General features: G+C 53.4%; 7 protein-coding genes and 6 pseudogenes across 9 annotated transcripts; 3 read left to right on the top strand and 10 right to left on the bottom strand.

The window, feature by feature from the left end:
* Positions 1-5,563: 5,563 nt before the first annotated feature.
* Positions 5,564-6,293, bottom strand: LOC148052696 (feather keratin Cos2-3). The gene is made up of 2 exons (XM_087778689.1): positions 6,166-6,293; positions 5,564-5,881 (listed from the first exon to the last, which is right to left on the bottom strand). The coding sequence occupies exon 2, from the start codon at positions 5,858-5,860 to the stop codon at positions 5,564-5,566; it is 297 nt and encodes a 98-aa protein (XP_087634815.1). The 5' UTR covers positions 5,861-5,881; positions 6,166-6,293.
* An 8,393-nt stretch (positions 6,294-14,686) lies between these two features.
* Positions 14,687-15,416, bottom strand: LOC148052695 (feather keratin Cos2-3). The gene is made up of 2 exons (XM_087778684.1): positions 15,289-15,416; positions 14,687-15,004 (listed from the first exon to the last, which is right to left on the bottom strand). The coding sequence occupies exon 2, from the start codon at positions 14,981-14,983 to the stop codon at positions 14,687-14,689; it is 297 nt and encodes a 98-aa protein (XP_087634810.1). The 5' UTR covers positions 14,984-15,004; positions 15,289-15,416.
* Positions 15,417-20,138: 4,722 nt separating this feature from the next.
* LOC148052694 (feather keratin Cos2-3 pseudogene) lies at positions 20,139-20,459 on the bottom strand (annotated as a pseudogene).
* An 8,914-nt stretch (positions 20,460-29,373) lies between these two features.
* Positions 29,374-44,098, bottom strand: LOC148052693 (feather keratin Cos2-3-like). 2 transcript variants are annotated; one of them, XM_087778658.1, is made up of 2 exons: positions 44,015-44,098; positions 29,374-29,691 (listed from the first exon to the last, which is right to left on the bottom strand). In XM_087778658.1, the coding sequence occupies exons 1-2, from the start codon at positions 44,096-44,098 to the stop codon at positions 29,374-29,376; spliced, it is 402 nt and encodes a 133-aa protein (XP_087634784.1). The 2 variants fall into 2 exon arrangements, with proteins under 2 accessions (XP_087634784.1, XP_087634785.1); XM_087778659.1 differs by lacking the exon at positions 44,015-44,098 and adding an exon at positions 29,986-30,334.
* Positions 30,242-44,960, top strand: LOC148052692 (feather keratin Cos2-3-like). 2 transcript variants are annotated; one of them, XM_087778656.1, is made up of 2 exons: positions 30,242-30,325; positions 44,643-44,960. In XM_087778656.1, exons 1-2 carry the CDS (start codon positions 30,242-30,244, stop codon positions 44,958-44,960), a joined length of 402 nt encoding a protein of 133 aa, XP_087634782.1. The 2 variants fall into 2 exon arrangements, with proteins under 2 accessions (XP_087634782.1, XP_087634783.1); XM_087778657.1 differs by lacking the exon at positions 30,242-30,325 and adding an exon at positions 44,227-44,354.
* Positions 44,961-53,479: 8,519 nt separating this feature from the next.
* Positions 53,480-54,219, top strand: LOC148052691 (feather keratin Cos2-3 pseudogene; annotated as a pseudogene).
* Positions 54,220-62,614: 8,395 nt separating this feature from the next.
* On the top strand, positions 62,615-63,424 carry LOC148052690 (feather keratin Cos2-3 pseudogene; annotated as a pseudogene).
* A 7,289-nt stretch (positions 63,425-70,713) lies between these two features.
* LOC148052689 (feather keratin Cos2-3 pseudogene) lies at positions 70,714-71,447 on the bottom strand (annotated as a pseudogene).
* A 6,353-nt stretch (positions 71,448-77,800) lies between these two features.
* On the bottom strand, positions 77,801-78,121 carry LOC148052688 (feather keratin Cos2-3 pseudogene; annotated as a pseudogene).
* Positions 78,122-85,995: 7,874 nt separating this feature from the next.
* LOC104008559 (leucine-rich repeat-containing protein 61) lies at positions 85,996-96,447 on the bottom strand. Its single transcript, XM_087778636.1, is given in 2 exon segments — positions 85,996-86,748; positions 96,358-96,447. Coding segments are annotated over 2 exon segments (843 nt in total).
* On the bottom strand, positions 87,238-87,543 carry LOC104008562 (feather keratin Cos2-3). Its single transcript, XM_009461746.2, has one exon. The coding sequence runs from the start codon at positions 87,541-87,543 to the stop codon at positions 87,238-87,240; it is 306 nt and encodes a 101-aa protein (XP_009460021.1).
* On the bottom strand, positions 91,786-92,556 carry LOC148052687 (feather keratin Cos1-1/Cos1-3/Cos2-1-like). The gene is made up of 2 exons (XM_087778652.1): positions 92,488-92,556; positions 91,786-92,112 (listed from the first exon to the last, which is right to left on the bottom strand). Exons 1-2 carry the CDS (start codon positions 92,554-92,556, stop codon positions 91,786-91,788), a joined length of 396 nt encoding a protein of 131 aa, XP_087634778.1.
* On the bottom strand, positions 95,712-96,014 carry LOC148052686 (feather keratin Cos2-3 pseudogene; annotated as a pseudogene).
* Positions 96,448-102,685: the final 6,238 nt, after the last annotated feature.

The raw sequence follows: 102,685 nt of genomic DNA, 5'->3' as shown, positions 1-102,685 counted from the left end.
GGTGGGAACTCTGGCCCACGGACAGGACCCACACTGGAGCCAGTCTTGACAGGCTGCAGCCTATGGGAAGGGCTCGTGCTGGAGCAGAGGAGAAGCCTGAGGAGGAAACAGTGGCAGAAAGGAACAGTTGCGTACTGACCACGACCCCCATCCCGCATCCCACCACGCAGCTTGGGGCTGGAGGACATAGAAGAGCCATGAATGAAGGAGGGAAGTTGCACTAGTGGCAGGTTTACAGCTTTTCTTTCCCCAACCACCCATCCCTCATTGCCTCTCTTTTCTGGCCCGTCCACTCTCAATGTTTCAGAGACAGGTCAGTGCAGAAGATCTCAGCTGCCTTTGTAGTCCCAGCTTTCTAGAGGTTCGAGCACCACAGGCTGTTGCCCATGAGCTGTAGGCTTCAGGAGAGGTGGGAGGTAGGAGGAGGGGCACAAGATTCCTGGGCGACTGGGGTTTCCTATTGGAGCCCGTTGCGTGATTAGCGTGACCCACTTCCTCCATGTAGCATCAGTTGCATGATGTGTAGAGGGGATCCTCCCTTTGAACATGCAGCCCAGCACCAGGAGTCGGGGTGTCAGGAGGAGCTGTGCTTCACTACCAACCACTTCCAAAGCAGCTCAAATGTCTTCATATGCTGCCAGTGTCTCTTTTTCATTTGGAGTATAGCGGGCCTCGGATCCTCTGTATCCCCACCTCCAGAACCCTAGGGGTCGACCTCGAGTCCCCCCTGGTGCTTTCTGCCAGAGGCTCCAGAAAGGGCCATTCTCCCCGGCTGCGCTATAGAGCACATTTTTTACATCTTGTCCTGCCCAGACTGACCCAAGGGCTGCTGCATGAACTACCTCCTGGTTAATTTGTTCAAAGGCTTGTCGTTGCTCAGGGCCCCATTTGAAATATTTCTTCACAACAACCCCATGCAACGCTACAGGCTGGGGGAGGAGTGGCTGGAGAGCTGCCTGGCAGAAAAGGACCTGGGGGTGTTGGTTGACAGCCGCCTGAACATGAGCCAGCAGTGTGCTCAGGTGGCCAAGAGGGCCAATGGCATCCTGGCTTGTATCAGGAAGAGTGTGACCAGCAGGACCAAGGAGGTGACAGTGCCCCTGTACTCGGCATTGGTGAGGCCACACCTCGAGTACTGGGTTCAGTTTTGGGCCCCTCACTACAAGAAGGACATCGAGGTGCTGGAGCGTGTCCAGAGGAGGGCAACGAAGTTGGTGAAGGGTCTAGAGCACAAGTCTTAGGAGGAGCGGCTGAGGGAACTGGGGTTGTTTAGTCTGGAGAAGAGGAGGCTGAGGGGAGACCTTATTGCTCTCTACAACTACCTGAGAGGAGGTTGTAGCGAGGTGGGGGTCGGTCTCTTCTCCCTAGTAACAACTGATAGGACGAGAGGAAACGGCCTCCAGCTGCGCCAGGGGAGGTTGAGGTTAGATATTAGGAGAAACTTCTTCACCGAAAGGGTGGTCAAGCATTGGAACAGGCTACCCAGGGAAGCGGTTGAGTCCCCTTCCCGAGAGGTATTTAAAGAACGGATAGATGTGGTGCTCGAGGACATGGTATAGATGGACTTGGCAGTGCTAGGTTAACGGTTGGACTCGATGATCTTAAGGGTCTTTTCCAACCTTGACGATTCTATGATTCTATGATTCTTCTGGGTCACTTGATAGACAGGGCTTGTGATCAGACTGTAATTTGGAGGATGCATTCTCCAAAAGCCCACAATGCCCAAGAAAGCTCGTGTTTCCTTTTTGCTGGTTGGTGGAGACATGGCGTGTTATTTTGTTGATCACATCCATTGGGATCTGACGACGTCCATCTTGCCATTTTGTTCCTAAAAACTGGATCTCCTGTACAGGTCCCTTGACCTTACTTTGTTTTACGGCAAAGCCGGCCTCCAGAAAGATTTGGACTATTTGCTTCCCTTTCTCAAAAGCCTCTTCTGCTGCGTTGCCCCGTATGGTGATGTCATCAATGTCTTGCAGGTGTTCTGGAGCCCCACCCTGGTTCAGTGCCATCTGGATCAGCCCATGGCACATGGTAGGGCTGTGTTTCCACCCCTGGGGCAGTCAATTCCAGGTGTACTGGACGCCCCTCCAGGTGCAAGCAAACTGTGGCCTGCGCTCTGCCGCTAAAGGGATTGAGAAGAATGCATTAGCAATATCAATTGTAGCATGTCATTGGGCTGCTTTTGACTCTAGTTCGTACTGAAGTTCTAGCATGTCCGGCACGGCAGCGCTCAGCGGCAGCATGACTGCCTTCAGTCTACTGTTAGCCTCCACTCTCCATTAGGCTTTTGCACTGGCCATATGGGACTGTTAAAGGGTGGGTGAGTCTGGATGATCACTCCTTGGCTCTCCAGCTGACGAATCAGCTTATGGATAGGAATCAGGGAGTCTCTGTTGGTGGGACATTGCCGCCAGTGCACTGTTGTGGTAGCGATTTGCACCTGTTGTTCTTTGACCCTCAACATCCCTACAATAGAAGGGTCTTTCGAGAGACCAGGCAGGGTAGACAGCTGTTTAATTTCCTCCGTCTCCAAGGCAGCTATAGCAAGAGCCCACCGGTACCCTTTTGGGTCCTTGAAATCCCTTCTCCTGAGGTAATCTAGGCCAAGGATGCATGGAGCCTCTGGGTGCTTCTGCCACTCCTTCCCGGTTAAGCTCACTTCAGCCTCCGATACAGTCAGCTGTTGGGATGCCCCTGTCACTCCAGAAATACAGATGGGTTCTGCCCCTTCATAGCTCGATGGCATGAGGGTGCACTGTGCACCGGTGTCCACTAGAGCCTTATACTTCTGTGGGTCTGATGTGCCAGGCCGTTGAATCCACACAGTCCAGTAAACCCTGTTGTCCCTTTCCTCCACCTGGCTGGAGGCAGGGCCCCTCTAGTCCCGGTCATAGCATTTGTTTCTCACTTCTTGTAAATGCAAATCAAAAGTCCATTTATTAAGATTGGATGCAAAATCAGCCCTTCTACTCTGTCTGGGGAAGTGCTCACTGGAAACCGGAGTAGCAATTTTCCTGGAAGAACCCCCTTGTGTCATTGCTTTGCCTCGCAACTCACGTACCCGTGCCTCTAGGGTCGAGGTAGATTTGCCATCCCACTTCCTCATGTCCTCTGCGTGGTCATGCAGGTAATACCCCAGGGTGGCCCGTGGTGTGTATCCACTATATCTTCTCTCTTGAACAGAGAGGTGCTTCCTCCTAATGGCTGAGATACTGGTTCGTACAGGTGAGGAGCAGGACATATCCTCTTTGAGTCGCTAGAACTCCCGAGATAATTTCTCAGCTAGCATGTCAGGCAGTTTCTCCACAGCCAAGACACAGGCCCGTAGGGAGGAAGAGAGACTTTCTTCGTCTTGCCGCAGTTGGCCAGCCACTTCATCCGCTGTTGGTCCCGCTTCATCTTTCCCGGTCATTATTCCCAATGAGTTTGCGTACAATGATGGTGCACTCCATCCAAACGTCCGCCACATGGGTTATGTGCGCTGGACTTCATCTGGATCTTTGGATAACTGCTCGTTGTCCAGGTCACCATAAATCACCTCCAGCATGGCTAATTCCCTCAGGTACTGGATACCTCTCTCCCTGGTGGTCCACTTGCCTGGGTGGCATACAACATCTTCCTTGAAGGGATACCTTTCCTTCACGCCTGACAGGAGTTGCCTCCAGAGGCTGAGGGCTTTTGCCCCTTTTCCAATCGCTTTTTCAATGCCCCCTTCCCTAGAAAGGGATCCCAGCAGGTTGGCTTCCCTCCCCTCTAATTCCAGGCTACTGGCCCCATTATCCCAGCATCGAAGCAGCCAGGTGACAATGTGCTCGCCTGGATGATGGCTGAAATCGTTTTGCATATCTCGCAGGTCACTCAGGGACAGGGATTGGGTGGTTACCATCTCATTTATGGGTTCTGCCTCTTCCTCCTCCTGTTCTCGTGATGGCCCTGGCTTATCATCAGCCCTTAGTAAACAAGCTGATTTTCTTGTGTATTTTTTCTTCTGTATAGGGGTGACTGATACTGGCAGAGGCTGGTTCTCTGGCATAGCTGCAGCACCTGTCGCAGGGGCTGGCGTAGCCGCAGCGCCTGTCATTTTGTCATCGGATCCAGAGATGATGTCTTCCCCTTGAGGCTTCTGAATAGTGTTGAATAGGGCTCGGTAGGCATGGGCCAGGCCCCAGCACGTTGCAGTGATGTGCGTCTCCATAGAATTGCCAGGGTGACAGCATACTTTTCCAAATATTCTACTGATTTCTCAGGACTCTGCACTTGTTCAGGGATGAAGTTCCAAAACACTGGAGGTGCCCACCGTCCTAGGCTTTTGCCCGTGCTATTCCGCACACCCTGCCATTCATAACTATCCGGCCTTGGGGCAGATCTCGGGATGATATTCTTAAAGTGCTTATTAACCTTAGACAAAACCAAGACAGTATTCCTGAGAACTACCAATAGATATATCTTAACTACCCAAGGATGTTGAAGAAACTGGAAACTGGTTGTAATTGAAGGAGGAAACACCACAGAAGAAGGCAGCAAAGGTGCCATTCTGTATTTCCTCCCTAAAACACCTCTCAGAGGAAGAGGTATAATGGCTAATTGTCTCCATGAGGTGGTACCCGAAGTACAGTAATGGCTTCACTACAGAACCCAAATACCAGATGAAGCTCAAGGTCAGTGTTTTAATAACAAATCTCCAGGCAAAACATCACTAATCACTGCGGAGCACAGAAAACCGCAAAAACCAAAAGTGAGAAAACTCATGGGCTGTGGTAAGAACAGATCTGCGTTTTGGAACTTCATCCCTGAACAAGTGCAGAGTCCTGAGAAATCAGACTTGTGAATTACCTCAGCCCTGCGTATCTGGAGAACAGCTGGGCCCTGCCAGGTGCTGAAGGACTGTAGGAGGTACCTACCTCCTCTGCCTGTGCCCACGTGTGCTGGCCATGGACCCTAGGTGGGTCAATGGAGGGGAGGGGCAGACAGAGACGAGGCAGGTGGCTGTCCCCAGGCATTATTGTCTCCCCACGCCCACTCCTGCCACCCTTTGGAGCCATCCTCTCACTGAAGGCCATTGGCTGTGGAGTAGCCAGGGATGTCTTCCTCAGCTCCAAGGGAAAGGGCACAAAACAAAATCCACTGCAGTGAATCCCACCCTCCCCTTCCTCCACCTTTTTTCCCAGAGCAGATGGGAAGAGTTGCCTGGGAAGGAACGAGTACTCGGAGGCTCAGGCTTGGATGCAGCACAACTTTAATGAGTCTAAGGAAGAAAAGGAGGTGGCTCCCAGGGAGCACCAGGGGCAACCATTAAGATGCGGTGGAGCTCCTGCAGGGTGTCCGTCTGCCTGCCCTGCCGAGGGAGGGAGGCCAAGAGGTCTCTGCTAGGCTGGCATTGGGAGACAGCGACAGCAAAGGAAAGAAAGAGAGAGGGGAGAATGGAAGAAGGAAACAATGGCAAAAAGCTCTCAATACAATGGACGGAAGCTCTAAATACGATGGCCCGAAGCCCTATCTGTTGTCCAGCACCATGTTGTGAGGTCTTGGAGGTTCTTGCTTGGGGCCGTTGCCAGCAGCTTCAGCAGGGCTGACATCTGTTGCCACAGTAGCGGCTGGTAATGCAGGAGAGGTCACAGCACCCAGAGTTGATGGGCACTCCATCACAGCTGAGGATGCTGCCAACGGCAGCGGAGGTAGAGGATCCCACAACGGTGTTCTGTGGGAAGGAGCTGAGGATGGGGCCAGGAAGAATCACCACCACGGGAGAGGGCTCGATGACAACGGTGGAGTTCTGGCACTGCCTGACACAGGGCTCATTGCAGCTGTTGGCCAACGGGGTCGGGCCGCAGGGCGAGCAGCAGGGCTGGCAGGACATGTCTCTGGGACAGAGGTGCACCTGGAAGAGAGGGCAGGGGGAAGCAGAGCACAGGGAAACATGAGGAGCAGCACTGCATCCAACCACAATGGAGCCAAGGCACCTTATGGCCCAGCACACACTACCCAGCTCAAGGCCCAGGAGCCACCTCAACTAAGTCCCAGCCTCTCTCTGCAGAAGGAAGACCTTCCCTCTCCCATGAGATGCAGCTCCCAGCCCTGGGCTAGGGCAGCCCACATCAGCTGAGACATGCATCAAGGAAAGACCGGATCTTGAAGGAGGAGGAGAAGAGTCTTCACACTCACCTGATTGCCAAGGAGAAGGAGGCGAGAGCAGTGGATGAGAGAGCAGAGAGTTGGCCTGCCTTTTATAGTAGCCCTGCACTGCCTCAGGCCCAGAGGCACCCTTTGTGGAAGTACTAATTTTCTGACAAGCTCATGTCAAATGCAAACCATCCCAGCTAATGGGATGGGCCGTGTCCTGGTTTCCTGCACTGCTGCCTTTTCGTTTCCTGGCTTATGCCACGTCATTTCCCATATGAAGGCTTCTGTAAGTGTTGGGATGAGAGCCCTGAGGATTTCCGGGGCAGGAACACGTCGGCGCAGGCAGAAGGGTCAGATCAAGTGCTGGTGGCATCCCCTGCAGGCAGGTGATGTGTGCACCTGGGTCATTCCTGTGGGCTTGTTTGTAGCAAAGTTGTCAGGAAATGGGCACCGCTCTCATACTTCTCCTCCAGATGCCCAAGGACCGCCATTGGAGAGGTCATGTCACAGGTGGTCCCCAGCATGTCCTCAGCAGAGCCCACAGTTGCTGACGTTTTCCTGGCTTTACGTGAGCGCATAGATTTTTGCCTGGTTCCATGCAGGCATGCATGAGAACACGTGTGCCAGTCTGTGCCTGTGGTGACCCTCATCGTGAGGGCATGTGCAGGTCATAGCAGAATGGTAGCTGGAAAGGAATCTACAGCGGCGTGGTGGTGCCTTTGGCCTGGCAGAGAGCTGCTCAGAGAACCGAAATGCAGTCTCTGCCTCCTTTGCCCTCCCTTTCTTGCTTTATGTACAGGGAGAAAGGCCAAGAAAGCCTGCCCGCCTTCTCAGGCCGCTGTCCCTGAATCGATTCCCTTATGATGCAGTGTTGCTGGTGACTGGGGTGGCACACAGGCTCCTCGTGTACATGCCAATGGCAGATGCACTTGTGCAGCTCATCTGCCTGGTGCTGAGTGAGGCAGGGGCCGAGACCTCACACCAGATGGTATTGGACTAAAGGTACCAGGGTTCTGATGTTGCTCTGCTGTGAGTGGTAGGATAGTTGGACCGACCCAACTTAGAGGTAGCATAGCTGAGGGCTGCCCCCTTCCCTTTGTTGGCCTTGCTGAGATCATTGCCAGATGGTGCTGCTGGGAGGCTTCATTGCGAGCCAACTCCCCTTCCCATGGGAGCAGCTTTTCAGCTTAAGTTCTAATGCTTGGCCCCAACCCGAGTTACATGTCTAGCAGTGGCACATCTGTGCCTCTGTGTGGACATGGACCCCACTGGTCTCAGTGTGGACCCTGACATGTGGGTGACTTCCCGGCTTGACCTGAGACCTGCCTCGTCTCTATCAACACACCTGGTGATCACTGGACTTTGTTGAACCCTGATTATTGTCATGAGACCTCATCCTGACCTTGACTCACTGATGCACTCTTCTTGTTGTTTAACCCCGGCTGGCAGCTGAGCACCACACAGCCCCTCACTCACTCCCGCCAGGTGGCATGGCGGGGAGAATTGGAAGGGTAAAAGCAAGACAAATCATGGGTTGAGATAAAGACAGTTTAATAGTTAGAAAACAATTGCAAGGAAAAACAAAACAACAAAAAGAAAGGAAAATAAAACCAAGAAAAACAAGTGATGCAAAAGAAAACAATTGCTCACCACCAACTCATGCCCAGCCAGTCCCCGAGCAACGGCAGCCTCTGCCAACTTCACCCCCCCAGTTTTATTGTGTAGCATGACATTATACAGTATGGAATATTGCTTTGGTCAGTTGGGGTCAGCTGTCCCAGCTGTGTCCCCTCCCAACTTCTTGTGCACTCCCAGCTACTCGCTGGCGGGGCAGGCTGAGAAACAGAAAAGGCCTTGAGGCTGTGCAAGCACTGCTCGGCAACAACCAAAACATCCCTGTCTTATCAACACGATTTTCAGCACAAATCCAAAACATAGCCCCATACGAGCTACTACAAAGAAACTTAGCTCTGTCCCAGGCAAAACCAGTACACTCACTGACCTGCCTTTTCCCCACACTATCATATGTAAGACAAGAGCCTGAGGCAGAACACAAGCAGGACGACTTAAAACTCTGTGCACACTTGCAGACCTATGATCTTATTGGGGTCTGGGGAAAAGCTGGGGTAGCTCTCACGTCTGGAGTGTGCAGTGGCTGTGCAGAACAGAAGGCAGAATTGCAACCCCGCACTCCATGAGAGCAGATTTTTGTCGCCTCAGGGACCGGCCAGGCAGAATCCTCTGGGAAATTGCCTTAAGCTGCCAAAGAGGCCCAGGGAGACTGTGAAATACTGCAGTTAAGATCTGATGTTAATAACATTAAGGAAATCACCATAATTAGCTGATCTGCTCCACTTCCGAAAGGATCTACCAAGGACATTAGATGGCTGTATTTTTGGAGCATTTATTCCAAATCTCTAAGCGTGACTAGTAATACCATTTTTCTTAAGAGTTTTCAAAGTAACATCCCTCCCTTAATGGAGCCTGGACTGCTTCTTTTCTGTTGAAATTTTTATTCATCTAATTGTGCCTCATACTCTGTTGGACCCACTCTATTTGGCTTACGTGGCAAGGCTTTGGCAGGAAGGTTGCAGGGGTGGTCCCTGCGAGAAGAATCCAGGGTCTGCCCCCACGTCTGACAGAGCCAGTTCCAGCCAGCTCCAAAGCAGATTCCCTGCTGCCCGACGCTGAGCCTGTTAGCAATGCTGGGAGTGGCTCCATGAAAACACGTTTGAGAAAGGGCAAAATGGAGCACAGGAAGTGAGGGATGAACTAAAAACAAGTGTGAGAAACAATCCTGCAACCACCAAGGCCAGAGAAAAAGAGGTTGAGGAGGTGCTGCAGGCGACAGTGCAGAGATTCCCAGGCAGCCCGTGTGAGAGACCACAGTGGAGCAGATCTCCCCACTGCAGCCCATGGAGGATCCCACACCAGACCAGGTGGATATCATGTCCTGCAGGAACTGTGGCCTGTGCAGAGCCCATGCTGAAGCAGGCTTCTGGTGGGAACTCTGGCCCACGGACAGGACCCACACTGGAGCCAGTCTTGACAGGCTGCAGCCTATGGGAAGGGCTCGTGCTGGAGCAGAGGAGAAGCCTGAGGAGGAAACAGTGGCAGAAAGGAACTGTTGCGTACTGACCACGACCCCCATCCCGCATCCCACCACGCAGCTTGGGGCTGGAGGACATAGAAGAGCCATGAATGAAGGAGGGAAGTTGCACTAGTGGCAGGTTTACAGCTTTTCTTTCCCCAACCACCCATCCCTCATTGCCTCTCTTTTCTGGCCCATCCACTCTCAATGTTTCAGAGACAGGTCAGTGCAGAAGATCTCAGCTGCCTTTGTAGTCCCAGCTTTCTAGAGGTTCGAGCACCACAGGCTGTTGCCCATGAGCTGTAGGCTTCAGGAGAGGTGGGAGGTAGGAGGAGGGGCACAAGATTCCTGGGCGACTGGGGTTTCCTATTGGAGCCCGTTGCGTGATTAGCGTGACCCACTTCCTCCATGTAGCATCAGTTGCATGATGTGTAGAGGGGATCCTCCCTTTGAACATGCAGCCCAGCACCAGCAGTCGGGGTGTCAGGAAGAGGTGTGCTTCACTACCAACCACTTCCAAAGCAGCTCAAATGTCTTCATATGCTGCCAGTGTCTCTTTTTCATTTGGAGTATAGCGGGCCTCGGATCCTCTGTATCCCCACCTCCAGAACCCTAGGGGTCGACCTCGAGTCCCCCCTGGTGCTTTCTGCCAGAGGCTCCAGAAAGGGCCATTCTCCCCGGCTGCGCTATAGAGCACATTTTTTACATCTTGTCCTGCCCAGACTGACCCAAGGGCTGCTGCATGAACTACCTCCTGGTTAATTTGTTCAAAGGCTTGTCGTTGCTCAGGGCCCCATTTGAAATATTTCTTCACAACAACCCCATGCAACGCTACAGGCCGGGGGAGGAGTGGCTGGAGAGCTGCCTGGCAGAAAAGGACCTGGGGGTGTTGGTTGACAGCCGCCTGAACATGAGCCAGCAGTGTGCTCAGGTGGCCAAGAGGGCCAATGGCATCCTGGCTTGTATCAGGAAGAGTGTGACCAGCAGGACCAAGGAGGTGACAGTGCCCCTGTACTCGGCATTGGTGAGGCCACACCTCGAGTACTGGGTTCAGTTTTGGGCCCCTCACTACAAGAAGGACATCGAGGTGCTGGAGCGTGTCCAGAGGAGGGCAACGAAGTTGGTGAAGGGTCTAGAGCACAAGTCTTAGGAGGAGCGGCTGAGGGAACTGGGGTTGTTTAGTCTGGAGAAGAGGAGGCTGAGGGGAGACCTTATTGCTCTCTACAACTACCTGAGAGGAGGTTGTAGCGAGGTGGGGGTCGGTCTCTTCTCCCTAGTAACAACTGATAGGACGAGAGGAAACGGCCTCCAGCTGCGCCAGGGGAGGTTGAGGTTAGATATTAGGAGAAACTTCTTCACCGAAAGGGTGGTCAAGCATTGGAACAGGCTACCCAGGGAAGCGGTTGAGTCCCCTTCCCGAGAGGTATTTAAAGAACGGATAGATGTGGTGCTCGAGGACATGGTATAGATGGACTTGGCAGTGCTAGGTTAACGGTTGGACTCGATGATCTTAAGGGTCTTTTCCAACCTTGACGATTCTATGATTCTATGATTCTTCTGGGTCACTTGATAGACAGGGCTTGTGATCAGACTGTAATTTGGAGGATGCATTCTCCAAAAGCCCACAATGCCCAAGAAAGCTCGTGTTTCCTTTTTGCTGGTTGGTGGAGACATGGCGTGTTATTTTGTTGATCACATCCATTGGGATCTGACGACGTCCATCTTGCCATTTTGTTCCTAAAAACTGGATCTCCTGTACAGGTCCCTTGACCTTACTTTGTTTTACGGCAAAGCCGGCCTCCAGAAAGATTTGGACTATTTGCTTCCCTTTCTCAAAAGCCTCTTCTGCTGCGTTGCCCCGTATGGTGATGTCATCAATGTCTTGCAGGTGTTCTGGAGCCCCACCCTGGTTCAGTGCCATCTGGATCAGCCCATGGCACATGGTAGGGCTGTGTTTCCACCCCTGGGGCAGTCAATTCCAGGTGTACTGGACGCCCCTCCAGGTGCAAGCAAACTGTGGCCTGCGCTCTGCCGCTAAAGGGATTGAGAAGAATGCATTAGCAATATCAATTGTAGCATGTCATTGGGCTGCTTTTGACTCTAGTTCGTACTGAAGTTCTAGCATGTCCGGCACGGCAGCGCTCAGCGGCAGCATGACTGCCTTCAGTCTACTGTTAGCCTCCACTCTCCATTAGGCTTTTGCACTGGCCATATGGGACTGTTAAAGGGTGGGTGAGTCTGGATGATCACTCCTTGGCTCTCCAGCTGACGAATCAGCTTATGGATAGGAATCAGGGAGTCTCTGTTGGTGGGACATTGCCGCCAGTGCACTGTTGTGGTAGCGATTTGCACCTGTTGTTCTTTGACCCTCAACATCCCTACAATAGAAGGGTCTTTCGAGAGACCAGGCAGGGTAGACAGCTGTTTAATTTCCTCCGTCTCCAAGGCAGCTATAGCAAGAGCCCACCGGTACCCTTTTGGGTCCTTGAAATCCCTTCTCCTGAGGTAATCTAGGCCAAGGATGCATGGAGCCTCTGGGTGCTTCTGCCACTCCTTCCCGGTTAAGCTCACTTCAGCCTCCGATACAGTCAGCTGTTGGGATGCCCCTGTCACTCCAGAAATACAGATGGGTTCTGCCCCTTCATAGCTCGATGGCATGAGGGTGCACTGTGCACCGGTGTCCACTAGAGCCTTATACTTCTGTGGGTCTGATGTGCCAGGCCGTTGAATCCACACAGTCCAGTAAACCCTGTTGTCCCTTTCCTCCACCTGGCTGGAGGCAGGGCCCCTCTAGTCCCGGTCATAGCATTTGTTTCTCACTTCTTGTAAATGCAAATCAAAAGTCCATTTATTAAGATTGGATGCAAAATCAGCCCTTCTACTCTGTCTGGGAAAGTGCTCACTGGAAACTGGAGTAGCAATTTTCCTGGAAGAACCCCCTTGTGTCATTGCTTTGCCTCGCAACTCACGTACCCGTGCCTCTAGGGTCGAGGTAGATTTGCCATCCCACTTCCTCATGTCCTCTGCGTGGTCATGCAGGTAATACCCCAGGGTGGCCCGTGGTGTGTATCCACTATATCTTCTCTCTTGAACAGAGAGGTGCTTCCTCCTAATGGCTGAGATACTGGTTCGTACAGGTGAGGAGCAGGACATATCCTCTTTGAGTCGCTAGAACTCCCGAGATAATTTCTCAGCTAGCATGTCAGGCAGTTTCTCCACAGCCAAGACACAGGCCCGTAGGGAGGAAGAGAGACTTTCTTCGTCTTGCCGCAGTTGGCCAGCCACTTCATCCGCTGTTGGTCCCGCTTCATCTTTCCCGGTCATTATTCCCAATGAGTTTGCGTACAATGATGGTGCACTCCATCCAAACGTCCGCCACATGGGTTATGTGCGCTGGACTTCATCTGGATCTTTGGATAACTGCTCGTTGTCCAGGTCACCATAAATCACCTCCAGCATGGCTAATTCCCTCAGGTACTGGATACCTCTCTCCCTGGTGGTCCACTTGCCTGGGTGGCATACAACATCTTCCTTGAAGGGATACCTTTCCTTCACGCCTGACAGGAGTTGCCTCCAGAGGCTGAGGGCTTTTGCCCCTTTTCCAATCGCTTTTTCAATGCCCCCTTCCCTAGAAAGGGATCCCAGCAGGTTGGCTTCCCTCCCCTCTAATTCCAGGCTACTGGCCCCATTATCCCAGCATCGAAGCAGCCAGGTGACAATGTGCTCGCCTGGATGATGGCTGAAATCGTTTTGCATATCTCGCAGGTCACTCAGGGACAGGGATTGGGTGGTTACCATCTCATTTATGGGTTCTGCCTCTTCCTCCTCCTGTTCTCGTGATGGCCCTGGCTTATCATCAGCCCTTAGTAAACAAGCTGATTTTCTTGTGTATTTTTTCTTCTGTATAGGGGTGACTGATACTGGCAGAGGCTGGTTCTCTGGCATAGCTGCAGCACCTGTCGCAGGGGCTGGCGTAGCCGCAGCGCCTGTCATTTTGTCATCGGATCCAGAGATGATGTCTTCCCCTTGAGGCTTCTGAATAGTGTTGAATAGGGCTCGGTAGGCATGGGCCAGGCCCCAGCACGTTGCAGTGATGTGCGTCTCCATAGAATTGCCAGGGTGACAGCATACTTTTCCAAATATTCTACTGATTTCTCAGGACTCTGCACTTGTTCAGGGATGAAGTTCCAAAACACTGGAGGTGCCCACCGTCCTAGGCTTTTGCCCGTGCTATTCCGCACACCCTGCCATTCATAACTATCCGGCCTTGGGGCAGATCTCGGGATGATATTCTTAAAGTGCTTATTAACCTTAGACAAAACCAAGACAGTATTCCTGAGAACTACCAATAGATATATCTTAACTACCCAAGGATGTTGAAGAAACTGGAAACTGGTTGTAATTGAAGGAGGAAACACCACAGAAGAAGGCAGCAAAGGTGCCATTCTGTATTTCCTCCCTAAAACACCTCTCAGAGGAAGAGGTATAATGGCTAATTGTCTCCATGAGGTGGTACCCGAAGTACAGTAATGGCTTCACTACAGAACCCAAATACCAGATGAAGCTCAAGGTCAGTGTTTTAATAACAAATCTCCAGGCAAAACATCACTAATCACTGCGGAGCACAGAAAACCGCAAAAACCAAAAGTGAGAAAACTCATGGGCTGTGGTAAGAACAGATCTGCGTTTTGGAACTTCATCCCTGAACAAGTGCAGAGTCCTGAGAAATCAGACTTGTGAATTACCTCAGCCCTGCGTATCTGGAGAACAGCTGGGCCCTGCCAGGTGCTGAAGGACTGTAGGAGGTACCTACCTCCTCTGCCTGTGCCCACGTGTGCTGGCCATGGACCCTAGGTGGGTCAATGGAGGGGAGGGGCAGACAGAGACGAGGCAGGTGGCTGTCCCCAGGCATTATTGTCTCCCCACGCCCACTCCTGCCACCCTTTGGAGCCATCCTCTCACTGAAGGCCATTGGCTGTGGAGTAGCCAGGGATGTCTTCCTCAGCTCCAAGGGAAAGGGCACAAAACAAAATCCACTGCAGTGAATCCCACCCTCCCCTTCCTCCACCTTTTTTCCCAGAGCAGATGGGAAGAGTTGCCTGGGAAGGAACGAGTACTCGGAGGCTCAGGCTTGGATGCAGCACAACTTTAATGAGTCTAAGGAAGAAAAGGAGGTGGCTCCCAGGGAGCACCAGGGGCAACCATTAAGATGCGGTGGAGCTCCTGCAGGGTGTCCGTCTGCCTGCCCTGCCGAGGGAGGGAGGCCAAGAGGTCTCTGCTAGGCTGGCATTGGGAGACAGCGACAGCAAAGGAAAGAAAGAGAGAGGGGAGAATGGAAGAAGGAAACAATGGCAAAAAGCTCTCAATACAATGGACGGAAGCTCTAAATACGATGGCCCGAAGCCCTATCTGTTGTCCAGCACCATGTTGTGAGGTCTTGGAGGTTCTTGCTTGGGGCCGTTGCCAGCAGCTTCAGCAGGGCTGACATCTGTTGCCACAGTAGCGGCTGGTAATGCAGGAGAGGTCACAGCACCCAGAGTTGATGGGCACTCCATCACAGCTGAGGATGCTGCCAACGGCAGCGGAGGTAGAGGATCCCACAACGGTGTTCTGTGGGAAGGAGCTGAGGATGGGGCCAGGAAGAATCACCACCACGGGAGAGGGCTCGATGACAACGGTGGAGTTCTGGCACTGCCTGACACAGGGCTCATTGCAGCTGTTGGCCAACGGGGTCGGGCCGCAGGGCGAGCAGCAGGGCTGGCAGGACATGTCTCTGGGACAGAGGTGCACCTGGAAGAGAGGGCAGGGGGAAGCAGAGCACAGGGAAACATGAGGAGCAGCACTGCATCCAACCACAATGGAGCCAAGGCACCTTATGGCCCAGCACACACTACCCAGCTCAAGGCCCAGGAGCCACCTCAACTAAGTCCCAGCCTCTCTCTGCAGAAGGAAGACCTTCCCTCTCCCATGAGATGCAGCTCCCAGCCCTGGGCTAGGGCAGCCCACATCAGCTGAGACATGCATCAAGGAAAGACCGGATCTTGAAGGAGGAGGAGAAGAGTCTTCACACTCACCTGATTGCCAAGGAGAAGGAGGCGAGAGCAGTGGATGAGAGAGCAGAGAGTTGGCCTGCCTTTTATAGTAGCCCTGCACTGCCTCAGGCCCAGAGGCACCCTTTGTGGAAGTACTAATTTTCTGACAAGCTCATGTCAAATGCAAACCATCCCAGCTAATGGGATGGGCCGTGTCCTGGTTTCCTGCACTGCTGCCTTTTCGTTTCCTGGCTTATGCCACGTCATTTCCCATATGAAGGCTTCTGTAAGTGTTGGGATGAGAGCCCTGAGGATTTCCGGGGCAGGAACACGTCGGCGCAGGCAGAAGGGTCAGATCAAGTGCTGGTGGCATCCCCTGCAGGCAGGTGATGTGTGCACCTGGGTCATTCCTGTGGGCTTGTTTGTAGCAAAGTTGTCAGGAAATGGGCACCGCTCTCATACTTCTCCTCCAGATGCCCAAGGACCGCCATTGGAGAGGTCATGTCACAGGTGGTCCCCAGCATGTCCTCAGCAGAGCCCACAGTTGCTGACGTTTTCCTGGCTTTACGTGAGCGCATAGATTTTTGCCTGGTTCCATGCAGGCATGCATGAGAACACGTGTGCCAGTCTGTGCCTGTGGTGACCCTCATCGTGAGGGCATGTGCAGGTCATAGCAGAATGGTAGCTGGAAAGGAATCTACAGCGGCGTGGTGGTGCCTTTGGCCTGGCAGAGAGCTGCTCAGAGAACCGAAATGCAGTCTCTGCCTCCTTTGCCCTCCCTTTCTTGCTTTATGTACAGGGAGAAAGGCCAAGAAAGCCTGCCCGCCTTCTCAGGCCGCTGTCCCTGAATCGATTCCCTTATGATGCAGTGTTGCTGGTGACTGGGGTGGCACACAGGCTCCTCGTGTACATGCCAATGGCAGATGCACTTGTGCAGCTCATCTGCCTGGTGCTGAGTGAGGCAGGGGCCGAGACCTCACACCAGATGGTATTGGACTAAAGGTACCAGGGTTCTGATGTTGCTCTGCTGTGAGTGGTAGGATAGTTGGACCGACCCAACTTAGAGGTAGCATAGCTGAGGGCTGCCCCCTTCCCTTTGTTGGCCTTGCTGAGATCATTGCCAGATGGTGCTGCTGGGAGGCTTCATTGCGAGCCAACTCCCCTTCCCATGGGAGCAGCTTTTCAGCTTAAGTTCTAATGCTTGGCCCCAACCCGAGTTACATGTCTAGCAGTGGCACATCTGTGCCTCTGTGTGGACATGGACCCCACTGGTCTCAGTGTGGACCCTGACATGTGGGTGACTTCCCGGCTTGACCTGAGACCTGCCTCGTCTCTATCAACACACCTGGTGATCACTGGACTTTGTTGAACCCTGATTATTGTCATGAGACCTCATCCTGACCTTGACTCACTGATGCACTCTTCTTGTTGTTTAACCCCGGCTGGCAGCTGAGCACCACACAGCCCCTCACTCACTCCCGCCAGGTGGCATGGCGGGGAGAATTGGAAGGGTAAAAGCAAGACAAATCATGGGTTGAGATAAAGACAGTTTAATAGTTAGAAAACAATTGCAAGGAAAAACAAAACAACAAAAAGAAAGGAAAATAAAACCAAGAAAAACAAGTGATGCAAAAGAAAACAATTGCTCACCACCAACTCATGCCCAGCCAGTCCCCGAGCAACGGCAGCCTCTGCCAACTTCACCCCCCCAGTTTTATTGTGTAGCATGACATTATACAGTATGGAATATTGCTTTGGTCAGTTGGGGTCAGCTGTCCCAGCTGTGTCCCCTCCCAACTTCTTGTGCACTCCCAGCTACTCGCTGGCGGGGCAGGCTGAGAAACAGAAAAGGCCTTGAGGCTGTGCAAGCACTGCTCGGCAACAACCAAAACATCCCTGTCTTATCAACACGATTTTCAGCACAAATCCAAAACATAGCCCCATACGAGCTACTACAAAGAAACTTAGCTCTGTCCCAGGCAAAACCAGTACACTCACTGACCTGCCTTTTCCCCACACTATCATATGTAAGACAAGAGCCTGAGGCAGAACACAAGCAGGACGACTTAAAACTCTGTGCACACTTGCAGACCTATGATCTTATTGGGGTCTGGGGAAAAGCTGGGGTAGCTCTCACGTCTGGAGTGTGCAGTGGCTGTGCAGAACAGAAGGCAGAATTGCAACCCCGCACTCCATGAGAGCAGATTTTTGTCGCCTCAGGGACCGGCCAGGCAGAATCCTCTGGGAAATTGCCTTAAGCTGCCAAAGAGGCCCAGGGAGACTGTGAAATACTGCAGTTAAGATCTGATGTTAATAACATTAAGGAAATCACCATAATTAGCTCCATCTGCTCCACTTCCGAAAGGATCTACCAAGGACATTAGATGGCTGTATTTTTGGAGCATTTATTCCAAATCTCTAAGCGTGACTAGTAATACCATTTTTCTTAAGAGTTTTCAAAGTAACATCCCTCCCTTAATGGAGCCTGGACTGCTTCTTTTCTGTTGAAATTTTTATTCATCTAATTGTGCCTCATACTCTGTTGGACCCACTCTATTTGGCTTACGTGGCAAGGCTTTGGCAGGAAGGTTGCAGGGGTGGTCCCTGCGAGAAGAATCCAGGGTCTGCCCCCACGTCTGACAGAGCCAGTTCCAGCCAGCTCCAAAGCAGATTCCCTGCTGCCCAACGCTGAGCCTGTTAGCAATGCTGGGAGTGGCTCCATGAAAACACGTTTGAGAAAGGGCAAAATGGAGCACAGGAAGTGAGGGATGAACTAAAAACAAGTGTGAGAAACAATCCTGCAACCACCAAGGCCAGAGAAAAAAGAGGTTGAGGAGGTGCTGCAGGCGACAGTGCAGAGATTCCCAGGCAGCCCGTGTGAGAGACCACAGTGGAGCAGATCTCCCCACTGCAGCCCATGGAGGATCCCACACCAGACCAGGTGGATATCATGTCCTGCAGGAACTGTGGCCTGTGCAGAGCCCATGCTGAAGCAGGCTTCTGGTGGGAACTCTGGCCCACGGACAGGACCCACACTGGAGCCAGTCTTGACAGGCTGCAGCCTATGGGAAGGGCTCGTGCTGGAGCAGAGGAGAAGCCTGAGGAGGAAACAGTGGCAGAAAGGAACTGTTGCGTACTGACCACGACCCCCATCCCGCATCCCACCACGCAGCTTGGGGCTGGAGGACATAGAAGAGCCATGAATGAAGGAGGGAAGTTGCACTAGTGGCAGGTTTACAGCTTTTCTTTCCCCAACCACCCATCCCTCATTGCCTCTCTTTTCTGGCCCATCCACTCTCAATGTTTCAGAGACAGGTCAGTGCAGAAGATCTCAGCTGCCTTTGTAGTCCCAGCTTTCTAGAGGTTCGAGCACCACAGGCTGTTGCCCATGAGCTGTAGGCTTCAGGAGAGGTGGGAGGTAGGAGGAGGGGCACAGTACCCTTCTCCTCTCTTGTCGTCCTGGCAGGAGGCCCTTCTGTGCAAGGCGGAGCTCTGGGGAAAGGGGCCTCAGTGCTCCCCTGGCAGCCCTGTTTCCCCTATGCAGCCAGAGACCTGCAGGCAAAGATCCTCTTTCTGTGAGGGGCTGGGGTTAGTGGCCCCAGGGAAAAGGAGAAGGTGGCGAGAGAGCTCCTGCCATGCAACTGTTCTTCCCCTGCGCCCCAGGATGGGATTGCACCTGCCATCAGCTGCAACGAGAGAGCGTGGGCTGTTCTGATCAGTACTCTCTCTAGAGTACCATGGGAGGAACTGTCCGTCGCTCTTCTGTGTCATCTTGCAGGCCCATGCGAATAAGCTTTCTGTCGTGGAGCTGCTGTGTCTGCCGGCAGTTGGGGATGTGCAATCTGTGCGACACCTCAGCCCTGCAAATCTGTGTAACCAGCCGCTGGGCTGCACGGGGCACTGTATGGGTGTGGCAGAAGAACAGGGGACTTGCCTTAGCTGTCATTGCTCTTGGATGGCTGCCATGCCCCGTCCTTCTGGAGAGGGGTGGGAAGGTGAGGAGGAGGAGGCTCTGGGCTCTAGCCAAGGTGATTTCTCCTCCCCTCCCCTCCTTCCATCCTTCACGGCCGTCTTCTCTCTGAGCCTTCTCGCCCAGCACAGCTCCATCCAGAGCAAGAGGAACTGCCTTGAGTGCCTGTGGGGCTGCTGACCTCCCAGGGCCTCCTGCAGCACTGGGGTGCTCCCATGAAGACAGCCCAAGTTGGGACCACCATCTGTAGGGCGTGCTCTGAGGCCAAGGGGAATATTTCTGGGCAGAGATGCAGCAAGGGAAGGGCTGATGGTCAGTGACTGTGGAGTAGCCAGAGATGTCGTCCTCAGCTCCAAGGGACAGGGACTGAAGGAGGCGCACAGACGGTGTGTCCTGCCCTCGCATTCCTCTAGGAATGAGAAAGGGTCCACTTGCTCAGCCATTTGTTCCCTCCCAGCATATCTCCTTTCTCGCTGGACAGCTTTAAGGAGCATCCAGAGAGGAAACGAGCACACAGAGCCAGAGGCTGGGATGCAGCAGAGTTTAATGAGTCTAAAGAGGGAAACAAGATGTCTCCGAGAGGAGGCCACAGTGAAAGGACGGGCAGGCAAAAGTCAGTGCCCCACAGAGGGAGAGGGGCAGGCAGGTCCCCCCAGGCTGGCTTTGGTGGGCCTCATGGTCCAGGGGAGCAGAAAACAACACAGGAAAAGAAGGGAAAGGAGAAAGGGGAGGAAGGGAACGAGAGGCATTGGCCATGCTTTCAGAGAGCACAGGCTGGCCCCTTGCAAAGGGCTGACACCCTTTGCAGGAAGAGCGGGGCTTGCTCAGCCCCTCTCAGCGCAATGGCCACAATCTCCGTCATTCAGCCTGGCATCATCTTCTGGGTGTCCGGGGCTCCTTGTCTGGATTGTCAGCAGGGGCTTTAGCAAGGGGGGCACCTTCTGCTGCCACAGTAGCGGCTGGTGATGCAGGAGAGGTCACAGCACCCAGAGGTGATGGGCACTCCATCACAGCTGAGGATGCTGCCAACAGCAGCGGAGGTGGAGGATCCCACAACGGTGTTCTGTGGGAAGGAGCTGAGGATGGGGCCGGGCAGGGTCACCACCACGGGAGAGGGCTCGATGACAACGGTGGAGTTCTGGCACTGCCTGACACAGGGCTCATTGCAGCTGTTGGCCAACGGGGTCGGGCCGCAGGGCGAGCAGCAGGGCTGGCACGGCTGGCACTGGTTGTAGCAGGACATGTCTCTGGGCCAGAGGTGCACCTAGGAGAGAGGGCAGGGAGGAAACAGAGCACAGGGACACCTGAGGAACAGCCGGAAACCCCACCTAAAGGAAACCAAAGCGTCTGCCGGGTAGGCAGGTAGAAGCTGCGCAGGGGGGAGCAAGGGCTTCTTTGCCTGAGCCCAGCGGGGCCCTTCGGATAGCAGCCAGGCCCAGGGATGCTCCTGACTAGCCTGCAGCAAAGAGCCACCTCATCCCAGCCTCAGTCTCTCTCCGTGACAGACCAGACCATCTCTCCTCTGCCCTCTGCCGTGACCACGATCTCAGAGCACAAACATAAGATGAAGGAGCAGGTATCAGCTGAGTTGTCCTTGAAGGCATGACCCCGTCCTAGAAGAGGTGGAGGAGAAAGGGGCTTCCAACTCACCTGGTTCCCAAGGAGAAGGAGGTGGCAGAAGTGGTTGAGAGAGCGACAAGTTGGGCTGGCTTTTATATTGTCTTCACACTGCCTCAGGCCCAAAGGCAGCTGCTGCCTAAGCATCAGTTTTCCTGTATGCTCCTAATGAACGGAAACATCCCAGGTAATGACATGGCACGTGTTGCTGTTTCCCTCCACGCTGTCTTTGCATTTCCTTGTTTTGTCATGCTCATTCCCTCACGGATGCTTGTATTCCTGGGGTGACAGGCCTTATGATTTCTGGGGCAAGGATGCGTCAGTGCGGGGAGAAGACACGGACTGAGTGCCAGAGGGTTCCAGCGGAGGCAGGTGATGTCAAGTGGGGCACTCTGGTGGTTTTGTTTTTTTTTTATGAGCCTGCTGACAGGAAGGGCCCAAGCTCCTCTCAGCCCTGCAATTATTGGCTCATCAAACAGGGGCTCCTGTGAGTATGTGGCCTGCCCTCCTCTTTCCTTCCCTCTCGGCTGACTCCAACAGTCAGTGGCTGTTGCCTTCCCAGGCAGGCGTGCTGCACTTCAGGTTTTCACCTCTCTTTCGCCTTAAGCTGCCCTCAGGAGGGAATTGCCAACCTCTTTGGCCTCCTCCTCTCTCTGGACAGTCCCTGAGACTCCTTTAACAGTGCTGCCTGTGCATCTGTCCTGCTTAGAGTGCCCCACCCCTGCTCTGGCAGGGAGGTCCCCAGCAGCTCCTCAGTCACATCCCTTCCCATCACCCCTGCCCCCATGTGCTTAGCTGCAATAACGTGCGTGGGAGCGTGATCGTGTACCAGTCTGTGCGATCATCTGCATGCACATCTATGTGCTTGTATGCTTGTGTGTACACACACCTGCGTGCCTCTGGTGACATCACGTTTCTGTGTAGGTGTGTATTTTTTTGCACGGGTGTCAGTACTTATATGCAACTACACGTGTCTGTGTCCTTGTGCACGTTTGCTTGTGTCTGTGCATCGGTGTGTATCTTTGTGCACGCTTGGGCATGTTGGGCACGTGTTAGTGCATGCGTGAGCGTACATAGTTGTGCGTGACCTCACGCCCAGGCCCAAGCATTCCAAGGCCTGCAGTGACATCCCGCCACGACAGTGCCAGGCACTGACACAGTCTCAGCCCCTCGTTGTCTGAGGGGACACGGACAGGGCCACAGCACTCAGCTCTCACTGAGGACAACCCTGAACCCAGGCCAACTCTTTTCATGCTGCCTCCAGGCAGCCTCGAGGGGCTGAGCTGCTTCCCAGGGCCCTCGCTCCTGACTCATGTAAAAGCTTTGAGGCTACAGGATTCTGCTGGTCTGTAGTCATGGGGTAGCCCTCTCCCCCGCCTGGCTCTTGTCCAGAGCCAGGAGCTATGGGAAAAGGAATGAGAGCCTGGGGAGGCTGGGAGGAGGAAGGTGGTGAACATCAGGGCTGGAGCCAATGGCACCAGAAAACGGCACCAACGTTGGAAAGGCCGAGGATCCCCCCCCCAGCAGCACTACAGGAATCCAGCCGTGGCGTAAGCTCCCCCTCCAAGCCTCAAATGAGGGACTGCCTGGAAACAGCGGTTCCCAACCGTTTGGCCTTGGCTGAGATGCAGAAGACGTAGTTTCAGGGCCCCATGGCCTCGGGAAGAGAAGGGGAACGCCATCATCACTACACAGGGGAAACCACCCACTGGTTCTGCTCCGATCAGCATTTCCTTATAAGCAAGCATGCTGGCAAAACAGTTTGGCATTTGCCAGATGAAGCCTTTCATCTGGAGAAGCTGCCACGGCATGCTCTGACTTCACTGTGATTCCTGCCAAGTCCAGTTGGCAGTCGGCAGTGTTTTCAGGCTGCCCGCAGCCTCGCCTTCCCAGGAGGCTTGCTTTCCTGGAACCACCACTACCCACATTTGTTGCACGCTGTCCCTAAGCCAGCTCCCTCAGCCCTGCTGCCTCCCTGCTCTGGCAGCACTGAGGTGTACCCCACCTGGGTACCCCTGAGAGCTTCCTGAGGGGTGCAGGGAAGCAGCTGTGTGGCATCAGCCTAGGGGCATGTGCATAAGGGATCCTCTTTCTCTGCCAGTCAGATTCCTCCCTGATGCCTTCAGTCTGCCATCCCAAGCTCTCCATCATTCCTATTGATGTTGCCCCTCCTTTCCAGGCAGCACGTCACCAAAGGGCAGCACAGTGCATCCCCAGCTCCAGGGGGACCAGCGAGTGGAGACCTTCTGTCTTGCGTGGCCAGGCTCTTCTCAAGTAGTGCCCACCGGCAGGGAGAGAGGCAAAGGGCAAAAATTAACACACACAGCGTTCCAGCTGACCACAAAGAGAAACCTTTTTGCTGTGAGGGTGGTCAAACACTGGAACAGGTTGTTCAGAGAGGTCGTGGAGTCTTCATCTGTGGAGCCAGTCAAAACCTGTCTGGACATACTTCTAGACAACATGCTTTAGCTGACCTGAGGGCACAGCAGCAGCACCAGCCCCTGGCCACCAGGAAATTCTGCTTTCCTTCAGGGCCAAGCACACAGCAACCCTGAACTCACTTTTCGCCCATCACCGCAATGGCCTTCTGCACATACCCTCCACAGGGCCATGCTGCAGTCCAGTGCAACCCCTTCAGGAGGCACTGCTCCAGCACTGCCCACCATGTCTCTCCGGAGCTGCTCTCACTTCTTAGCCAAGCACCCTTGACGGGGCACTCAGGGCACTGTGACTTCTCTCTCCTCCTCTCTCCCACAGATGTTTGGGAAACACCTCTCCCCCTCAGCGAGGACAGACACCATCTTCATGGCCATCCAGGGCATGAGAGACTCCAGGAGCCATGACTCCTCAGTGGTTGCCTGTCTGCTGGCCTTGTCCATGAAAGCTGAAGGAAGTAAGCAGCCTGCAGCTGACGGGCCCAAAGACCCTCCAGCTGCCAAATCTAGGGAGTTTTTCTGAATGCCAGAGGAGCAGGGCCCTCCGTCCCCACTGCTGCTAAGTTAATCACACGTGCAGTAGCCGGAGCTACCTGAATCTCCCTGCGCGCAGCCCCAGAGCCCAGCTGCTGTAATAACTCTGCATCCCCACGTCTCCTGCCTTCTGGGGCAGGGGCTGCTGGGTGCTCCTCGTGAAGGGGTAAGGGCAGGGGCAGCGCTGCTGGACAGTCAGGGCCCTTGCGGCCTTTCCAGGCCCAAAGTAGCACCCAACCTGCCTGAGTCCAGGGAGGGAGCCAGGAAAGATTCATCCCTGTGCCCTCTGTCAGCTGGGCTTCCCATCCCTTTTGCCACAACCTCAGCTGAGCAACGTGATCCTGAAGGCTATGTGGAAGCAGGGCTGTGAATGGGAGGTGCTGTGCTGACAACTGAAGCTTTACAGCTGCTCTTCACTGTGCTAGCAAAGGTCCCGAGCAGCGTAGTAAAGGAGCGCTGCAAGCTGAATCCTCCTGGCATTCATTGGAAGGGATTAAAAAGGGGTTTTCATTGTGCTTGCCTGGGTAGCGGAGAGCTGAGGTCAGGGTAGCACAGGCTGCCAGAGGTTGTTTACGTGCGTACGTGCACATAAGGGCAGAGAAGGGCTGCTGTATAGCTTAGGGTTGTGTTGGGTTGTCATCCTGCTGCTGGAGTGAGGGACTGTGTCTGTCTCTGGATGGGGGTTTCTGCAGCAGGTGCTGTTCACAGAGATCTTTCTCTTGAAGAACCTCCCCTGTCTGTGGGGAGAAGGGAGAGAAAATGCAGCTGTGGGGAGAGACTGACAGACACCGGGGTTCAGGTGTTCTGTCTGTGCCTGCTCCTGTCTCCATCCAGGCAGTCCCTGGAGCAAAGCAGGCACAGGTGGGTAGCAGGTCCCTCCCCCTCCCTCTGCAGGGGTGGGTGCAGCACTTCTGTCTGGCATAGATGTGGATGGCAGCAGCAGATCATCAGGGACACCTCCTCTTTGCTGAGGGACAGTTGATGTAGTAGTGATCTCAAGGCTGGGCAAAGAGAAGGAGGCTTCCAACGTCCTCCTTCGTGCCTTTTGCTTGACCGCAGCCTGCAATAACTGTCCATTACTTTTCTACAGTCCCTTTGGAGATCTGGCCTGAACTTCAGGGGCAGAAAAGAGCAGCTGTGGCCTGACTGCACAAGTAGGAACTGCCCAATGCTGAAGATCCCGGCCCTGGCCATAAGAAGCCTGGGGAACAGCAAAGGAGGAGGTTTCATTTCTTGCATTGGGACGAATGTTTTAACCGCTGGTCCATTGTCTCTCCAGAGGGCTTCTTCATGGCAGAGGAGCAGGGAGGTTAGGTAGAACACAGCAAACCATCTGAGACATATCAGGAGCAATGGGTATATAAAGATCATAAGACTCTGCACTTTTCTTTTGCAGATACCAAGCGTTCTTACGTGCACTGTTAATACGTAGGTATTTTGGAAGAGCAGTTGGGAACAGACCAGTAGCACATAGAGGAACTTCTCCTCTCCTGGATGTATTGGAGAAAATGTTGCCAATTTACTGAGGGATTGACATAATGCTTGAAGGACATTCAGAGAAGGTGAAGTCAAAAAAAAAACCCAAAACACAAAAAACAAAAAGAAAAACAAACAAACAAAAACAACAAAAAAACAACAAGAAGAAGAATGCGCAGATACTCAGCTCAGCATTACGCAGGCTGCATTGTGTAGAAAGGTGTGGAGGGTTCTCTGGGTAGTTGTTCCCTGCCTGCCACTGTAGCTCTGTGATCTGCTCGCCCAGGAGTGGCAGCCAGGACCTGTGGTGAGGCTAGATCTCTGTCTCTCCAGCCAGGGCAGTAGGGAGAAATGCTGTGCGGCACGTTCCAGTGTGACTTTTTGCAGCTCAGTCCGGACCAAGAGCCTTGGATGAACAAAAGGGTCCAAAAATCCTAACGTGTACTCAAGGGGAGACTGGACTTGGAGGAAATTGGCATTGTCTCAGAAATGTGTCAAACCCAGAAGGGACAGATTTCCATGCAGCCCATGTCAGGCTGGTTCCCCTGAAGACAAAGCGACAGCTGCGCGTCCTTCACTTGACAACATGCTAAATTAATTTCATGCTTTCACGAATGAACTAATTGCTCCAGGGGGATGCACACCTTCGTGGGTGTCCCACCATAGCTTAGCTCCCTTGGGCAAGGACAATGGCAGCTCTCGCCCAGCGTTCTCTCCTCTTCCCAATGACACTTGATGAGATCCCCACCCGGGCTCTACACTATAGCTAACAGGCACCTTGAACAATTGAAGGAGGCAATTAAGAATGAGGCAATTAAGAAACCAATGCAACCAGGAATTCCCACACATACAGTGAGGTGCAACGGGAGTCAGGCATTTCATGGCAATGGCCAGTTCTGGCCAACGAGAAATGTCATTCAGAAGTCTGCCGGGTCCTCTGTGCTCTGGCCTAGGACCCGCACCTCAGCCCAGGCATGATCAGACCTTCATCTGGGGAAAATGGGTTCTGCCAGTCGGCAACAGGAGCTGGTTTTGTCCCCCTGACAGCAAGAGAAAGAGTAGATTTAACCCACCACAGCTTTGTTCCTTCCCTCTTGTCTGGGCAGCTGATTCCTTCTGGTCATGTACTGGGCCCCGGCAAAGGAGAACAAGACACCTGTAACTGATCTCATTCCCAGGGGGCTTCCCAGACCTCCCTAGCTGAGCACGTGGCCCCATGCACCTTTATCTTTGCCACGTAACTTCTAACCCTGGTGGAGAACGGCCTCCTCTTTGTCCCTGTGTGGAGCAATCAGCACCTGCAGACCTTGCTGCACTTCTTCTTCCTCATCAGGTCTCCTTTGTGGAAATGTGCTACACCACCACCGTTGTGTCAAAAAAGATGACGACTTCCCTTGCCACCAGGAAAACCATTTGTGTTGACCTGCTGGCTGGCACAGTCATTTTTCCCCTGCTTCCAGGCTGTCACTGAGTTCATGATCCGCTCCGTGATGTCGTTTAATGGTGATGCCACCATATGCAAACTGCTCCGTTACACCACTCTCACAAAAAAGAAAATCTGGTAGCATGGGCACTGGGTTTGTCGTCATCTTCAGCCAGGTGGCTCTACTGCTGACTGGCTGTTCTGCACCAAGAAAGCCACCGCAGGGATCCAAGTCCCCTGACTCAGCTTCTGCTGATCCTGGTCCAGTGCCTGCTGCCACCCCGTTGTACCAAAGGGCTGGAGAACGTGTCCTATGAGGAAAGACTGAAGGAGTTAGGTCTTTTTTCCCCAGAGAAGAGACGGCTCGGCGGGAACCTCAGCATAGCATTCCAGTCCATGGAATGTACATAGCATTCCAGTACATAAAGGGTGGCTACAAAGAGGACGGAGTCTCTCTCATCACAAGGAGCCACATGGGGAAGACAAGGGCCAACGAGAACCTGTTGCACCGGGAGAGGTTTCATCTTGACAAAGAAATACATTTTTTACAGTAAGAACAATCATTCACTGCAACAACCGGCCCAGGGATGTGGTAGGGTCCCCACTGCTGGAAGTTTTCAAGATGCGATTGGACAAGGTGGTAGATAACCTCATCTAGGCTCCCTTTCCCATGCAGGAGTGGACCAGATGATCTTTCATGGCCCCTTCCAACCTGGACTATTCTATGATTCTATGGTCCTCTCAGTGGTGTACTTCAACCGCTATGTGACCATATGCAGACCACTCCACTGCACCACTGTCATGACAAAGAAAATCCGCATTGCAGAAGAGTTGATTGCAATTGAGGCTAGCATTTTTTTCGGAGAAAATGGGATGCTGCATGGGAATGTCCTCTTCCTTTACTAGACTCGTTCACCTAAAGAGACATACACTGCAGGAATGGAATAGCAAACAGGGACTTGAATATTTGAACTTCTTCTCTAGAAGGCTTTTGTTACAATCAAAAGAAATGAGATCCCCCAAAGGGTGAGTCAGCAGGCCCACATTAGACTTCTGTCTAAGGTGGCACATATATGTATCCCGAGGAGTGTACGGATCATCTCGGTCTTCTTGGTGACAGCTCTCTTGTGTGTTGAAGGGCTCCCTCCTGGAGTCCATTGCCTGGGCCCAGGGCAGAGCGGGGCCTTGGACCCATGCAGGGGCTGTGCCTTCCTGGGCTTAGAAGCACTATTCATCCTCCCAGTGTAACTGTCCGGACTGGTCCTGTTCCCTGCAAGGCCCAGCGTGGGGAGAGGTGTCCTACTGTGAGGGCCCAGCCCTGCCCTTCAGCGTGCCCATGTGGCTCCCAGTGGTGTGCAGAGTCTGTTGGAGGACAGATCTCTAACAGCCAGGGACTGCAGTGCTAGGAAGACCCTGGCCTGCATGTGAGGAGCAGCAGTGGTGTGAGCAGAGCTCAGGCTGACCCTGCCTCAGAGCACGTGGGGAGTCAGGGAAGCTGAGTACGAAGAGGTCATCCCCAGAGTTTGTGCTATACGTGGGTCGATGCTTTCCCTGTACCTCTGAAGGTGCCCAGCACCCAGTGAGATGGAGGAAGATGGTGTCCCTGCCCCGAACTGAGGGCAGGAGGAGCATGACTGGAACTTCAGATGGTTCACAGGGTACTGTGTGCCTGAGAGGTTATTTTGAGCCCAGCAGTGCCCTCAGGAGTTCCTTTTCTGCACTCAGGAGACCACGGACACCAGAGGGGTGCCAGGATTTAGAGCATTGCCCGGGGCTCAACGCCAAGGTCTAAAAGGCAATTTTCAAGTATAATTGAAAATCACACCTACGTGTTGACATTAATAGTGAAGCCACAAGTCGCTTGCACAGGGAAGACGGACACGTGAAGCAAGCAATGAGAGCCTGCTGGGCATGTTGGGTTGAGAGGGAGTGGGGACGGCTTTGCGTAGGCAGAGTGTGGCTGATAGCAATCCGAACTTGTGAATTACCTCAGCCCTGCATATCTGGAGAACAGCTGGGCCCTGCCAGGTGCTGAAGGACTGTAGGAGGTACCTACCTCCTCTGCCTGTGCCCACGTGTGCTGGCCATGGACCTAGGTGGGGCAATGGAGGGGAGGGGCAGACAGAGACGAGGCAGGTGGCTGTCCCCAGGCATTATTGTCTCCCCACGCCCACTCCTGCCACCCTTTGGAGCCATCCTCTCACTGAAGGCCATTGGCTGTGGAGTAGCCAGGGATGTCTTCCTCAGCTCCAAGGGAAAGGGCACAAAACAAAATCCACTGCAGTGAATCCCACCCTCCCCTTCCTCCACGTTTTTTCCCGGAGCAGACCGGAAGAGTTGCCTCGGAAGGAAAGAGTACTCGGAGGCTCAGGCTTGGATGCAGCACAACTTTAATGAGTCTAAGGAAGAAAAGGAGGTGGCTCCCAGGGAGCACCAGGGGTAACCACTAAGATGCGGTGGAGCTCCTGCAGGGTGTCCGTCTGGCCTGCCCTGCCGAGGGAGGGAGGCCAAGAGGTCTCTGCTAGGCTGGCATTGGGAGACAGTGACAGCAAAGGAAAGAGAGAGAGACAGAGGAGAGTGGAAGAAGGGAACAGTGGCCTGAAGCTCTCTTTCCTGTCAGCACCATGTTGTGAGGTCTTGGAAGTTCTTGCTTGGGGCCGTTGCCAGCAGCTTCAGCAGGGCTGACATCTGTTGCCACAGTAGCGGCTGGTAATGCAGGAGAGGTCACAGCACCCAGAGTTGATGGGCACTCCATCACAGCTGAGGATGCTGCCAACAGCAGCGGAGGTAGAGGATCCCACAACGGTGTTCTGTGGGAAGGAGCTGAGGATGGGGCCGGGCAGGGTCACCACCACGGGAGAGGGCTGGATGACGACGGTGGAGTTCTGGCACTGCCTGACACAGGGCTCATTGCAGCTGTTGGCCAACGGGGTCGGGCCGCAGGGCGAGCAGCAGGGCTGGCAGGACATGTCTCTGGGACAGAGGTGCACCTGGAAGAGAGGGCAGGGGGAAGCAGAGCACAGGGAAACATGAGGAGTAGCACTGCATCCAACCACAATGGAGCCAAGGCACCTCGTGGCCCAGCACACACTACCCAGCTCAAAGCCCAGGAGCCACCTCAGCTAAGTCCCAGCCTCTCTCTGCGGAAGGAAGACCTTCCCTCTCCTGCCCTCTCCCATGAGATGCAGCTCCCAGCCCTGGGCTAGGGCAGCCCACATCAGCTGAGACATGCATCAAGGAAAGACCGGATCTTGAAGGAGGAGGAGAAGAGTCTTCACACTCACCTGATTGCCAAGGAGAAGGAGGCGAGAGCAGTGGATGAGAGAGCAGAGAGTTGGCCTGCCTTTTATAGTAGCCCTGCACTGCCTCAGGCCCAGAGGCACCCTTTGTGGAAGTACTAATTTTCTGACAAGCTCATGTCAAATGCAAACCATCCCAGCTAATGGGATGGGCCGTGTCCTGGTTTCCTGCACTGCTGCCTTTTCGTTTCCTGGCTTATGCCACGTCATTTCCCATATGAAGGCTTCTGTAAGTGTTGGGATGAGAGGCCTGAGGATTTCCGGGGCAGGAACACGTCGGCACAGGCAGAAGGGTCAGATCAAGTGCTGGTGGCATCCCCTGCAGGCATGACAGGGAGAGTCAAACTACTGAGGTCTCCTTTGGTGTTCAAGCACCAGGACTTCCATGTCCCCTATGAAATACTGAACCCGATTGCCCAGCGACTATATCTAGGAAGGCAGGGATATGTGATTCAAGGCCAAATCACACAAAATCTGCTGCTGTTTCATGAGGGGGGGTCAGGCACATTCCCTCTTTGCGACAGAGGTGGCAGGTATTTTGTAATGGACCTAAGTGCATCCTCCATCCTAGTCTGCCTTGTCTCCCATCCAGCTTACAGGTAGTGCAATTGAGGGCTCCCTTGAAGCTGGGAGGCTTCAGCCAGGGACGACTCGCCTTCCCATGGCAGCAACTTTCAAGCTTCAGGTCTAGCGCTTGGCCCCAAGCCGAGTTACAGCTCCAGCAGTGACACATCGGGGCCTCTCTCTGACCATGGACCCCACTGAAGCGGGGAGGGAGCACAGCCAGGACAGCTGACCCAGACTGGCCAAAGGGCTATTCCATTCCATATAACATCACGCTCAGTATATAAACGGGGGAAGTTGGCAGGGTGCAGCGATTGCTGCTTGGGGACAAGCTGGGCATTGATCAGCGGCTGGTGAGCAATTTTGTATAGTGTATCACTTGCTTTGTGTATTATTATTGTATCATTATTATTATTGCTACTACTACTACTATTACTACTATTACTACTATTCTGTTCTATTTTACTTCAATTATTAAACTGTTCTTACCACAGCCCATGAGTTTTCTCACTTTTGGTTTTTGCGGTTTTCTGTGCTCCGCAGTGATTAGTGATGTTTTGCCTGGAGATTTGTTATTAAAACACTGACCTTGAGCTTCATCTGGTATTTGGGTTCTGTAGTGAAGCCATTACTGTACTTCGGGTACCACCTCATGGAGACAATTAGCCATTATACCTCTTCCTCTGAGAGGTGTTTTAGGGAGGAAATACAGAATGGCACCTTTGCTGCCTTCTTCTGTGGTGTTTCCTCCTTCAATTACAACCACTTTTCAGTTTCTTCAACATCCTTGGGTAGTTAAGATATATCTATTGGTAGTTCTCGGGAATACTGTCTTGGTTTTGTCTAAGGTTAATAAGCACTTTAAGAATATCATCCCGAGATCTGCCCCAAGGCCGGATAGTTATGAATGGCAGGGTGTGCGGAATAGCACGGGCAAAAGCCTAGGACGGTGGGCACCTCCAGTGTTTTGGAACTTCATCCCTGAACAAGTGCAGAGTCCTGAGAAATCAGTAGAATATTTGGAAAAGTATGCTGTCACCCTGGCAATTCTATGGAGACGCACATCACTGCAACGTGCTGGGGCCTGGCCCATGCCTACCGAGCCCTATTCAACACTATTCAGAAGCCTCAAGGGGAAGACATCATCTCTGGATCCGATGACAAAATGACAGGCGCTGCGGCTACGCCAGCCCCTGCGACAGGTGCTGCAGCTATGCCAGAGAACCAGCCTCTGCCAGTATCAGTCACCCCTATACAGAAGAAAAAATACACAAGAAAATCAGCTTGTTTACTAAGGGCTGATGATAAGCCAGGGCCATCACGAGAACAGGAGGAGGAAGAGGCAGAACCCATAAATGAGATGGTAACCACCCAATCCCTGTCCCTGAGTGACCTGCGAGATATGCAAAACGATTTCAGCCATCATCCAGGCGAGCACATTGTCACCTGGCTGCTTCGATGCTGGGATAATGGGGCCAGTAGCCTGGAATTAGAGGGGAGGGAAGCCAACCTGCTGGGATCCCTTTCTAGGGAAGGGGGCACTGAAAAAGCGATTGGAAAAGGGGCAAAAGCCCTCAGCCTCTGGAGGCAACTCCTGTCAGGCGTGAAGGAAAGGTATCCCTTCAAGGAAGATGTTGTATGCCACCCAGGCAAGTGGACCACCAGGGAGAGAGGTATCCAGTACCTGAGGGAATTAGCCATGCTGGAGGTGATTTATGGTGACCTGGACAACGAGCAGTTATCCAAAGATCCAGATGAAGTCCAGCGCACATAACCCATGTGGCGGAAGTTTGGATGGAGTGCACCATCATTGTACGCAAACTCATTGGGAATAATGACCGGGAAAGATGAAGCGGGACCAACAATGGATGAAGTGGCTGGCCAACTGCGGCAAGATGAAGAAAGTCTCTCTTCCTCCCTACGGGCCTGTGTCTTGGCTGTGGAGAAACTGCCTGACATGCTAGCTGAGAAATTATCTCGGGAGTTCTAGCGACTCAAAGAGGATATGTCCTGCTCCTCACCTGTACGAACCAGTATCTCAGCCATTAGGAGGAAGAACCTCTCTGTTCAAGAGAGAAGATATAGTGGATACACACTGTAGCAAACACTACACATCAAGGTTATCCCACTAGATCTCCAGCCGACCCGGGCTTTATACCCCCCGCAGTAGGTGTGTCATGTTATAAGGGGCGGAGACAAGGGAGGGTCGACCCTTAACTCTTTCCGTACAGCACGTGATCTTCCGGTCGCCAGCCCTTATCTTTACTACATTTCCCCCTCCCTTAGCTCCAGTAGTTCTGGATCTTACTGGGGAAGCTGCGTGTAAAATAATCGATATATGGTAAGACTTATACAGACACGCATCCGTTACGTTCATAGATTTTGCCCAGTCCAGCCAGTAGTTCGTCGCGGCTCCCTCATTACTCCCCCACACCATCAGGATGCATAGGGAAATGGTAACCTGTCAAGATAAGACTCAATAGATTGATTAATGTCTATACGGTCGAATATTTCGACTGGGTACCCATTCTAGCGTCCCTTTCTCAGTTTGCACACACGCATACCCACGTCCCAAGCAACGGAGGGAATAAGGGCCCCCCCATTCACGGGTTTGCAGGTCCCGTACTTGAACCAAAGGGTAAGGCCCTTCGTTCTCATCGAGCCGGAAATGTGCCTGGGTTGCAGTCTGGGTTTTATAGGTGTTCCCTCGAATGGTATGATTTAAGGTAATTAGTGCTGTCGTCAACAGACGCTGTGCCCGAAATAAGGGAGGGTCAAGGGGAGGGGGAACCCCTGTTCCTGGGCTTATCTTTTCCCCCTCCCTAAGTCGGTCGAGTAACTCTTTTAATGTGCGGTGCGCACGTTCTACAATGCTTTGGCCCGTACTGTTATAGGGAATGCCATGACTCAACTGAATATCCCAGCGCGCGCAAAAGTCCTTTGTCTTCTTGCTGACATATGCCGCTCCATTATCTGTTTTAATTTTTTGTGGGATGCCAAGTTGCGCCATACAGTCCTGCCAATGTAAAATAACTGAGAGAGCATTTTGTTTAGCATGCATAGTCGCTAAAATAACTCCACTGCAGGTATCAACTGTGACATGCAGATACTTACGTGGATTAAAGGGCTCATAAATCGTAACATCAGACTGCCATATTTGGTTGGGCTGCAACCCTCGAGGGTTTACCCCTGCCTCCCAGAGGGGACCTTTGGAACACACAGGACAAGCAGCAATCACAGAGCGAGCATCTTGCAACGTAATGCCAGCGAGCCTAGCTAAACCGCGAGCTCCACAGTGGAGGAGCTCATGCAGGCGGAAAGCTCGCCTTAGGTTAGAAGTTTCTTCAACCGCCAGTACGCTCTTTGCTAAGCTGTCCGCTATTTCATTCCCAGCAGAAAGAAAACTCGGTATGGAACTATGACTATTAACATGGATAGGACAGACAGGAGCGGTTCTCATTTGCAGTGCGGTGAGCAACATTCCGGCAATCTCTGACGTTGCCCCAAGTGCCCATCGGCACTTCTTCAGTAACTTATATACATAGCAAGAGTCTGTGATTAGATCCAAGGCCTCTTCGGGCCATTGAGTGAGAGCCATCCATACCGCCTTGGCCTCAAGATACTGCACGGATTGCCCTTGATCTTGATAACTAATGTGGGTCCACTGACCATCCTCCTGCCATGTAACGACAGCTTTCCCAGTAATCGATGACGCGTCGGTAAAAACCGTGCGGCCTCCGGTGGGTTGTTCAACTATGGCACTAGCTGGCAAAAAATGGAGTACCTGGATTATCTCCCCACAGGGGTGTGGTCTTAGACCTTCAATACGACCCGTAAATTCAGCTATCGCCGCTTGCAGGAGCCCCACTTGTGGAAGTACCAACTCCCACTGTGCCAAAGAACAGGGCAATGCGATGACCTCCGGGTCCTTCCCTGTTAAGTGTTGAGTTTGCCTCCGACAGCGGAGAATAAGCTGGGATAATAATGTTGGCCAAGAAATTAAAGCCGTCTTTGGTTTGCCTTGATACAACCAAGCAAAAGGCCAGCCTTTTTCACCATTATTTTGAATTAGTAAACCATGGCCAGCGGTATCGGTCATGTAAATCAGGGCAGTGACCGGTTGTTCAGGTGTAAATCGAGCGAGACCCCAATGCTGGGCTCGCTCCATAATTGTCCTAAGAATCTCCTGATGGTTTCTTGAAAGAGTCCTTGGAGCTAGGGGGAATCTCCTCCTTTCAGGAGTTGATATAAGGTAGTCATTTCTGCCTCAGATATTGGAATAAAGTTTCTAAGCCACAATAGTTGTCCAATTAATTTTTGTGCCTCATGGAGTGTTGTCACTGTAGTCTGAATTTCAAATGATTGTGCTGTCACGCTTCGTGGCCTCAGTTGAGTACCTAAATACTTTACTGCACGCCCTACCTGTGTTTTCCGAGGCTCAATGTGTAATCCATGTCGCTCCAAACTGACTATCAGCTGCACGCGTGCCTTTTCCAGTAACTCCTCTTGGTTGGACGCCAATAACACGTCATCCATGTAATGGAAAATGATGACCGTAGGGAAATTTTCTCGAATAGGGCGTATCGCAGCAGCTACAGCAATTTGACACAAGACTGGTGAGTTTTTCATGCCCTGGGGTAACACCTTCCATTGATATCTGGCACACGGGTGTTGATTGTTAGGCTCAGGAACAGTAAAGGCAAAGCGTACTCTATCTTCTTCATGCAAGGGAACACTAAAAAAGCAATCTCTAATATCTATAACCACTATTTGATAGTCAGGTGGAATCATGGCCGGAGAAGGGAGGCCCGCTTGTAGCGGACCCATGTCTTGTATACATGCATTAACTGCGCGTAGATCATGTAGCAGTCGCCACGCTCCCGATTTTTTCTTTATCACGAAAATGGGGGTGTTCCAGGGACTTGTAGAGGGTTCGATGTGTCCTGCGTCAAGTTCTCGTTGTACCAATTGTCGAACAGCCGCCCTCTTTTCCTCTGTCAATGGCCACTGCTCTACCCACACTGGTTTATCTGTCAACCAGGTGAGTTTTAATGGGCGGACACAGGCAGTGGCCATTATGATAAATTTGTACGCAGCACTATATTCATCTTCTGCAAGCAACATCGTCCCAAGATGACAATGGGTAACTCAGCAATGACGGGGTTACACCATGCTACCCTAGCTTGTCCGGATTCCGGATCCTTCAACATAATTTGCATTGGGTTCCTGCTTTGATGCGAGGTCTGCATGCCTCCCACGCCTTGCAGCGAACCTGTCGGTTCAAGTGGCCAATCATCTGGCCATAGATGTGATGGGATTACTGTAACATCCGCTCCTGTATCTAAAAGGGCTCTTAACACGAGGCGTGGTGTTCCCCCCAACTCTGGGAGCCATGGGGTAACTATAATATCTACTTCTGGTCGTGTGGTCATGTTTAGGGTGAGTGCCACATACGGCGAGGCTCTATCCCCAGCCTCCTCTATTGCGCGCTCCCATCTCCCCAAGGCAGCTGAGTTGGATATTGCATCATTGGGACCGCAGGCGACTGTGCTGGTCCCGGGGAAGGAGAGGCTCCCTGTGCCATACATTGCGCTGCTGTCGTCGGGCCTGTTGAGCTGATCACTGGGGCAGGTGGGGATGGCACGGCCCTCAGCCATCCCCTCTTCTCGTTTCCCCAGCCTGGTCTCCTTTGCTGACTCCCCGATTTGCACTGTCGAGCTCTGTGGCCTAGTCGCCCGCAGCGCCAGCATCGTAGGTCTCTCTCTCCTTCCCCTGTTCCGGGGGTGTTTATTTTTGAAGGGCATTGTCGCGCCATGTGTCCTTGCCCCCCACACTTATGGCACGTAAGTCGTGCGCCGCGGCAGGCCGCATGGACTGCGGCCACTACCGGTTGCATACTTTGCGCCTGTTCCTGTTCCAGCACATAACGAATCATCTGTGAAAGCGTGGTCCCTATGGGTAACTGTCTTAGCAACACTGCAGTTTGTGGGTTTGCTTGCGTACGTGCACAGTCAAGCAATATTGCCTCCTTAGCCTGCTCAGGAAGTCGAGCAACCTGGAGCGCCGCTTGCAGCCGGTCTAAAAACTTTGTGAAGGGCTCACTTAACGATTGCCGTATTTGGACCCATGGAGGCTCCCTTTTATCAAGAGCTGCGATGATGCGTATTCCTTCCTGGGCAGCTTTCGAAGATGCAGCAAAATCGCGCCCCCGCATTCGCTGAGCCTGTGCCTGAGGAGTTGCGAACTGCCCTTCACCCATCAGCTGCTCTAAAGTCACTCCTGCCATGGCATGGTTGGCCTGTTGCGCCTCGATAACAACTTGGGTGCACCCATTCCTCCACTCCTCCCTAAACAATACCATCATCGAGGGGGTCAATACGGCCCGCATCAACTGAATGATATCAAAAGGTGCAAGCGGCGTTGCAAAAACACAGTCTAATAGGACTTGGGTCTCTGGGGAATTTAATCCATGACTTTTCACCGTTGTGACCAATTCTTTCACCAACTTTGCATCTAACGGTTGCCACTCATATCCTCCACCTGGGGCTGCTCGGATAGGAAATGCTTGAATCGGAGGGGCCTGGAATCGCACTCCTTCCAAGACACAATTTTTTGCAATCATCTGCCAATCTGTCCCGTTTGCCCTCTCTTTCGGCATTCCCCCTGGCATAAGACTTTCCGCATTTGCCACCACCCCTCTCAATCGGCTGATCAATGCCTCGAGTTCCCTTGAAACCTCGTTAGTCCGTCTCGGAAGCGGGGGCGGATGAGCAACAATCGAGGATCCCTCGTCACCCCCTTCGCCCTCACTGCTATCAGAGCTCATGGGGTAATCGTGTACAGGCTCCCTCCACTGTGAGGGAATACCAGTTTGATTTCCCATTGCCCCAGGGATAGGGGTTCCCTCTGGTGGCTCAGGTATCACTGACAGTGCCGGGGGAGCCCTACCACCCCCCTTCGATGTCCTGCACTCCGCTCTCTGTGTGTCCAGCACTCGTCAATCACTGGGATACAATGGGGCATCCTCAGGTGTTTTGCCTTCTTTTTCTCCTTCCCGCCATCTTCCTGCACGTAGTTCACGATACTGCTGGGATCCCACATCAGCCCCCGGGACCCAATCCAGCAACCTATCAGTCAGCTCCCTTTCCACACATTGTTGCAACTCGCCCCAGGGGTATTGAGGAAGTGGCAGATCCGCCGGTGCAGGAGGTGCCGAAGGTTCCGTGGGCGGCCGCTCTAAACTCCCCACTTGTATCGGGAACACCTTTCCCGACTCCTTTGTTCCCGCTGCACCATAGTCTCCCTGCACCTCCCCTTCCTCCGTTGGCTCAGCCCCCAGTAACAACGGTTCCGTCTGTGTCCCACAGGCCACTCCTTCCCAGCCAGCCTGTGTCCCCTCCGAAACTAAACTTGTTGGCTTTTCGTTCCCAGGAGATTCCTGCCCCATCAGCACACCACGTGCAGCAGGTCGGTGCCGCCTTGCCGCAAACCCCCTCTTGAGCACCCTTGTCGTTACCGACTTTAGTACCTTTATGAGTTCCTCGAGCTCCATCGCTGTTGCCTGATCACGTCGGGGTCACCACTGTGTAGCAAACACTACACATCAAGGTTATCCCACTAGATCTCCAGCCGACCCGGGCTTTATACCCCCCGCAGTAGGTGTGTCATGTTATAAGGGGCGGAGACAAGGGAGGGTCGACCCTTAACTCTTTCCGTACAGCACGTGATCTTCCGGTCGCCAGCCCTTATCTTTACTACAACACACCACGGGCCACCCTGGGGTTTTACCTGCATGACCACGCAGAGGACATGAGGAAGTGGGATGGCAAATCTACCTCGACCCTAGAGACACGGGTACGTGAGTTGCGAGGCAAAGCAATGACACAAGGGGGTTCTTCCAGGAAAATTGCTACTCCAGTTTCCAGTGAGCACTTCCCCAGACAGAGTAGAAGGGCTGATTTTGCATCCAATCTTAATAAATGGACTTTTGATTCGCATTTACAAGAAGTGAGAAACAAATGCTATGACCGGGACTAGAGGGGCCCTGCCTCCAGCCAGGTGGAGGAAAGGGACAACAGGGTTTACTGGACTGTGTGGATTCAACGGCCTGGCACATCAGACCCACAGAAGTATAAGGCTCTAGTGGACACCGGTGCACAGTGCACCCTCATGCCATCGAGCTCTAACGGGGCAGAACCCATCTGTATTTCTGGAGTGACAGGGGCATCCCAACAGCTGACTGCATCGGAGGCTGAAGTGAGCTTAACCGGGAAGGAGTGGCAGAAGCACCCAGAGGCTCCATGCATCCTTGGCCTAGATTACCTCAGGAGAAGGGATTTCAAGGACCCAAAAGGGTACCGGTGGGCTCTTGCTATAGCTGCCTTGGAGACGGAGGAAATTAAACAGCTGTCTACCCTGCCTGGTCTCTCGAAAGACCCTTCTATTGTAGGGATGTTGAGGGTCAAAGAACAACAGGTGCAAATCGCTACCACAACAGTGCACTGGCGGCAATGTCCCACCAACAGAGACTCCCTGATTCCTATCCATAAGCTGATTCGTCAGCTGGAGAGCCAAGGAGTGATCATCCAGACTCACCCACCCTTTAACAGTCCCATATGGCCAGTGCAAAAGCCTAATGGAGAGTGGAGGCTAACAGTAGACTGAAGGCAGTCATGCTGCTGCTGAGCGCTGCCGTGCCGGACATGCTAGAACTTCAGTACGAACTAGAGTCAAAAGCAGCCCAATGACATGCTACAATTGATATTGCTAATGCATTCTTCTCAATCCCTTTAGCGGCAGAGCGCAGGCCACAGTTTGCTTGCACCTGGAGGGGCGTCCAGTACACCTGGAATTGACTGCCCCAGGGGTGGAAACACAGCCCTACCATGTGCCATGGGCTGATCCAGATGGCACTGAACCAGGGTGGGGCTCCAGAACACCTGCAAGACATTGATGACATCACCATACGGGGCAACGCAGCAGAAGAGGCTTTTGAGAAAGGGAAGCAAATAGTCCAAATCTTTCTGGAGGCCGGCTTTGCCGTAAAACAAAGTAAGGTCAAGGGACCTGTACAGGAGATCCAGTTTTTAGGAACAAAATGGCAAGATGGACGTCGTCAGATCCCAATGGATGTGATCAACAAAATAACACGCCATGTCTCCACCAACCAGCAAAAAGGAAACACGAGCTTTCTTGGGCATTGTGGGCTTTTGGAGAATGCATCCTCCAAATTACAGTCTGATCACAAGCCCTGTCTATCAAGTGACCCAGAAGAATCATAGAATCATAGAATCGTCAAGGTTGGAAAAGACCCTTAAGATCATCGAGTCCAACCGTTAACCTAGCACTGCCAAGTCCATCTATACCATGTCCTCGAGCACCACATCTATCCGTTCTTTAAATACCTCTCGGGAAGGGGACTCAACCGCTTCCCTGGGTAGCCTGTTCCAATGCTTGACCACCCTTTCGGTGAAGAAGTTTCTCCTAATATCTAACCTAAACCTCCCCTGGCGCAGCTGGAGGCCGTTTCCTCTCGTCCTATCAGTCATTACTAGGGAGAAGAGACCGACCCCCACCTCGCTACAACCTCCTCTCAGGTAGTTGTAGAGAGCAATAAGGTCTCCCCTCAGCCTCCTCTTCTCCAGACTAAACAACCCCAGTTCCCGCTAGACCCTTCACCAGCTTCGTTGCCCTCCTCTGGACACGCTCCAGCACCTCGATGTCCTTCTTCTAGTGAGGAGCCCAAAACTGAACCCAGTACTCGAGGTGTGGCCTCACCAATGCCGAGTACAGGGGCACTGTCACCTCCCTGGTCCTGCTGGTCACACTCTTCCTGATACAAGCCAGGATGCCATTGGCCCTCTTGGCCACCTGAGCACACTGCTGGCTCATGTTCGGGTGGCTGTCAACCAACACCCCCAGGTCCTTTTCTGCCAGGCAGCTCTCCAGCCACTCCTCCCCCAGCCTGTAGCGTTGCATGGGGTTGTTGTGAAGAAATATTTCAAATGGGGCCCTGAGCAATGACAAGCCTTTGAACAAATTAACCAGGAGGTAGTTCATGCAGCAGCCCTTGGGTCAGTCTGGGCAGGACAAGATGTAAAAAATGTGCTCTATAGCGCAGCCGGGGAGAATGGCCCTTTCTGGAGCCTCTGGCAGAAAGCACCAGGGGGGACTCGAGGTCGACCCCTAGGGTTCTGGAGGTGGGGATACAGAGGATCCGAGGCCCGCTATACTCCAAATGAAAAAGAGACACTGGCAGCATATGAAGACATTTGAGCTGCTTTGGAAGTGGTTGGTAGTGAAGCACACCTCCTCCTGACACCCCGACTGCTGGTGCTGGGCTGCATGTTCAAAGGGAGGATCCCCTCTACACATCATGCAACTGATGCTACATGGAGGAAGTGGGTCACGCTAATCACGCAACGGGCTCCAATAGGAAACCCCAGTCACCCAGGAATCTTGTGCCCCTCCTCCTACCTCCCACCTCTCCTGAAGCCTACAGCTCATGGGCAACAGCCTGTGGTGCTTGAACCTCTAGAAAGCTGGGACTACAAAGGCAGCTGAGATCTTCTGCACTGACCTGTCTCTGAAACATTGAGAGTGGATGGGCCAGAAAAGAGAGGCAATGAGGGATGGGTGGTTGGGGAAAGAAAAGCTGTAAACCTGCCACTAGTGCAACTTCCCTCCTTCATTCATGGCTCTTCTATGTCCTCCAGCCCCAAGCTGCGTGGTGGGATGCGGGATGGGGGTCGTGGTCAGTACGCAACAGTTCCTTTCTGCCACTGTTTCCTCCTCAGGCTTCTCCTCTGCTCCAGCACGAGCCCTTCCCATAGGCTGCAGCCTGTCAAGACTGGCTCCAGTGTGGGTCCTGTCCGTGGGCCAGAGTTCCCACCAGAAGCCTGCTTCAGCATGGGCTCTGCACAGGCCACAGTTCCTGCAGGACATGATATCCACCTGGTCTGGTGTGGGATCCTCCATGGGCTGCAGTGGGGAGATCTGCTCCACTGTGGTCTCTCACACGGGCTGCCTGGGAATCTCTGCACTGTCGCCTGCAGCACCTCCTCAACCTCTTTTTTCTCTGGCCTTGGTGGTTGCAGGATTGTTTCTCACACTTGTTTTTAGTTCATCCCTCACTTCCTGTGCTCCATTTTGCCCTTTCTCAAACGTGTTTTCATGGAGCCACTCCCAGCATTGCTAAGAGGCTCAGCGTTGGGCAGCAGGGAATCTGCTTTGGAGCTGGCTGGAACTGGCTCTGTCAGACGTGGGGGCAGACCCTGGATTCTTCTCGCAGGGACCACCCCTGCAAGTTCCTGCCAAAGCCTTGCCACGTAAGCCAAATAGAGTGAGTCCAACGGAGTATGAGGCACAATTAGATGAATAAAAATTTCAACAGAAAAGAAGCAGTCCAGGCTCCATTAAGGGAGGGATGTTACTTTGAAAACTCTTAAGAAAAATGGTATTACTAGTCACGCTTAGAGATTTGGAATAAATGCTCCAAAAATACAGCCATCTAATGTCCTTGGTAGATCCTTTCGGAAGTGGAGCAGATGGAGCTAATTATGGTGATTTCCTTAATGTTATTAACATCAGATCTTAACTGCAGTATTTCACAGTCTCCCTGGGCCTCTTTGGCAGCTTAAGGCAATTTCCCAGAGGATTCTGCCTGGCCGGTCCCTGAGGCGACAAAAATCTGCTCTCATGGAGTGCGGGGTTGCAATTCTGCTTTCTGTTCTGCACAGCCACTGCACACTCCAGACGTGAGAGCTACCCCAGCTTTTCTCCAAAACCCCAATAAGATCATAGGTCTGCAAGTGTGCACAGAGTTTTACGTCGTCCTGCTTGTGTTCTGCCTCAGGCTCTTGTCTTACATATGATAGTGTGGGAAAAGGCAGGTCAGTGAGTGTACTGGTTTTGCCTGGGACAGAGCTAAGTTTCTTTGTAGTAGCTCGTATGGGGCTATGTTTTGGATTTGTGCTGAAAATCGTGTTGATAAGACAGGGATGTTTTGTTTGTTGCCGAGCAGTGCTTGCACAGCCTCAAGGCCTTTTCTGTTTCTCAGCCTGCCCCGCCAGCGAGTAGCTGGGAGTGCACAAGAAGTTGGGAGGGGACACAGCTGGGACAGCTGACCCCAACTGATCAAAGCAATATTCCATACTGTATAATGTCATGCTACGCAATAAAACTTGGGGGGTGAAGTTGGCAGAGGCTGCCGTTGCTCGGGGACTGGCTGGGCATGAGTTGGTGGTGAGCAATTGTTTTCTTTTGCATCACTTGTTTTTCTTGGTTTTATTTTCCTTTCTTTTTGTTGTTTTGTTTTTCCTTGCAATTGTTTTCTAACTATTAAACTGTCTTTATCTCAACCCATGATTTGTCTTGCTTTTACCCTTCCAATTCTCCCCGCCATGCCACCTGGCGGGAGTGAGTGAGGGGCTGTGTGGTGCTCAGCTGCCAGCCGGGGTTAAACAGCAACAAGAGTGCATCAGTGAGTCAAGGTCAGGATGAGGTCTCAGGACAATAATCAGGGTTCAACAAAGTCCAGTGATCACCAGGTGTGTTGATAGAGACGAGGCAGGTCTCAGGTCAAGCCGGGAAGTCACCCACATGTCAGGGTCCACACTGAGACCAGTGGGGTCCATGTCCACACAGAGGCACAGATGTGCCACTGCTAGACATGTAACTCGGGTTGGGGCCAAGCATTAGAACTTAAGCTGAAAAGCTGCTCCCATGGGAAGGGGAGTTGGCTCGCAATGAAGCCTCCCAGCAGCACCATCTGGCAATGATCTCAGCAAGGCCAACAAAGGGAAGGGGGCAGCCCTCAGCTATGCTACCTCTAAGTTGGGTCGGTCCAACTATCCTACCACTCACAGCAGAGCAACATCAGGACCCTGGTACCTTTAGTCCAATACCATCTGGTGTGAGGTCTCGGCCCCTGCCTCACTCAGCACCAGGCAGATGAGCTACACAAGTGCATCTGCCATTGGCATGTACACGAGGAGCCTGTGTGCTACCCCAGTCACCAGCAACACTGCATCATAAGGGAATCGATTCAGGGACAGCGGCCTGCGAAGGCGGGCAGGCTTTCTTGGCCTTTCTCCCTGTACATAAAGCAAGAAAGGGAGGGCAAAGGAGGCAGAGACTGCATTTCGGTTCTCTGAGCAGCTCTCTGCCAGGCCAAAGGCACCACCACGCCGCTGTAGATTCCTTTCCAGCTACCATTCTGCTATGACCTGCACATGCCCTCACGATGAGGGTCACCACAGGCACAGACTGGCACACGTGTGCTCATGCATGCCTGCATGGAACCATGCAAAAATCTATGCGCTCACGTAAAGCCAGGAAAACGTCAGCAAGTGTGGGCTCTGCTGAGGACATGCTGGGGACCACCTGTGACATGACCTCTCTTTGCCACAAACAAGCCCACAGGAATGACCCAGGTGCACACATCACCTGCCTGCAGGGGATGCCACCAGCACTTGATCTGACCCTTCTGCCTGCGCCGACGTGTTTCTGCCCCGGAAATCCTCAGGGCTCTCATCCCAACACTTACAGAAGCCTTCATATGGGAAATGATGTGGCATAAGGCAGGAAGTGAAAAGGCAGCAGTGCAGGAAACCAGGACACGGCCCATCCCATTAGCTGGGATGGTTTGCATTTGACATGAGCTTGTCAGAAAATTAGTACTTCCACAAAGGGTGCCTCTGGGCCTGAGGCAGTGCAGGGCTACTATAAAAGGCAGGCCAACTCTCTGCTCTCTCATCCACTGCTCTCGCCTCCTTCTCCTTGGCAATCAGGTGAGTGTGAAGACTCTTCTCCTTCATGTTTAGGTCTTTCTTCGATGTATGTCTCAGCTGATGTGGGCTGCCCTAGCCCAGGGCTGGGAGCTGCATCTCATGGGAGAGGGAAGGAGAGAGAAGGTCTTCCTTCCGCAGAGAGAGGCTGGGACTTAGCTGAGGTGGCTCCTGGGCCTCGAGCTGGGTAGTGTGTGCTGGGCCACGAGGTGCCTTGGCTCCATTGTGGTTGGATGCAGTGCTACTCCTCATGTTTCCCTGTGCTCTGCTTCCCCCTGCCCTCTCTTCCAGGTGCACCTCTGTCCCAGAGACATGTCCTGCCAGCCCTGCTGCTCGCCCTGCGGCCCAACCCCGTTGGCCAACAGCTGCAATGAGCCCTGCGTCAGGCAGTGCCAGAACTCCACCGTCGTCATCCAGCCCTCCCCCGTGGTGGTGACCCTGCCCGGCCCCATCCTCAGCTCCTTCCCACAGAACACCGTTGTGGGATCCTCTACCTCCGCTGCCGTTGGCAGCATCCTCAGCTGTGATGGAGTGCCCATCACCTCTGGGTGCTGTGACCTCTCCTGCATTACCAGCCGCTACTGTGGCAACAGATGTCAGCCCTGCTGAAGCTGCTGGCCACGGCCCCAAGCAAGAACCTCCAAGACCTCACAACATGGTGCTGACAGGAAAGAGAGCTTCTTGCCATTGTTTCCTTCTTCCACTCTCCTCTCTCTCTCTCTTTCCTTTGCTGTCGCTGTCTCCCAATGCCAGCCTAGCAGAGACCTCTTGGCCTCCCTCCCTCGGCAGGGCAGGCCAGATGGACACCCTGCAGGAGCTCCACCGCATCTTAGTGGTTGCCCCTGGTGCTCCCTGGGAGCCACCTCCTTTTCTTCCTTAGACTCATTAAAGTTGTGCTGCATCCAAGCCTGAGCCTTCGAGTACTCTTTCCTTCCGAGGCAACTCTTCCGGTCTGCTCCGGGAAAAAAGGTGGAGGAAGGGGAGGGTGGGATTCACTGCAGTGGATTTTGTTTTGTGCCCTTTCCCTTGGAGCTGAGGAAGACATCCCTGGCTCCCGCACCTGGCAGGGCCCAGCTGTTCTCCAGATATGCAGGGCTGAGGTAATTCACCAGTTCGGATTGCTATCAGCCACACTCAGCCTTCACTCCATCCACCTCTTTTACACAGACTCATCTTCCCTCCTTCATTCATGGCTCTTCTATTTCCTCCACCCCCAAGCTGCACGGTGGGATGTGGAATGGGGGTGGTGGTCAGTACGCAACAGTTCCTTTCTGCCACTGTTTGCTCCTCACGATTTTCTCTGCTCCAGCATGAGCCTTTCCCATAGGCTGCAGCCTTTCAAGACTGGCTCCAGCGTGGGTCCTGTCCATGGGCCAGGGTTCCTGCCAGGAGCCTGCTTCAACAGGGACTCTGCATAGGCCACAGTTCCTGCAGGAGATGATATCCACCTGATCTGGCGTGGGATCCTCCATGGGCTGCAGTGGGGAGATCTGCTGCACCGTGGTCTCACCCACGCGTGGCCCAGGAATCTCTGCATCGTTGCCTGGAGCACCTCCTCCTCCTCTTTCTTCTCTGGCCTTGCTGTTTGCAGGATTGTTTCTCACACTTTCTTTTTTCCTCCTTTCCTCCTTTCCTGTGCAGTGTTTTGCCCTTTCTCAAATATGTTTTCACGGAGGCACCTCCAGTGTCGCTCACGGGCTCAACGCTGGGCAGCAGTGAGTCTGTTTTGGAGCCAGTTGGAACTGACTCTGTCAGATATGGGGGTAGGCACTGGACGCTTCTCACAGAGGCCACCCCTGCAACCTTCTGCCCAGCTACCAACGTCTTGCCACATAGACCCAATAAAAGCAAGTCCAACAGAGTGTGAAACACAATTAGGCAAATAAAAATTTCAACAGAAAAGAACCAGCCCAGGCTTCAGGAAGGGATTGAACTTCAAATAACCTTAAGAAGAATGGTATTATTGGCCAGGCTTTACGGCTTGGAAAGAAATGCTCCAAAAATACAGCCATCTAATGTCCTTGGTGGATCTTTCTGATGCCTTTACCAAGTGGAGCAGATGGAGCTAGTTATGGTGATTTCCTTATTTTTAGTAGCATCAGCTCTTAACTGCTGGATTTCATATTCTCCCTGGGCCTCTTTGACCCCCCAGGGCGCTTTCCCAAAGGATTCTGCCTGGCAGGTCCCCGAGGGGACAAATACCTGCTCTTATGGAGCGCAGGGTTGCAGTTCTGCCTTCTGTTTTGCAGAGCCACTGCACACTCCAGACACGAGAGCCATTCCAGTTTTTCTCCAAAACCCCAGTAAGGGCATAGGTCTGCAAGTGTGCACAGAGTTTTAAGTTGTCCTGCTTGTGTTCTGCCTCAGGCTCTTGTCTTCCATATGTCTGGGGTCAGGCTGGAAAGGCGGGTCAGTGAGTCAGTGAGTCAAGGTCAGGAGGAGGCCTCATGGCAGTCATCAGTGTTCCACAATGTCCAGCGATCACCAGGTGTGTTCACAGAGATAAGGAAGGTCCCATGTTAAGCTGGGAAGTCACCTCCATGTCAGGGTCCAAACCGAGATCAGTGGGGTTCATAGTCAGATAGAGGCCCAGATGTGTCACTGCTGGAGCTGTAACTCGGCTTGGGGCCAAGCGCTAGGACTTAAGCTTGAAAGTTGCTCCCATGGGAAGGGGAGTCGTCCCTGGCTGAAGCCTCCCAGCAGAATGATCTCAGGAAGGTCAACAAAGGGAAGAGGGGAGCCCTCAATTGCACTACCTGTAAGCTGGATGGGAGACAAGGCAGACTAGGATGGAGGATGCACTTAGGTTACTGTCCTGGTTTCAGCTGGCCGTGCTCTTTGGCCCAGGTGTCTATGAGGCTGTTTCAGAATTGAGTCCCGTTATCTGGCTCAATTCTTTCTGGGGTGCCACGTCGCCATAGGACTTGCTTTTCAAGACCCAGGAGAGCGTTCCCGGCAGCGGCATGAGGCACGGGATGTGTTTCCAGCCATCCGGTGGTTGCTTCCACCGTTGTAAGCCCATGGCGCTTGCCTTGGCAGGTTTGTGGGCGTGTGATATAATCGATCTGCCAGGCCTCCCCGGATTTATAGTTCAGCCATCGTCCTCCTTGCCACAGAGGCTTTAATCGCTTGGCTTGCTTGATTGCAAGTGCATGTTTCGCATTCATGGATAACCTGTGCAAGAGTGTCCATGGCCAAGTCCACCCATCGGTCACATATAGCCCATCTATATGTTTCATCTCTTCCTTGATGGCCTGAGGTCTTGTGGGCCCGCCGAGCTAGAAGTAATTCACCCCTATGTTGCCAGTCCAGATCCACCTGAGCCACTTCAATCCTAGCAGCCTGATCCACCTGCTGGTTGTTTTGACGTTCTCCTGTGGCCCAACTCTTGGGTACATGAGCATCTACGTGATGTACTTTTACAACCAGGTTCTCTATCCAGGCAGCAATAGCTTGCCACAATGCGGCAGCCCAGATGGGTTTGCCTCTGCACTGCTGGGTGCTCTGCTTCCATTGCTGCAACCACCCCAACAGGGCATGTGCTACCATCCATGAGCCAGTACAGAGATACAGCATCGGCCGTATTTCTCAGTCAGCAATATCTAAAGCCAGCTGGATGGCTTTCACCTCTGCAAACTGACTCAATTCACCTTCTCCTTCAGCACTTTCTGCAACTTCTCGTACAGGACTCCACAGAGCAGCTTTCCACCTCCGATGCTTCCCCGCAAGACAGCAGGACCCATCAGTGAACAGGGCATATTGCTTCTCATTTTCTGGTAGTTTATTATACAGTGGGGCCTCCTCAGCATGTGTCACCTCCTCCTCTGGCGATATTCCGAACTCTTTGCCTTCTGGCCAGTCCGTGATCACTTCCAAGATTCCTGGGTGACTGGGGTTTCCTATTGGAGCCCGTTGCATGATTAGCGTGACCCACTTCCTCCATGTAGCATCAGTTGCATGATGTGTAGAGGGGATCCTCCCTTTGAACATGCAGCCCAGCACCAGCAGTCGGGGTGTCAGGAGGAGCTGTGCTTCTCTACCAACCACTTCCAAAGCAGCTCAAACGTCTTCATATGCTGCCAGTGTCTCTTTTTCATTTGGAGTATAGCGGGCCTCGGATCCTCTGTATCCTCACCTCCAGAACCCTAGGGGTCGACCTCGAGTCCCCCCTGGTGCTTTCTGCCAGAGGCTCCAGAAAGGGCCATTCTCCCCGGCTGCGCTATAGAGCACATTTTTTACATCTTGTCCTGCCCAGACTGACCCAAGGGCTGCTGCATGAACTACCTCCTGGTTAATTTGTTCAAAGGCTTGTCATTGCTCAGGGCCCCATTTGAAATATTTCTTCACAACAACCCCATGCAACGCTACAGGCTGGGGGAGGAGTGGCTGGAGAGCTGCCTGGCAGAAAAGGACCTGGGGGTGTTGGTTGACAGCCACCCGAACATGAGCCAGCAGTGTGCTCAGGTGGCCAAGAGGGCCAATGGCATCCTGGCTTGTATCAGGAAGAGTGTGACCAGCAGGACCAGGGAGGTGACAGTGCCCCTGTACTCGGCATTGGTGAGGCCACACCTCGAGTACTGGGTTCAGTTTTGGGCCCCTCACTACAAGAAGGACATCGAGGTGCTGGAGCGTGTCCAGAGGAGGGCAACGAAGCTGGTGAAGGGTCTAGAGCACAAGTCTTAGGAGGAGCGGCTGAGGGAACTGGGGTTGTTTAGTCTGGAGAAGAGGAGGCTGAGGGGAGACCTTATTGCTCTCTACAACTACCTGAGAGGAGGTTGTAGCGAGGTGGGGGTCGGTCTCTTCTCCCTAGTAATGACTGATAGGACGAGAGGAAACGGCCTCCAGCTGCGCCAGGGGAGGTTTAGGTTAGATATTAGGAGAAACTTCTTCACCGAAAGGGTGGTCAAGCATTGGAACAGGCTACCCAGGGAAGCGGTTGAGTCCCCTTCCCGAGAGGTATTTAAAGAACGGATAGATGTGGTGCTCGAGGACATGGTATAGATGGACTTGGCAGTGCTAGGTTAACGGTTGGACTCGATGATCTTAAGGGTCTTTTCCAACCTTGACGATTCTATGATTCTATGATTCTTCTGGGTCACTTGATAGACAGGGCTTGTGATCAGACTGTAATTTGGAGGATGCATTCTCCAAAAGCCCACAATGCCCAAGAAAGCTCGTGTTTCCTTTTTGCTGGTTGGTGGAGACATGGCGTGTTATTTTGTTGATCACATCCATTGGGATCTGACGACGTCCATCTTGCCATTTTGTTCCTAAAAACAGTTCCCTTGACCTTACTTTGTTTTACGGCAAAGCCGGCCTCCAGAAAGATTTGGACTATTTGCTTCCCTTTCTCAAAAGCCTCTTCTGCTGCGTTGCCCCGTATGGTGATGTCATCAATGTCTTGCAGGTGTTCTGGAGCCCCACCCTGGTTCAGTGCCATCTGGATCAGCCCATGGCACATGGTAGGGCTGTGTTTCCACCCCTGGGGCAGTCAATTCCAGGTGTACTGGACGCCCCTCCAGGTGCAAGCAAACTGTGGCCTGCGCTCTGCCGCTAAAGGGATTGAGAAGAATGCATTAGCAATATCAATTGTAGCATGTCATTGGGCTGCTTTTGACTCTAGTTCGTACTGAAGTTCTAGCATGTCCGGCACGGCAGCGCTCAGCGGCAGCATGACTGCCTTCAGTCTACTGTTAGCCTCCACTCTCCATTAGGCTTTTGCACTGGCCATATGGGACTGTTAAAGGGTGGGTGAGTCTGGATGATCACTCCTTGGCTCTCCAGCTGACGAATCAGCTTATGGATAGGAATCAGGGAGTCTCTGTTGGTGGGACATTGCCGCCAGTGCACTGTTGTGGTAGCGATTTGCACCTGTTGTTCTTTGACCCTCAACATCCCTACAATAGAAGGGTCCTTCGAGAGACCAGGCAGGGTAGACAGCTGTTTAATTTCCTCCGTCTCCAAGGCAGCTATAGCAAGAGCCCACCGGTACCCTTTTGGGTCCTTGAAATCCCTTCTCCTGAGGTAATCTAGGCCAAGGATGCATGGAGCCTCTGGGTGCTTCTGCCACTCCTTCCCGGTTAAGCTCACTTCAGCCTCCGATACAGTCAGCTGTTGGGATGCCCCTGTCACTCCAGAAATACAGATGGGTTCTGCCCCTTCATAGCTCGATGGCATGAGGGTGCACTGTGCACCGGTGTCCACTAGAGCCTTATACTTCTGTGGGTCTGATGTGCCAGGCAGTTGAATCCACACAGTCCAGTAAACCCTGTTGTCCCTTTCCTCCACCTGGCTGGAGGCAGGGCCCCTCTAGTCCCGGTCATAGCATTTGTTTCTCACTTCTTGTAAATGCGAATCAAAAGTCCATTTATTAAGATTGGATGCAAAATCAGCCCTTCTACTCTGTCTGGGGAAGTGCTCACTGGAAACTGGAGTAGCAATTTTCCTGGAAGAACCCCCTTGTGTCATTGCTTTGCCTCGCAACTCACGTACCCGTGCCTCTAGGGTCGAGGTAGATTTGCCATCCCACTTCCTCATGTCCTCTGCGTGGTCATGCAGGTAATACCCCAGGGTGGCCCGTGGTGTGTATCCACTATATCTTCTCTCTTGAACAGAGAGGTGCTTCCTCCTAATGGCTGAGATACTGGTTCGTACAGGTGAGGAGCAGGACATATCCTCTTTGAGTCGCTAGAACTCCCGAGATAATTTCTCAGCTAGCATGTCAGGCAGTTTCTCCACAGCCAAGACACAGGCCCGTAGGGAGGAAGAGAGACTTTCTTCGTCTTGCCGCAGTTGGCCAGCCACTTCATCCACTGTTGGTCCCGCTTCATCTTTCCCGGTCATTATTCCCAATGAGTTTGCGTACAATGATGGTGCACTCCATCCAAACGTCCGCCACATGGGTTATGTGCGCTGGACTTCATCTGGATCTTTGGATAACTGCTCGTTGTCCAGGTCACCATAAATCACCTCCAGCATGGCTAATTCCCTCAGGTACTGGATACCTCTCTCCCTGGTGGCCCACTTGCCTGGGTGGCATACAACATCTTCCTTGAAGGGATACCTTTCCTTCACGCCTGACAGGAGTTGCCTCCAGAGGCTGAGGGCTTTTGCCCCTTTTCCAATCGCTTTTTCAATGCCCCCTTCCCTAGAAAGGGATCCCAGCAGGTTGGCTTCCCTCCCCTCTAATTCCAGGCTACTGGCCCCATTATCCCAGCATCGAAGCAGCCAGGTGACAATGTGCTCGCCTGGATGATGGCTGAAATCGTTTTGCATATCTCGCAGGTCACTCAGGGACAGGGATTGGGTGGTTACCATCTCATTTATGGGTTCTGCCTCTTCCTCCTCCTGTTCTCGTGATGGCCCTGGCTTATCATCAGCCCTTAGTAAACAAGCTGATTTTCTTGTGTATTTTTTCTTCTGTATAGGGGTGACTGATACTGGCAGAGGCTGGTTCTCTGGCATAGCTGCAGCACCTGTCGCAGGGGCTGGCGTAGCCGCAGCGCCTGTCATTTTGTCATCGGATCCAGAGATGATGTCTTCCCCTTGAGGCTTCTGAATAGTGTTGAATAGGGCTCGGTAGGCATGGGCCAGGCCCCAGCACGTTGCAGTGATGTGCGTCTCCATAGAATTGCCAGGGTGACAGCATACTTTTCCAAATATTCTACTGATTTCTCAGGACTCTGCACTTGTTCAGGGATGAAGTTCCAAAACACTGGAGGTGCCCACCGTCCTAGGCTTTTGCCCGTGCTATTCCGCACACCCTGCCATTCATAACTATCCGGCCTTGGGGCAGATCTCGGGATGATATTCTTAAAGTGCTTATTAACCTTAGACAAAACCAAGACAGTATTCCCGAGAACTACCAATAGATATATCTTAACTACCCAAGGGTGTTGAAGAAACTGAAAAGTGGTTGTAATTGAAGGAGGAAACACCACAGAAGAAGGCAGCAAAGGTGCCATTCTGTATTTCCTCCCTAAAACACCTCTCAGAGGAAGAGGTATAATGGCTAATTGTCTCCATGAGGTGGTACCCGAAGTACAGTAATGGCTTCACTACAGAACCCAAATACCAGATGAAGCTCAAGGTCAGTGTTTTAATAACAAATCTCCAGGCAAAACATCACTAATCACTGCGGAGCACAGAAAACCGCAAAAACCAAAAGTGAGAAAACTCATGGGCTGTGGTAAGAACAGTTTAATAATTGAAGTAAAATAGAACAGAATAGTAGTAATAGTAGTAATAGTAGTAGTAGTAGCAATAATAATAATGATACAATAATAATACACAAAGCAAGTGATACACTATACAAAATTGCTCACCAGCCGCTGATCAATGCCCAGCTTGTCCCCAAGCAGCAATCGCTGCACCCTGCCAACTTCCCCCGTTTATATACTGAGCGTGATGTTATATGGAATGGAATAGCCCTTTGGCCAGTCTGGGTCAGCTGTCCTGGCTGTGCTCCCTCCCCGCTTCAGTGGGGTCCATGGTCAGAGAGAGGCCCCGATGTGTCACTGCTGGAGCTGTAACTCGGCTTGGGGCCAAGCGCTAGACCTGAAGCTTGAAAGTTGCTGCCATGGGAAGGCGAGTCGTCCCTGGCTGAAGCCTCCCAGCTTCAAGGGAGCCCTCAATTGCACTACCTGTAAGCTGGATGGGAGACAAGGCAGACTAGGATGGAGGATGCACTTAGGTCCATTACAAAATACCTGCCACCTCTGTTGCAAAGAGGGAATGTGCCTGACCCCCCCTCATGAAACAGCAGCAGATTTTGTGTGATTTGGCCTTGAATCACATATCCCTGCCTTCCTAGATATAGTCGCTGGACAATCGGGTTCAGTATTTTATAGGGGACATGGAAGTCCTGGTGCTTGAACACCAAAGGAGTCCTCAGTAGTTTGACTCTCCCTGTCATGCCTGCAGGGGATGCCACCAGCACTTGATCTGACCCTTCTGCCTGCGCCGACGTGTTCCTGCCCCGGAAATCCTCAGGCCTCTCATCCCAACACTTACAGAAGCCTTCATATGGGAAATGACGTGGCATAAGCCAGGAAAGAAAAAGGCAGCAGTGCAGGAAACCAGGACACGGCCCATCCCATTAGCTGGGATGGTTTGCATTTGACATGAGCTTGTCAGAAAATTAGTACTTCCACAAAGGGTGCCTCTGGGCCTGAGGCAGTGCAGGGCTACTATAAAAGGCAGGCCAACTCTCTGCTCTCTCATCCACTGCTCTCGCCTCCTTCTCCTTGGCAATCAGGTGAGTGTGAAGACTCTTCTCCTCCTCCTTCAAGATCCGGTCTTTCCTTGATGCATGTCTCAGCTGATGTGGGCTGCCCTAGCCCAGGGCTGGGAGCTGCATCTCATGGGAGAGGGCAGGAGAGGGAAGGTCTTCCTTCCGCAGAGAGAGGCTGGGACTTAGCTGAGGTGGCTCCTGGGCTTTGAGCTGGGGAGTGTGTGCTGGGCCACGAGGTGCCTTGGCTCCATTGTGGTTGGATGCAGTGCTACTCCTCATGTTTCCCTGTGCTCTGCTTCCCCCTGCCCTCTCTTCCAGGTGCACCTCTGTCCCAGAGACATGTCCTGCCAGCCCTGCTGCTCGCCCTGCGGCCCGACCCCGTTGGCCAACAGCTGCAATGAGCCCTGTGTCAGGCAGTGCCAGAACTCCACCGTCGTCATCGAGCCTCCTGCTGTGGTGGTGACCCTGCCCGGCCCCATCCTCAGCTCCTTCCCACAGAACACCGTTGTGGGATCCTCCACCTCCGCTGCCGTTGGCAGCATCCTCAGCTGTGATGGAGTGCCCATCACCTCTGGGTGCTGTGACCTCTCCTGCATTACCAGCCGCTACTGTGGCAACAGATGTCAGCCCTGCTGAAGCTGCTGGCAACGGCCCCAAGCAAGAACCTCCAAGACCTCACAACATGGTGCTGACAGGAAAGAGAGCTTCAGGCCACTGTTCCCTTCTTCCACTCTCCTCTGTCTCTCTCTCTTTCCTTTGCTGTCGCTGTCTCCCAATGCCAGCCTAGCAGAGACCTCTTGGCCTCCCTCCCTCGGCAGGGCAGGCCAGACGGACACCCTGCAGGAGCTCCACCGCATCTTAGTGGTTGCCCCTGGTGCTCCCTGGGAGCCACCTCCTTTTCTTCCTTAGACTCATTAAAGTTGTGCTGCATCCAAGCCTGAGCCTCCGAGTACTCTTTCCTTCCGAGGCAACTCTTCCGGTCTGCTCCGGGAAAAAAGGTGGAGGAAGGGGAGGGTGGGATTCACTGCAGTGGATTTTGTTTTGTGCCCTTTCCCTTGGAGCTGAGGAAGACATCCCTGGCTACTCCACAGCCAATGGCCTTCAGTGAGAGGATGGCTCCAAAGGGTGGCAGGAGTGGGCGTGGGGAGACAATAATGCCTGGGGACAGCCACCTGCCTCGTCTCTGTCTGCCCCTCCCCTCCATTGACCCACCTAGGGTCCATGGCCAGCACACGTGGGCACAGGCAGAGGAGGTAGGTACCTCCTACAGTCCTTCAGCACCTGGCAGGGCCCAGCTGTTCTCCAGATATGCAGGGCTGAGGTAATTCACAAGTTTGGATTGCTATCAGCCACACTCTGCCTACGCAAAGCCGTCCCCACTCCCTCTCAACCCAACATGCCCAGCAGGCTCTCATTGCTTGCTTCACGTGTCCATCTTCCCTGTGCAAGCGACTTGTGGCTTCACTATTAATGTCAACACATAGGTGTGATTTTCAATTATACTTGAAAATTGCCTTTTAGACCTTGGCGTTGAGCCCCGGGCAATGCTCTAAATCCTGACACCCCTCTGGTGTCCTTGGTCTCCTGAGTGCAGAAAAGGAACTCCTGAGGGCACTGCTGGGCTCAAAATAACCTCTCAGGCACACAGTACCCTGTGAACCATCTGAAGTTCCAGTCATGCTCCTCCTGCCCTCAGTTCGGGGCAGGGACACCATCTTCCTCCATCTCACTGGGTGCTGGGCACCTTCAGAGGTACAGGGAAAGCATCGACCCACGTATAGCACAAACTCTGGGGATGACCTCTTCGTACTCAGCTTCCCTGACTCCCCACGTGCTCTGAGGCAGGGTCAGCCTGAGCTCTGCTCACACCACCGCTGCTCCTCACATGCAGGCCAGGGTCTTCCTAGCACTGCAGTCCCTGGCTGTTAGAGATCTGTCCTCCAACAGACTCTGCACACCACTGGGAGCCACATGGGCACGCTGAAGGGCAGGGCTGGGCCCTCACAGTAGGACACCTCTCCCCACGCTGGGCCTTGCAGGGAACAGGACCAGTCCGGACAGTTACACTGGGAGGATGAATAGTGCTTCTAAGCCCAGGAAGGCACAGCCCCTGCATGGGTCCAAGGCCCCGCTCTGCCCTGGGCCCAGGCAATGGACTCCAGGAGGGAGCCCTTCAACACACAAGAGAGCTGTCACCAAGAAGACCGAGATGATCCGTACACTCCTCGGGATACATATATGTGCCACCTTAGACAGAAGTCTAATGTGGGCCTGCTGACTCACCCTTTGGGGGATCTCATTTCTTTTGATTGTAACAAAAGCCTTCTAGAGAAGAAGTTCAAATATTCAAGTCCCTGTTTGCTATTCCATTCCTGCAGTGTATGTCTCTTTAGGTGAACGAGTCTAGTAAAGGAAGAGGACATTCCCATGCAGCATCCCATTTTCTCCGAAAAAAATGCTAGCCTCAATTGCAATCAACTCTTCTGCAATGCGGATTTTCTTTGTCATGACAGTGGTGCAGTGGAGTGGTCTGCATATGGTCACATAGCGGTTGAAGTACACCACTGAGAGGACCATAGAATCATAGAATAGTCCAGGTTGGAAGGGGCCATGAAAGATCATCTGCTCCACTCCTGCATGGGAAAGGGAGCCTAGATGAGGTTATCTACCACCTTGTCCAATCGCATCTTGAAAACTTCCAGCAGTGGGGACCCTACCACATCCCTGGGCCGGTTGTTGCAGTGAATGATTGTTCTTACTGTAAAAAATGTATTTCTTTGTCAAGATGAAACCTCTCCTGGTGCAACAGGTTCTCGTTGGCCCTTGTCTTCCCCATGTGGCTCCTTGTGATGAGAGAGACTCCGTCCTCTTTGTAGCCACCCTTTATGTACTGGAATGCTATGTACATTCCATGGACTGGAATGCTATGCTGAGGTTCCCGCCGAGCCGTCTCTTCTCTGGGGAAAAAAGACCTAACTCCTTCAGTCTTTCCTCATAGGACACGTTCTCCAGCCCTTTGGTACAACGGGGTGGCAGCAGGCACTGGACCAGGATCAGCAGAAGCTGAGTCAGGGGACTTGGATCCCTGCGGTGGCTTTCTTGGTGCAGAACAGCCAGTCAGCAGTAGAGCCACCTGGCTGAAGATGACGACAAACCCAGTGCCCATGCTACCAGATTTTCTTTTTTGTGAGAGTGGTGTAACGGAGCAGTTTGCATATGGTGGCATCACCATTAAACGACATCACGGAGCGGATCATGAACTCAGTGACAGCCTGGAAGCAGGGGAAAAATGACTGTGCCAGCCAGCGGGTCAACACAAATGGTTTTCCTGGTGGCAAGGGAAGTCGTCATCTTTTTTGACACAACGGTGGTGGTGTAGCACATTTCCACAAAGGAGACCTGATGAGGAAGAAGAAGTGCAGCAAGGTCTGCAGGTGCTGATTGCTCCACACAGGGACAAAGAGGAGGCCGTTCTCCACCAGGGTTAGAAGTTACGTGGCAAAGATAAAGGTGCATGGGGCCACGTGCTCAGCTAGGGAGGTCTGGGAAGCCCCCTGGGAATGAGATCAGTTACAGGTGTCTTGTTCTCCTTTGCCGGGGCCCAGTACATGACCAGAAGGAATCAGCTGCCCAGACAAGAGGGAAGGAACAAAGCTGTGGTGGGTTAAATCTACTCTTTCTCTTGCTGTCAGGGGGACAAAACCAGCTCCTGTTGCCGACTGGCAGAACCCATTTTCCCCAGATGAAGGTCTGATCATGCCTGGGCTGAGGTGCGGGTCCTAGGCCAGAGCACAGAGGACCCGGCAGACTTCTGAATGACATTTCTCGTTGGCCAGAACTGGCCATTGCCATGAAATGCCTGACTCCCGTTGCACCTCACTGTATGTGTGGGAATTCCTGGTTGCATTGGTTTCTTAATTGCCTCATTCTTAATTGCCTCCTTCAATTGTTCAAGGTGCCTGTTAGCTATAGTGTAGAGCCCGGGTGGGGATCTCATCAAGTGTCATTGGGAAGAGGAGAGAACGCTGGGCGAGAGCTGCCATTGTCCTTGCCCAAGGGAGCTAAGCTATGGTGGGACACCCACGAAGGTGTGCATCCCCCTGGAGCAATTAGTTCATTCGTGAAAGCATGAAATTAATTTAGCATGTTGTCAAGTGAAGGACGCGCAGCTGTCGCTTTGTCTTCAGGGGAACCAGCCTGACATGGGCTGCATGGAAATCTGTCCCTTCTGGGTTTGACACATTTCTGAGACAATGCCAATTTCCTCCAAGTCCAGTCTCCCCTTGAGTACACGTTAGGATTTTTGGACCCTTTTGTTCATCCAAGGCTCTTGGTCCGGACTGAGCTGCAAAAAGTCACACTGGAACGTGCCGCACAGCATTTCTCCCTACTGCCCTGGCTGGAGAGACAGAGATCTAGCCTCACCACAGGTCCTGGCTGCCACTCCTGGGTGGGCAGATCACAGAGCTACAGTGGCAGGCAGGGAACAACTACCCAGAGAACCCTCCACACCTTTCTACACAATGCAGCCTGCGTAATGCTGAGCTGAGTATCTGCGCATTCTTCTTCTTGTTGTTTTTTGTTGTTTTTGTTTGTTTGTTTTTCTTTTTGTTTTTTGTGTTTTGGGTTTTTTTTTTGACTTCACCTTCTCTGAATGTCCTTCAAGCATTATGTCAATCCCTCAGTAAATTGGCAACATTTTCTCCAATACATCCAGGAGAGGAGAAGTTCCTCTATGTGCTACTGGTCTGTTCCCAACTGCTCTTCCAAAATACCTACGTATTAACAGTGCACGTAAGAACGCTTGGTATCTGCAAAAGAAAAGTGCAGAGTCTTATGATCTTTATATACCCATTGCTCCTGATATGTCTCAGATGGTTTGCTGTGTTCTACCTAACCTCCCTGCTCCTCTGCCATGAAGAAGCCCTCTGGAGAGACAATGGACCAGCGGTTAAAACATTCGTCCCAATGCAAGAAATGAAACCTCCTCCTTTGCTGTTCCCCAGGCTTCTTATGGCCAGGGCCGGGATCTTCAGCATTGGGCAGTTCCTACTTGTGCAGTCAGGCCACAGCTGCTCTTTTCTGCCCCTGAAGTTCAGGCCAGATCTCCAAAGGGACTGTAGAAAAGTAATGGACAGTTATTGCAGGCTGCGGTCAAGCAAAAGGCACGAAGGAGGACGTTGGAAGCCTCCTTCTCTTTGCCCAGCCTTGAGATCACTACTACATCAACTGTCCCTCAGCAAAGAGGAGGTGTCCCTGATGATCTGCTGCTGCCATCCACATCTATGCCAGACAGAAGTGCTGCACCCACCCCTGCAGAGGGAGGGGGAGGGACCTGCTACCCACCTGTGCCTGCTTTGCTCCAGGGACTGCCTGGATGGAGACAGGAGCAGGCACAGACAGAACACCTGAACCCCGGTGTCTGTCAGTCTCTCCCCACAGCTGCATTTTCTCTCCCTTCTCCCCACAGACAGGGGAGGTTCTTCAAGAGAAAGATCTCTGTGAACAGCACCTGCTGCAGAAACCCCCATCCAGAGACAGACACAGTCCCTCACTCCAGCAGCAGGATGACAACCCAACACAACCCTAAGCTATACAGCAGCCCTTCTCTGCCCTTATGTGCACGTACGCACGTAAACAACCTCTGGCAGCCTGTGCTACCCTGACCTCAGCTCTCCGCTACCCAGGCAAGCACAATGAAAACCCCTTTTTAATCCCTTCCAATGAATGCCAGGAGGATTCAGCTTGCAGCGCTCCTTTACTACGCTGCTCGGGACCTTTGCTAGCACAGTGAAGAGCAGCTGTAAAGCTTCAGTTGTCAGCACAGCACCTCCCATTCACAGCCCTGCTTCCACATAGCCTTCAGGATCACGTTGCTCAGCTGAGGTTGTGGCAAAAGGGATGGGAAGCCCAACTGACAGAGGGCACAGGGATGAATCTTTCCTGGCTCCCTCCCTGGACTCAGGCAGGTTGGGTGCTACTTTGGGCCTGGAAAGGCCGCAAGGGCCCTGACTGTCCAGCAGCGCTGCCCCTGCCCTTACCCCTTCACGAGGAGCACCCAGCAGCCCCTGCCCCAGAAGGCAGGAGACATGGGGACGCAGAGTTATTACAGCAGCTGGGCTCTGGGGCTGCGCGCAGGGAGATTCAGGTAGCTCCGGCTACTGCACGTGTGATTAACTTAGCAGCAGTGGGGACGGAGGGCCCTGCTCCTCTGGCATTCAGAAAAACTCCCTAGATTTGGCAGCTGGAGGGTCTTTGGGCCCGTCAGCTGCAGGCTGCTTACTTCCTTCAGCTTTCATGGACAAGGCCAGCAGACAGGCAACCACTGAGGAGTCATGGCTCCTGGAGTCTCTCATGCCCTGGATGGCCATGAAGATGGTGTCTGTCCTCGCTGAGGGGGAGAGGTGTTTCCCAAACATCTGTGGGAGAGAGGAGGAGAGAGAAGTCACAGTGCCCTGAGCGCCCCGTCAAGGGTGCTTGGCTAAGAAGTGAGAGCAGCTCCGGAGAGACATGGTGGGCAGTGCTGGAGCAGTGCCTCCTGAAGGGGTTGCACTGGACTGCAGCATGGCCCTGTGGAGGGTATGTGCAGAAGGCCATTGCGGTGATGGGCAAAAAGTGAGTTCAGGGTTGCTGTGTGCTTGGCCCTGAAGGAAAGCAGAATTTCCTGGTGGCCAGGGGCTGGTGCTGCTGCTGTGCCCTCAGGTCAGCTAAAGCATGTTGTCTAGAAGTATGTCCAGACAGGTTTTGACTGGCTCCACAGATGAAGACTCCACGACCTCTCTGAACAACCTGTTCCAGTGTTTGACCACCCTCACAGCAAAAAGGTTTCTCTTTGTGGTCAGCTGGAACGCTGTGTGTGTTAATTTTTGCCCTTTGCCTCTCTCCCTGCCGGTGGGCACTACTTGAGAAGAGCCTGGCCACGCAAGACAGAAGGTCTCCACTCGCTGGTCCCCCTGGAGCTGGGGATGCACTGTGCTGCCCTTTGGTGACGTGCTGCCTGGAAAGGAGGGGCAACATCAGTAGGAATGATGGAGAGCTTGGGATGGCAGACTGAAGGCATCAGGGAGGAATCTGACTGGCAGAGAAAGAGGATCCCTTATGCACATGCCCCTAGGCTGATGCCACACAGCTGCTTCCCTGCACCCCTCAGGAAGCTCTCAGGGGTACCCAGGTGGGGTACACCTCAGTGCTGCCAGAGCAGGGAGGCAGCAGGGCTGAGGGAGCTGGCTTAGGGACAGCGTGAAACAAATGTGGGTAGTGGTGGTTCCAGGAAAGCAAGCCTCCTGGGAAGGCGAGGCTGCGGGCAGCCTGAAAACACTGCCGACTGCCAACTGGACTTGGCAGGAATCACAGTGAAGTCAGAGCATGCCGTGGCAGCTTCTCCAGATGAAAGGCTTCATCTGGCAAATGCCAAACTGTTTTGCCAGCATGCTTGCTTATAAGGAAATGCTGATCGGAGCAGAACCAGTGGGTGGTTTCCCCTGTGTAGTGATGATGGCGTTCCCCTTCTCTTCCCGAGGCCATGGGGCCCTGAAACTACGTCTTCTGCATCTCAGCCAAGGCCAAACGGTTGGGAACCGCTGTTTCCAGGCAGTCCCTCATTTGAGGCTTGGAGGGGGAGCTTACGCCACGGCTGGATTCCTGTAGTGCTGCTGGGGGGGGGGATCCTCGGCCTTTCCAACGTTGGTGCCGTTTTCTGGTGCCATTGGCTCCAGCCCTGATGTTCACCACCTTCCTCCTCCCAGCCTCCCCAGGCTCTCATTCCTTTTCCCATAGCTCCTGGCTCTGGACAAGAGCCAGGCGGGGGAGAGGGCTACCCCATGACTACAGACCAGCAGAATCCTGTAGCCTCAAAGCTTTTACATGAGTCAGGAGCGAGGGCCCTGGGAAGCAGCTCAGCCCCTCGAGGCTGCCTGGAGGCAGCATGAAAAGAGTTGGCCTGGGTTCAGGGTTGTCCTCAGTGAGAGCTGAGTGCTGTGGCCCTGTCCGTGTCCCCTCAGACAACGAGGGGCTGAGACTGTGTCAGTGCCTGGCACTGTCGTGGCGGGATGTCACTGCAGGCCTTGGAATGCTTGGGCCTGGGCGTGAGGTCACGCACAACTATGTACGCTCACGCATGCACTAACACGTGCCCAACATGCCCAAGCGTGCACAAAGATACACACCGATGCACAGACACAAGCAAACGTGCACAAGGACACAGACACGTGTAGTTGCATATAAGTACTGACACCCGTGCAAAAAAATACACACCTACACAGAAACGTGATGTCACCAGAGGCACGCAGGTGTGTGTACACACAAGCATACAAGCACATAGATGTGCATGCAGATGATCGCACAGACTGGTACACGATCACGCTCCCACGCACGTTATTGCAGCTAAGCACATGGGGGCAGGGGTGATGGGAAGGGATGTGACTGAGGAGCTGCTGGGGACCTCCCTGCCAGAGCAGGGGTGGGGCACTCTAAGCAGGACAGATGCACAGGCAGCACTGTTAAAGGAGTCTCAGGGACTGTCCAGAGAGAGGAGGAGGCCAAAGAGGTTGGCAATTCCCTCCTGAGGGCAGCTTAAGGCGAAAGAGAGGTGAAAACCTGAAGTGCAGCACGCCTGCCTGGGAAGGCAACAGCCACTGACTGTTGGAGTCAGCCGAGAGGGAAGGAAAGAGGAGGGCAGGCCACATACTCACAGGAGCCCCTGTTTGATGAGCCAATAATTGCAGGGCTGAGAGGAGCTTGGGCCCTTCCTGTCAGCAGGCTCATAAAAAAAAAAACAAAACCACCAGAGTGCCCCACTTGACATCACCTGCCTCCGCTGGAACCCTCTGGCACTCAGTCCGTGTCTTCTCCCCGCACTGACGCATCCTTGCCCCAGAAATCATAAGGCCTGTCACCCCAGGAATACAAGCATCCGTGAGGGAATGAGCATGACAAAACAAGGAAATGCAAAGACAGCGTGGAGGGAAACAGCAACACGTGCCATGTCATTACCTGGGATGTTTCCGTTCATTAGGAGCATACAGGAAAACTGATGCTTAGGCAGCAGCTGCCTTTGGGCCTGAGGCAGTGTGAAGACAATATAAAAGCCAGCCCAACTTGTCGCTCTCTCAACCACTTCTGCCACCTCCTTCTCCTTGGGAACCAGGTAAGTTGGAAGCCCCTTTCTCCTCCACCTCTTCTAGGACGGGGTCATGCCTTCAAGGACAACTCAGCTCCTTCATCTTATGTTTGTGCTCTGAGATCGTGGTCACGGCAGAGGGCAGAGGAGAGATGGTCTGGTCTGTCACGGAGAGAGACTGAGGCTGGGATGAGGTGGCTCTTTGCTGCAGGCTAGTCAGGAGCATCCCTGGGCCTGGCTGCTAACCGAAGGGCCCCGCTGGGCTCAGGCAAAGAAGCCCTTGCTCCCCCCTGCGCAGCCTCTACCTGCCTACCCAGCAGACGCTTTGGTTTCCTTTAGGTGGGGTTTCCGGCTGCTCCTCATGTTTCCCTGTGCTCTGCTTCCCCCTGCCCTCTCTTCCAGGTGCACCTCTGTCCCAGAGACATGTCCTGCCAGCCCTGCTGCTCGCCCTGCGGCCCGACCCCGTTGGCCAACAGCTGCAATGAGCCCTGCGTCAGGCAGTGCCAGAACTCCACCGTCGTCATCGAGCCTCCTGCTGTGGTGGTGACCCTGCCCGGCCCCATCCTCAGCTCCTTCCCACAGAACACCGTTGTGGGATCCTCCACATCCGCTGCTGTTGGCAGCATCCTCAGCTGTGATGGAGTGCCCATCACCTCTGGGTGCTGTGACCTCTCCTGCATCACCAGCCGCTACTGTGGCAGCAGAAGGTGCCCCCCTTGCTAAAGCCCCTGCTGACAATCCAGACAAGGAGCCCCGGACACCCAGAAGATGATGCCAGGCTGAATGACGGAGATTGTGGCCATTGCGCTGAGAGGGGCTGAGCAAGCCCCGCTCTTCCTGCAAAGGGTGTCAGCCCTTTGCAAGGGGCCAGCCTGTGCTCTCTGAAAGCATGGCCAATGCCTCTCGTTCCCTTCCTCCCCTTTCTCCTTCCCCTTCTTTTCCTGTGTTGTTTTCTGCTCCCCTGGACCATGAGGCCCACCAAAGCCAGCCTGGGGGGACCTGCCTGCCCCTCTCCCTCTGTGGGGCACTGACTTTTGCCTGCCCATCCTTTCACTGTGGCCTCCTCTCGGAGACATCTTGTTTCCCTCTTTAGACTCATTAAACTCTGCTGCATCCCAGCCTCTGGCTCTGTGTGCTCGTTTCCTCTCTGGATGCTCCTTAAAGCTGTCCAGCGAGAAAGGAGATATGCTGGGAGGGAACAAATGGCTGAGCAAGTGGACCCTTTCTCATTCCTAGAGGAATGCGAGGGCAGGACACACCGTCTGTGCGCCTCCTTCAGTCCCTGTCCCTTGGAGCTGAGGACGACATCTCTGGCTACTCCACAGTCACTGACCATCAGCCCTTCCCTTGCTGCATCTCTGCCCAGAAATATTCCCCTTGGCCTCAGAGCACGCCCTACAGATGGTGGTCCCAACTTGGGCTGTCTTCATGGGAGCACCCCAGTGCTGCAGGAGGCCCTGGGAGGTCAGCAGCCCCACAGGCACTCAAGGCAGTTCCTCTTGCTCTGGATGGAGCTGTGCTGGGCGAGAAGGCTCAGAGAGAAGACGGCCGTGAAGGATGGAAGGAGGGGAGGGGAGGAGAAATCACCTTGGCTAGAGCCCAGAGCCTCCTCCTCCTCACCTTCCCACCCCTCTCCAGAAGGACGGGGCATGGCAGCCATCCAAGAGCAATGACAGCTAAGGCAAGTCCCCTGTTCTTCTGCCACACCCATACAGTGCCCCATGCAGCCCAGCGGCTGGTTACACAGATTTGCAGGGCTGAGGTGTCGCACAGATTGCACATCCCCAACTGCCGGCAGACACAGCAGCTCCACGACAGAAAGCTTATTCGCATGGGCCTGCAAGATGACACAGAAGAGCGACGGACAGTTCCTCCCATGGTACTCTAGAGAGAGTACTGATCAGAACAGCCCACGCTCTCTCGTTGCAGCTGATGGCAGGTGCAATCCCATCCTGGGGCGCAGGGGAAGAACAGTTGCATGGCAGGAGCTCTCTCGCCACCTTCTCCTTTTCCCTGGGGCCACTAACCCCAGCCTCTCACAGAAAGAGGATCTTTGCCTGCAGGTCTCTGGCTGCATAGGGGAAACAGGGCTGCCAGGGGAGCACTGAGGCCCCTTTCCCCAGAGCTCCGCCTTGCACAGAAGGGCCTCCTGCCAGGACGACAAGAGAGGAGAAGGGTACTGTGCCCCTCCTCCTACCTCCCACCTCTCCTGAAGCCTACAGCTCATGGGCAACAGCCTGTGGTGCTTGAACCTCTAGAAAGCTGGGACTACAAAGGCAGCTGAGATCTTCTGCACTGACCTGTCTCTGAAACATTGAGAGTGGATGGGCCAGAAAAGAGAGGCAATGAGGGATGGGTGGTTGGGGAAAGAAAAGCTGTAAACCTGCCACTAGTGCAACTTCCCTCCTTCATTCATGGCTCTTCTATGTCCTCCAGCCCCAAGCTGCGTGGTGGGATGCGGGATGGGGGTCGTGGTCAGTACGCAACAGTTCCTTTCTGCCACTGTTTCCTCCTCAGGCTTCTCCTCTGCTCCAGCACGAGCCCTTCCCATAGGCTGCAGCCTGTCAAGACTGGCTCCAGTGTGGGTCCTGTCCGTGGGCCAGAGTTCCCACCAGAAGCCTGCTTCAGCATGGGCTCTGCACAGGCCACAGTTCCTGCAGGACATGATATCCACCTGGTCTGGTGTGGGATCCTCCATGGGCTGCAGTGGGGAGATCTGCTCCACTGTGGTCTCTCACACGGGCTGCCTGGGAATCTCTGCACTGTCGCCTGCAGCACCTCCTCAACCTCTTTTTTCTCTGGCCTTGGTGGTTGCAGGATTGTTTCTCACACTTGTTTTTAGTTCATCCCTCACTTCCTGTGCTCCATTTTGCCCTTTCTCAAACGTGTTTTCATGGAGCCACTCCCAGCATTGCTAACAGGCTCAGCGTCGGGCAGCAGGGAATCTGCTTTGGAGCTGGCTGGAACTGGCTCTGTCAGACGTGGGGGCAGCCCCTGGATTCTTCTCGCAGGGACCACCCCTGCAAGTTCCTGCCAAAGCCTTGCCACGTAAGCCAAATAGAGTGGGTCCAACGGAGTATGAGGCACAATTAGATGAATAAAAATTTCAACAGAAAAGAAGCAGTCCAGGCTCCATTAAGGGAGGGATGTTACTTTGAAAACTCTTAAGAAAAATGGTATTACTAGTCACGCTTAGAGATTTGGAATAAATGCTCCAAAAATACAGCCATCTAATGTCCTTGGTAGATCCTTTCGGAAGTGGAGCAGATGGAGCTAATTATGGTGATTTCCTCAATGTTATTAACATCAGATCTTAACTGCAGTATTTCACAGTCTCCCTGGGCCTCTTTGGCAGCTTAAGGCAATTTCCCAGAGGATTCTGCCTGGCCGGTCCCTGAGGCGACAAAAATCTGCTCTCATGGAGTGCGGGGTTGCAATTCTGCCTTCTGTTCTGCACAGCCACTGCACACTCCAGACGTGAGAGCTACCCCAGCTTTTCCCCAGACCCCAATAAGATCATAGGTCTGCAAGTGTGCACAGAGTTTTAAGTCGTCCTGCTTGTGTTCTGCCTCAGGCTCTTGTCTTACATATGTCTGGGGAAAAGGCAGGTCTACACATCATGCAACTGATGCTACATGGAGGAAGTGGGTCACGCTAATCATGCAACGGGCTCCAATAGGAAACCCCAGTCACCCAGGAATCTTGGAAGTGATCACGGACTGACCAGAAGGCAAAGAGTTCGGAATATCGCCAGAGGAGGAGGTGACACATGCTGAGGAGGCCCCACTGTATAATAAACTACCAGAAAATGAGAAGCAATATGCCCTGTTCACTGATGGGTCCTGCTGTCTTGTGGGGAAGCATCGGAGGTGGAAAGCTGCTCTGTGGAGTCCTGTACGAGAAGTTGCAGAAAGTGCTGAAGGAGAAGGTGAATTGAGTCAGTTTGCAGAGGTGAAAGCCATCCAGCTGGCTTTAGATATTGCTGACTGAGAAATACGGCCGATGCTGTATCTCTGTACTGGCTCATGGATGGTAGCAAATGCCCTGTTGGGTTGGTTGCAGCAATGGAAGCAGAGCACCCAGCAGTGCAGAGGCAAACCCATCTGGGCTGCCGCATTGTGGCAAGCTATTGCTGCCCGGATAGAGAACCTGGTTGTAAAAGTACATCACGTAGATGCTCACGTACCCAAGAGTTGGGCCACAGGAGAACGTCAAAACAACTAGCAGGTGGATCAGGCTGCTAGGATTGAAGTGGCTCAGGTGGATCTGGACTGGCAACATAGGGGTGAAATACTTCTAGCGCGGCGGGCCCACGAGACCTCAGGCCATCAAGGAAGAGATGAAACATATAGATGGGCTATATGTGAACGATGGGTGGACTTGGCCATGGACACTTTTGCACAGGTTATCCATGAATGCGAAACATGCACTTGCAATCAAGCAAGCCAAGCGATTAAAGCCTCTGTGGCATGGAGGACGATGGCTGAACTATAAATCCGGGGAGGCCTGGCAGATCGATTATATCACACGCCCACAAACCTGCCAAGGCAAGCGCCATGTGCTTACAACGGTGGAAGCAACCACCGGATGGCTGGAAACACATCCCGTGCCCCGTGCCGCTGCCCGGAACGCTCTCCTGGGTCTTGAAAAGCAAGTCCTATGGCGACGTGGCACCCCAGAAAGAATTGAGCCAGATAACGGGACTCAATTCTGAAACAGCCTCATAGACACCTGGGCCAAAGAGCACGGCAGTGAGCGGGTATATCACATCCCCTACCACACATCAGCCTCCAGGAAAATCAAACGATACAATGGACTGTTAAAGACTATACTGAGAGCAATGGGTGGTGGGACATTCAAACATTGGGATGCACATTTAGCATAGGCCGCGTCGTTAGTCAACAGTAGGGGATCTGCCAATCGAGCTGGCCCTGCCCCATCAAAGCTTTTACGTACTGTAGAGGGGGATAAAGTCCCTGTAGTGCACATAAAAAATACGATGGGGAAGACAGTCTGGGTTACTCCCGCCTCAGGCAAATGTAAACCCATTTGTGGGATTGCTTTTGCTCAAGGACCTGGGTGCAGTTGGTGGGTGATGCGGGAGGATGGGCAAGACCAATGTGTACCTCAAGGGGATTTGGGTTTGGGTGCAAATAGCCGACAAACTGAATTGCGTAATGTTAGTTGCTATATAATACTGTATGTCATCACGTCTATGATTACTATATGCCATGTCAACAGCATACAGTAAGAATCGCCCAAATTAATGAAGAATGAACATTGAGGAAACTGAGCAGAGTGCAGAGGTGATAGAACCCAAACTGGCTCCAGCATGCAGCAACCCAACACCACACACTCCTGCCCCGAAAGACTGTTATGACAGATGAAGCCCAAAGTCATGGACTAAAGGAACTCAACGAACGTTTTAGAGGGATAGCCCACAGACTAAGGAAATGGTAGCTGTGTGTGTATATCTTACCTGTCAAAAGACTGGAAAAGTGGTGGTGATTAACTGGAATGTGTTGAAAAGACTGGGCATGACGTATATGGTATAGAATAAGGGGTGGCTACAAAAGAATGGAATAGCCCTTTGGGCAGTCTGGGCCAGCTGTCCTGGCTGTGCTCCCTCCCAGCTTCTTGTGCACCTGGCAGAGCATGGGAAGCTGAAAAGTCCATGCCTAGTGTAAGCACTGCTTAGCAACAACTAAAACATCAGTGTGGTATCATCATTATTCTCATCCTAAATCCAAAACGCAGCACTATACCAGCTACTAGGAAGAAAATTAGCTCTATGCCAGCTGAAACCAGGACAGTAACCTAAGTGCATCCTCCATCCTAGTCTGCCTTGTCTCTCATCCAGCTTACAGGTAGTGCAATTGAGGGCTCCCCTCTTCCCTTTGTTGACCTTCCTGAGATCATTCTGCTGGGAGGCTTCAGCCAGGGACGACTCCCCTTCCCATGGGAGCAACTTTCAAGCTTAAGTCCTAGCGCTTGGCCCCAAGCCGAGTTACAGCTCCAGCAGTGACACATCTGGGCCTCTATCTGACCATGAACCCCACTGATCTCGGTTTGGACCCTGACATGGAGGTGACTTCCCAGCTTAACATGGGACCTTCCTTATCTCTGTGAACACACCTGGTGATCGCTGGACATTGTGGAACACTGATGACTGCCATGAGGCCTCCTCCTGACCTTGACTCACTGACTCACTGACCCGCCTTTCCAGCCTGACCCCAGACATATGGAAGACAAGAGCCTGAGGCAGAACACAAGCAGGACAACTTAAAACTCTGTGCACACTTGCAGACCTATGCCCTTACTGGGGTTTTGGAGAAAAACTGGAATGGCTCTCGTGTCTGGAGTGTGCAGTGGCTTGCAAAACAGAAGGCAGAACTGCAACCCTGCGCTCCATAAGAGCAGGTATTTGTCCCCTCGGGGACCTGCCAGGCAGAATCCTTTGGGAAAGCGCCCTGGGGGGTCAAAGAGGCCCAGGGAGAATATGAAATCCAGCAGTTAAGAGCTGATGCTACTAAAAATAAGGCAATCACCATAACTAGCTCCATCTGCTCCACTTGGTAAAGGCATCAGAAAGATCCACCAAGGACATTAGATGGCTGTATTTTTGGAGCATTTCTTTCCAAGCCGTAAAGCCTGGCCAATAATACCATTCTTCTTAAGGTTATTTGAAGTTCAATCCCTTCCTGAAGCCTGGGCTGGTTCTTTTCTGTTGAAATTTTTATTTGCCTAATTGTGTTTCACACTCTGTTGGACTTGCTTTTATTGGGTCTATGTGGCAAGACGTTGGTAGCTGGGCAGAAGGTTGCAGGGGTGGCCTCTGTGAGAAGCGTCCAGTGCCTACCCCCATGGCTGACAGAGTCAGTTCCAACTGGCTCCAAAACAGACTCACTGCTGCCCAGCGTTGAGCCCGTGAGCGACACTGGAGGTGCCTCCGTGAAAACATATTTGAGAAAGGGCAAAACACTGCACAGGAAAGGAGGAAAGGAGGAAAAAAGAAAGTGTGAGAAACAATCCTGCAAACAGCAAGGCCAGAGAAGAAAGAGGAGGAGGAGGTGCTCCAGGCAACGATGCAGAGATTCCTGGGCCACGCGTGGGTGAGACCACGGTGCAGCAGATCTCCCCACTGCAGCCCATGGAGGATCCCACGCCAGATCAGGTGGATATCATCTCCTGCAGGAACTGTGGCCTATGCAGAGCCCATGCTGAAGCAGGCTCCTGGCAGGAACCCTGGCCCATGGACAGGACCCACGCTGGAGCCAGTCTTGAAAGGCTGCAGCCTATGGGAAAGGCTCATGCTGGAGCAGAGAAAATCGTGAGGAGCAAACAGTGGCAGAAAGGAACTGTTGCGTACTGACCACCACCCCCATTCCACATCCCACCGTGCAGCTTGGGGGTGGAGGAAATAGAAGAGCCATGAATGAAGGAGGGAAGATGAGTCTGTGTAAAAGAGGTGGATGGAGTGAAGGCTGAGTGTGGCTGATAGCAATCCGAACTGGTGAATTACCTCAGCCCTGCATATCTGGAGAACAGCTGGGCCCTGCCAGGTGCGGGAGCCAGGGATGTCTTCCTCAGCTCCAAGGGAAAGGGCACAAAACAAAATCCACTGCAGTGAATCCCACCCACCCCTTCCTCCACCTTTTTTCCTGAGCAGACCGGAAGAGTTGCCTCGGAAGGAAAGAGTACTCGAAGGCTCAGGCTTGGATGCAGCACAACTTTAATGAGTCTAAGGAAGAAAAGGAGGTGGCTCCCAGGGAGCACCAGGGGCAACCACTAAGATGCGGTGGAGCTCCTGCAGGGTGTCCGTCTGGCCTGCCCTGCCGAGGGAGGGAGGCCAAGAGGTCTCTGCTAGGCTGGCATTGGGAGACAGCGACAGCAAAGGAAAGAGAGAGAGAGAGGAGAGTGGAAGAAGGAAACAATGGCAAGAAGCTCTCTTTCCTGTCAGCACCATGTTGTGAGGTCTTGGAGGTTCTTGCTTGGGGCCGTTGCCAGCAGCTTCAGCAGGGCTGACATCTGTTGCCACAGTAGCGGCTGGTAATGCAGGAGAGGTCACAGCACCCAGAGTTGATGGGCACTCCATCACAGCTGAGGATGCTGCCAACGGCAGCGGAGGTAGAGGATCCCACAACGGTGTTCTGTGGGAAGGAGCTGAGGATGGGGCCGGGCAGGGTCACCACCACGGGGGAGGGCTGGATGACGACGGTGGAGTTCTGGCACTGCCTGACGCAGGGCTCATTGCAGCTGTTGGCCAACGGGGTCGGGCCGCAGGGCGAGCAGCAGGGCTGGCAGGACATGTCTCTGGGACAGAGGTGCACCTGGAAGAGAGGGCAGGGGGAAGCAGAGCACAGGGAAACATGAGGAGCAGCACTGCATCCAACCACAATGGAGCCAAGGCACCTCGTGGCCCAGCACACACTACCCAGCTCGAGGCCCAGGAGCCACCTCAACTAAGTCCCAGCCTCTCTCTGCGGAAGGAAGACCTTCTCTCTCCTTCCCTCTCCCATGAGATGCAGCTCCCAGCCCTGGGCTAGGGCAGCCCACATCAGCTGAGACATGCATCGAAGAAAGACCTAAACATGAAGGAGAAGAGTCTTCACACTCACCTGATTGCCAAGGAGAAGGAGGCGAGAGCAGTGGATGAGAGAGCAGAGAGTTGGCCTGCCTTTTATAGTAGCCCTGCACTGCCTCAGGCCCAGAGGCACCCTTTGTGGAAGTACTAATTTTCTGACAAGCTCATGTCAAATGCAAACCATCCCAGCTAATGGGATGGGCCGTGTCCTGGTTTCCTGCACTGCTGCCTTTTTCTTTCCTGGCTTATGCCACGTCATTTCCCATATGAAGGCTTCTGTAAGTGTTGGGATGAGAGGCCTGAGGATTTCCGGGGCAGAAACACGTCGGCGCAGGCAGAAGGGTCAGATCAAGTGCTGGTGGCATCCCCTGCAGGCAGGTGATGTGTGCACCTGGGTCATTCCTGTGGGCTTGTTTGTGGCAAAGTTGTCAGGAAATGGGCACCGCTCTCATACTTCTCCTCCAGATGCCCAAGGACCGCCATTGAAGAGGTCATGTCACAGGTGGTCCCCAGCATGTCCTCAGCAGAGCCCACAGTTGCTGACGTTTTCCTGGCTTTACGTGAGCGCATAGATTTTTGCATGGTTCCATGCAGGCATGCATGAGAACACGTGTGCCAGTCTGTGCCTGTGGTGACCCTCATCGTGAGGGCATGTGCAGGTCATAGCAGAATGGTAGTTGGAAAGGAATCTACAGCGGCGTGGTGGTGCCTTTGGCCTGGCAGAGAGCTGCTCAGAGAACCGAAATGCAGTCTCTGCCTCCTCTGCCCTCCCTTTCTTGCTTTATGTACAGGGAGAAAGGCCAAGAAAGCCTGCCCGCCTTCTCAGGCCGCTGTCCCTGAATCGATTCCCTTATGATGCAGTGTTGCTGGTGACTGGGGTGGCACACAGGCTCCTCGTGTACATGCCAATGGCAGATGCACTTGTGCAGCTCATCTGCCTGGTGCTGAGTGAGGCAGGGGCCGAGACCTCACACCAGATGGTATTGGACTAAAGGTACCAGGGTCCTGATGTTGCTCTGCTGTGAGTGGTAGGATAGTTGGACCGACCCAACTTAGAGGTAGCATAGCTGAGGGCTGCCCCCTTCCCTTTGTTGGCCTTGCTGAGATCATTGCCAGATGGTGCTGCTGGGAGGCTTCATTGCGAGCCAACTCCCCTTCCCATGGGAGCAGCTTTTCAGCTTAAGTTCTAATGCTTGGCCCCAACCCGAGTTACATGTCTAGCAGTGGCACATCTGTGCCTCTGTGTGGACATGGACCCCACTGGTCTCAGTGTGGACCCTGACATGTGGGTGACTTCCCGGCTTGACCTGAGACCTGCCTCGTCTCTATCAACACACCTGGTGATCACTGGACTTTGTTGAACCCTGATTATTGTCATGAGACCTCATCCTGACCTTGACTCACTGATGCACTCTTCTTGTTGTTTAACCCCGGCTGGCAGCTGAGCACCACACAGCCCCTCACTCACTCCCGCCAGGTGGCATGGCGGGGAGAATTGGAAGGGTAAAAGCAAGACAAATCATGGGTTGAGATAAAGACAGTTTAATAGTTAGAAAACAATTGCAAGGAAAAACAAAACAACAAAAAGAAAGGAAAATAAAACCAAGAAAAACAAGTGATGCAAAAGAAAACAATTGCTCACCACCAACTCATGCCCAGCCAGTCCCCGAGCAACGGCAGCCTCTGCCAACTTCACCCCCCCAGTTTTATTGTGTAGCATGACATTATACAGTATGGAATATTGCTTTGGTCAGTTGGGGTCAGCTGTCCCAGCTGTGTCCCCTCCCAACTTCTTGTGCACTCCCAGCTACTCGCTGGCGGGGCAGGCTGAGAAACAGAAAAGGCCTTGAGGCTGTGCAAGCACTGCTCGGCAACAACCAAAACATCCCTGTCTTATCAACACGATTTTCAGCACAAATCCAAAACATAGCCCCATACGAGCTACTACAAAGAAACTTAGCTCTGTCCCAGGCAAAACCAGTACACTCACTGACCTGCCTTTTCCCCACACTATCATATGTAAGACAAGAGCCTGAGGCAGAACACAAGCAGGACGACATAAAACTCTGTGCACACTTGCAGACCTATGGTCTTATTGGGGTTTTGGAGAAAAGCTGGGGTAGCTCTCACGTCTGGAGTGTGCAGTGGCTGTGCAGAACAGAAGGCAGAATTGCAACCCCGCACTCCATGAGAGCAGATTTTTGTCGCCTCAGGGACCGGCCAGGCAGAATCCTCTGGGAAATTGCCTTAAGCTGCCAAAGAGGCCCAGGGAGACTGTGAAATACTGCAGTTAAGATCTGATGTTAATAACATTAAGGAAATCACCATAATTAGCTCCATCTGCTCCACTTCCGAAAGGATCTACCAAGGACATTAGATGGCTGTATTTTTGGAGCATTTATTCCAAATCTCTAAGCGTGACTAGTAATACCATTTTTCTTAAGAGTTTTCAAAGTAACATCCCTCCCTTAATGGAGCCTGGACTGCTTCTTTTCTGTTGAAATTTTTATTCATCTAATTGTGCCTCATACTCCGTTGGACCCACTCTATTTGGCACACGTGGCAAGGCTTTGGCAGGAAGGTTGCAGGGGTGGTCCCTGCGAGAAGAATCCAGGGTCTGCCCCCACGTCTGACAGAGCCAGTTCCAGCCAGCTCCAAAGCAGATTCCCTGCTGCCCAACGCTGAGCCTCTTAGCAATGCTGGGAGTGGCTCCATGAAAACACGTTTGAGAAAGGGCAAAATGGAGCACAGGAAGTGAGGGATGAACTAAAAACAAGTGTGAGAAACAATCCTGCAACCACCAAGGCCAGAGAAAAAAGAGGTTGAGGAGGTGCTCCAGGAGGCAGTGCAGAGATTCCCAGGCAGCCCGTGTGAGAGACCACGGTGGAGCAGATCTCCCCACTGCAGCTCATGGAGGATCCCACACCAGACCAGGTGGATATCATGTCCTGCAGGAACTGTGACCTGTGCAGAGCCCATGCTGAAGCAGGCTCCTGGCAGGAACTTTGGCCCATGGACAGGACCCACACTGGAGCAGTCTTATGCAGAAGGACTGCTGCCCATGGACAGGACCCACGCTGGAGCTGGTCTTGACAGGCTGCAGCCTATGGGAAGGGCTCACGCTGGAGCAGAGGAGAAGCCTGAGGAGGAAACAGTGGCAGAAAGGAACTGTTGCGTACTGACCACGACCCCCATCCCGCATCCCACCACGCAGCTTGGGGCTGGAGGACATAGAAGAGCCATGAATGAAGGAGGGAAGTTGCACTAGTGGCAGGTTTACAGCTTTTCTTTCCCCAACCACCCATCCCTCATTGCCTCTCTTTTCTGGCCCATCCACTCTCAATGTTTCAGAGACAGGTCAGTGCAGAAGATCTCAGCTGCCTTTGTAGTCCCAGCTTTCTAGAGGTTCAAGCACCAAAGGCTGTTGCCCATGAGCTGTAGGCTTCAGGAGAGGTGGGAGGTAGGAGGAGGGGCACAGTACCAGCGTGGGTCCTGTCCATTCATGACAGGCTGGATCGTTGGTTGTTTAGTCTGGAGAAGAGGAGGCTGAGAAGAGACCTTACTGCTCTCTACAACTACCTGAAAGGAGGTTGTAGCAAGGTAGGGGTCGGTCTCTTCTCACAAGTAACAAGTGATAGCACAAGAGGAAACGGCGTCAAGCTGCGCCAGGGTTAGTTTAGGTTGGATATTAGAAAAAACTTCTTCACTGAAAGGGTAGTCAGGCACTGGAAGAGGCTGCCCAGGGAAGTGTTTGTGTCCACATCCCTGGAGGTATTTAAAAGACGGGTAGACGTGGTGCTCAAGGATATAGTTTAGTGGTGGACTTGGCAGTGATAGGTTAACGGTTGGACTTCTCCAGACTAAACAACCCCAGCTCCCTCAGCCGCTCCTCGTAAGACTTGTGCTCTAGACCCTTCACCAACTTCGTTGCCCTCCTCTGGACACGCTCCAGCACCTCGATGTCCTTCTTGTAGTGAGAGGCCCAAAACTGTACCCAGTACTCAGGGTGCAGCCAGTGCGACCAGTGCCAAATACAGGGGCACTATCACCTCCCTGGTCCTACTGGCCACACTATTCCTGATACAAGCCAGGATGCCCTTGGCCTTCTTGGCCACCTTGAGCACACTGCTGGCTCATGTTCAGGTGGCTGTCAGCCAACACCCCCAGGTCCCTTTCTGCCAGGCAGCTATCCAGCCACTCCTCTCCCAGCCTGTAGCGTTGCATGGGGTTGTTGTGACCCAAGTGCAGGACCCAGCACTTAGCCTTGTTGAATCTCATACAGTTGGCCCCAGCCCAACGATCCAGCCTGGCCAGACCCCTCTGTAGGGCCTTCCTACCCTCCAGCAGATCGACACTTCCACCCAACTTGGTGTCATCTGCAAAGTTACTGAGGGTGCACCCAACACTGAGCCCTGGGGAACACCACTCGTGACTGGCCACCAACTGGATTTGACTCCATTTGCCACCACTCTCTGGGCTCGGCTGTCCAGCCAGTTTTGTACCCAGCACAGAGCGCCCTTATCCAAGCCGTGAGCAGCCAGCTTCTCCAGGAGAATGCTATGGGAGACAGTGTCAATGGCCTTACTAGACAACATCCACGGCCTTCTCATCCACTAAGCGGGTCACCTTTTCATAGAAGGAGACCAGTTTAGTGAAGCAGGACCTCCCTTTCATAAACCCATGCTGGCTGAGCCTGATCCCCCGGTTGTCCCACACGTGCCGCGTAATGGCACTCAAGACGATCTGCTCCATGACCTTTCCCGGCACCGAGGTCAGGCTGACAGGCCTGTAGTTCCCCGGATTCTCCTTCCGACCCTTCTTGTAGAGGGGCATCACGTTTGCTAGCTTCTACTTGTCTGGGACCTCCCTGGTTGACCAGGACTGCTGATAAATAATGGAGAGTGGGTTGGCAAGCTCCTCCGCTAGCTCCCTCAGTATCCTCAGGTGGATCCCATCTGGCCCCATGGACTTGTGGGCATTCAGGTGGAGGAGCAGGTCGCCACCTCTTCAACAACTGGGGCTTCATTCTGCATCCTATCTCCAGCTCCCAGCTCAGGGGCCTGAAAACCCCGAGGATGACCAGTCTGACTATTAAAGACTGAGGCAAAGAAGGCATTAAGTACCTCAGCCTTGTCCTCATCCTTCGTGGCAATGTTACCCTCCACATGCGAAAAAGGATGGAGATTCTCCCTGGCCCTCCTTTTGTCACTGATACATTTGTAAAAACATTTTTTGTTATCTTTAATGGTGGTGGCCAGTTTAAGTTCTAGCTCGGCCTTCGCCTTTCTAATCTTCTCCCTGTCTAACCTCACAACATCCTTGTAGTCCTCCTGAGTCGCCTACCCCTTCTTCTGAAGGTGGTAAGCTCTCCTTTTTTTCCTGAGTTCCAGCCAAAGCTCTCTGTTTAGCCAGGCCAGTCTTCTCCCCCACCTACTAATCCTACGGCACATGGGGACAGCCTGCTCCTGTGCCTTTAATACTTCCTTCTTGAATAACATCGAGCCTTCCTGGACTCCTTTGCTCTTCAGGACTGCCTCCCAAGGGACTCTGTTAACCAGATTCCTAAACAGGCCAAAGTCTGCCTTTCTAAAGTTCAGGGTAGCGGTTTTGCTGACCCCCTTCCTTACTTCTCCAAGAACTGAAAAGGCTACCATTTCATGGTCGCCGAGCCCAAGACAGCCTCTGACCACCACATCACCCACCAGGCCTTCTCGCCCAGCACAGCTCCATCCAGAGCAAGAGGAACTGCCTTGAGTGCCTGTGGGGCTGCTGACCTCCCAGGGCCTCCTGCAGCACTGGGGTGCTCCCATGAAGACAGCCCAAGTTGGGACCACCATCTGTAGGGCGTGCTCTGAGGCCAAGGGGAATATTTCTGGGCAGAGATGCAGCAAGGGAAGGGCTGATGGTCAGTGACTGTGGAGTAGCCAGAGATGTCGTCCTCAGCTCCAAGGGACAGGGACTGAAGGAGGCGCACAGACGGTGTGTCCTGCCCTCGCATTCCTCTAGGAATGAGAAAGGGTCCACTTGCTCAGCCATTTGTTCCCTCCCAGCATATCTCCTTTCTCGCTGGACAGCTTTAAGGAGCATCCAGAGAGGAAACGAGCACACAGAGCCAGAGGCTGGGATGCAGCAGAGTTTAATGAGTCTAAAGAGGGAAACAAGATGTCTCCGAGAGGAGGCCACAGTGAAAGGATGGGCAGGCAAAAGTCAGTGCCCCACAGAGGGAGAGGGGCAGGCAGGTCCCCCCAGGCTGGCTTTGGTGGGCCTCATGGTCCAGGGGAGCAGAAAACAACACAGGAAAAGAAGGGGAAGGAGAAAGGGGAGGAAGGGAACGAGAGGCATTGGCCATGCTTTCAGAGAGCACAGGCTGGCCCCTTGCAAAGGGCTGACACCCTTTGCAGGAAGAGCGGGGCTTGCTCAGCCCCTCTCAGCGCAATGGCCACAATCTCCGTCATTCAGCCTGGCATCATCTTCTGGGTGTCCGGGGCTCCTTGTCTGGATTGTCAGCAGGGGCTTTAGCAAGGGGGGCACCTTCTGCTGCCACAGTAGCGGCTGGTGATGCAGGAGAGGTCACAGCACCCAGAGGTGATGGGCACTCCATCACAGCTGAGGATGCTGCCAACAGCAGCGGAGGTGGAGGATCCCACAACGGTGTTCTGTGGGAAGGAGCTGAGGATGGGGCCAGGAAGAATCACCACCACGGGAGAGGGCTCGATGACAACCGTGGAGTTCTGGCACTGCCTGACGCAGGGCTCATTGCAGCTGTTGGCCAACGGGGTCGGGCCACAGGGTGGGCAGCAGGGCTGGCACGGCTGGCACTGGTTGTAGCAGGACATGTCTCTGGGCCAGAGGTGCACCTAGGAGAGAGGGCAGGGAGGAAACAGAGCACAGGGACACCTGAGGAACAGCCGGAAACCCCACCTAAAGGAAACCAAAGCATCTGCTGGGTAGGCAGGTAGAGGCTGCGCAGGGGGGAGCAAGGGCTTCTTTGCCTGAGCCCAGCGGGGCCCTTCGGTTAGCAGCCAGGCCCAGGGATGCTCCTGACTAGCCTGCAGCAAAGAGCCACCTCATCCCAGCCTCAGTCTCTCTCCGTGACAGACCAGACCATCTCTCCTCTGCCCTCTGCCGTGACCACGATCTCAGAGCACGAACATAAGATGAAGGAGCAGGTATCAGCTGAGTTGTCCTTGAAGGCATGACCCCGTCCTAGAAGAGGTGGAGGAGAAAGGGGCTTCCAACTCACCTGGTTCCCAAGGAGAAGGAGGTGGCAGAAGTGGTTGAGAGAGCGACAAGTTGGGCTGGCTTTTATATTGTCTTCACACTGCCTCAGGCCCAAAGGCAGCTGCTGCCTAAGCATCAGTTTTCCTGTATGCTCCTAATGAACGGAAACATCCCAGGTAATGACATGGCACGTGTTGCTGTTTCCCTCCACGCTGTCTTTGCATTTCCTTGTTTTGTCATGCTCATTCCCTCACGGATGCTTGTATTCCTGGGGTGACAGGCCTTATAATTTCTGGGGCAAGGATGCGTCAGTGCGGGGAGAAGACACGGACTGAGTGCCAGAGGGTTCCAGTGGATGCAGGTGATGTCAGGTGGGGGCACTCTGGTGGGTGGTTGTTTTTTTTTTTTATGAGCCTGCTGACAGGAAGGGCCCCTGCTGCTCATAGCCCTGTAGAGTTCACTTGGTCTCCTGAAACCTAACATTGTATTCATGTAAAAACCAATGGGCATAAAAGGAGCACTAAGACTCCGCACTGTTTTTTTGGGTTTTTTTAATGTCTGCAAGTCCCTTTTGATATATTATTCTTACATAGGTATTTAGAGGAAGAAAGAAAAAGAGACCACATAGACCTTCTCTTCTATAATTATTGAATAAAACAAGTTTAGGTTTGATGAGGCTTTGAGCAACTGAACAAAAAACGTGTAGATGTAGTGTTTAGGGACACGGTTTAGAGGCAGACCAGGCAGTTAGGTTAACAGGGTGGACCTGATGATCTCAGAGGTCCTTTCCAACCTTTAACAATTCTATGATTCTGTGTTTCTGTGTCCCTGCCTATGGCCATGCTCATGAGTCCTGGGAACCCAGGATCCATCACTGTGTGGGCTATGCTGTCCTATCAACCAATCTTGCCTCTAGATTTTATAATAATTTATAATCACTAGTCCAAGCACTTCTTCCTTTTCTTCTTCCTTATGCCCTAATATATTCAACATTGCTGTTCTGTCGTCTGAGCAGTCATGTAGAACTGCAGGCAGAAGACATGAAATAAGGTGCTCAGTTAATGTGCTCACTATTTCTGTGTTTCTTTCACTACAGTTGGGGGCTGGAGGGCTGGAAGCACTCTGTGGCTGCAGGGAGCTTGGGGAAGAGTTCTTTGCACACTCATTGGCATGACTTCTGGCACAGCCTCATGCCATGAATGGCCTGTCTTGCCCAGACCTTATCCCAGATCAGCAGAGAAAATTGCTGGCCCATTGCTGCCTCTGCCCCAGTCTTCAAAGAAAGGGAGAGACTGGTCACCATGAGATCTTCCTCCAAAGTCCTGAGTCAAAAGCAACCAGTTCCTCTGGGGACAGTCACCTTCAGCTTCTTGATGGACCGTATTGGAGGCAGAGGTTATAGGTCAGACACCTGGGAAGGCAGGGGATGCTTGATGCTGAAGATGTCAGCCATGTGCCCTTGTGGTATTGACATGTGGGAGTGAGTCCAGCGGAAGCCCCCAAGGCAGTCGGGGGCTTGAGGACATGACGCACTAAGAGAGCCTGAGGGAACAGGGCCTTAGGAAAAGAAGGCTCAAGGAAGACCTTATGGGTGTCTATGTGCTCCAAGGATATGGAAAAGATGGAACCAGGCTCTTCTCAAGGTGCACAGTGGAAGGATGAGAGGCAATGGACACAATTTGGAACCTGGGAAATTCTATTTAGATATTAGAAACTTTTTTTCTGCTTTTTTTTTTTGACCTTGAAAATTCTCAAGTACTGGAACGGGTTTTCTAGAGATGTTGTGCAGGCTCCGGCCTTGGAAATTTTCAGGACTTGGGCACAGCCCTGATCAGCCTGATCTAATGAGACTTGCTCTGAGCAGGGACTTGGAATGGGTGATCTGCAGAGGTCCTGTCCAACCTAAATTATTCGATGATTCTATGTAAAAAGTAGAAATAGTTTAGTTGGTTTGTTTCTTAAAGAACAGAAGTAAGGAGAGGATAAATGCAGATCAAATTTGTTTTGAAGAAACTGAGAATGGAAGGGTTATTATTGAGTGAAAAGGCCGGCTCTGGGTTTTTTTGTTTGTTTGTTTTTTTCCCAATGAACTTTTAAGAAACTGATTTATGAGATAGAATGGGACAGTGTGGCAGGAAACTTAATTTATTGATTCCTGAGATATCTCCTTTTGGACAGAGAGATAAAGTCCACAGTGCCTGGGGGGCTGAGTGAGACAGTTGGTGCCAGCAGGATTTGGTGGTGTTGACTACTGTGTTTGTAAGAGCTGCAGCCCTGCAGTGTGCTGACAGGAGTTTGGGGCTAGGCACTGTGCAGGAGCCAGGAGAGGCCAACCTCATCAAGGGCTTGAGGTTGGTGGGAGAGGAGACACAATCATCAAGGAAGTAGAGACTCCCAAGATATTGCACAGGAGGATGTTTCAGAGAGGCTAGTCTATTCCTCTTTTACCCCTCACTTTGGAAAGGCAGAAGTCTTAATCTTTCTGCATTTGCTTTTCCTCTGTTGCATAGTGTAGGATGGGAGAGTGTTATGGTCCCTTCCTGTCCAACGTGGGTGCATGGAAGGACAAGCTGCAGCCAGGTCTGCAGTGATAGGCTCCCAGAAGACTCCCAAGAGAGAACTGCCTTGTCTGGGTGAGGTTGACTGCATCTTGGAACCATCCATATCTCCTGGGATCCCCTTTTCTCTCTGAGGGTGTGCAGTGCCCTTATTTCTTAGGAAATAAGAAAAATGAAGATGATGCTGCTGCTGCTGAAGATGATGATGATTATTATTATTGCAGAGATTTGGTGAAATCTCTTTTAGACTCTAAAGTTGCTGTTGGAGCCTGGTTCCTCTCTGGGGTTGCAGGTTATCCTTCCAGAACATGACACACAGCCAGATTCTTGGAGCTGCTGCACAACTGGGCTCCTCATGTATTTCTGGGGATATGGGAGACAGGTGTTATTCATAGGTGGCAAAGGAAGGAAAGGGGAGAAGTGGTAGAAGCATAGGGCCCATCTGTTCCCAGAAGACATAGCAATGTCCCCAGAGAAATAGTGTAAAAACTCAGTGGGGCAAAATTAAAAATCTTAAATGGTCTATCAGGGGTGTGCAGAAAAGCAGGCATTTCTCACTGTGGATGGAGGACTCCACTGGGATATCGGATGAGGAAAAGACCCTTCCCACCATGGGGAATCCAGAGCCACCAGGTTCCCTCACTGTAAAGATCTTGGCTGCAGCAGCAACACATGTTACTCCTGGAGGAGGGAGGACCACAGCAGGGGTATTTCAGACATGCTAAGAACAAGCATTTTCTCCTCCCCATCTCATTCTTTGTTGCCCTTGCAGAGTAATTTCTGGCAGCTCTGCTCTCTTGGGACTATCAGTGGGGACGTGGTTTTTTGAGTCTCTCTCACAAATGCAGGAAGATTGGTCTCAGCATGCACCTTGGGTATCTCATCCTCGCTGTCTTCTTGTGACAACCACTGGGTAAGCATTGGCTTTGACTGTCAGCATGATTGCTCTTCTACCCAGGAGACTCTCATCCGCTCAAGAGATCTCTGCAGGGACCTGCTCTTGAATTATGGGCATATGATGGGAAACATTAGTTAACACATGTTGTTTTCAACCTGTTTTCTCAGGACGCTGTTACATCTTGAAAAGAAAAGAAAAGATGAGACAGAGAAAAAACACCTCCTCTCCTGATCATCTCAGACCCTTTCTCTTGTTTTTCTTTCTCCAGTCCTCCATCTCTTCCTGCCTCTCTCTTCTGATCTGTCTGGGCCCGGTGTTCCACAGACATAGCATTGCAAAAGTCCTTTTCTGTCTCCGCAGTACACATTTTCTGACCTTGCAACCCAAACACACAGGACTTTTGAAACCTGATGCAGGGACATGAAAGCTCTCTCATCCCACTCACATTGTTAGGGTGTCCCAGTGTCTCTCCTGGCTGGTACATGTCATGCAGCATGCCCTGGCTATCCATTTCTCCTGCATGTCCACAATGCCAGTGCTTCCTTTTCCCTCCCATGACCTCCAAGACTTCTGAGAGGACAGGGAATGAGGAGTAGGATGAAACTAGCACAGGAGAGCCAGGTACTACAGGCTGTTCCCTGGAGACTCTGGGTAGCTTGAGAGTCAGCATGGAAGACCTGGCTCTCTCTGGGGATATCCCTGTGGGAGGTAATTGACATTATTGTGCTGTGGGATCCACGCTGAGCTGAGGTCTCAGACCTCCTGCCCCAAAACACCCACCGCCTTGCTGTTCCCATCCATGGGGCTCTTGCTGCAGCACAAGGTACAGGGAGCCGTCTCCTCCAACACTTTGCATCCCCTCTTGGTTTGCATCTCAGAGCCATTCCCTGCGCAGTTGCTGACCCTGGCTTTCTTCCAGATACCATGGGACAGACCACTGCCACCCAGCAAGAAGGACAAGTCACAGTAGAGGAGAGAAACACCTTCCAAACAACCTGCAGGTGTTTGGATATACCAGGTGTCTAACTCGTATTGCTTGTTCTGGTACCAGCAGAAGAAAGACCAAGCCTTATAGCTTGTATCATATCACACAGCAGCTGGCTACAAGTGGAGCAGCCATCTCACCACATTGCTGAACGCCACAGAGAAATACAACCTCCTGCAGCTGGAGGAAGTCGAAGTCTCTGACAGTGCCTTCTGCCTCCGTGCTGTGCAAGTCATCATGGTGCAGGGAGCTCCCTTGGCTGTGCAACAAGCCGGGAATGGAGGGGACGTGTCTGTGCAAGGCTGATCCCGGGGGAAGGGGCCCTCAGCCGTCCCCTAGCAGGGCTGTTTTGTCTGTGCACCCAGAACTCTGCAGGCCAAGATCCTCTTCCAGGAGAGGACAAGTGTCAGTGGCTTGAGAGGAAAAAGAATGTGGTGAAAGAGCCTCAGGTTCCTGCGTTTTCACCATGGGTTACGTGGTTAATCTGCCAATGGCTTTGGAGAGGAAATGGGCAATGCAGGAGGCTGGGTCTGTTTGGGCAATGGTTCCTTGTAGTTGCTCTTAGCTTGATGGCTTTCCCTGCTCCACATTGCTTCTTCAGGTATTCCTTCAGGCCTGTCTCCTAGAACAGCTGTTCCAGGATGTGTCCCGCAGAGGTCAGAGTCCAAAGTAAGATGAAAAACATCAACAACATGCCATCTGGCAAGAGTCCTTCCTGGAATTGCATGATTCTAACAGTTTTGGAGCATAGTCAGAACCACCCTGTGCACCCTCCAGCTGGTGCGTGGCTGTGTGCTGGGATGTGGAGGACGTGCTCTCCCTAGTGCACTCTGTCCACCCTTGGAGCCCTCCTCATTCCCTCCCTCATGGACTTCCCCCAGCCCTGCCTCATTTCCTATGCAGTGGCACCACACTGTACAGCTCTATCCAAGATCTCAATGGGGGGATCAGACCACCAGGCAGAGGTGGTCAACAGGCCCTGCCAGGAGAAGAGCTGGCCTTGGGGAAAGCTGCTTCATGCCTGGGGGAAGGCCAGGCACCAGCGAGCAGCCGTGGGGGCTTGGGCACTGGCTGCTGGCCTTGGGGTGCCCTGTGTGGTGGGAGCTGGGGGTGTGTGAGGGAGGCACGAGGGCCCTGCTGTGTGGCCTGAGCAGGCAGAGTTCCACATCAAAGTGGGAGGTGCCTTAGCCCTGCCCATCGGTGTTATTGCTGGGCTGTGCAGGGAACTGTTTGGGGGGTGAAGGGTGGAGCGGTGACCTCTCCTTGCTACCCTTGCCCTTGGGTGCAGGCCATGCCCCTTCATTCTGGAGACAGGTGGGAGGATGAGGAGAAGATCTGGCTCTGTTGTAACAGCTTTTCCTCACACCATCCCCACTCCTGCATCCTTTGGGGCCATCTTGTGACTGAGCTGCTTTTCCCAGCACAGGGCTGTCCAAAGCAGGAGGATCTCCCTTCTGCACAAGCTTGTGAACTGCTGACCTCTCAGGGCCTCCAGTAACACTGAGCTCCCCACTGAGGGACAGCAGTGGTTGGGCTCCCCATCTGCAGGACATGCTCTGAGGCCAAGGGGCCGTATCTGAGCAGCGATGGCAGAATGCAGGGCCTGATGGCCACTGGCTGTGGAGGAGCTGAATACGTCTTCCTCAGCTGCAAGAGACAGGGACGGGAAGGGACCCATTGCCCTGTGTTTGCTTGTTCCCTCACCTTATCCCCCGACAGCCAAGGCAATGCCTTTCTTCCTTGGCAATATGAGACAATGTCTACCAATAAAAGGAATATGTGGAGGCAGAGGCTGTGATGCGGAAAGATTTCATAGAATCATAGAATGCTTTGGGATGGAAAGGACCTTTAAAGGTCATCTAGTCCATCACCCCTGCAATTGGCAGGGACATCTACAACTAGATCCGGTTGTTCAGAGCCCCATCCAGCCTGGTCTTGAATGTTTCCAAGGATGGAGCATCTACCACCTCTCTGGGCAACCCATTCTAGTGTTTCACTACCCTCATTGTAAAAAAATTTCTTCGTTATATCTAGTATGAATCTACCCTCTTTTAGTTTAAAACCATTACCCCTGTCCTATCGCTATTGGCCCTAACTAAAAAGTCCATCCCCATCTTTCTTATAAGCCCCCTTTAAGTACTGAAAGGCTGCAATAAGGTCACCACGCAGCCTTCTCTTCTCCAGGCTGAACAACCCCAGCTCTTTCAGCCTTTCCTCATAAGAGAGGTGCTCCATCCCTCTGGTCATTTTTGTGGCCCTCCTCTGGACCCTCTCCAACAGGTCTATGTCCTTCTTTTACTGAGGACCCCAGAGCTGGGCACAGTGCTCCAGGTGAGGTCTTGCCAGAGCAGAGTAGAGGGGCAGAATCACCTCCCTCGCCCTGCTGGCCACGCTGCTTTTGATGCAGCCCAGAATACAGTTACCTTTCTGGGCTGGGAGAGCGCATTGCTGGCTCATGTCCAGCTTTTCATCAACCAGTACCCCCAAGTCCTTCTCGGCAGGGCTGCACCCAATCCCTTCATCCCCCAACCTGTACTGACACCAGGAATTGCCCCAGCGCAGGTGCAGGACCTCGCACTTGTCCTTGTTGAACCTCATGAGGTTCACACAGGCCCACCTCTCCAGCCTGTCCAGGTCCAAAATAATTTTTTTTTTTTTCAGAGGACAGCGTGCCTTTACTGCATCGCCCCGTGATGTCCCCTGGTCCCCGTGACATCCTCCGGTCCCCGTGTGCAGCCTCCCCAACCCTGCATTCTCTCCTCCAGGATCAAAAATCCACGAAGGGCATCTCTGCTCCAGCCGCAGCTCTGCGGGGCACAGGGAGCCCCCGTTTCACATCCCTGGAGCCCGCCAGGGTGATGGAGCACCCAGGACCCCCCAGCCCTGTGGGATGCTGCTCCAGTATGGTGTTGGGCTCCGGCAGCCCCCCAGGCTGCAGGTGAGGCCGGATTCCCCGCGGCTCCTCCGGCATTGCTCCAGTGAGGCCAGGCCAGGATGGTGGCGGCATTGGGGGGGTCTCCTCTCCCTGGACTGGGGGGCTCTTGCAGCTCAGAAGACATAGGAGTTGGGGTCAGGGTGGCTGCTCAGCGCCCGCTCCGCCTGGGCGATGGTGTCATCGGCACAACGGCTCATCTCCCAGCACTCCTGCAGCACCTCCCTGAACTGCTTGTAGGCCTCCTCCATGATGGAGCTGTGCCACGGCGGCCACGGCTCTCAAAAACCCGCCTCCACCCAGGGCTGAGCTGCGCGGGGCGGCTCAGTACCAGCACCACCACCACCACTGCACCCCAACGAGCTGTCGAGATCCCAGCAGAGCTGGTAGAGCTCGCTGCCACAACCGGATACCCTCTCGCCATCGATGGTTTTGAGGCCAGGGAACATGTTGGCCAAGGCGGCGCAGTAAGCAGGAGCGGTGCAGAGCGGGTTGTTGAGGCGGGTGAGCGGGTCGTGCAGGCACAGGCTCTCCAGGCACCACAGCCCCATCAGGCAGCGCAGCTGCTGCAGGCTGCCCAGCTGGTTCCCGGCAAGGTTGAGGCTCTGGAGGTTGTGGCAGGAACCAAGGGGCTCCAAGCTGGCAACGCGGTTGTGTGAGAGGTTGAGGACGGTGAGGGACTTGAGGGTGGCCAGCGGGCCCAGCTGGGAGATGGCGTTGCTGGAGAGGTCCAGCCACTCCAGGTTGGCACAGTCACCAAGGCAGCCCAGGTGGGCGATGGCGCAGCCCCGCAGCTTCGGCAGCAGGATGGACTCCAGGGTGAACTCCCCAGTGCTGGCCTTCAGCAGCTGGGGGGTGATCCACACCGCCTCCCCCTCCTCCTCCTCACCCACCTCCCTGTGCCACTCCATCCCACCCAGGGGGCCCGATCCACATGGCCCCTGCGGCATGCAGCGGCTTTCATAACTCTGAAGAGGGAAATGTGTTTCCTTATAGAGAAGCCTGCTGGTGGTGGGAGATCACTGGCAGCTGCTGAAAGTCTGTGCCCATCACCCACAGTGGAGATCCCAGAGGGCATCCATCTGCGTGCCCCATGGAGGGAGAGGGGTCAGCAGATACCCACGTTGGCTTTGAGGGTCTTATGGCCCAGAAGAACAGAAGACAGGAAAGAGAGGGGAGAGAGCGGAAGTCAAGGAAGTTAGACTTTGGCCATGTTTTCAGAGAGCCCAGCGGCACCTCCTCTGGAAGGGCAGCACTGCATGCTCAGCTTCTCCAAAATCGATGGCCATGAGCTGTGTCCTCAGTCCAGAACCTAGGCCTGCATTCCTGGGGTCATGTCTCGATCGTCACCAGTGGCTTTAGCAGGGGGGCCACCTTCTGCCACAGTAGCGGCTGGAAATGCCAGAGAGGTCACAGCACCCAGAGGTGATGGGCACTCCATCACAGCTGAGGATGCTGCCAGCAGCAGCAGTGGTGGAGGATCCCACAACGGTGTTCTGTGGGAAGGAGCTGAGGATGGGTCCGGGCAGGGTCACCACCACAGCAGGAGGCTCAATGACGACGGTGGAGTTCTGGCACTGCCTGACACAGGGCTCATTGCAGCTGTTGGCCAGCGGGGTCGGGCCACAGGGCCGGCATGGCAGGCACTGGTCGTAGCAGGACATGTCTGGAGGGTGGAGGTGCACCTGGGAGAGAGGGCAGAGAGGAATCAGAGCACAGGCACATGTGAGGAGCAGTCTGCCAGGAGTCCATCTCCCTACCACGAGCATTTCAAAGGCACCTGCTGAGCCATGAGGTAGAAACTAAGCAGTGAGGCAAAAGGGTTTCTTGGCCTCATCCAGGCATGGTACTGCAAAGTGTCACTAGGCCCAAAGAGGCTGCTGCCTACTTCTTCAATTAAGAGCTCACTCAGCCAATCACTCTCGGAGTCAGACCTTCACCTGTCTTCAACCCCTCATGACAAGCAGCACCACAACCTAGCATAGGATGGGGGACCACACATCTGCATGAACAGAAAAGGAGATGGGGAAACGGCTGAAATCTCACGTGGTTCCCAAGCAGAAGGAAGCAAGAGAAGTTGATGAGGGAGCAGGAGCTGGGTTGGCTTTTATGGTGGCCTTGACTTCTATGGAATTGGCAATTTTCTAAGGGGCTCATGATGAACGGAAAACAGCCCAATTGATGACATGGGCTGGGTGGTTGTTTTCCAGGATGCTCCCTTTTCATTTCCTGGCTAATGCCTTACCCATTCCCTCACAGAAGCTTCTCCTGACTGCTGGGCTTGAGCGGCCCCAGGTTTTTTGGGGCAGGGTACTTCACATACACCACCTAGGAAGAGGAAGATCACTAACGCCCAGTGGCGCACCCTGTAAATTTTACTGTTGAAACTAAAATATTCATAGAATCATGGAATCATAGGATGGTTTAGGTAGGAAGGGACCTTTAAAAGGTCATCTAGTCCAAGACTCCCTGCTATGGGGTGTTTAGATTCATAAAATCTTTAAACTTTGCTGTCTGTAGTGTCCATTTATAAAACATGTTGGGGTGGGGTTGGGGTGAAATGAGATTCAAGAGCAGACGCTCAGCCTTGCAGTTAGGTTGTAAGTTTTAGTTACAGAATACATTTCTGAAAACCACTAAAAGAGGTGCTGGTCTGGGTCTTCTGAAACATATTTTGTGTAGCTGTGGTCATGGGGAAACCTCCATCTTCATATTTTGCAAACACATCAGTATCTGGTCATTTTGTACTAGATTGTTAGAATACAGTTTTAAAAAACGTTCAAAAGGTAATCCATTGTTACGGTGATGTAGAAAAAAGACACAGTGGTATCTGCAGGCCATGGAGGGGGGATGCTGTAGTTGTTTCCTCTGGAAAGCAATATCCGTAGCATTGTGTTTTAAACAGGCTATGATGCTTTCAGGAAAGAGAGCACTGTTGGGAGGATAACCCCAGGAGTCAAAAAACTCTGAGTGGTTCTGATGTGCCAAGAAAATTGCTAGCCAGTGTTCTCCAGGCTGGTTATGTGGATGCGTATTCACCACCACGCTCACTCATCTTGAAGAAACAAGGGCCCTAGGCAGCCAGTTGCTCAGGTAAGTGCCAAGAAATGTTTCCATGGTGTAGGGCTCTGCTGAGAAAAAACAAGAGAGCTGGTCCATCTCAGACTTCTGTCTTAGACAGGAGACAATTCTACCCCAGAAATATCTAGTGATTATTACCATAATCTAGGCAACAGATGTGTAGGAGGTCTCAGTCCCAGGGTCAGAGCTGGGTCCAAGGCCAAGGCCAGACTCAAGAGAGGACAGGGCGAAGGCTTCACCCAGCATCTGACTACCTAGGATCTGGGCTAGGCCAGGAGGACAAGAGTAGCCCAGGCCAGACACAGGCACAGATACAGCAGAGCTGGGGCCCATGGCTGCATTGGGCCTAGGTGGGCTTGGTCCTGATGCTCATCACCCCTGTGTTACCACCTGAGCCAGCACTGCCTCCCACAGCAAGTGGCCTGGGGAAAAGTGCCCCCAGTCCTCACCCCATGCAGGAATGACCCTGTCCTCTGCTCTGGTCCTGCGGTGCTGGTGGCGTGTGGGGTTTGTGTGAGGATAAACCCCCAGACCACAGGATCCCACAGTCTGCAGATGTGGGAAGGCCCTGGCCTGTGTGTGGGGAGCAATGGTGCTGCACAAAGCACAAGGGCCACTTCAGCCCCAGAGCTCTGGGAATGCTGAAGCAGCTTGGCACCTGGGGGAAGGCAGCCCAAAGCGTGCTCTAGGGTTGGGCTGGTGTGTGCCCTGTGCCATTCAGGGACAGCTCATGGATCCTGCTGAGTATAGAATGAAATCCCACTGTCGCTGCCATGTCTCCATGGAGCTGGAAGGATCTCCTCTCATGAAGCACCTTTGCAGAGCGGCGTTGGGTTGTGGCACTTGTGGGGCTGTAAACTTCCTGGGCGTGAGGAAAGCTGTGCCTGGGGAAGACAAGTGTTGTGGTTTAACCACAGCTGGCAACTAAGCACCACACAGCCGCTCACTCACTCCCCCACCCCAGTGGGATGGGGAAGAGAATTGGAAGGGTGAAAGTCAGAAAACTCGTTGGCTGAGATAAGAACAGTTTAATAATTGAAGTAAAATGAAATAGAATACTAGTAGTAGTAGTAGTAGTAGTAGTAGTAATAATAATAATAATAATATCATACAATAATAATATACAAAGCAAGTGGTACACAGTACAATTGCTCACCACCTGCTGACTGATGCCCAGCCTGTCCCCAAGCAGCAATCGCTGCCCCCTGGCCAACTCCCCCCAGTTCATATAGTGAGCATGATGTCATAGAGTATGGAGTAGCCCTTTGGCCAGTCTGCGTCAGCTGTCCTGGCTGTGCCCCCTCCCAGATTCTTGTGCACCGGGCAGAGCATGGGAAGCTAAAAAGTCCTTGACCAGTGTAAGCACTGCTTAGCAACAACTAAAACACCTGTGTATTATCAACTTTATTCCCCTACTAAATCCAAAACACAGCACTATACCAGCTACTAGGAAGAAAAATCAACTGTATCCCAGCGGAAACCAGGACAACAAGGCACCACAGAGTAGTGTTGTGTGTTTGGACACCAGTCACAGTCCTGGGGCTGCCCTCATCCAAGGGGGTGTTGGGTTCACAGGGACAGGGGACTCCAGTGTGTGGCCTGCTGTAGCTGATTCCACTCCTGACTTGTGAGCCCCTCAGCTCTACACATGCAGTCAAGAGGTGGGCCATGCCAGATGCTGTGCTGAAGGGTGAGAGGGCTGCACGGGGAAGCTGGCCCTGCTGCCCATGCCCAGGGGTGCTGACCATGGCCCCTAGATTGGCTGATGGAGAGGAGGGGCAGGTGGAGTCAAGACTGTGTGCCATCCCCAAGGCTATTTACCCATTCCCAATTCCAGCCATCCTTTGGCAACATAGTCTTCTGAGCCTCCGTGCCCAGCACACCTCCACCCACGAGCAAGAAGAGCACTCTTTTCTTGCCAAGAAAGGTTGGACCAGATGATCCTTGAGGTCCCTTCCAACCTGGTATTCTATCATTCTATCATTCTATCATTCTATGATTCTGTACTCTTCCCCAAAAGCTTGTGGGACTGCTGACCTCCCTGGGGACTCCCACATGCCCATGGTTCCTCTCTGGAGGAGAGCAGTTGTCAGGATTCCTGTTCACATGACGTGCTGCAGGGCCAAGCGGGTATTTCTGAGCAGAGAGGCAGGCAGCAAGGCAAGGATTGATGGCCGTTGGCTGTGGAGTAAGGAGGGATGTCTTCCTCAGCTTCAAGAGGCGGTGCCTCTTTCAGAGGACTCGCTGCAGTGTGTCCCACTCTCCAATGCCTCTAGGAGTGAGGAAGGGTCCGCCTGTGTCCCCTCCTAATTTCCCCCCAAAGCAATGGCTTTCTCCCTCAGCAGTCAGTATGCAGATGGAAAGATAATCCACAAAGACGGGGTTGCAGCAATTCTTTAATGAGTGTAAAGAGGGAAATGAGGTCAGTGCAAGTGGAGGCCGCCAGTGCGGGGAGGAGCAGGAGAAGCGAAGAATCTGTTGCCCTTTTCCTGTGGCAGAGTTCCCACAGGGCATCTGTTGACGTGCCCAGCAAAGGGAGACAGGCAAGCAGGTCATTCAAGGCTGGTTTCTGGGGTCCTCGCAGCAGGCTTTGAGGGGAGCACAGGACAACAAAGAGAAGAGAGCAAAAGGGTGAGTGGAAGAGAGGAAAGGTAGACATTGGCCATGTTTTCTGAGAGCCCAGGCTGGTCCCTTCCAGTCTGCCCTTGCAGGGCAAGCCAGAGATGGTCAGCTGCTCTTAAAAATACAGCAGAAATTTTGATCGTCTGTCCAGCATCATGCTCTGAGTTCCTGGGCGTCCTTATCTGAGGCCGTTGTAAGCACTTTTAGCAGGGGGGGCATCTGCTGCCACAGTAGCGGCTGGTAATGCAGGAGAGGTCACAGCACCCAGAGGTGATGGGCACTCCCTGAGAGCTGAGGATGCTGCCAGCAGCAGCAGAGGTGGAGGATCCCACAACGGTATTCTGTGGGAAGGAGCTGAGGATGGGTCCGGGCAGGGTCACCACCACGGGGGAGGGCTGGATGATGACGGTGGAGTTCTGGCACTGCCTGACGCAGGGCTCATTGCAGCTGTTGGCCAGCGGGGTCGGGCCACAGGGCCGGCATGGCAGGCACTGGTCGCAGCAGGACATGTCTTGGTGTCCGAGGTGCACCTGGGGGAGAGGGCAGGAAGGAAGCAAAACATGGGGATGTGTGAGGAGCAGCTTGTCACCACACCATGAGGAAGCCAAAGAACAGGCAGGGCCAGGAGGTGAAGGCTGTGCAGAGATGGATGAGGGCTTCTTGGCCTCATCCTGCCAGGGCCCAAAAACAGCCACCAGGTGTTATGCAGCTACTGCCTAGCCCCTGAGTCCAGAAGCCACCTCAGTACAGTCCCAGCTTCCCTCCATATCTAACCTTCCCCCCACTTCCCGTGACAAGTAGCCTCAAGATCTGGCATAGAACAAAGCTGGTATCAGCTGAGTGGTCCACTGAAGTGAGACCTCCTTTTAGAGAAAGTGGAGAAGGAGAAGGTTCTTCAGACTCACCTGACTCCCAAGGAGAAGGAGGCAAGAGAGGTGGATGAGAGAGCAGGGACTTGGGCTGGCTTTTATCATGGGCCTTAACCGCCCCAGGCTGCCAGAGGCATCCCTCGTAGAGGTGATTATTTTCTGACAAGCTCATCTTGAATGCAAAACATCCCAGCTAATGCGATGGGCTGTGTTTTGGCTTCCTGAATTGCTGTCTTTTCATTTCCTGCTTTATGCCAGGCACATTCCCCAGGGAAGGCACCTTTTATGTGACAGGATGAGAGGCTCAAGCATTTCCGGAGCAAAACACATGAGCGTGGGCAGAGGACTCAGCTCACCTGCTGGAGGCGTCCAGTAAAGGACACTCAAGATGAACTAAACAGCTGGCTTAGACAACACGCATGCATACAAACACACGTACATCTAGACCTGTAGTCATCTAGAGTTAATTGAGAAGACTCAAGGCAGACTTGCAGAGGTTGTTTACACTGTCCAGGCCACCTCACAAGTGTTGGACTTGACAGAGATATCTTCTGTGTGTCCTGTGTCCAAGGGTTCAGCGTGGCTGAGGGAAGACGGATCTGTGCTTGTTGAGAGTGGGAGACGCAGCTGAGCTTGAGCCCAGTCACCCACACAAAAGCCCTTTCCCTGCTCCGTTTCTGTCCCTGAGTTCTGTGGACACGGGTATGGGCTTTAGCCATGGGATGGAGGTGCTTGTAGGCTCTGGTGGGACAGCCTGTGGGTTCGCTTCTGATTGCATGATGGAGGAAGCCATGCACACGTGAGCAGCTATGCAGGCCCTGCTGTGCGGTTATGCTAGCTCGGGAGGAAGTTCAGAGGCCACCATTGGTCAATTGCAGGATGAGTGTCTCCAGAAAGATGATTTGTCCCGTTTACTGTGCACGTCTGCTTTGGGATGGGATAATTCCCCTGTGTGAGCTGATGTCTCGTCTCTGACTGTGGGAAGAGTCTGCAGTCTGTCAGAGTGAGTCCAGAGGAGGGCCATGAAAATCATCAGAGGTTGAGAACACCTCTCCTATGAGGAAAGGATGAGAGGGGTGGGGTTGTTCAGCCTGGAGAGGAGAAGGCTCTGGGGACACTTTCTTGCGTCCTTTCAATACTTCAAGGGGGCTTATAAGAAAGAGAGAGAAAGATGTTTTACTAGGGCCTGCAGTGGCAGGACAAGGGGCAATGGTTTTAAACTGAAAGAGGGTAGATTTAGATTGGACATAGGGAAGAAATTTTTGATGATGTGGGCGGTGAGACACTGGAAGAGGTTGCCCAGAGACATTGTGGATGCCCCGTCATAGGAAGTGTTCAAGGTCAGGCTAGATAGGTCTTTGTGCAAGCTGATCAAGTGAGAGATGTCCCTGCCCATGGCAGGGGGGGTTGGACTAGATGGTCTTTCAAGGTCCCTTCCAACCCAAACCATTCTATGATTCTATGAATTATTCTGGTAACAAAAAATGCTCTGTGAGGACCTTCCCTCCAGGGCAGTGAGTTTGGGCTGAAAGAGCCTCTACACGAGGACGTCTTTGGAATCTGAGTTGGTCCCACAGGGCTGGAAGGACATATGGAGATAAGGGACCCTGATCCATTTCACTCAGAACCCCTTAATTACTTATATTTACTAAAGCCGAGATGCAAAGCATGGCACCGAAGTCAGAAGAGAATCCCTCTTTCTTGAGAGCTCATTTGCGCAGCGGGCATGGCAGGAGCAGGGTGTGGCAGCACTCAGCAGCTTTGGCTTCTGTCCCCAGAGGAGCCGCTTGGAAGGCTGAGCCCATGTGCAGGCACAGGCACAGTCAACCCCCTTACGATCATGTACACGCAGATCTTCACACATGTTCACACACACGCATACTCCTGCGCATGTATATTTGCATACGGATACATGTGCACGCTTATGTACAGAGACGTACACACATAGAAGCACATATCCACACACCCCTATGCCCACACACTTACGGGTATACAGACCAATGCCACACACACATCCACGCTCACCTGCATGAAGGCACGTGCATGTGAGAAAACATGTCAAGTGACATTTCCACCGGTCAAATGGGATGAGATTTAGAGGTAAAAGATGCCTCTTCCCACAGAATGGCAGCCAATTCCTGAGCACAAACTCTCTGGGGAGACCAATAAAGCAGTCAAGAGCTCTGCACCTGCCTGCAGCTCTCTTGGGAAGTGCACCCAGCACCCTCATCCCTGTTGATCTTCACATTCTCCTGCATGCTCTGTATCAGAGCAATTTGCTCTCCCTCAGAAGTACACCCTTTCACTGTCCCCATTTCTGTGCTGACAGCCCGCAGCTCCCACATGCTTAGCTCCAATTTCCAGCCTCAACGCATTCAGCAGCATGGGCGACTTTTCCCTGCTACTCCTGCCCATGCCTGCTGGCCATGGCCTCTCCATTGGGTGGTGGAGGGGAGAGGAAGGAGGAATATCAGCTATGGGCCATCCCAAAGGCTCTTTCTTCCCTGCTTTACCACTCTTGCCATTCTGCAAAGCAAATCATCTCCTGGACCCTCACACCCACCACCCCAGTGCAGCTCCAGCCATAGCAAGAGGAACGCCCTTCCTCAAGAGCTCATGGCGCTGCTGACCCCTCAGGGCCTCCTGCCTTTCTGGGCATTTGTGGGCAGAGACACGGCAAGGCAAGGCCTGATGCTCACTGGCAGCAGAGCAGCCAGGGGTGACTTCCTCAGCTCCAAGGCATGGTGCCCAAAAGAGGAAGCCGCTGCAGGGTGTGAAAACCTCCCATGCCTCTGTGAGTGGAGAAGGGTCTCCTTGTGCCCTCACCCCCTTCCACCCCTGACCAGCACCCTTCTCCCCTGGCAGCTTGGGGCGTGTCCAGAGAGGGAAGGAGCACATGGAGGCCAGGCTTGAATGCAGCAGAACTTTAATGAGTCAAAAGAGGAAAACTTCAAGTGGGGGCTGCCAGTGCAGAGAGTCCCAGGGGCAGCTGAGAGTCTGAGGCCCTTTGCTGTGCAGAAGTTCCTGCATGATGTCTGTCTGTCTGCCTGCCCCATAGAGGGAGAGGAGACAGATGGTCCCCACCAGGCTGGCCTTGATGGCACCTTGCTGCCAAGGGGAACTGAAGCAAACAAAGAAAAGGGAGAGAAAGGCAAAGCCATTCAGCTATTCTTAAAACACATCCAAAACCTCAGTCTTCTGCCCAGCACCATGTTCTGAGTTCCTTGAGGCGTCTCCCTGAGGCTTTCCCAGCATCTTTTTCAGGGGAGGCACCTTCTGCCATAGTAGCGACTGGAAATGCCAGAGAGGTCACAGCACCCAGAGGTGATGGGCACTCCCTGAGAGTTGAGGATGCTGCCAACAGCAGCGGAGGTGGAGGATCCCACAACGGTGTTCTGTGGGAAGGAGCTGAGGATGGGGCCGGGCAGGGTCACCACCACAGCAGGAGGCTCAATGACGACGGTGGAGTTCTGGCACTGCCTGACACAGGGCTCATTGCAGCTGTTGGCCAGCGGGGTCGGGCCACAGGGCCGGCATGGCAGGCACGGGTTGTAGCAGAACATGTCTCTGGGTTGCAGGTGCACCTGGGAGAGAGGACAGGGAGGAAGCAGAGCACAGGCGTGGGTGAGGAGCAGCCAAGGCCACTACTGATGGTGAGCTAGAAACTGTGCCAGGAGACAAACAGTCTTCATTTTCCTACAAAGAACTGCCTAGCCCAGGCTGACTGTCTGCTACTTCTTAAACCAAGAGCCCCTTCAGGCACATCCCAGCCTCTCTCTGGCACACCTTCTCCCCACAACCCTCTGCCATGACAAGGAGCTCCAGCGCCCAGCCCAGGACAAAGACAATATCACCTGAGATGTCCATCGAGGAGAGATCTCACTTTGGAAGAGGAAGGGAAGGGACTTCAGACTCACCTGGTTCCCAAGAAGAAGGAGGCAGGAGAAGTGGATGAGAGAGCAGAGACTTGGGCTGGCTTTTATATCTGCCCTCCATTGCCGCAGGAGCAGAGGCACCCTTTGCAGAGGTAACAATTTTCTGACAAGCTCCTCTTCAATGCAAAGCATCGCAGTTAATGATATGGGCTGTGCTTTGGTTTCCAGCACTGCTGCCTTTTCATTTCCAGATTTGGGCCATGCCCGTCCCCAATGAAGGCGTCTTCCAAGCACAGGGAGGAAAGGCTCCAGGATTTCTAGGGCAGGAATGCAGCAGTGCTGGCAGACGACTCAGCTCAAGTGCTGGACAGGTTCAGGGCAGGCAAGTGACCTCAGCCTGGGTGACTCTGGTGGGGCTGCTTCAAGTGTCTTTCTCAGGAAGAGGCTCCAGCAATCCTCAGCTGGACACTCAAGGGCTCCTTCACATGAGGAAGTTCACTATCCTTCTCTTTCCCTCAAGATGATCATTTATTGCCTCTCCAGATGTGTGCATTGTGCTGCCAGGTTTTGACCCCATCCTGCCCAACACTGCCCTTAGGAATAATTTCTGGCTTGTTTTGTCTCGTCTCCTTTCTGTGCAGTCTGTGAGCACACAAGCAATGCCATGGGCATGCCTGGGGCCTGCATTCCCCACAATGCTCTAGTCCCGCCATGGTTGTCCCTGGCTCTCCTCAGCAGAGGCCGTAGCTGGCTGTATTCCTACATGTGTTCCTGTCTTGTGTGCACTTGTGTGTAGCTGTGTTTGTGTGGATGCACATGGGAGAACAAATTTGTGCATGATTCCACACCAATGTGCAAGAGCATGTGTGTATGTGTGTGTGTGACCTTATGTGTCCCTCATCATGAGGGAATGTGCTTTTCATGGCAGGAACACTCTCCACTGCTCTGTTTATGATCGCCACAGAGCAGCAGGTTGCCAGGGTCAGAAGAAACCTGAGTGCAGCTGAATGGTGGTGGCACCAGCCTGCTAGAGATCCGTCCAGAGAAGAGGCACTGAAATGCAGCCCCTGCCTCCTGACACCTCCTTTTCCTGCTCCTCCAAAGCTCACACTCCTGAGGAATCCTGCTGACCATGTGCTGGTCATCCCTGAGTGGATCTGTTTGCAGTGCAGTGTCGGTGGTGTCTGGGTTGGAACACAGCCCCCTCTCATGTCCTTATCAATGCCAAATGTACTTGTATGGTTCATTGGCCTGGTGCTGTGTCAGGCAGGGGCTGAGACCTTGGACCAAACAGGTCCCGAATGAAAGGAACATGAAGCCTGATGTGGCTGTGCTGTGAATGGAAGGCCAGACCCTGTGGCTTGCACAGGAAAGCCAAAGAGCTGATGCCTGCCTTGGACTTCAGCCCACAAGGACCTTCATGCCCTGCATTGCAATCTAGCTCTGAGTGCCCAGCAACTGCCCCTGGGAGGGAAGGGACATTGGATTTGAGACCGCATCCCCCAACGCCTGCTGATGTCCCACAGGGGTGTCCCAAAGAGACCTTTTTTCCAAGAAGAGCTGTGCGCATTTTGAAAAGTTTTCACGAGGGAATGTGCTGCTCATGGCAGGGACACTCTCCACTTCTCTCTCCATGAACCACAGAGCAGCAGGTTCCCAGAGTCAGAAGAATCCTGAGTGCAGCTGAACACTGATGGCACCAGCCAGCTAGAGATCTGTACAGGGAAGAGACTGAAATGCAGCCCCTGTCTCCTGACACCTCCTTTTTCCGCCCCTCCAAAGCTCACACTCCGCTGCTGCTGATTTCGGGCCACAGCAGTTTGGATCCTTAGCTGAATTCATTGTAAACAATAGTGGGAGTGCCTCAGCACGGCTGGCAGTGCCCCCTGCCTGCCTATCTAGGCCCAGACATAGCAGCTCTCCCCAGTGCTAGAGAGTTCAAAAGGATGGGGTTGGCTGTATGGGCAGGGAGAAAGGCTGAGGAATCCTGCCGACCGTGTGCTGGCCATCTGCTTCCCATAGTCTCAGTGGTGTCTGGGTTGGGACACAGCCCCCTCTCGTGTCCACATCAATGCCAAATGTACTTGTGCAGCCCATTGGCTGTGTCAGGGAGGGACTGAGACCTTGGACCAAACAGGTCCTGAGTGAAAGGAACACGGAGCCTGATGTCACTGTTGTGTGAGAGGAAGGACAGAGCTTGTGGCTTGCACAGGGAAAGCCAAAGAACTGATGACTGCTTTGGTCTTCCGCCCACAAGGACCTTCATGCCCTGCATTGCAATCTAGGTCTGAGTGCCCAGCAACTGCCCCTGGGAGGGAAGGGACATTGCGTTTGAGGCCACCTTATCCAAAGCCTGATGGTCTCCCATGGTCTTCCAACAAGGGCTATGCACAGTATGCAAAGCTCCTGAGCCCATCTCCCCTCCTGAATGTTTGTCTGCCTGGGCTCAGGTCCAACTTGGGGGCAGTGCAGTCGAGGGCTTCCCCCCTTCCCTTTAGTGACCTCAGTGAGATCAGTGCCAGGGAGCTCAGCTGGGAGAGCTCAGGCAGGGCTGATTCCCCTCTCCATGCAGCTGCTTCTGAGCTGAGGCTCTAGTGTAGCCAAGGGCCGACCTCCTTGCTTTCTTATGAGGTAATGGGCAGTATGGGCAATGAAAGGCAGGGGATATGTGTACCTGGAGTTCAGAAGTTTGACATCCTCTCCCATAGTGCCTTTATGACCAAACTGGAGATGAAGGGCTTCAGTTGGAGGATGACAAGGTGGGTGGGAAACTGGCTGGACTACCAGGCTCAAAGAGTTGTAAACATAGAGAAATGGGCTGACTGGAACTTCATGAAGGCCAAAATGAGCAAAGGGAAGGTTTTGATCCACAGAAAAAGATGTGTGGTTTTAGTAGACACCCAGCTGCACATGAGACCACAGTGTGCCCTTGCAGTAAAATAGGGCAACTGCATGCTGAACTGTGCTAGCCAAAGTGTTGCCAGCAGGTCCAGGAAGGTAACCATGCCCCTCAGTCCCATTTGAGACTTCCTCTGGTGTCCTGCATCGAGGCTGGGGCTCCCCACTCCAGCACAGATATTGACATATTGAGGCGAGTCCAACAAAGGCCACCAAGTCGATTAGGGGGCTGACAAACATGACATGCAAGGAGATGTTGAGAGAACTGGGTCTGCTCCTCTTGGACAAGAGATGGCTCAGGGGAGACCTTCTTACTTTCTACAACTACTTGTTCAGAGGAGACAGGGAAGATGGACCTAGACTCTGGTCCAGCCGACACGGAGTCGCTTCAAGAAGTAGATGAAATGATCAACAGCTGGAACATTGAAAAATCCGATTAAGCAACAGGCTAAAAGAAGTAAAAAGAACTGGAACGGGTTTCCCAGGGAGGCTGTGCAATGTCCCTCCTGGGAACTGTTTAACTTGGACCGAATGAGACCTTGAGTAACCTGATCTAATGGGACCTGTTCCGAACACAGGATTGATCTAGATGACCTCTGGAGGTCCCTTCGCACCTGCATTCTGACTCTGCCCCTGCCCTCCCTGACCTCCGCACGCCCATGGGCACATTTGTCCTCACACCCCCTCTGCCACAACACAACTTTTCGGCATCATGCTGGGACTGCAGAGAGGCAGCTGAAGGGAGTCTCTCAAGCTGCTCCTTCCCATCCACAGGAAATCAGTGGTTGCTCTTTCCAGCCCCGCAGCTTGGAGACAGCTCTGGGAAGTTGCTCCACGTCCTGGGCCAAGGCCATGGGGCTGCCCCAGGCTGCAGCTGGCGCTGGGCAGGCTTCTTGTGGCTGGGGCATCCTTGCTGGAGGCCGGGGAGAGTGCATTTGGCAGGAGCCAAAGTGGTGGGCGTGCAGAGCCCCTGCGCCCTCTGAGGCCGGGCGAAGCCCCCCGATCGGTGGCGGCGCAGGGCTCAGCCCCGGGACGGAGCTGGCAGCGGCGGAGAGGAGAGGAGAGGAGAGGAGAGGAGAGGAGAGGAGAGGAGAGGAGAGGAGAGGAGAGGAGAGGAGAGGAGAGGAGAGGCGCGGGCGACGGAGCGGCGGGGTGCGGCGGTGGCGGGGCACAGGGCTGGCGGGGATGGCCACGGTGCTGCTGGGTGCGCGGGGCTGGCGGGGCTGGGTGGGGGCCAGGCCGGGGGCTGCGCGGGGCCTGGGCTGAGCCTGGGGTGGCCCCCGCAGGTCCCTCGAGGCTGCCGTCCCCTCTGGCTTCTTCACGGACCTCTGCCCCCGAGCCACCCTCCCATCCTTCCATCCTCCTGCAGCCATCCCACATTCCCTCAGCAAACTCATCGCTCTGTTCTATTAGCCCTTCCTGTTTCCTTCCTTTCCTCATGTGTCTTTCCATACAAATCATGTAGTGGTTCCTTCCCTCTTGCTACTTTCTTTCTTCCTTTCTTTCCAGCTTTCTTGCTTGCTTACTTGCTTTCTTGCTTTCTTGCTTTCCTTCTTTCTTTCCTTTATACCCAACCGTTCTGCTCTGCCTGTGTCTCACGGCCACTCTTCCTGACCGTCCAACGGGGAAAAAAGGCATCGGAGCTCGGTGACCTTTGGTGATCTTTGGCCTTTCCTTCTCCTTTCTCGGCAGTGGCTGCGGGCAGAGCCCAGGTGCAGCAGGAGCCGTCGGCAGAGACCTCCGAGGACACCGCCATCAGCATCAACTGCTCACACCCCAACATAAAAAACACCGACTCCATCCACTGGTACCGTCAGCTTCCAGACCAGGCACCGCATCACATTGTAACAGGTGTCACTGGAGAGAAAGCAGTGGAGAACCCGCCGGGGCGGCTGTGGGTGTCGGCAGACCGCCGGTCCAGCGCCCTGAGGCTCGCCCGGCCCCGGCGCGGGGACGCGGCGGTGTATTACTGCGCCGTGGGAGGCACGGGGAGAGGAGCCGGGGCTGCGGCCGGGCACGAACCGGCGCGGGCGGGGCCGGGCGGGCCCGGCGGGGGCGGGGGGACAGCCCCGGCCGGGCCCGCCAGGGGGCGCTGCCGCTCCGCTCGCCGGCCCCGCCTCGCCCCGCCCGGCCCCGCCCGGCCCCGCCCGGCCCCGGGCCCCGGGACGCTTCCCCCGCCCGACCGCCACCGCCACCGCCAGGTCCTCCTTGGAGCCAGTGCCGGGGCTCAGCACCTCTTCTCCTTGAGGGCTGCTGCGGATCCGTGCTCCTGAAGGCACCAAAGAGCCCCCCTCGGGCAGCGCTGCCAACGCAGACCCAGACGGTCTGTGCCAGGCAGGGAGGGGAGTAGGGGGTTTCCCGCAGGGCTCTCTTGCTTCCCCACAGAGGGCTCCGAGCCTTCTGGGTAACGTGGCATCCTCTGGCCTGGCTGGAAAGGCCTGCCAGCAGTGTCTCAGAAAGGCGTCTCAGAGGGGACAGATGCCCAGTGGTTTTGCCCTTCCCAAGGACCTGCACCACGATCTCCACCCAAGGCTGCTATTACCGCTAACAGGCTCTCTGGGCTTTTGAAGTAGACAATTAGGAATGGGGCAATTAGGAAATGCCCGCACTCCCAGCGGCACGCAGACAGAAATCCCCTGCCACACTGGCGGTGGCGGCAGGCAGGAATCGCGAGCGGAGCGGTGGCGGTGTCCGGCGGTGCCCGGGCAGGAGCGAGTGCAGCTGCCGTCCAAGCTGGCTCCTGGCGAGGAGCAGCGCCTTTCTGCTCTGCACAGGGAGGCAGGCAGCAGAGCTCCTCCTGCCCCCGGGCAGCTGGGCAGCTCTGGGTCCTGCCGCAGGGACCTGCTCCACCATGAGTGGCTGGGCATCTCTTTCACCCCACGCACATAGCCAGGCCCTGGCAGGACACAAACACCCAACCCATTCAGCACTAATCCAAGCCCTTGCTTTGAAACCACCACCAGAAGTGGTTTCTTGCTGAGAACTTTGTAAGCAGGCTCAGATACACAATTACAAACTGAACCCTCCAGCTCCACAGCCCACTTCCAAGGTGCTCCTGCTGGTGTTGGACAGGCATCCTGCAGAGCCAGCAGTTCTGCCTCGGCACCACCGTGAGGAGGAGATACTGATTGTCACAGGCACCTTCAAGTGTATCCCACAGCGGGTAGTGTTCGGGACATGGAGCTTGTTGCAGAGGATTGCCCTTAACCTCAGCCTGAGAGCCTTTGGTGTTGGAGTGAAGTGCAGGAGACAGGAGAGAAGCTTGAGCTGGGCACGTGCTGCAAGGCAGAGGTGCGAGTCAAGGTCAGAGCTCAGGAGTGAGGCACCAAGAGATGTGCTAAGTTGGCCTGCGGGGCTGAAGGTCTGAGGTGAGCGAGAGCTGGAAGGAGGCCTCTGGGCATGAGGTCCTGGGCCCAGCGTGGCCCCAGGGAGGCTGTAGGAGCTGAGACAGCTGTGAAAGT

This window comes from Nipponia nippon, unplaced genomic scaffold (assembly GCF_047370975.1).
Source record: "Nipponia nippon isolate SJK-2023a ecotype South Korea unplaced genomic scaffold, ASM4737097v1 scaffold_45, whole genome shotgun sequence".
NCBI lineage: Eukaryota > Metazoa > Chordata > Aves > Pelecaniformes > Threskiornithidae > Nipponia > Nipponia nippon.
This window is presented reverse-complemented; position numbering and strand designations above follow the sequence as displayed.

What these genes read in the sequence shown, in the direction of transcription:
- LOC148052696 (XM_087778689.1), bottom strand. Translation starts at nt 5,860, where the DNA reads ATGTCCTGCCAGCCCTGCTGCTCGCCCTGCGGCCCGACCCCGTTGGCC.
- LOC148052693 (XM_087778658.1), bottom strand. Translation starts at nt 44,098, where the DNA reads ATGAGAGCCCTGAGGATTTCCGGGGCAGAAACACGTCGGCGCAGGCAG. An exon ending in GCTGGTGGCATCCCCTGCAG is followed by an intron (nt 29,692 to 44,014) that starts GCAGGTGATGTG and finishes CCTCTCTTCCAG; the next exon opens with GTGCACCTCTGTCCCAGAGA.
- LOC104008562 (XM_009461746.2), bottom strand. Translation starts at nt 87,543, where the DNA reads ATGTCCTGCTACGACCAGTGCCTGCCATGCCGGCCCTGTGGCCCGACC.
- LOC148052695 (XM_087778684.1), bottom strand. Translation starts at nt 14,983, where the DNA reads ATGTCCTGCCAGCCCTGCTGCTCGCCCTGCGGCCCGACCCCGTTGGCC.
- LOC148052687 (XM_087778652.1), bottom strand. Translation starts at nt 92,556, where the DNA reads ATGATAAAAGCCAGCCCAAGTCCCTGCTCTCTCATCCACCTCTCTTGC. An exon ending in TCCTTCTCCTTGGGAGTCAG is followed by an intron (nt 92,113 to 92,487) that starts GTGAGTCTGAAG and finishes CCTCTCCCCCAG; the next exon opens with GTGCACCTCGGACACCAAGA.
- LOC148052692 (XM_087778656.1), top strand. Translation starts at nt 30,242, where the DNA reads ATGAGAGGCCTGAGGATTTCCGGGGCAGGAACACGTCGGCACAGGCAG. An exon ending in GCTGGTGGCATCCCCTGCAG is followed by an intron (nt 30,326 to 44,642) that starts GCATGACAGGGA and finishes CCTCTCTTCCAG; the next exon opens with GTGCACCTCTGTCCCAGAGA.